A 144,179-nucleotide genomic window follows, 5' to 3' on the forward strand; every position below is an offset into this window, starting at 1 on the left:
AGTCTTTGAGTGTCAGTGATTTCAACATGGACCTTTTTTTTTGTCACATTACATTAAAAAATGCAAACTGTATCTCAAAAGATTGGCTTAACATCACAGCCGAGCCTAAGATTGCAGATTTTCTAGATTTTAATCTCTAAAAGGAAATAAGGTTTTACATAAAAGTGTGCTAGCATGAGAGGAAAAGATATCAAGGCAGAGTTAGTGGATCAGAAAGAATGACTCAAGGGAGAAAGAATGTCCCTTGTCTGCCAATGAAACCAACAAGACTACTAAAACAGTCGCCGTGTTTCTAATGCTCTTAATCCATCCTCTTGCTCATGCCGTCACCTCCTCCTCTTTTTCTGATCATCCCTTTTAATGTTGTTACCCAAAATGTGCAAAAAACATTTCTGACTGAACTCAGATTTCAAGACAAATGAGCCCACAAACCAAAATTGCCAGAAAGAAACTGCACAACAGAGCTAAAGCCAGTGCATTAGTGTTTAGGTAACCTGCTTTAAAAATGTTAGACAAATACTATTAACCCTCCAACGCTCTTACAAGATAGGTTCATTGGACCCCACAAGCTTTTTAGTCTATGCAAGGTCCGGTGGAGTCACATGGACCCTGTGTGCGCTTTCAAACATTTTGTTTGTGTGTGTGGTTTCAGCAACTGATGGTCTGACGGGACATCCCAGGCCTCGCTTCCCAACTCGGACATTAAGACCATGGAGGGTTAAAACTTTCAGATGCCATTTCTTAAAAGGTAAACGCTAGCTACAGAATTTCTACATATAGCATTATGTCGCAGCAAACCGTTAGCAATGTTAAGAACTTTGTCAACTTAAAACTATTTCAAGTTTGTTCATCAAAAATGAATGGTCAAATAAATTTGCAGATTGTCAACGCATGTTCCGTTACATATGAAAACTTAATATATCCTGCAAACAGTGCTTATTGTGATTATTGTCACACTGATAATGTAACAACTGTATGATATAATCTGTAGCTGCATAACTATTTAATAAATTCCACGTAAAGATTTTATGAAAAGGCTGGAACGTCATCACATGCTTGCTCTGTGATTCAGTTGAGTCTAAATGCAAAAAGCGACTCGAGTCAAAAACCTAAACGACCACAAGGACTGGAGCTGTGATTCAAGGTTTCTGTGACCCAACATCCTGAGCATTCACAGAACAGGAATGTGCTTCGTTCAATTCAGGCTCCGGCCTTCAGCGTGAGGGTTAATTGTTCCAACAGAAGGAAGAGCAGGAAGCAGCAAGCCCTCAAGACATCTAGTATAGAGGAGGATGTCTCAATGTTTCACATGGGAGGTGGGCAACATCATCAACTTTAACATCAAGACATGATTATAAAAGTCCAGCCTGTGGAGAAAAAGCACCAGTGCAACAAACCTTGTAATGAATCCGTCAAGTGGATGGTGAAACGCAGTTTATTTTAGTGCTCTAAGTATAGTAAGATTAGGCTGTGACAAGAACTATAAAAATGGGCCTGTGAAACCATTGCCTTCAAGTTGACTCATGCAAAGAACTGAAGTGTTTAAAACAAACTTTAATTTATGTGCCAAATAATAAGAGCAAATCTGCCAAACGCAACAAGACCAAAGCTGCATCAACAAACCCTGTGGAAATATTTTGAAACCTCATATAAAAAGGGGTTTGAGTTGTACACAAGATCACAGGAACCACAAAGTTACATCTAGAATGGACACCGAGTCCATTAGTGATTTATCATGTTTGAGCTTTCTGTCCATTTTGGACAGGAATCTGATTAAGACAAATCTACAACATGTAGGTCTGTCACGATAACACATTTCTGGATGATAAATTGTTCCAGAAGTTATTGCGATGAACGATAATATTGTTGTTTTGAGACCATTTTAAAGTAACATAATGGTAAAACAATAATACAAGAGCGCATTATAGAAGATCATTAAACTTTAAATTCTAATGTACATTTAACAATGGAACTGGAAGACATTTTAAAAATCCAAAGTAAATAAACAAAGGAACAAATAAAATGAATTTTGAAGACAGTTCTGAAGGACAAAACTGTCCTTCAAAACAGGGCTAGTTGAGACCAAAGCACCAAATTGAAGACTTTTATCATCCAGATTTTGTTAGAAAGAGAGGGGGAAAGGTAAATGATAAATCATGCTAAAGGAAGTAACCGAGTTTGTTTTAATTTGTCATGCAATTAATTGATTTATTGATTATTTTGACAACACACACAAAGCAGCTCTGAAAACATCAGTGTGCAGACATCAGATCAGCTGCTTAAATATTGCTCTTATCAAGTCACAAATGCATAAAAATGCAGCTCAAGCAGTTAACACTGGCTTTCTAATATTTATTTGTCACATTATTGAAGAAACAAGAAACATTGAGCTGCAGATGAAGTTCTGCAGTTTACCGCATTTTAGTACTTGTAATTACTGCATATGAAAATAATGCAATATTTTAGCATTTTATGGGAAAATTATAGGCTACGTGGGTTTTTTCACTGGTTGGTGCTGTATCTTATCTGGCAAACAGCACAGACTGTGCAGAGAAACAGAGGCCTTCTCTGTGCAAGTTACAAATTATATTTAATTAATGCAATCAAACATTGAACAGTAGGACTGCATATAGGTTTGTGTACTTATTTCACACAATAAAATGGAAATTAATTATTTAAAAATCATACATTGGATTTTTCTGGATTTTTGTTTTAGATTCCATCACTCACAGTTGAAGAGTACCTATGATAAAAATTACAGTCTTCTACATGCTTTGCAAGTGGGAAAACCTGAAAAATCAACAGTGTATCAAATACTTGTTCTCCCCACTGTATAAAACCACTGGATGCAAACATCAGGTGGGATACAGTGAAAGGACGTTTTATGCAGCAAGTCGGTGGGTTTAAGTTTGCAAAGCACTGTGCTATTTTCCGCACAATAAAAAGAAATATTGTAGATTAGCCATGATTTCTTCAAGGTGAGAATGAATGATGTTGGGCTAACAGACTAATAAATCCCCAAACTGGTATGAATAAGGTGCTGTAATAGAAAATATGCCAGAAAGCAATCACTCTAAGAGTATTGATACCACAATTCCCTTACTACGTTTAAGCCTGGACATTCATCATACACCTGGCACGTTTAGTTTTAAATTCTTCCTTTATTGTTTCTTCTGACTGAAGGTGATATTGATGTTTTCAAATGATCCAGCCAGAGACCCAACTTCAGTCTCTTAGAAAATGTTTTGAGGGAGGATTAGGGTGATGGCAAAGGCAACTTCCAACCCCAGAACAGACGTGGAGACAAAGACGAAAATAACAGTAGAAACAAACACAAAGCTGCTCAGTAACTAAAAGCATTTGATTGCTATAATGCCAAAAAGGTTTCTTCTAGTCATTGTCAAGAAGGCTGTCATTTTTGACATGCCATTTTTTTTAAATACTTAAATTAAAACATACATGTTTGCCTAAATTCATTCTCCTTTACTACGAATGTGGAAAACCATGAAGATGTTTTCCTGAAAAGAGGGGGAAGCAAGGCTTCAGTAGATAACAGGAAGGCTAAATGTACTGGAACAATATTGCTGCTCTGCTTTATCGTTTTGATCCTTCAACCCCTGTCTGTTGTGAAAGATCGCATAACAATGACACAAAAATGCATTCAGACACTATTTAGGAAGTAGTTTCTCTTTGCTTTAAGTTAGTAAAGCCATCATTTGTAGAAGCAGCTTGAAAAGACATTGTGACTTGCCAAGCATGAGATTGAACGTATTTATCCTGCTGTCATGGGTTCCATTTTTAGCATCATTTGACAAATCAGATATTTCATTCATGTGTAAAAGAGCAGTACTTAGTTTGATGAAATATAAAGCCCATCACCTCTACAGAATAATTTAACAAGTCCACAGTTAAACACACAATAAAACTTGAGGTAATGACAGTTAGCTGCCTGCAAGTGTCGCATTTTGTTGGTGGATAATTCACACGTATGTGCCTTTAGCTCGAGCTCGAGCCTTGGCTTCAAGTGGGCTTGAAGCTCGCCAGGAAGGGTTTTTTCTTGATTGCAGGAATCTGGCTGCCTTGCGCCTCTGCAGACATCTGTGGCCACACAAAAGCTGTTATCATGCTGACTGCACACCAGCACTGCACATGTTGGAAAATGAGATTCTGGTCTCGTAGAGTGGCAGTATATTCAGAGATCTGCAGACATTTTCTGGGAATAATTCAATCCAAATGGCCTTTGTGAATAAGATTGAGGGGAAGCAGACTCTGACAGCAGTCTATTTTGTAGCATTTGGCACTGGAGATAAGCCTTGCTACCAGGCTATGCTACAGTTAGCTTAAGCAAAAACAGTACAGTCACTGAAATACATTCTCCATCTACGAGGAAAAAGTCACAACAACCATTTCAGTCTGAGGCCAAGTAGGACCGAACTAAAACACACATAAAATGTGACATAAAAAGCAGAAATGGCTTGCTTACTGCAGGGAACAGCTCTTTGCTTTTTTTTTATTGCACCAACGTGTCATTTGAAGCAAAACATCTTTTTCTGTGAGATCCCGTTTGGGTGCTCTTTCTCACAGCTTTTAAAGCCAGCCGTCAGGAGAATCCTGAGTAATTTTGTTGCATTGTTGTGAATGCCACTGGAATATACTCTCCATCTAGGAAAGAAATTATTGTTGAGGATAATTGTTTCTACAGAGTGCTTTCTACTATATATATTTGAAGTTCGTTTCTCCTCACTGTCTTGATATCAAGTCAGACTAAAGTCAGTGTTTTAGGTCACTGGGATTACTAAAATGCTTTCTATTTTAAAAGAGAAGTTATTTCTGTTTTTTAAAGTCACAGGTTTACTAAGCAAACCCACATGATGATGTCATAGCTTTGAAAGCTTCTGATAGGTTAACTGATCATTGAAGTCAATTAGAAGTACAACTATGGATGTATTTTTAGACGACACCGCTTCCTTATGTGAGATCATTAAAAAAAATCTAAATAAATCATGCAAGTTATCAGACAGACAGTGGACCTCCAGGAGTTCATTCTTGGACTTCCTGATGTCTGGATGTGCAATAATTAAATAGAAGCTTGGGGATGTCCATTTCATAATCATAATGTCGTAATCTTCAGCAAGAGGGACACAATGATTAATGTGTTTTGGTGTGAAGCGTTTGTCTTAATGAACTGAAACGTACCCACCCATAGTTTGTGTGATTGCCTTTCAGATGGTCTTGCATTGCAGCAGTTCAAACATGAACAAACAACTCTGCCTTGCACAGTTAGCATTCAACTAGATGTCGCGAAACAGAGACAATACTGTCCCCAAAAATTGTCTTTAGTGGTTAAGAAAAGTTCCAGCAGTTAAATTTAACAGTAGCATATTTTTCTTCTGTAGTTGATTACACTGATAAATCCTTGCAGGCCTACAGTCTTTCTTTGAGATCTTAAGTTCAAAATAGTCACTCAACTTTTAAAAGGTTGGCATAAGAGTTCATCTGAGTCCTTTGTTGTTTTGCTTTCTGTTATAGTGTATTGCAGTTGCAGCTAAGGGGGAGTATTACTTTCCCCACATGTAAAAGATTATAAAAGCATTCAGAATTGCATGCAGATGACTTACATTTTGACCCAGTGAGCTAAGAGCCTTGATTTCTGAACCCTTACAACATCTCTAAAATTAGCTGACAATCTTCTCTTAACAAGATGCAATCCAAATTAAATCTTCAAATAAATAAAAACACATTTGAAAGAGGAAAACAAAGGAACATTTGAACACTCATCTGAATTTTGTGGCTTATTTCAAGTCTCAGTTTTTTTTTTGTTTTTTTTTGTGAAGCAATTAAAAAAGTTTATTCAATCACATAATTGACGATAGTATGACCAGCAGCAAGACAAAACAAATATCTCCGACTCTGTCTTGAAGCATGCAAAGCCCTCCTTTAGTTCAGACATTTCCAGTTAAAATTTCACAATCTAAGATCTGTGAAACAGAGCCTGAAAGCTCGTGAGAGGTGAAGCCGAGCAATGCTGCAGCCTTTCCGTTATCTGCTTCAGGTCTTGCTCTCTCATACATCCTAAAAGAACCAAAAACATATCAGAATCAATCATAGAAGGAAGATAGCTTCGTTTCCACTCTCTGAAGGATTGCTGTACAGTTAACAACTAGATGCCACCATATGCTTACTGTTGCTACATTCTGGTTCAATACACATTGCTGCAAAGTCAGTGACTCAATGCAGTGTGATGCGTTTTCTGTGGTAGAAAGCTTCATCAGTTACCATAATAAACTGATTTTGATTGCAGAGTTTCATTTCCCAGGATTAAATTGGAACGTCTGTAACTGTGTACGGCTCGACTGGACTGACTACATATTTTCTGGATATAAACTGGATCTGTCCATCTTGTAAAATTCCTTTTTGAGGCCGTGCTGGTTGTATATCTGATATCTGATATACATAAACTAAACTGAATTGAATTAAATACCTTCCTACCTCAACAGTGCTTAAGTGCTATGGATTCATTTATTGGCAAAAGATTAGATTTCATTACTTTGGAGAACGCTCAAGTATTTCATTGAGACACCACAGCAATCGTCAAACTCCCTGCAGCTGGCCAGCTTACAGAGGCACCAAGTGGCTTTGGCCTTTACTGCCTCTTTCATCACGTTTGAGCCTCCACTTCTCATGACAATATGTTTGTGTTCATGAAGTCAGAGTTAAGAGCGAGAGAGGAAGGTTAAAAAAAATAAAGTAAAAAATCCTTACGCTGCTGAACCGCCGACAATGGGGGGTACGCATGTGAAAGTGCAGCGATGCGGAAAAGACAACATCAGAAACATGTAAACAGAGAGTGGATGAGAAAGTGTGAGCATGTGTGCACTGGGTGGGAACGTAAATCTGCCTCTGCTGGGAGTCGAAGAGGCGGGGGCCGCCTTCGTGTGCAAGAAGTTCATCCTGGTCTGCCTGCGCAGGTAATTTGCAGGCAGAGCAACATGCATACTCATGAGTCATTTTCAATGCAGATTTGACAGCAAGAAGACAGTTGCTCGGTGAGGGTTTCCAGGGGCTGTCATAACACACACACACACACACACACACACACACACACGCACACACACACACACACACACACACACACACACGAAGACAGAAAACAAATATGCAATGTAGAACAGAAAATGAAGTGGGTGAAAATCTGTAAAAGCAGACAGACAGAGGGACAGACTGGGTGGGGGGGCATATGGGGGCCCTATCATTCATTTTCACAGCCTGCAGGATGAACAGGGCCTCTGTGCTCCTTCTCTGTTCAAACACACCTCACGGTTGTCTGCTCCCTGCAACAACAATGCACATGCACACACACATACACCAGCCTGCCTGACAGTGAGCACAATAACCCCATTGAGAAACATCGATAAGGGGTAGAAAGACAAAGCGAAGAGAAGGATTGACAACGCGCGTTACAGTCTCCCAGACCACAGCAGCTTATGAATCTGCAGAAACTGCAGTGCAGCAATCTCGTCAACTTGACAGGCCTGGGACACATTTGCTCTCTGTTGTTCTTAATCTGATATGAAAAAAAAATTTAAATATCCACGCAAACATCGGCGTTTATACGTAGTCTGGCCGTGGTAAATCGGTAGTATTGTTTCTCAGGGGAAAAAGGGCGGCGATTGTTGATCTCTGCCCTCTTTATCTGATTACTCTCACACACACCCACAGGGAAGCAAGCGTGCACCCACATGCAAACCTCCGAGCGTTCTCACTAGGTGTTGTCCATGACCTCGGCCACACACAGACTCGCGGGCTGGGGCCGCGAGGCTAGGAAATCTCTACTCCAAACACAAACGCATTCCAAGCCCTTCAACCTTCAAATTTCGTCACGAACTTCAAATGTGTTTTATTGGGATTTTATTTGCCCGACTGACACAAAGTGGCCAACAACTGGGAATTTAAATAAAAACTATACATGGTTTCCTCATTTTCTTTACTTACAATCCAAAACCTAAAACATTTATGCATTCCCCCCACTGTCAATAATTTCTAGAATCACGTGTAAAAGTTGACACCATACGTTTTTAGAGGTATGTCTGTGTCAGCTTTGCACATCTCGAAACTTAAAAGATTTCCCATTCTTCTTTGCAAAATAGTTTTATAATCAATCAGATGGGATGGTCAGAGTCTAAACATTCATTTTCAAGTCTTACCACTGACTCTAAAATACATTCAGGTCAGAACTTTGAATGATCTTCTAATGAAAGAACAAGTTACTCCTGAAACGTGATTCTTCACCTCAGCCTCAAATGCTCAGCGGTTTTCTTCCAATATCGTCCGTATTGAGCTCCATCATCTTCCCATTTATGGATTTCCTAAAATACCAGGAGCCTCTTAGCTGCTTCTGTCATTAACTCTCTTCTCACCAAGCCTTTCAACAACCATGATTCAATAAACGTTTTTTATGCGCTGTTTGAGGTACCGTAGGTTGACAGAAAAAAATCAAAGTCCAAGCCTCCAGCATTGAGGTGAGGACTTTCTCCATTTTTCTGAGATGTGTGTTCAATGCTAGTTTGCAGATATAATTTATTACAACCAAAGAAAAATGTTCACGGTTTGGCCTATTTTTTTAAAGAACATAATTGCCGTGCTCCTTACACTTCACGATGCCGATTTTCTCTGTCAAACATCTGGGGCCTTCACAGAACAACGTTATGTAAACTGAGATTAAATTACACACAGGAGGACCCAGTTTACTTCTGAGGGGAATTGGTTGCACTGAATTTCTTTTGGGGCTCTCAAAGTAAAGGGGGGGCAACTGTAATATTTTTCATATGGGGGGAAAAAAATTAAAACCCCATTTCTATCCATATCATGTGCTTCATTGAGCTGGTCTAGCTCATAAAACCTTGATACAATACAAATTAATATTTGGTTGTAAAGTGAGAGAAAGTAGAGAAAGTTATAACAGTATAGCTTTGTTTGTTTTGAACAAATACATTCAATCTGCAAAGAGAAGTAGAGGACGGCTTTACATTTTACAAGCTAACAAATTTAATCGACACAGATGTGTTTTGTGCTCGCTGTGCCTGTGTGCTTTTTTTCCGTTTTCCACATAAGAGAGGTGACAGAAACTATTTATGCACAGGAGGGGCCGCTTTACAAACTGAGGCACTTTCATAAGTGCAGTGCGAAACAAACAGGCACACAAGGAACAGAATGCAGTGCTTGGCCCAAAACTCGGCCCATAAATGTCCAAGTCACTTTTTCCACACTCAGCAACTCCTGGTGTCGTACAGAAAAATGCCGGAGGGGGGGAAGGGGGTTCGTGACGAGGAAAAGAGGGATGAAGTCGGGGAGAGAGAAAGGGAGGAAGAGGGGGGCAGGAAATAGAACGAGGGGCCGAGTATAAACCAACTTAACAACCCAGGAGTCTTGAGCAATCAGCAATGACATCATGCAGACTAAAGCCAGGTCTGAATGAAGAGCAGAAGACTGGAGAGGAGGCTGATAGGACAGAAAGGGAGGCGAGACAGACGGTGCAGGAAGAGGATGACAGTGCTGCATTTCCACTATGGTGGTTGCAGCAGCCACTGACACGTTCAATTTTGTGGTTTGCACAACTTCACCAAGCCAACCAAAAGCCACAGCATAAACAAATCAAGAATGCACAAAGATCACCACCACAGCCTGACATGCAGATTATCATCACTGCATAAAATAGAGGGGGAAAATGTTTTAAAAACTCAGAGTATCACATTCTGCTTCTTTCACAATGCTTTCAGACCGTCGTGTTTTATGAGCTCCCGAATGTACACGCGCAAGTGCAAATGCGATGCAAAAACAAATGCATCAGCGCCACGGTAACCAAGAGAGAGAGGCACGACGGAAGAGAAATCCCAGCGGCGTGGTCCATAAAAAAAAAAGGAATAAAAAAGCCAATTCCTTTGGTAGATATTGTTTTTGACAACTTTAGTCAAAAACACACAACAGACTCAGCATGAACTACAGAGCCGACCCGTGCGAAAGCCAATCAGGGCTCCTGCAAGTTTTTAGAGAGGGGTAAGGAACAAAAACATACGATCCCCATTCAGCCCCTCCCTACCAGCAACAAAACAAAAACAGGAAGGTTTTCCACAACATTCAAATGAAAATACATAAACAACCAGATAAGCGACTCTGCTTTTGCATAAAACAAACAAGTGTATTATCTGAAAGACCTGGCAAAAAAAGAAGCAGAGGAAGTGTGGAAGCGATTAAGCAAGCCGGGGTCCAGTCAGCACCAAGCACCAATGCAAAGCTTTGGCCTCGCTCTCAGGGGCTGCGCAGCCCATACAGCAACAAACTGCTCCAGTATTATGTGCAAGTCAAGAGAAACACTGTTATGTATTTCCTGTTCGTTTCACAATAAGCCATTTATTGTGCTAAAATTGCAGGCCTACAGAGAAAGCTGCAGTGGAGAAAACATGAGGCTCAGTCATTTGTGGTGAGCTGGTGAAATTTAAACGCATTACAAATGAGTAACAACCTGTTTAAACTGTAAAAGAGCTTTGGTAAATTAATTTAAGAAACACCAAGACACCTTTTTGCTTTCAAACTAAATATTTACTTGAGCAATACTAGAGCAGTTGCTTTACTTCTTGATACCCGGCAAGGCAGCAGCAATGGCCATTTTAGGAGTTGTCCCTGGTGCACTTTTTTCTACCACTCAACTTTCTATGGATATATTTTTAATAGAAAAATCTGTGAACAGCCATTTTCTTTGGGAAATTACCTTTTGTGGCTTCTGTGATTTCAAAAGTCATCTTGTGGACATCTGTGAATAAGACTACTTCCCCATAAACCTAACCCGGACTAAGAGACTATTTAACGGCTCAGGAAACATTTGAAGGTGTTTTCAGTTAACTATCCGATTAGAGTGTAACAACACGAGTTTCCAGAAGTTAACGTTTTCGCAGTGTTCTAATTTTCCATCACAGAACTTTGGGGTTTTCATTACCTGTAAGCCATAATCAATAAAATTACAAGAAATAAAGGCTTGGAATATTTCACTCCAAGTGTGATGAATCTGTATAAATTTTGGTCTTCACTTTCTGAAATGAATGAGGAAAAATGCTGAACCCAGTGCAGTACTGCGCATTCAGAAAGTATTCGCAGCGCTTCACGTTTTCCACTTTTGTCAACGTGATTTCCTGGTTTTCTATTTTTAATGCATTTACAAAAAAAAATTACATTTAAATTTAATACAATTTAAAATGAGGCTTCAACATGGCATAATGTGGAAAGAGTGAAACACTGCAAATACTTTCCGGATGCATTGTTACCTGTATGTTATTCTGCGACTCAAAAATTTGACTGCTACACTTTTACAGCCCATAAGACTTTGCTTACAAATGTAATGAATCACTAGCATGTTCAGTCATTTCGGATGTTATTTGTTTATTAATGCCGCAAACCTTTATATACTAGCATTGTGTGCCTGCAGCAGTTTTGCACCCGTGGCATGCGGGGTGAGGTACGTTATGTTTTCAAAATTTTAAGACGGCATCAAAATGAAAGAGAATTGATGGACAGACACCTTATTGGACACTGCAGCTTCCAGTCTGTCTGGAGTACAACAGTACAACAACAGTAGAAAGCATGTTATAAGCTGAATTATAGAAGAGTCCTATCAAAACAAAGAGGATGCAAGCTATTGTTAGACCTCCACTTAAGAAAACTCCTTATTAAACCAATACTAATCAAGGGTAGGATGCAGGTTTGTAGCCATATGTGTCCATCTATGCTGCAAGCATCTTAGGTAAATGCTAAGAGGTCTGAGCAGCACTTGAGCGTCGCTGGTGAGTGATTCCAAGAAACAATCATTATTGTGTATTTTAAAAAGAAATATTCTTTAAAAACTAGGAGGCATGTGTTTAAACTAAGCTTTGGAGGACAGATAATTTTAGACATAGTGAAAGATTTTTGTTGGATTTTCATTAAAAGTGTTTTTTCTGGGATTGTTAGCTATTAAATCCTTGGCGATTACTCTACTGGCTGCCTAATCACTTGTTTCAAACTGAAGTTTTCTCTGTCACTACTTTAAATAGTGAAAACATCCCAGATGTACAGTAACAGAAACAAATTTTAGGGGGAATATAAAAATTGCTACAAGCCATTAATGTAGCCAGCCATTTATTCTAGCTGCTCAAAAGAAAGATCATCCACCAGAGACATTTATTGAAAACTTTTGAACAAAACTTTGGGGTGATTCTGGGTCAGAGATTTTCACACATTTCAATATTAATTGAGGAAAGTAAAAGGTTACCACAAATTTCCCATTTTAAAATACTGTCTGAATTTTTGATGTACATACATGATTTGGGTAGCAATCGCAAGTTAAATGAATTCTAGATTTTAGTACATTTTTTTAACTAAGTGCATAGTTATAGTAAGTAAATGATCGTCAAAACAAATATTTGCCTTGGTGTACAACTCTTCTGAAAAACCTAATCTACCAGCCCCAGTAGTTCATCATAAACACTACTTAACAAGTTAAAACAAGCATTTAATTCACGATTATATTTTTATGAAAAGAAATAGAACAACTAAAGTTAACCTAAACAATATGGATGTACACATAGATTATAGACAAGCTGGAATTAGTTTTGCTGCATTAAAAATGGATTGAATGACAGAAAACTGTGTAGCTGTAGCCTGGTGGTGTTTTGTTTAGAATTAGACCGGAGCAGCTCAAGGAGCTTGGAGCTCTCGGGAAACGGGATATTTTCCACGCACGCACGCCGCTGTGTGCGTGTCCTGCGTGGAACAGAGACGCGGACGGCCAGTGTTAAAAGCTCAGCGGTGAACGCGTTCATTTAACCCGGCTGTGTTCAGACTGACTCGTTCTCCGGTTCAGAAACAACTCAATAATTTTTTTTTTTTTTTAAAAAGCTACAGGAGCAGACGCAGTGAGTGGAGCTGCAGCGGGGTCATGTAAAAAAAAAAACACCCCGTCATCTGCCGCTGCAGCCTCCGAGTCCTTCCCTCTCCCCTCCACCTTGTTTGCAACACAGCGGGCCCCCTCAGGTTCCTCCGCTTTTCGGTGTCGTATATAAGAAATAAAGTTGTCCGCTTTCTCTTGTCTTCCTTTTTTGCGTTCAGAGCGAAACAACTTTCCGGTATTCGTGCGAAAATGACCCTCATAGCACATCACTCACCTCCTCTGCTCCTCCGGTGGGTTCACGTACTCCTCGGTGGGCTCTGCTGCTGCTGGTGCTGCTGCTGCTGCCGCCGCTGCCTTTTCCTTTCTCCTCCCCTCCGCTTTTTTCCTCCTCTTGGCTTCTTTCCGTTTCTCCTCCCTCCCAGATGCAGCTGATCTCCGGTAGGAGGAACCGAGGGACGCTGCTCCGGAAGTAAACAATCCTACTTTTTCTTTTTAATTATTGACCCTTCACTGACGGAGACGAGGAAATTAATACCTCTACTGGAGATTATTACAGTGCAGGGTTGCTTTGATTTCAGCAGCGACCTTTTGAAGAAGCTTTAATAAGGAAAACAGAAAACAGAGCACATACAGAGCTTTACATAAAGACTGTCTTCACAGTATTTGCACATGTAAAAACTTTTGTGCTGTTAATAGTGGCAAAAATTTTATTGGTTCAGATATAAAGTTAATTAAAAAAAGGATCCTATTGTCAGTACAGTCAAAAAGAACAATTTTCCACGTAAAAGCTTTATTAAATATGAGCAGAAATTAAAGACTGACTTGATTGCCTTTGTCACAGATATTGATATAATTTTCAAGTGCATGTAAAATAACTTCTTTTTTTTTTACCATACTGGCTGATAAAAGCAATCCTTTGTTTCTTTGTCTCAAGAAAGTCAGACCAATATGACGAGATGGAGGTGAGCATGTGATCTCAGGAAGACAATGGTCCTGTGTTGTCTGGTGTCGTCTTTTTGGCAGAGGACAGAAGCCAGATTTTTGCTTTCATTGGAGTTTTAAAATGAAGAAAACTGAGGTCTCTTCATGCACCTTTGAGAAGTAAAATGGCCAAGATGGCTATTTTGAAATAATGGGAATGTAATAGTGATGGGGGGCTGCACAGTGGCGCAGTTGGTAGAGCTGTTGCCTTGCAGCAAGAAGGCTCTGGGTTCAATTTCCGGCCCCAGTCCCCAAGCATGGAGTCTACATGCTCTCCCTGTGCATGCGTGGGCTCTCTCCGGGCACCCCAGCCTCCTCCCACAGTCCAAAAACATGACTGTCAGGTTGATTGGCCTCTCCAAATTGCCCCTAGGTGTGTGTGTGTGCATGTGCATGGTTGTTTGTCTTGTGTATCTCTTTGTTGCCCTGTGACAGACTGGCAATCTGGAATAATCGGGGCTCAATTTTGCACAGGATTGATTTGTATTCCATACAAAGCACACCACAAACTTGGTGCCATTTAAAGGGAAATAAACAGATTTCATAAACTGTATTATCAAGAAATATAATCAACCAAGCACACATTTCTTTACTTTCTTTGCTAAGTATTGTCAACATAGGACAGAGTCTGGGAATATTGAATGAAGCTCCAAAGGTTGCAAAGGCCTCTCTTTTTCTAATAGCACACAAATAGGATGTGGTAAAAGAAGGGAAATGAACATATCCTTCCAAAACGACAAGGCAAAGAGAACAAAACTGTTAATGTGACAATAAATTTAGTGAAAAACAGGAAATGTAAATGCTGTGGAAAAGGATACAGATGTGTTTCCTTTTTAACATGTTACAGCCACGTGTGATTTATTACATATCTAAGTATAACTTAGTTAAAACAATATCATGACACAGATGCTTGTTATTTTAAGCTTAAGTAATTTTTTTTAAAGAAGTAAACACCTTATCTGAGCTGTGGGTTTCACTGAAAAACTATATTCATTGTGATATTACAAGCAATGAAAGTACATTGAAGTCCTTCTTGGTTCCCTTTACAATTACAGACTAAAAAAAACACTTTAAAATATTAAGAAATGTTTTCATCCTTGCTTTCTTTTTTGTTCGATTTTTAAATGTAAATCCATTCATGATGGTAAAAAAAAACATTCTTTGTGATTCTTCCTCACATCAATGAAAGATTTCTGCTAACGATTTGGGTTTGAAAATACAGACAGGAATAGTGTGGTAGTGTAAGGACCCCTGGTGGTGAAATCAAATTATTACACACATTGTCAGGTTGAATTCATTCTACAGCCCAAATGTAATCACTGATCAAGAGCGTTCTTTTTTAAACAAGTTATTTAGCAAATACAGGGTTCATTGTTCTGAGTAAAACAAAGGGTGTGTTTTTCCTCTATAAAGTAAGAAAAATCGTTTATTTCTTTCTTCTTCTATTTATATTTTTTAATGTCAGCTGTAATAAAACCATGACTCAAAAACTAATGGGTTATTTATTTAATGCAGTACTTAGGGTTATGTTGTCATATACCTATGGATGGATGGATGGATGGATGGATGGATGGATGGACGGACAGAAAGATGTCATCATCAAATTGTTTTTATATTTATATTACAATTTTATATAAGGTAATTAATGAGATAAAAATATAATTCACTTTTTATTCTAATATTTCTATGTAATACTTACATTTGTCTACATTTGCTATATTTTGGTCCACATGTTATAATTACTCCGATCCATTTGGTGGCGCTGTAGTGACACTTACACGAGTTTTTGACCAATCACCGTTGTTACGGGAATTTGAACAAGAAGCGGTTGTTGAATGTCTCTATGGACAGAAGACTCGCCGCACACGTAAGAGGTGCTTTTCCTCTTACTTGAATAAGTCATTCTGCTAGAATTTGTTTAAAAACTGCGTAGGTGTGTTAATATTTTAATCAGCTCTCAAGTGGAACTTTCTTGTTCTGTAGCAACGTTAGGTGGTTTCACGTCGTTTCTGTTCTATTTTGACAACTTTAGATCCTAAACACGGCTTTAGCTCAATTTATGTGAAACATGAAGCCATTTCAGCCAGTGTTTCTTAAAACCTACGGTAAGCTGAGGCGGAAGGTTTCTGCTTGGATTTCTCCTGAAGACCGAAAGAAGGCTTTCGACAGCACCCCGTCAACGGATGACTTATCCGTGTTTGAGGCCGCAAAACCGCGCAAGGCACGGTGCGTTCAAGGCCTCATCCTGGCTCCAACATTCCCACTGTTCATATTTGTAAATTGCAACAGACATTTAATTTTGCATATGAAAAATTAAATGTCTAGACTCAACTCGTGTAATTATGAAGTGTTTGCTCAGCAGAAACTCTGCCTCTCACGGTGGTAATTATTTTAGTCAATACGTATATCTTTGAGTGCATATTATGACTTAAATCTGCAGACATGCATAATTCATGCACTTAGAAAAGGTCTGGAAAATTATGGACTTTCATTTAAGTTAATTTGCATTCAGGTTCCATAAAGTGTCACTTTAGTTTGTCTTTTTTAAAAGCTAACTCCTTAGCTTGAAACTTGCAAGGTTCACTTAAAAAATCATAAAGTCAATGGCTCTCAAATGTATTTTTTGTATGAGTTTAATCATACAAAAAATTATCATCACTGATCATCCAGTGAGATTGGACCATAACAGTTTAACAGGAACTTGCAATGTTTGTTTGTTTTTTTTTGTTTCAACAACTCTGCATTTTACACCCTCTCTTCTTGTGTTTGTAATGTTACAGGGGAAAGTACAAAAGGGATGAGGGTCAAAGAGCAGACCGTCCTGCCAAGAAAAAAGCCATGCTGTGCTTGAATGAGAAGAGCTTCAATGAGGAAAACATGAGTGATGGGGAGAACACTACCCCATCTCCTACTAATCCGGCACCAAGCAAGAAAACGCGGTGTGTGAGAAAAATGATCTGTTTCATTCTCTTTTCATTGGATATTATTCCCAGTGCCTCCGAAAAGTATCAACACCTGTTAAATTAAACCACATTCTGTCACTTTACAACTGCAAATGTCAATGTATTTTATTAGGATTTTATTTGATAGAATACAAAGTTGGGCTTGTCTGAGTCAAAACTTTTGCTGCAACCACAGCCATATGTTGTGATATGTCTGCCAGCTTTACCCATGCTGTTCTGCAAATTTGCTCTTGCTTGGTCAGATGTTGATCCAGAGCGTCTGCGAACATCAATTTTCAAGTGTTACAACTTGAAAATCGGACATTAGCTGGAACGCTTTAACACAAATATTCACTGATCTGAAATATTTCATTGTAGATCTGACTGTGTGTTTAGGTTTGTTGTCTCACTTCCCCCTCAGTCTTAAGTCTTTTACTGCATCCATCATGGTTTTATTTTTATTTTTTGGACTTGGCTCTGTCCATCTTCCTGTCAGCTCTGGCCAGCTCGGTCATAAAGCTTTCCAGGTCTTAATTTGTCTAAAAATATTACAAGCCATTTCTTTTTCCTTATTCTTCAAAATGTTTTAGAACTTTGTGTTTCTGTGAACTGTTTTTGTGAATTTTCCCTCTGGGGATTAATAAAGTGGATTCACACATTCTCTGTCACATAAGATCCCACTAGACCACATTCATGTTTTTCAACTGTTTTGGTCTAATAATCACAGTATTTGGTGATATAATGTGTCTTTACCTCCTGCTACATAGAGGGAAGAACAGACGTGTTTTCAGTAGTAAGCAGGAGGCCGTTATGTGTCCGTCGGAGACCAGCAGCTATGGGGAGAGCATCATGAAGCCGCCTTTACCCACAAAGCGTAGAAAAACAACCAGGTCTGTGTTTGAGTCATATAAATATGTTCTGCTAGCATGCTTTTAAGTTAGAACAATTTCAGCTCCTTGCCTTAAAAAAATTCCCCTAGCCTCGTGAGGTGTTCTGAATTCTGCTTGCCCTGCTGTCTTTCTGACATGATCTGTACTTTTTCAGGTCAAAACAACTAGGATCTGTACCTGTGTTCACAAGACGGAGAGGTCGGGGAGTTTCTACCACCAGTGAGAGTGAGAGCGAAACATCTGTACCGAAACTGCAAAAAATCCAAGCAAAAGCAAAGATGGACTCCAGGTATGTGGTCAGCTGGTGTCCAGTATTATGAAATGTAAGTTCAACTTTATTTTTTAAAATGGGACAATGCCTATTAATGAATACTTGCATGTAAATACACGAGATTACAACCAGTTTGGCTAATTTCCACCTCTTGTCTAATAGGCATATTGATGATAAAGCACATATGAAGCTAAAACCCACAAAATAACACTACAGAATAAGAATAGCATAAAAAGCATAGAGCAAACTCTGTTTCTCCTTTTCCTTATTCTAGTGTTCGCCTTCCGTCTGTCGGCCGCTTCATAACCCGTCGCAGACGTGCCGCTTCCACCAAACCTCCTGAAGCTGCAGTCAGTTTGCTCAACTCGTCAGATGACTTCGCTTCCAGACCGTTTGGTTCCAGCGTGAATCAACAAACCTCCAGGAGACGAAGGGCCCCTCCAGTGTTCGGCCTGTCGAGCGCAGAGAACTCAGTGAATGCTCCAAGGACCACGGTGCCTTTCAGAGAGATCTCCCTTAACGAGTTGGCAGAGAACAGCCTCGGATGTGTTCCGAGCAAACCCATCTTCTGCTCCACGCCCTCGATGCCCAACTTCAACAAGCGAAGACACTCAAAGTTCCCCAGTCAGGTTGCTTCTCCTCCGTCTGCTCTGGGCAGCTCTATAGGCGTGTCGAACATTTTCCAAGAAGATCCGGATTCACTGCGACTTCCAGCGTCGCTTTCCTTGCAGAAAGCAGCAAACCTGCATCGCAATGAGGAACAGTCTCTTGATTCATTTTCTGAGTCAGGCAGAAGGGTTTGCAGCAACGATGCCGAATGCCACAGCGGCGACTTGGACAGTGGAAAGTCAGACATTGAAAGCAGCAGCGTGTTTGTGTCTGCAGCAGGAAGGTTGGAGTGGCTGATCGAGGCTCTGAAGGAGAGATGTCTGAGCCAGCCCTGTGCGGTTCAGCTGCAGAGATTAAACTTCATCCCCATGACTCAGCTCTCCAGTCAGACCTCCTACTCATCCTGCTTGGAGCTATCGAGCCCAGAATCAAAACTAGTACCTCCGTCCACAGAGTGGAGTCAAACGTTTGGTTTTTGTTCAGAAGAATCGGCTCGTCGCAGCGTCTCCATAACGACCAATAAAACCAGAGATTATGGGCCACCAGTTCCTATTCTGGACATTGCAGATTCAGCCAGTGATGACCACGTTGCAAATGTTTTGAAATTGCCTGAACTCTTTAGCGGAGAAGTAAACGGGGAGAACTTGGAGTCTGTGATTTGTGTTGATGACGCTCAAAACAGCTACGAGGGACTAATGGAGACACAATCACCAGCTGCCAGAGCAGCACCAACACGGTTAACCGATGAAGAGGCCAAACCGGCAAAGAGCACAATATGTACAAAGGAATGCGGGGTTCAGATAAAGAAACTTTCACTGTCTCAGCTGCATCTCCAAGGATCGGAGCATGAACACAATCCAGAAGCTAAGGCAGAGTCATCGGACATTTCAAAGCTGAAGGAGGCTTCACTGACCTCCAAAGCTGTTGTTAAAGTCAAGAAACTGTCTCTTTCAGAGATGACAGACATTCTGCAGCCTAAAGACTGTGCGCTTAAATCTCTGACCAACTTCTCGGACTCATCCGGCGATGACCAGACCGGCCAGTTCTCCGACAGCAAGTGCAACGAAGACGCCACCTCCCTGAAAGCCGCTTCAAAAAGCGTCAGCTCTAACAAAGAAGTCAAAAAATCCATCAAAGGCTTCCCCAACAGAGAGAAGGGGTCTCGGGCCCCCAAACAGAGGAGCCCGTCAGCAGACAGAAACGGGACGGCGAGGAAGGCGTGCGTGAGTGGAATGAGCGTGAGCCGCTGGAAGAGCAAGGGCGCTGCTGGAGCCCAGGCGTTCATAAAGAAGCAGGGCACCAGCACAGCTGTGGACTGCAGCATCAGCGAGCTGATTTCAAAGCACACCAACGTGAGAGTCGCGCACACACACATACACATCCGAGTCGGAACTGGTGACGGCTACAGTGCAAATAATCACACATGCCTTTTCGCATTTTGTCACATTCTAGTAACTGAGGTTAATTTCACTGAGATTTTATGCAACAGACCAAACTGAGGTTGAGCTACAAGGGAAAAATAATGCATTCAGTTTTCTACTTCGTAGAGAAATACTTTGAATTTCCAAGTCAGAAATTCTCCTTTTAATTTGGGACTGGGCTGTTCTGTCACTTCAACGTGCTTTGAGCTAATCGGTTGTCTTTTCTCTCTTGCTGTGTGTTTTGGGTTCTCCTGCTGGAGAAGATTTATCCATCTTCCAATCATTTTTGAGCGATTTGTCTGTCTCTGCTGATACATCTTCACAACTATTCCTTTTTGTTGTTGTTCTCTAGTTGTATTTGTCCCAAGGGCTTGTCATAATCACAAGCCAAGCAGGAATTGTACCTTTACAAAGTGAACACACTTTATTTGTAGGAGTTGCTGGCAGCGACTGTGAATTTCTCCACTCCGCTGAGGACGAATCCGCTCCACCTGCCATCTCTGCTGACTGATTTCACACCCAGCAAACACACCTGGAGCCGCCTCAAAGCTGCACTCTCTGTTCATCGCAAAAACATGGGTAATAATATCCCACAGCGTTCCTAAGTGGTGCGGGGCAAAATATTCAGATGTGAATGCGATTGACCAACTCACCCACCCCAAATTCCCCGCTTCTCTTCTTCTCATCAGTGCAACTCACGCCGAGGAGTGCGCCCAAGTCGGTGACCTGCACTCCCCCAGAGATGAGGCTACCAGACGTGAGCCAGGATCTCTTTGCCACTCCGTTACGCACTCCACTGCCCAAACGCCTCCAGGCGCAGCTGCTTCACCAGCACTCCCTGGTAAAACATTCACCACACACACCTACTGACATGTTATGGAATAATGTTATAGTTCTTATTTATGCATAAAGTTTTTTGTTAAGGTTGTGTGTGAAGACGCAGATCTGACGGATGCTGAAAAAGTGTATGCCGAGTGCGGCCAGCAGTGTCCTCTGCCCTGGGAAGAGTGTATTCTCCCTCACCGTATGAAGCGGTGTGTGAAGATCGGGGAAGGAACGTTTGGGGAGGTCTTCTCTACCACCAACGCCGCGGGAGAGATGGTGGCTCTCAAAGTACGTGCATTATCATCTACCCTTGACATGCTTCAGTTAGAGAAAAGATGCTTACAACACTTACAACAAATGTGATCTGCAGGATTTCATTGAAATATTTTAGCAGATTTGCATAATTATTGAGAATATAATATATAATGAAGAACATCAGCTGCTTAAAGCATTACAGTATTTCCCTATTAGCATACACTCACTGAATATCAATGCCTGAGTGAGAAATCAATGCTAAAATTATTTTTTTATTTTACAAAATTCCGGTTAGTCACAAATGAAACATTTGTGTACTTGATCAGTAAACTCACTCTTTTGTTTTCAGGTTATTCCACTAGAGGGCAGTGAGAAGGTGAATGGAGAGGACCAGAAGACATTTGGAGAAATCCTTCCTGAGATTATCATCTCCAAGTGAGTGGTGTTCTGGGTACATTCCCAGAACAGCCAGACTGTGATGTCTACATGTAGCCATTGAGAATGAGGACAATTTGAAACCACTTCAGAATCGTCCAGCTGAGCTGCAGCAGTGATGGGATTTTTTATTTTTCCACCAGGGAGCTGAGCCACCTGAAAGAGAAGCAGCAGAATCAGACTCGTGGCTTTATTGGACTCAATGAGTGAGTTTATTACTTTGTTTCAGTTGAGAAGGTTTCATCTGTGTCGATTTAACTCGATGCGTGTCGTCGTCTCCTCCCAGCCTTCACTGCGTTCAAGGCTGCTACCCACCAGAGTTCATGAAAGCATGGGACACGTTTGACCAACGCAAAGGATCTGAGAATGACCGGCCAGGTTTGTTTAAAGTGATAAAAAGATTTCAGATTTTGTTGCTATTGGGCTGATGAGCAGTAAAGTTTAACTTCAAAGTACATTTCTCCATTTAAAAGTGCTGAAAAACCATTTGAGGACCAGCATTTGTTTTATGGAGTCTCATTTTTTGCACAGACTTCTTTAAGAAAGATCAGTTGTTCATAATCCTTGAGTTTGAGTTTGGAGGCGTTGACTTGGAGAACAGCAATGGAACGGTAAGTCCAACAACCCTTAGCTCTGGGGTGTCCGTGTGATGTGAAAACAAAACATTGTGAGGCAGTTTTCATCTTGTTCGGTTTGTGTTAATCCAAGCCATTATTGTGTCAAGCTGGCGTCGTTTGTGGTGGCGAAGAGCGTCCTTCATCAGGTCACCGCTGCGTTGGCTGTTGCTGAGCAGGAGCTGCATTTCGAACACAGGTGGAGTAAAAGTGGCTGATTTCAAATTCTTCTAGAACCCGAATCGGTGCCCACAGCAGAGATGCAACGAGGTTTTTCTTGGCTGTTGCCGGTTTCTATCTTGACTTGCTGATTAAATATTTGTTTTCATTAAAGAATAAAACATAAAAGAAATATTACACATCATTGTATAGGGCAACAGTTTTGAATTCAAGAGAAAAATTGGTAATTGCACGATCATTCCGGTTTATGAATCAAAGGTCAGGACTTTAAGGTGTTTTAATTACTTAGTTACATTGATTTTAGCATATAGTGTTTTAAATGCGATCCTTTTTATTCTTTTAATGTATGCAAAGGTTTCGGTCAGAACCGTTCTGATACTCCCATAAATCTGACACAACAGCCACTTGTCTTGGCCCACTGGGAGTCAATTTTTGCTTCACAAAACGATCAGATGGGCTGCTGGAAAGCTCAGTCTGTCTATTCAATAATTTAGCAGCAAAAAGGGTTTTTGAACTCAATGTGGCTTTATTTGTGATAAACTGATTAGAGACCCTGCAAATAATTTCACTAAAAATATTTAGTTCACCATTACTTTGTCTAAAAACAAAGGAAGTTCCTACATATGTTGCATTTAATGAAGGGGGATTCTGACCCTATGGGGGCTATTTGGATCTCTAAATGACTAATTGGTGCACCTCTAGCCTTTAGCTGCGCTATATTGTTAAAATGCTGATATCCCGTAACCCTAACATACCGAACACTTTCACTGTGTAATACAGGGACCTCCACTGGGGGAATGTGCTGGTGAAAGCCACCAGAGAGAAGACGGGGACCTTCCTCCTCAACGGAGAAGCTCACAGCATGGAAACCAAAGGCGTGCTGGTCCGCGTCATCGACTATTCCCTCTCCAGGCTAGAAATCGGTCAGTTGCTGTTCTATCATGTGATGCTGCGTGGTTTGGCTTGAAACCTTCCAACAGTAGAACACGTTGTTCCCTCCAGATGATCTGACCGTTTCCTGTGACATCTCGAACGACGAGGAGCTCTTCATGGGCCAGGGAGACTACCAGTTTGAAATCTACAGACTGATGAGACAGGAAAACGGGTCAGTGGTACTCTAGTAGCTCATGTTGTGTAACTGTTTTGCTCAGCAGAGATGTTTGAATGGGTGTTGCTGCCGTCTGTCAGTCTTTTTCATGAATCATGTTGGAGGTTAGTGCATGATAAATCAGTCTTCAGGGCTTCAGTCATAGGAGTAGCGGAATAACGATGCATATTGAGGTTATCATAATACATTTATCTCTTAAAAGCTTTTTACTGTCCCACAGGTTGTAGATTTGAACTCTGAAGACATTATAAAGTAATTCTTAGGGCTGTAGTGGTACAATAATCTCATGATAATATACGATATTCTGCTCACGAAACAATATATATTGCGATATTCAGCAAACGATACAATTCAATACACTTTTGCGATCTTCTGAAAGATTTTAGAGGGACAGAGTGATTTTGGTGACATTTTGTGACTTATAGAGTTGGACTGAATTAATTTAACTGAAAACTGATTAAAAGCACCAACTACACAATACCTGGCTCTGGTTGGACATGGAGACAGACATAAAGTCGACAGCTGGACAAAATGAATCAAAGAAGTGGTGAGAAAACATGTTTCTTTTAATTGAAACAGTACAAACTGTAGCTTACATGCAAATAAAGCTTACAAGACAATAAAGTGCACCAAGTACCCTGCTCTGAATAGTTTGATACCTTTTTAACCTTGACATTTAACATCTGAAGGAATCACTCTAAGCCTGATGACCTAATCACTCTCCTGGCGAAGCAAGCAGTGAGTGAGCAAGGTGACAGTTGGATGTTATGATACTTGCGGATGAATATCGATTTTTTTTTTCTAGGAAAGAAAATATTGATATATATCGCAAAATCGATATTATTACACAGCCCTAGAAATTCCCCTACTTGACCACAATGACTATTTGGATAAATCAAAATGATTCATCCAAACATATTTACATCAGTCAGAAGGATACTAGATGCTTTTCTGCAACTCACCTGGAGACATTTATCCAATTATTGGGAAGTGTGTGTTTGTTTGAGCCTGTCTAGTTTTGAGCCTGTGAATTGGAGAAAATCCACAGTTAATTAACTGTTAATTAACAAAGTTATCCACTTAATTGTTGCTTTAAATTTAAAATAAGTCTTTTTCTAACGATGGAACCTTGAGATGGTTCCTGGGTGCACAACAGGCCCAGAAAACTCCACTTACTTTTTTTTTCCCCCCAGTGTTTATAGCCACGGTACTGATTTCTTGTTTCCGTTTCATCTCTAAAGAAACAAGTGGAGCAGCTACCACCCTCGCACCAACGTGTTGTGGCTCCACTACCTGTGCTCCAAGCTGCTTTCAATGAAGTACAAGAGTCCACGGGGGAGGGCCGCCAAGAACGCGCAAGAGGAACTCGCTCGTTTCTATGACGACGTCCTCCAGTACAGCTCCGCCACAGACGCTCTGCAGAACTGCCCGATGTTTTAGTAGCGCTGCAGGCACAGACAACATAACTATAAAGATTCACACAAAGAAAACCGTGTGAATCTGTAATAAGCACGTGTAGCACATTAAAATAATTTGTAAGTGAGCAGGACTGCACGTCTCTTTATTTTCTGTTTAATGTTGCTGGTCATTAGTGTTGAACTTTTAGGACTTTTTATAGTCGTTCCTCTCCGTTGTTGTTGTTGACCTTTACATTAATTGCGTGCAGCACGCTGATTCTGCACGATTCACTTTTGTGGTTATTTTGTAATCTTGAAATGTTACTGCTTTGAATTTTACTGCAAGTAAAACTGCAACCTGAGTCTGTTTTGGTATTTGAATGGGATGGGTTACTTAGCTTTTTATTAGAAATTAATTGTATTTTCTTTATTTTATCCCATGATGTTGAGTTAGATTTACTCATAAATAAAGGCTTATATGTACACTGCCTAGCCAACAAAAGAAAAATCACTTTTATTTCTTTGGATAGCCTTTAACGTTTACTAAACATCGCCCTTGTGGTATTATTTCAATAAGCTCTTCCAATTTAACAAGATTTATTTCCTCTGTGTTGCATTAAATGTTCACCACTTGTACTGATAGTTCAGCCATTGTGCAAAGGCTTCTCCAGAACGTCAGATTATTGTGTCTCTCTTCTTACTATGATGCACCCATCACTGGTCAGATCAAGCTCTCCAGAGTCCTGCTAATGACCTGATTATTTGACTCGGGTATAGTGAAACAGCCACATCAAAAACCCGCAGGACACCAGCCCTCGAGTCCTGGATTTGTGGATCTCTGCTCTAGAGGATGCATTTTACGCCACCTCGCAAAATGTAGCCTTTTTCTCCGTTCAGCCTCACTAATAAATGCTTTTTATTTAAGTGCTGGAAATAACTCATTATTCGGTCTCTTTTTTTTTTTTGCCAGCACAGCGAGTAAACAACTCGATAATGTCATCTTTAAAATGTATTAATTTGTATATAATTTCCCTTTGGGGGTCAATAAAGTATATTTGAATTTGTATTTCCAGCTATAAAACATGCATCTCTCTCCTCCCTCCATTGTTTACGTGGCGTTGCTCTGTGCTTTTACGCGAGACGTTACTCTCCGAAACGTCTTGCGGGGAGTAAAATGATACATGACTACATGACAAAAATAGTAGCACCCACTGATTTGGATAAAAAAGTTTAATCTGATTTGAGGATTAGAAATAGTAACATGTTAATTCATATTTACTGAACAGAAGTCAGATGAGTTACTAAGTAGCGCATTACTGACTTCATCACCGTTTATGTATATATCTACAACGGCACATACATAGCTAATTTATACAATATGTTAAACCAGGTCAGTTGTGGCTTTGTGCTTTAAGGCTTGATTAATTTCCTGTTGCTTGGCAACACCCGCTCTTTTTGAGCGTTTCGTTTGGTCCATCTTTATTTGGACATTTTTATGGGCTTCAGCAAAAACTCTCCTCCACATCTCCTCAGGCTCTGAACTGGTGATTATTTTCACACATTTAATGGAGTAGCTCAGATGATTCATATATGAATCATTGGATAATTACTTGGTGACGGAAAGTAATCAAGAACCAAGTCACTAACACTCGAGACTATTTTTGGAGGGAAGGCAGGGGGACGGCTGGTGTAATGGAGACGTTCTATACCAGGTCTCAAGTCAACACAGGGAAACCATTCGAAATGGCATTTAATTATAAAAATACGGGTCTTTTAAGTTGACGATTGGCAAAATTTGACTCCACAGAAAAAGAAATGCTTATTGCTTTTTTTTTTTTTTTATTGTGGGGGACTAAACTGTAAGGGGGAAATTTGATACTCCACCAAATTTTCAAGTTTTCTCCACTTACAAAGAATAGAGAGATTTGTAAATTTTATCTGAACAGTGAAAGAGAATATCTAAAAAAAAAAATAAAAAAAATCCACAAAATCACATTGTAGGATGTTTAAAAACTTAATTTAATGCATAAAATAATTGACGACCTACCAACTAGCAGGAATTGTTGGTTTCTCTTTAAGAAGCTCTCCTAGCCTCCACTCATTCATTGCCTGCATCAACTGCACTTGTTTGAGCTTATTGGCATGGGTATCTTTTCAAAAAATATCAATAGACTTTACCACCTTGAAATGGACAATAAAATGGTCTGGCCCATGGACTAAGAGGAGGTCAAGACTAAGGACGCCAGGGACCAAAGAGTGGACCTACACAGGGCTAGAATGGGCTACAGAACAACAGGGAAACAGCTTACAATGCTGCAATCATTAGAAACGGCCTGTACTAGTGTAGAGTTTCATCTAACAATACACTTTACACGAGATTCACATGCTAAATTGTAGCCAAAACTGCAATCTGGCAGCCTGACAGAATCATCTGTAATGTTAAAGATGAAAATAGTTTTCAATCATTTTATATTAATCTCAATATGTTTTGAATGCAAATCTATAATCTTGACAAGGATGTGTTCACTTTTTCAAATCCACTGCAAATAGACGAAAGCTTAAATTAGCTAGTAATAATTCATTCAGCTTAGTAAAAGTCGCATGTTTTTTTCCCCCACTTATTTCTCTGTTTTTCTAGTAAACTATGGACAGATGTGATCTATGGTGTTGATTCTAAAAATGGTGATACAATATTTCAAAAATATTCCACGTAAATCATAAAGTGTGTTAAGATGTGGTGTTTCCTATAGGATCCACCATGATTACCTCCAACAGTTTGATAAAGTTTTTCTGCGAACTGATAAAAACAGTGGCAAATATAGAAGAAAGAGGCACTTACAAAAACAAAATATGTTTATTCAGTTTTCATTAAGGAGTATCATACATTTTTGCATCGAAACAAACATGATATCGTGGGTCTCGTGCGCTGTCTTTACATTGGCTCTGGACTGAATATGTTAACCGCTTCCACACTTGATGAAACACTTGGTTAGGGAAAAAAAAATAAAACAAAAGCTCACTTGCCTGAAGTAACTCTGTGATGGGTCAAGAAAAACAGCTGCGTTAAAAAAAGGAAGACTGCCTTTAAAAAAAAACTGATTATAGAAAGTTTTATCTGGCAGGCTTATGTTCTGAGAAGAGGTCAGGCATGTGTTGAGAAGCACTTTTTGGTTGAGCTTTGAGGCAATGTCTGAGATGGCCTTGCTGGTGATGAGCCCATAAATATGTCTGTCGGTGACTGTGTGAACTGCTGTGCTTTAAAGGTTTTGTCTGTTTGCGTGTGTGTGTGTGTTTGTTGTTATCAGTCTTTCTCTGTAAAAGAAGCAATGAACCTTGTATGAGATGTTTTTGCAGCTTCTCTATGTGTGTGTGTGTATTTGTGTATTTGTGCTTAGAAGGAGAAGTATTTGGTGAACCACTCCTGCTTCAGCCCTTCTGTCCCCCTCTGCTCCAGGTAAGGGCCCCTAAAAACAAACACACACACGAGAAAAAAACACATATATTATTTTTTTAAGAAAAAACAAATGTACTTATGAAGTACCTTGCATAAGAAATCTTACCCTTTCAACATTTTCTACGCTACAACCACAAACCGCAATGTTTTAAAATTGATTTTATGTGATTATCCCACATAATATGCATAATTGTAAAGTAGAAGAAAAAGCGTTGGTGGTTTTCAAAGTATTTCCTCATAAAATGGGAAAAGTTTGGTGCTCATCTGTTGTGAGCAGTGTTTACGCTTTTATTCCCAAATGATTCATTTCTTAAAGGAGTCATTGAATTAGTGAACAAAATCTGCCTGTATCAAACTTAATCCAACTGATCTGAGAAGACCACAAAGACTTAGACACGGCTAGTAAACAAACAGCTTCCTATAGGCTAAGAAAATGTTGAAAAAATCTTTGGATACTCCGGATGAGCCGCAGATGAAAAAATGTAAAAACTGAAAAAATCTTTTTAGCATCACTGCTTTTATGTATACTGATACAGTTTTACGTAGCTAATGTCAAAGTTACGCTACACTCTTTACTCTCACCTGACTGGTTGTGTGACATTAAGAGACTCAGTGAGAGGCTCTAGTTGCTGAGTGACAGAGCAGGTAGTTATGCTGCAACGTATAGAAAACCTAAGCCTATTAATAGTAGAAGTATTTTTATTGATGCGTTTAGATGAATCGATTTCTATTGTTCACTTAGTGGTGCTGTCAATTTAACACAGCTCAGTCAGAAAGGAGACGTTTCTACATCTGAAACCCTGAGGTTAAGCGAGGAAACGGGAGCACCACCTCAGGGAACCAACCGGGATGAACAAGGACAGAACCTCTCAGAAGCTCTCTTCTTATCATCTCGTCCTACTGCGTTGATTAATACGGAGTTGAGAGGACAAATAGGGGGGAAACAAACCATATTTCTCAAAGGTGTCAAACAAAGTTTCAAATACGAAGTTCAGCAGCATATTCTCTGGCTTTTATTGGCCACTTTGAGTTCATGAGTACTGAGTACTGAGCTGAAGCGTCATGGAAAAGCTTCTGTGATCCTGTTTTTCAAATCTGACATTTCCCAAGAGTCTGATCTGCCAGTAAGATGGGAAATCACAAACGCCTGCAGCTCAGAGTGAAGACTGCAGCGGATGACGAACGCAGTCGCTTGAGGTGACTAAAAGGTAGTTAATCAGAATTCCAAAGAGTTCCTGTTTAGACATCTTTTTTTTTTTCTTTTTTTTTTTTTGGGCTGTCTTTGATTACGGAGACACATTGAGGTTACGTTTCGTCTCAAAAGTGAAAGCTCAAATATCAGGAAAATTCATACCTGATTGACTGGGCCTGCATGTACGAGTGTGGCTCCTGGCAGGAGGGGGACACGTATCGGATGCCCGTCTGAGGTGAGGGGCAGACGGGCAGAGGAGCGGTTGGCGCCGGGGTGGGAGGGATGCAGGACGTCCGGGACCTGGGGGAGCGAGGGAGGGACGGGGAGGAATGTTGGCTCAGGGAGAGGGAGGTGTGCTTGTGTGGGAGAGAGGAGGTGGAGTAGTGGGGAGAGACGTGGGGATGGGAGCTGGACTGGTGTGGAAGCGTCGAGGAGTGTGGGTGCACGGAGGAGGAAGACGATGAAGAAGAATGGGAAAGGAAGACGCTCCTGTCGCAGGCAGCGGTGCTGGGGGTGCTGGTGACGCGTGGAGGAGACTCCCCGTCCTTTCTCTGCCAGAGAAAGAAAATCACAATCAGATTTATTGCTTCCTGTTGTCGATTGTCAGAGCTTTGACTGGTTGGTGCCTAGAAAAACCACCAATGCCACGAAACAAAGAGCTGGCTTTGATCTGTGTCTTTCAGCATTTACTCACTTCATACTCTTTCAATTATTTGACATTTTGTCACATTCAACCACAGGTCTCAGTGTTCCTGGGAGGCTTTATGTGATACAGCTTCCCAACTTCAGCTGTGAAGTTGAAGGAAAATTGTAGACATTTTTTATATTTTTTTGCAAAACAGTTCAAGTTCTGTCAGACTGTGAACACAGTGAGTGATTATCACTTTTAAAGTCTCAACTTGATTTAGATTTGGATTTTGACTAGGCCATTAGAAAGTACACTTTGAATGAACCCTTTCATGCATCAATTATGATCCTTTGTGTGAGGATTTTTTTTCCAATTTTTAAAAAAATTTTCTTAAGGCATAAAACATTTTAGGAAAAAAAAATGTTGCAGAAAATGGTTTATTTTATTTTTTTTAGTTGATCATGTTGGCATGCATTTTTGTCTGTCAGCCATATTGGATTTAACAAAAATAATTTATTTCATTTGCAACTGATGGCCAGTAGTTGCTAGTGTAATTTATGATGCATTAATGTCCACTTCAGTGGTTTGTGTGCATTTATAACAGAAAAATCCACAAGAAGTGCAAGAAAATGGTTTTTAGATAGCTGTCCACTCTAGTGACCACTATGCATGAAAGATTTTAAGGTTTAGGACTAGTTTTCTGCCACTCAGCATGTTGGCGAAAACGTTCAGTTTTGGTCTCATCTGACCAGAGCTGTGTCTCATACTCTGCTTAGACAAAATGCTAACAGATCTTTTTATAGATTCATTTCAACAGTGACCTTCTGTTTGCCATTCTTCCATAAATGTCAGATTTTTAAAGTCCACAACAGATAATTGTGCATGTCTACCTATCAAATTAGCCCTCTCCTCTCCCTGCCTTTCAGATTAGATCCCTGGCCATAGCTTGGTAGGTTTGCAGCCGAGCCACACTCTTTAAATTTTCAGCTGATGGGCTGAACAGAGCTCTGTGAGAAGATGTTTGAATCTTGGGATATTGATTTATAAGCTCACTCCGCTTTCAACTTCTGCACAACTTTCTCTCCGACCTGCCTGCTGTGTTTGTTGGTCTTCATGATGCCGTTTGTTCTCTAGAAAACCTATGTGGCCTTCACAGAACGGTTGGGTTTATACTGAGATTAAATTACACACAGCAACACTCTTTTTATTAATCAGGGGACTTCTGAAGACATCTTTTTTGTATTTCAGTTTATTTAGGAGTATCAGAGTGAATACAAATAAATGTCAAGCTTTTTTACACAAATAAAACATAAAATGTGGAAATTTCAAAATGATTACTTTATGTTGGCATATCACATAAATCCCACTGGAATACATTACGCTTTGTGGTTATATCAAAAACAACTCAAGCAGTCTCTACTTTTTCAAAGCTGTTTAGTATCTCTAAATAAGATTTCTCACTGACAAACAGCAACACCATAGAGAAAAGCTCATGCATAACTCCAACTTTTTATTGTTTTTAAGCGATAAAAACAATAAAATGAGCCTAATGGAGTCCTCAGACTGCAGCACCAAGCCTGCGCGACAGAGAAGTGAGCTGTCAAGTCGACGATCTCCAGCATCAAAAACACAATCTGGCCTCAGCTCAGAAAACCCTTCAGTGTGGAGGGGAGGCTGTTTTTGATGACTTTGTGGACATGCGTCAAACTGCCAAACTCACCCTCATGGTTGGCGTGACGCTGCCGGGGCGGGACTTGCTGTCACGGAGCCTGAGGGGGCTGTTGTCCCCGGCGACGGGAGGGTGGAGCTGCAGCTGATGCCTCTCTTCCTGTGGGGAAGGAGGACGAGGAAGGACTTTGACTGGCCTGGTTGTTCTTGTACTCGGCTAATCTGCCTTATGCCGCACAGATGGCCGACACAGCACCGTGTCAGAGGACACGTTATTAAAACGCCGTCTCTTCCTTTACAAATGACCACACACACGATTAATGAGAATTACTCTGAGGAGGTTTTAAAGAGGGGGCATTTTTGTAAAATCGACTATGTTATTCCCTCATCAAAAACAATCATCCATGGCAACCATTCAGGTTGCCTAAATGCTTGGTCTCACAAAGCGCCGCTTATTTACCCAAAGCTGCTCCTTGGAGCTGGAGCTGATGGAGAAATCATCCAAACATCGGAAGTGATTATTCGTACAATACGTTTTTGTAAAAAATTCAACTCAAAACATTAAAAAAAAATTTTTCCATGGAATGTAACTCAATTATTCTGAGATAAAAATGACTATTTGCAGATTTTTTTTTTTCGTTGAGCTATTTGAAAGAAAATGCAGCTTGGAAAGATAAAACACATACAGTAGATGAAATAAATGCTACCTTACACGCTATTGGCTGGCGTTTCCAAAGCAGCTGATCCACCTCTGGCGATGTGGCAACCACAATTACCCGACAACTGTCTTTATTTAAAGAAAACTTTATTGCAATTGGCTTTGGGTTTAACTAAATCACAAAATGTAACAAAATGAAATAAAAACGGAAGGAACTGAACCAGATGGTCACTAGTGAGCGATTTAAGTGCAACCCAGTAATGTGTGCCATGCAATGCTGATAAAACGCATCGTGTTATTTTACTGCACATCATTGATTTTATTAGAAAGTTGGGATCTGCCATTCATAAACGACTCATCGGGCCATCTCTAATCCATTATGGTTTGTTTAACTTCAGGATAGGACATATTTAACAATCACAACAGTTCTCAGAAATAGACTACATAGTGAATCAGAGGTTTGTGGATATCATTTTTCAGGCTGGGTCAAACCAAACACTCCAAAAAGCAAGTGATGCTTGTCTACAGCTTTAAAGAACACCTGACCTAATTTAACAAATGAAAACAGGCTTGCAGTCTGCAGGACTCCATTCGTGGCTCATTTATAGCACCGTTCATAGTGTCAAGGTCACATTTCAAGCATGCAAGAAACTCATTAGATTATTGTTTTTTCTTTTTTTTACTGTTATTGCTCCCGAAGTCAAGCTCATCCTCTTCCTTCCTGACACTCCATAAAGAGTCTGGTGTCTCATGTTCAGTGATTTCAATCTGTCATTGCCAACTTCAACAGATAATGTTACTTTTATTGTTTTTAGCATCTTGTCAGTTCTGTAAGTTTGGATAATAACTAGATTTTAGACTAAAACTCAGATCCATTTAATAATTTTCTACATCAAGATTTTGTTTTATTTGCTTGTTTTATGGAGTTTTATTGCATAAAAAAAATCTAGGTTAAACTATGACCTACCTTGTCTTGTAAGGGAGCAACGACGGTTGTGTTCATGTGTGTATTCTCACCACTAAGCGTTTAATGAGCTGATCTCTCTCCATGAGCCGCTCCTGGAGTCTCCCCAGAGACATGTCGTCATATCGAGGCTCCCTCCTCCTGCAGCGTTCCTCTCGCTCCCGCAGTCTGCAGGTAAATCAGACAAAACACACAACGTTTCTCGTGTTCCTAATCTGGAGCGTTCTCGTTTTAAAGCCTCCTCTTCTTCTCCACTCACTCGTTCTCCAAAGCCACAATGCGAGCTTGCAAGTGGTTCTGCGCGCTGCTGTACTCCGAAACCAAACTCTGCATCTCCCTCTTGTGCTCCCTTCTGATCTCCTCCACCTCCTCTTTCCTCTTCTCCTCCTCTCGCTCCTTCTTCTTCTCCTCGTCCACCTCCTCCTCTTTCAGGTCGTCCTCCTTCTTCTCCTCCCAGTGTTTCTGGGACTCCTCCAGTTTCTCCATTTCCACCCTCAGTTTCTCCACCTCCTCCTTCAGACGCTGCGCTTCCTCCTCCAGCTGAGCGTCTCTGTTCTTCCTCGTGTCTGCGCTCTCCTCCTCTTTCTCCTCAACCTCCAAAATCTTCTTCACGGACCTACGAAGAGGAGAAACGTCCAGAAGAATAAGCACTATGAGGATCTTGTCTTCAGCAGAAAACGCTTAAATGTGCACAACCAAATAGACAGACTTTGACAGATCAAAGAAAGTTGTCAAGTCAGTCTACATCTATATTCAGATCCTGGTTCAGCACAGGGAGAGTTTTCAATCTTCTGTTCATTTTCAATTCATATAGTAAATCCTTCTACAATTTTGTCATACACATCCACAAACTTCACTGAGTCTTACCAGGATTTTATGTGATAGAATCACATAAAATGTACTATTATTTACAAAGTAGTAGATGGCTGTCAAGTGGAGGAAAAAGAGAACAGTCTGGCATTTCTTGAACACATCATGGAGACCAAGGAACACAGCAGACAGATAAGAGAAAGTTGTGGATAATTTTGAAGCAGGTAACTCTGGAGAAGGTGCAAAGATCCAAAGCTCAGGTGGGAGATTCTGCTGACAGGAGCATTACTAGTGGTTCACTTTGAAAAGCTGACCTTTATGGAAGATTACCATAAAGGAAACATCTGTTGAAAGAAAGCATAGAAATTCAATTTCCAGTTTGCCATAATCCAGGTGCCTCATTTAAATGAGTAATGTTGTGGTTTCTGCAGACAGCAGGTAGGAGGTGCAGCAGAAACGGGGGGAAAAGGAGCTCAAGTCAGATAAGTCGACTTTTTATCTTGCATGCAAAATGCTACAAGAGGTGAAAAACTCACTGCGCGTTATCCCCAACACACCATCTCCACGTTGATGCATGGTGTTAAACAGTTTAGATCAAAGCATATTTATGTCTTAGATTTAGGAGGGCTGAACACAAATGCGTGAGCAACTTCTCATTTTCCAGATATTTAGTTGGAAATAAAAGTAAGACGTACAATTTTCCTTCCACTTTACAATTAAGCACTATTTTGTGTTGCTCTGTACCACTTAACCCCACCCCCTCTCCTTATAAGCCTCAAATTTTGTTGATTTAATGTGGCAAAATGAGAAGTAGTTTAAGGAGGGATTAACACCCTACGTAGCACTGTGACTGCAGAAGGTTGAAAGGTGGCTAATGGTGAAATAAATCTTTTTCTCTGTACCGTTCCTGCAGTTGCTTTTTCAGTGCCGTGTTTTCTCTCTGGAGCTCCACCATGGCGCAGCGGCTCTCGTCCAGCTGTCGCTCAAACACTTGGTACTGGTTCTGCTGCTTCAGGTCCTTCACCCGTACAAAAATGCACAACAGATAAAGAGCAGTTTAGAGGAAACTTCCAGAGCTCGCCTCTCCGTTCAGAGTCAGATTTCTGTTTTTCATGCAGTTAGTTCTGCTGCGCGGAGCGCCACGCTGCGCTGGCTCACTCCCCACAGCCCCGGAGGATTTTATTGATATCAAAGATAATGATATCAGGTGTGAGCTGCTGTGATTTGCTTCCGTTCGCACGCAGAGGGAGATTAAATCAGGCAGGGCGCCGGCCGCGAACTGCGAGCAAAGAGAGCGTGCGTGTCTGCGCACGCGGTGGGATTTGTCACCTGTTGCAGGGCCATCATCTGCGTGTGTGCTTGTAGTTGGGCCTGCAGGTCTTCTATCTGCTGCATGTGTCTCTGGGTCATCTGTCGGCTCCACTCGGTGTGCTGCTGGGTCAGCTCGGCACGCTGCTTGTCTGATTTCATGCGCGCACAAAAACAAACAGAAAGCTAAATCAGTTCGGCCCACTCCCACCCGCCTGCTGCTGCTCTGCTGAATTTATCATCTGGGTGTGTACACTGGACTGGCGTGCTTGTTTGTTCCTCTCCTTTGTGAATGTACTTGTGAGAATGTTTTTTTTTTCTTTTCTTGTTGTGGCACTTGTGTGTGTGTGTTTTTTTGTTGTTGTTGTTTTCATGTATTTCCTCTTTAAGAGGGAAAAAATAAATAAATTGCGCAAACGTTACCCAGCTCCAGGTGGTGCATTGTCTGAAGTCGGTTGATCTCAGACAGAAGATCTTCCTTGGCCTGCCTCTCCAAAGCCTGCAGCGCCATGGCGTGACTGTGTCTCTCCTCTGCCAAGGACTGACTCTGAGGCTCCTTTGACACAATGACACACACACACACACACACACACACACACACACACACACACACACACACACACACACACACACACACACACACACACACACACACACACACACACGCACACACACACACACACACGTTTATCTATTTATTTTACAACGGCTGCATTCTTCCAGTCTACAAGATCGGCTTGCTCCATTCGCAGAACAAAATAAGTCGCACTCTCTACTGCAACACTTGCATCAAAGCTACTAAATTATTCATCACAGAGAAAATCTATGAAGCAATCCATGTTCAGTAGGACTTTTCAGCGTGCATGTGCATCCTGCTTGGGTGTGTGTGTGTGTGTATGTGTGTGTGTGTGGGTGTGTGTGTGGTGTGTGCGTACCTGCAGCAGTTCCCTCAGTTTCTTGTTTATCTCCTTGGTGTCCTGGACTTCCTTTCTCAGCTTGTCAATTTCAGGGTTGGCGTGGCTGTCATCTTCCTGTCCCGCCGTCTTTTTCTCGGCCTGCATCTGTGACCGATCACAAGGCGGAGGAGTATTTTAAGGCTCCATGCGCCATCAGAGATGAGCTTGCAGAAATAATTTGACCTGTTGTTCCGCAATATGCAGACTCGTACAGATTAACCAAAGGAAACGGAGAGTTCAGTGTAAAAAACAACAACAAAAAGACGAGACTTATGGGAATAATTAAGATAACTCAGCTTTTTAAAAAATATTTATTTATGTGCTTCTTAAATTCCCTGACTTTTTAAATGTTGTGCCTTGAAGATTTGAATAATTATGGGGCGAAACAGGCTGGAGAAATAAGGCTGGCATGCCTGATGGATGAGTTTACAGAGTGCAGTTGGCGACGTAGGCTCACCTGTGCTTGCAGCTCAGTCAGCTGAGCCTGCAGCTCTGACACCTGGCCCTGCAGCTCCTGCTCTTTGCCCTGCCACCTCTGTTCACTCTCAGCGACTGCAGCGTTCATCTCTATCCTGAACTCTGCTCTGAGACGATCCTCGCACTCTGCCCTGCAGGGACGAGTCAGAACAAGGCAAATGTACAGCATTGAGCAAAATGTCAAGCTACAGCCACAGACTCCAATGGATTTTCTTTGGTTTTCATCGAAACCTTTTAAGCTTCCAATCCAGAGCTGTGGATTAGAAGAAGTGTTTTTTCTTACTGATTTCTTCTGTTTGGGTTATTTTGTGACCTCAGTGAAAGAAATTTGGGTAACAATTTATTTGAAGGGGTGTGCATAAGTTTGTCATTACACTTGTCATGAACATGAAGGAGTCTTCATGAATGTTTACGACTGTTGTCATGAAGTGTCATTCCGTAAATAATAACACTTTTAATGCAAAGTTGACCCTTTTACTTGATTTTTAATAAAAGTTTTAAAGCAACTTTGCATAAAAATGTGATTATCTACCAAATAATGCTAAATAATGACACTTTTAATACAAATCTTCATTAAAAGTGTCTTTAATTACCAAAAGACGCTTCATGACAACAGTCATAGACATTCATGGAGGATCCTTCATGTTCATGACGGGTGTTATGTCATAGTTATGACAGTGCAATGTCAGTCTTATGCACACCCCTTCAAATAAAGTGTTACCAAAATGTGTGGCCCCAAGTTTTAACTCAACATGTACTAATTAATTTAAATGAGGCTGTGATGAAAACAAAAACAGCATCAGCAGCTAATATATGACTTCTACCTATTACCATGGTTGTTTCTATCGCCTGTAACACCAAATATGCTTCAGCATAATCAGTTTTGTTGTTTTGTTTCTGAACTGGATCTTAAGACCCAGCACCTTGAAAGCTACCGAGATAGACGGAGGTACTGTGTGCTACTTCCGAAATGACTCCACATTTCTTCATTCATCCTGCTTTCCTGTCATTTACCTTCTTTAGACAGTGCTATCACTTTTTTCAACATGCACAATTGTCGACAGACTCATTTGTATTAATGAATTGCCTTTGTAGATGACATTATCGCACGCCTTTCGTACTCAGGTGAGAGATTTATGCGTCATATCCACTCTTACCTTCCCAGAATATCTGACATGGGGTGAAGCAGATGTTATAGTGCAGTTTGGCAAATTAAAATTAAAGCTAATTGCTGCTTTTTTCACACTTAACCACTAAGCAGGGATAAATAATATGCTAAAGATGCAAAATCCATCTGTGTCTCACAGCTCAGGCAATATTCATTTGAACTATTATATAGATTTATTCTTCACTTATGTAACAACATCACTTATTGACTGACTGATATTTATTACTGCAGAATTTCTGCTGTCTGCAGAAACCACAACATTACTCATTTAAATGAGGCAGTAAATTGAGATTAAAAGCAGGGTGAGGGCTCTGAGATGGAACCGGGTCTGGCAGGTCTGCTTTGGGTTGCTACCTAATGCGGTCCTCCATATGCCTCTGGCTCTGATCCAGAAGGCTCCTCTCTGTGCTCATTCGGCTCTGTTCCAGGACTTTCTCCTCCAGCCGATGCTTGTCCGCCCTCAGGGAGGCTATCTCTCTCTGCTGCCTGTCACGTTGCCTCTCGGCCTCCTCTTGAGCTCGAGCCAGCCGACTCCGGGCCTGACCAAGCTCCTCCTCCAGGCGAGAGCACCGAGGGCCGCACGATGGTGCAGCTTCGCCGGCCACCTTCTCCTTCTTCTCGCCGTTCTGCTGGATCACGGCCTCCAGCCTGGAGATCTGAGGCACAAACAGAAACCCATGGCAGACAGTAAAATTTGATATATTTCACTTCCTATCTGCGGTTAGTCCTCACCTCAGCGTTGGTGTCCTTCAGTTTTGCCCTCAGCTCATCCTTTTCTCTTTCCAGACTTTTGCGCAGCTCTTCAGCAGATCGTCTCTCCTCTTCCAAACGCCCACACACCTTAAAGAATAATTGCCCACCATTATGACTATCGTTCCAACAATTACAGGTATATATAGCTATATAGCTATTTACAGGTGTCTGTAGTCCCTAACCCCTGTGAATACCACTGTACCACAAAAGCTTCGTAGCTTTAATTACAGAGAAAGGTGGGTCAACACACTGTTACTGCAAATGATCAGTAACATATTTCAGCATTTTCTTTATAATAAACATCTGAAAACCTTTCATTCACATTGGACACTTTCCTGAGTTGGTCTATAAGATAAAAGGAAGTTAACATACATTAATGTTTTTGATCATAAAGTTAGAAAGATGTAATAAATTAAGGTAATTTATTTATTTTTACCTTAATAATAAATTAAGGTAAAATTTATTATTAAATTTTCGAAAAACTACTTGCTCGAAAAACTACTTGCAAGGCGCAGTAGTTTTTATCATTCCATACCAAGCTGACTTAATTAAAATTCTAGATTACAGGAAAATATTAAGTATAGTATTAAAAAGGTAGTGTTTTTTCCAATACAATCTCCTAATATACTTATTATCAGAGTAAGAAATATCTCTAAATCAGGCTTTCAGCCACCTCTTCCCCGTCTGTGAGCCAGCTGTTCATCAGAGAGCAGACAGCTGTGCCATGGGATGAAAGGAGACATTATTGCTTGTGGCATTTTGCTCCTTCATCCAAAATAATAACGCACAAAATCTGACTCGGGCTGCAACTGAAATAATCATCCTTGATTATTCAGCTGAGCAGCAAACTATTTTTAAAGTTTGCATCAAGCGGCTTGCTACAGAGAAGACATGTTCCCGTTTGCAGCATAGTCTGACGGCTGTCAAAAACATTAACTTTCAGGATTACTAGAGGGTTCTGATGCCATTTTAAGATTGTTGAAATGATTTATCCTGCAGTTCCAGCTGTGAGAGGTTCAGCGCCTTGCAGGAATATTCATTTGTGTTGCTCTGTCTCACAAAAATCAAGTGGAATGCATCAAAGTTTGAAGTTCGCTGAAGAAAAGATGTGAGAAAATTGAGGGGACATGAGTTTGTGGCTCTGTGTTGGTACTAATAAGCTCTATGATGTGTGTGCAGACAGGTGCTGACCTCTTGGTTGGTCTTCCTCTCTGAGCTCAGCGCTTCTTGGACATTGTTCAGCTCTGCTGCGTGCCTCCTCATCACCTCCTCTATTGCCTTCCGCACCTGCTCCTTCAGCCGCTTTCTGTCCTCCTCAGCCTTCTCCGCCAATCTCTTCTTCTCCTCCTCCAGCTTCTGCTGCACATTGGCCCTCTCCGCGTCAACCTGCTCCATGCTCTTGTCCAGCTGGGACCGAATGCGAACCCGCTCGACTTCCAGTTCTTTGCGCAGTCGGTCCACCTCTTCCTCTTTCTCACCCCTGAGACGTTCGGTGATCTCCTCCACTTGTTTCTGGAGAGCTTCCTTTTCCTCATCTCTTTCTCTGCGGATTTTGCTTCTTTCCTTCTCAAACTGGTCTTTTTCTTGCTGCCGCTCCTTCTGCAAGCTTTCCCTCTCCTTTTCCATCTCCTTCAGCAGTTTGTCCCTCTCGTCGTCGGCATGCTTCTGGATGCGACGCAGCTCCTCGGTCTGGGCTCTCACCATCTCTGAGCGCAAACTGGACAGGGCTTCAGCATGCTGAAGCAATTTCATTTATTCAGCACATGATGTGTTACAGCTCAAGGCTAGCTAGTGCTACCTAAAACAGTCAGTAGTTTTCAGGATTTTCTTTCTGGAACAAACCAGAACATACCAGGTTTTTATCTAGACTCTAGCAGGTGTTCTCCCAGAACTCACCAAGTACTTTCTCAGAACTTACTAGGTACTTACTGCCACATTTTAGGGATAGTAAAGGATTTTAGGGACAGATGGTAAGTTCGGGAAAGGACCAGATACATACCCAGAACTTACCAGGTACTTCGATGAAAAGCATTAGTTACTTTCTGAACTTACTGAGCACTTCTAGGAACCACGTTGAATTACATGACACTTTTTCATTGGTAAGTTCCAGAAAGTCTTTGCTAGGATCTGGGAACATCATTCTTTTTCTCCATACAACTAATGGTTTGTTCTCCAAAACTGTGTCTCAAAGTAACAAGTAAGTTCGAGAAAAGAAGGCAAATATAAGCCTTGGCTTAAGCTTATTCGTATCTTTGTAAATTAATGGTTTGTAAAACAGTGTTTAATATTGTTTTTTGTTGTTGTTTGTGTAATGTTGTAAATTTACCAAAATGAAGCTAATCTGAATATAAAAGTCATTTGTACATTTCTGGAAAAGTAGTGGTTATGTTTTAGGAAAGGACCTGGTAAATTACTTGACAAGTAATAGTTAAGTTCTGTGAAATTTCTTGCTGAGTAAGCAGAAAGTTCAGGGACAGTAACTAGTAAGTAATAGGAAAGTCCTGGTTCCAGGCGAATACCTTGTAAATTCTGGAAAGTACTGGAAATTTCCAAGAAACCTTTAAAAAAAAATGTAATTCCAGATAGAAAACTTCAAGTTCCATGTAAGCAAAGACCTACTAAACCTGTCGATTTGTGTGTGTTTGTGTGTGCGCGTGCATGTGTGCGTGTGTCACCTGGCGTATTTGTCGGGCGTGGTCGCTGTTTCTGCCGCTGCTCTGTAGCTCCAGCTCTCTGTTCCTGCTCTGCAGGCGGTTCACCTGGCTCTTCAGCTCCTCCAGCTCAGCACACACACACACCTCACAGCGCCCACGGTTCAGCAGCTCCTCTACCACACACACACACACACACACACCCCCACACACACACACACCCACACACACACACACACACACACACACACACACACACACACACACACACACACACACACGAAAGTGAGGGCAATCATGGCAGGAAAAACAAACTTCCTTTAAAGCAGGAAGTTCAGTTCAGCTTCCAGGCAGATTGTAAGAGTTTGAACCTCTATATTACAATCCACTGACTGTAATGAGAAGGGCAAATTACACCTCATGAATGAATTATGATGTTATAGCAAAGTAGATTTCAGATATGAGAGGCTTCAGACTTTCGAGAACCCATGGTAATTCATCACTTGATGAGTAATGGATTGCCATATACCTTGTTGGAAATGTTATTAATGGAATCATGCAAAACTGCTCTGAAGTGTTAATTTGTCTTACTTTAGGTTAGAAAATATTATGTAAAAATGTAAAAAAAAAAAAAAAAAAAAAAAAGAAAAAAGAAAAGAAAGTAGGAATCAAAAATGTTCCAGAGATTTCTTTAAGAACCTGGCAGAAAAAAAACTAATGTAGACCTGAAAAGGTACTTGATGTGATAATTGTTATTTTTTCAGCACTGGTCACTTTTTTATGCTTTGTGGCATGAAACCTTCATGAAACTGTTTTTTTTATATTTTTGCATGATGTGTGAGAGCTGTGAGGATTTTAATAATCTGTTTATATTATTGTAGCCTGAGGTAAAAACCTTAATATTGCAGTGAACAATGGAAACTTATTGAGCTCAGAATAAGTTGCATTTTCTTCCAAACAAACCTGAAACATCTACATTAAGATCCCAAAAAGCTTTCCATTTGTAAATAAATTTAATTTCCTTAAGAAGAAATCATTATTAGTCTGAGTTATCTATATAATCATATCGTACAAGAGATTTATGACTGGTTCAATAAAAAAAAATTGACATTTCTGTATTTTTATACTGTGAATGAACCAGAATTTGACTATAAAGATTTTTTCAATATCTGTAAGTTGTTTAAAAAAAATAATATAAATGTAAAATAGAAAATACAATATGATCTACTGAACTATGCCTGCTGCTCAGCTTGATGCAAACGGTCTGAAGTTTTCCTTTACTGAGCCTTTCATTTGCAGCCATGTACAAATAAACAAAAAATTCAAAATGTCATTGTTATAATCATGATGTGTTATACGAGTCCAGATTTTGTGAAGCGAAGTTTTTCAAAGTGACAGCTCTTGTAAGTGAATAAAATCCTCAGAGAGAGAAAATGTAAAACAAAGGCTGATTTTAGCGATTTACAGCAGCTCAAACTGGAAATGTTCCTACACCAGGAATGAAACGCTACATTAGCAAATTTGAACTAGTCTGCACTTTCAGCAGAGGCAGCTGTAAAGTTGTCCCTGTCTAACAGCTTCGGCGTTAGTATGCTAAATTTACGTTAGTGGGGGTTGCAGCTGTATCGGCCTGCCTGATCAGCAGAATCAGCCGATCATGCGTCCATCTGGATGCCGTTGCAACACAGGCAGCTATGCAAAAGTGCAAAGATTTTCTCCACTAAGGGCAAACCGAGTGCAGAGCTGATGAAGGCAGTGTAACATCTCAATGGTTGGCTAAGAAAACAAACTAAAAGTGTAGACATTTTATATCAACTAGCCTTAGTGTTGTACCATGCTGAGATGAAAATTTTCATTTTAATTTAAATTGTTAATATGTAACAATATTAAATAAATCAGGGTGCTGTGTGTGTAGCTATTAGTCTTCCACCATTCTGAGATTTTATTTGTTTCTCTACACACTAGAAAATCTCAATTTTGTGTCTGAATATTACGTTAAAAAAATTCAAACTATCCCTTTTGGTATCTAAACTTTGACTCATAGAGTTACATGTTTTTCATATGTTTTCAATTTATTGTGTGTTTCTGTTGCTGTCCAAAACAATAGTCTAGATTATGATATGTTATTTATATTTTCAATGATAGAGACACAGAGTGCTTTCGTTTGCTTTAGAGAATACTTTTTAAGAAAATATGAAATGTATTATGATGTTACAACAGTTACAATTTTAATTGGGAAGCAAAATTTGTTTAATTTTTAATGTGTTAAAGTTGTGTGGTCCAAAATTGGTAATGTTGTTGAAATCTGAATCACTCAAGAAAACTGTACTTGGTGAGTCTCCATTTGATGCCACTTATTAAATTCAGAATTTGGTTAACTTTTATCGAGGTTACAAATTACAAATGTGCTGAAGTAAGTTATAAGACGCTGCTTATGTTTGCTCCCTCAGTGAAGTTCTGGACCCACTCAGGGTCTTAAGTCAGCAGAGGTTCTGAGATTCTCATCCAAAATCAAAGTAAACCATCAAACTTAATAACATTTCCTGTTGGTTAAAAGTAAGATATTTTGGGTTTTTGGCACCGTTTGTGTCGGAATGCTTTGACCAACTGGAAGAGATAGTTAGTAACTCAAAGATCAGAAGCAGCCAGTGTTTCTTTGATTCTTCTCTAATAGAGGATTGGCAGAGAAAACACTGAAAATAAATCTTGTTTTCCACCATGTTTCAGATTAATGAAAGGTTAGGAATGCTCTTTTAAATTAATTTCCTGTTGGGTTAAAATCTACTGCATCTGTAAAATAACCTACAATGCATTTTTCCTCTTTTATGTTTTGTAGTCTATGAAAAAAAAGCCATCTTCTAAGCCAGACTTTAAAGAAAGCTGCAAATTAGTATCAGTCATAAAAAAGCCTGATCGGTGCATGTCTATTTGTCTGCAGTACTGGGGTTAAGCCGTCACAAACATCCTACATTGTAGTTTTGTGAAAAAGGGGCAGACAGAACAACTACCTGCTCTGCTTTGCAGCTCGTCCTCCTGCAGTAGCAGCCTCTCCTTGGCGACGGCCAGCTCCTCCTCCGCCCGTTTAACCACGGCCTCCGCCTCCGACACCCGCTTCCGATCCAGCTCCAGCTCCTCCTCCAGGTCCTGGAGGGAGTGAAGGTGAAGGCCAGAAGGACACGTGGAGATGAGGTGGGGGTCGGTGGGGGGCACAGGACCAGGTTGGCAGATAAAAAAAATAATAAATAAAAACAGGAGGAAAGAAGAGAAAGTAAAGATGACTGAGGGGAAAAAGGGAGTTCAACAGCAAATATGACACAGATGCAGAGCGCGTATTGGAAGAGGATGGATGAAACGTGGTGAGTCAGGGAACTCTCCTGCCCGGCACTAAGGCTTTAATGGTCTGCTGCGAGGGCTTATGTCAGCGCCGTGCCAGCTCTCTCAGGGCTTCTTAATGCTCGTGCGGGAGGTGGTAATGGTGGTGCTGCAGTGCATCTATCCTGCTCGAGCTCCTCATTAGGAGACAGTTGGCACAGGGAGCAGCACTGAGGCAGCCCCACCCCCCACCACCTAACGTTTTACTTTGATATCACTTTTTTCCCTCAGACGTTCTGGTTCGTGATGACAGGCAGCATGTCTGTGTTTCTTTGCGCATCTGCAAGGCCTGAAATGATTCATCGATTCATCGTGATGAATCAATTTTTGAAATAATCGTCGTCTAATTTAGCAATCAATAACTGGAGTATGAAGACTAAAAACAAATGGCCATTTGTTGAAAAAAACTTATTCAGAGCAGTAAATAAGCCAAAGTACAAAATGTATATATACATTAGAGATAAAAACATCTTTTTCTGTCAATGCGTTTTACCCCAAACTCCTCAAGCTCCATCCGGTTCACATTCACTATAGGAATGCTATATCGTTGCATTTTCTGTAATAAAAGGTTTATCTTGTTTTTTGAAAAAAGGAATTGAATTATTTGTTTATCTGTTTACATATTTCTAATATGAAAAACATCTTAAGCGTTAAAATAAAAATTTGTAGAATGAACGCAGCATTTCTTAAAGTCCAATTAATCAATTAATCGCCAAATTGATGAGTAAAATAATTGCTGGGTGCAGGACAGTACCTGTATTCTCTCCTGAAGCTTCACTGTGTTCCTTTTGTTCTCAGAAAGCCTCTCCAGGTGACCTTCGACCTCCGCCTCGGCCCGCTTCACTCTTTCCCGCAGCGCGCTGTGCATCCCCTTCTTCTCCTCCTCCTCCCTCTCTTCCCGCCTCTGCCGCTCCTCCCTCCACTCCGCCTCAGTCTTCTTCCTCATCAGCTCGTTCTCCTCATGGAGGTCGTTCACTTTTTGCTCCCACTGCTCCCGCTCCTCTCTGACCGCTCGCCTCTTCTCCTCCTCCGCTCGCTCCCTCTCCTCCTTCAGGACCCGCAGCTCCTCCAGGAGGGCTTTCACTCTTTCCAAGTCCTCCTGCTTCTCCTTCTCCTCGTCCTCTCTTTCCCTCTCCTCCTGCCTCCTCGTTTTGTCCTCGTCAGCCAGTTTCTGGAGCTCCTCGCATTTGCCGTACAGTTCCTGGATCTGCTCGCCGGCGGTCATCAGGTCTTTGCTCAGTCTCAGGCTCTCGTCCTGCGCGGCGCTTAGGTCGGCCTTGGCCTCCAGGAGTCCTTCCTCGGCAGCCCGGAGTTTCTCCTGAAACTCTTTCCTCAGCTCCGCCTCGGTTTCGCGCTCTCTCTCCTCCACCTGGATGCGGAAGAACTCAAAGTCTGCCTGAACCTGGAGGGGCAAAGGATGAAAGAGTCAGCTGCACTTTGCACAACACACCTTTTACTGCGTCAGTATAATCTCACCCCGAAACGTTTTCAAAAAGCCAACCTTTAATTTGAGTGAATTTAGTCGGTGGGAAGAAAAATAACCACATTAAGGTAAAAAAAAAAAAAGAGAAAATCTCCAACACCCACTGTTAGAAAACTGCAGCAAATAGAGGAGTTACCAAGTCTCCATGACAACCATTACATGTTATCTACATGGCAAATATTGCTTGGGAACAAAAGCATCTTCTGTGTCGCCACCACAAATGCAAATAATCTACGAAACTGTTACTGTTTGATTTGGTCAGATGAGACTAAGATGGAGATTTTTAGCAACAAACACACCAAACGGATTTGATGTGAAACAAACTAATTTGGGGAGAAGAACCTCAATCCCACTGCTAAGTAAGGTGGAGGCCCTTGGCACCTTGTCAGGGTCAGCCCCTTAGGAAAACCAGATTATATCCAGTTTATATCCTCTGCCAGTAAAATCAATAGAAGTTTGATTTTACTGAGCACCATTACATTATCTGACATGGAGACATTAAGGAGCTTTTCTCTACATGAGAATGTTGTGATAGTAACAAGATACAAAGGTGGTCAAGCTTAATCATAGATGTTCACGATGTAAGAACTATGGAGACTGTGGAGCAAACAGCATGGGGACACTTTGAAAAAAGCCAGGCTGTTGCTATAAAGGCTAGCTGGGACCAACGTGGCGACATTCACACAGTACTGATTATGTGGCAAAAGATCATTATCAGGAAGCACCACTGAGACCAGGCAGGTTGGAGCCTCATTTATTTCCCTTCCTTGGAAATCTACCTGTTCTGAAAATAGCTTTTTCCAGATAGTTGCTGTGGAACTATAACGGTATGCACGACGAGACCGATTTGAATCCAAAAAGATTAACTATTTATATGGTAAGCTCTTAACATCAATTAAAATGTGCAATGTGCAAAAAAAGTTTCTTGCTAGATGCTGAAAAAAAATACCAGTGAGCCTGACAATAACTGTGATGGAGCTTCTTGTTGTCGTCTGTCTGTTTTACCTCATGTGTTAATGAAGGAGTTGGGCTGTAAACCAAAAGCCTTTCTCTTGACTAAAATCTTCCACTCTTGAGGCAGAATTTGGTCAGATGGATCCAAAGTTCTAAGAGATAAATTTGGCACAATAACAACAGAATGAAAATCACCCTAGAAATACTATTACCCAGTGAAGCATGGCGATGATAGCATCATGCTTTGGGGAGGAACTGTGCTGAGGTTTAGGCTACTGAAAGTCAGAAGGTGGTTAAACAAATGTTAGTTCAAGGTTGGAAAACACTGATGCGACCAGGTTATTGTATCTTTTATATTTTTTTCCATTGCTGATTTGAAAAAAAAAAAAAACCTGCGAGTTTACATAACTACTTCTCTCCACCGATAATTTATTGAAGTATACAATTTGCTTGCACAAGTTGAGCTTGTTCAACTCACTGCAAACACTAAGGTGCATGCAATATCCTAAAGAAGGAATTCATCATGCCATAACGTATGCATGTTTTGCACAGTGATTGAGACAGTTGGTTTATTATTAGGGGGATCTGCAATGGTCTTTAGACGCCTCCTCGTTGAGACTTAACCTCTCCCTGTCTCTGCGTTGTGTTAACCTCGATCCCTTCTGCCGCTCTGTGTGTGTAATCATACAGATTGTTGATGCTCTCAAAGCCTGTGGCCCTCAGGTTGACCGTTGAAGCAAGCACCTCCGCCCAGCAGTCTGTGTCAAAGTATTGTCCAGCTTAGCCGCTGTTTCGACCTCTGAAGTATTCAAACTCTCCCCTAAAAAGACTTTTTTTTTTCAACATGACACTCCAGCAGATTTTTTTCAGTAGAACATTTTTGTTGCATTAAAGTTTGGCCAATTAATGACTGAGCTCCAACCATCTTGAACTGATTAATTAAAGTAACATTTAAGAAATTTAGCTGTTGGTTGTCAGTCAGGCAAATTCAGTTGCTAGTGAAAAAATTGAGATTCCATACCTTTGTAAGAATGATTAGCATTTTCCCAATTAGTACCCACAAAAATCCTTGTGCCTCTTTGCTACCTTTAAAATTTAAAAAGAGTAATGTGAAATGTTTAATTTGCTTGGTTTTTGTGATTTCACAGCACCAGAGCAGGTTTGATCTGATCTTAATTTAGCCTTCTTCTGATTTAACAGAAGAAGAGAAAATCTAAATATAAAAACAAAGATGCCACACAAAATACTGCAATATTGCATTTTCACTTGAACAGGGTAACAAGAGGTTTTGTGTTAATTTTTAACTTCAATATTTCATGATTTTTATGGTTTACAGGAGATTTCACTGCACAATCTGCTGCACATCTCTAACAATGAGGTTTGAAATATATTTTCTGAAGAAATGTGACAATATTAATCAGATGAACATCTCTAGTTATGTAGACATTGCTGACCGATGGCATAACGTAAGCGTGGCGGGACCTCTAATGCCAAAGTTGCCCCATAAGCTGTTTCATTTAGTTCAACAAAAAGGAGAACAGGAGGACACACCTGAGCCCCAACTCGCTGCTGCTCATCCAGAGACTCCTGTAGCTCCAGGAGGCGTGTCCTTAAGACTGACCCCTCTCCTTCGTGGCACGTCTCCATCAGGATGCGGTGCAGCTCGTCATGGTGAGCGTGGCTTAAGGCCTGCAGGGCTGCTTCCTGCTCCTCATTCCTCATGTTCAGTGAGTAAATCACCTGGAAAGTGTTCAGAGAAAACAAAAGAACAACAACTTTAATTCACAGTATACTTTGTGTCTTGGCTTCATTTACAAAAGAAGAAATCAGGACTCATGGCAATTCCAGTTAAATATGCAGGAAAACAAAACCAGACAACCTAAAATGCGTCATGATGTTCTGTACAGATATATTCACTGTCCTGCTTATTTAATAAAAAGAAAATAATAGCAAAGAGTTTGTTAAAACGCATGCAACACCTTCTTTTTTAAGGGGTAGTAATATTGGGTTTGGTGGGGGTTTTTTTTTCAACCAACATGTATTTTCCAAATGCAGCTCAGCAAATTCAACGTTTTCATTAGAAACGTTTGTGTTAATGTGTTTCCCAGCATACAAAAGGTAAATAAAAAGGTCATTTTTATATAGCAGAGTTCTGTTGCATGTTTAGTAGCACACAGATTTGCCAAAAAAAAAAAGTTAAACAGTAAAGCTCCAGTATGCTGCTAAACCTGGAGTAAACAAATGTTGACAGTAAAACATTTGGTTAAATATTTGTCAGTTTTTAAGTTTTATGTTTGGTCAGTTACTTTTTAATATATATACATATATGTAATTTTTTTAGAGCCAATTTTTCTCTGTCAAATGCTCTGAAACTGGGTTTGTAGACAGTTGGTGAGGATAAGGACTGGTCTGACTTGGATGAATCCCTCACAACCGGAGCCAAGCAGCAATGGGGAGGAGTATAATGGGAAAAAGGTCATTTCAACATTTACTAAAAACCTGATTCACTGTGTTGTGCTGTTGCTGCAAAGGTCCAATTTGCGAACACTATTTACAGGTTATTGTTCAGACTCGGCTTTGATATTTTTGCACATTCTCATGATGTCGAACTCATCAGGTTGAGGCTCAAAAGATGACTCTAAAGAAAATACGCCTTCAAGAACAACCCGAGAAAGTTACCGTCTGATACGTAGAACGGGCCAGTACTTCCAGAAAGCACTGGAAGTTCAGTCAACAAACTGAACTTCAGTGAACATGTCACCGTCACACTAAGACGTACACAACAGAGGCTGTAGGTTATATGTAAATTGAGCCTCATGACCAGCATCAGCCCATTCTGCTCCCCATGTTTCTTCACTAAACTATCACCAGCAAGAACAAACTGATTAAAATCTCACACATAGCATCCAGGATAGCACACCTTCCCACTCCCAGCCTGACTGACACAGCCTGAATCACACAGCCATCAAACACCACAGCAAACAGTCCTGACCATCCTCTGAACTGGTCCTTCATTTTTCTCCCATCTGGCTGCAGAACTCCAGACAGGAAAAAGGCTCATCCAGTTTAAGAAAGGTTTTTCCCCTCTGCTGTCATTACACTAAACAAACCCCTGTGACAATCATCCGTTCCCCTGCACTCTACTGCATCATGTTGTCTCTTGTGATGTGGGTAAGAGGATGGATAATAGCAGGAAAGAAAAACTACTGTATGCAGTACCTCTGAGAATACGATAATTCTAAGGTATGAGCACAGCAAGTATTTAATTGCTGCTCATTTCAGCCCAAACCTTAGCCGGTGTAGGCCTGGTTGTGTAACACTCCTCACCTACAGCACTAGCTAACTGAATAAGGCAACACTTTAGGTGATGAGATGCAGAAATTGTTTGGCATCAAGCAAAAATAACCCAGAGCTAAAATCCAATATTTTTGGATAAGCTGCATGTTTTTTTTGTTTTTTTTTTTTGCTTCCCCAAAAAGCAAATATTGTTGCTTTTTGGGGAAGCAAAATATTCCCCAAAAAGCAAAATATTGCTTTTTGGGGAATATAACTGCAACTGAAACTGTCGTTGCAGTTACACAAGCAACAACGACAAATGTTGAAGACAACGTTCAACATGAGTTGCACTAAATTACCCAGTGATGTTTTGATTGTGTCCTGAGAAAACTCAGACTGAATGTCCACAAATGTGGGCATATTTTTTTTTTTATCTCTTTATTTATTTATCAGAGCTCCATTTCCTCAGCGGCCACTACCAGTACTCTTCTTAAACTAACTCTAAAGAAGGAACTCAATAATGAAATAAATCAGCTCTCAACGGTTTAAGCAGATTCCTTGACAAACTGTATGTAGTATAACTCTGACCTTGTCGGTCAGTACAGTCCAGGTTTACAGACATCTGAGTCTGCGTGCATGTCTGTCATTTCTCTTCCCTAAATAGAGGATTATCATCCACCGTGCATAAAATACGGCCTATTTCTCGCCACGATTCATTTTAACCTCTAAGCAATGTCGTCAGTGTCATCATGATCTCCTGGTGACCCTTACGTCTCACTTACCCACTCATATATTTGTGTGCGCGTGGACACATGAGTGTACGCAGGAGACACATGGGCTCATATTTTATCCAGACGCCTCTCTGTCTGCAGCACGCCGCTTGCGCAGCACTGCCGGACATTCTCCCCACTCTCTGTGGAAGGGTGGCATGTTGCCACGCTCCATCGCAAACACATTCCCGCTGCCTTCACACAAACATGAGCAATACAAATAGTGATGTGCAAATGTTCTTTTCCTGACATCTGACGGTTTTGTCAAACAGACACTGGTGGGGTATGTGAGCTGGTCTTTCTCTTTCCTCTCTGTGCCAAAAAGTTTAGCTTTTTTAAACTGTGACTTGTGCCATTCGGAAATGAGATCGTCTTCTGAAGGGGTTGTGCACGGCTGTCCTCACACAGACGACTGTTACGGTAAAGAAATGGAAAAGAAAAGAGGAAAGTTTGACAGAGATTTTTCTCGAACCTATTCATTGAATCTGTCTTCATTAATATGCCGGTTAAATAGCCTGGAGTCTTCTGGGAAGGTTCAGTTTTCAAAATATTTGGAGGACTGCTGCAGGGATTCATTCTCATTCAGCTGCAGAGGCATCGGCGAGGTCAGTCACTGACGTCAGCTGATGCAGCCTGACCCATGGTGTGCACTGGAATCTGCCCAGGGGTGGTGAGAGGGTGAATAACGTTGAGGTCATGGATTTGAAGACCACTCAAGTTGTTCAGTGCCAGACGTGAAGGATCATTTGTTTTATGTCATCTTATTTAAAAGAATTTCTTTTTCACAGTTACTTTACTAGAAGCAGATTTTTTGCACAAGCATAAATATATTTATCCATCCTGAGCACACATAACGTCGACAGACATGCTGTGGTTAAAGCCAAGCTGTAGCATAGCTCTAAGTCGTCACTTCATAATCAAGTTGAAGTTGAAGTTGTAAACAGCAGATCTCAGCCGCTTACACACTCCTGTTGAAATATCAAGTTTTGAGAAATAAACAAATCTGTTACAGGATGGAATGCAAAAATGCTGCAATAACAAGGTTGCATTAGTGTGCACAGCCTCCAGCTGTTGCCTTTTTAAAGCATCTTGTGATTTATTTTCAGCTATCAGTCTTATTGGGAAACTCTTGCCATCAATTATATTGAACCTGATAATTAAAAAAAGACACCCATCCCAGTGGAGTCTTCCTGACATTTGGCCATAACTCTAGCAAGTTAGGCTGACACAAAAGTAACTGTACATCATCAAACGAACACCCTCGTTTGATGATGTACAGAGAAGCATGGTGGTGGAAGCATCATGATGTGGGGTTACCTTTCTTCAGGCAGAAGTTAGGTTTTTGTTTGTGAAGAGGAAGATACAAACATTTCCAATAATAATCAGTATTTAATCCGATTCCAGCCGCTCATGCTTCTGCGAAACAATTGGCAATGGAGATGAGTTTCATTTTTCAGCATCACAGTCCAAGACTAAGCACAAATCCTAATCGACAAAAGAACGATATGAGGAGAGAAACATTTTTGAAAAAAAAGAAAAAAATGTTGCAATGGTCTAGAAAACCTGTGAGGTCATCTGAAGACATACACAGAAGGTACTGATTTAAATCATATGATATCAAAATGTGTATAATGTCCTGAAACATTTAAGTGTGACAAAAAAGCAAAAACAGAAAAGAAAACATGCAATGTATTCTTGGCTAGTGTTGTGTAATGTAACTACATTACACAACACTAGCCAAGAATAAGATCAGTTTTATGGGATCATCTGCAAATTACAATTATTAAGAATTTAAACCACTGTTACCATCTTGTGCTAGAAAAAAAAAAGTAACACATTTATGCAGTATTGATTACCCCCAAAACATGCATCCAGCATTCTGTTCTACTAGCACAGATGAAATTGCCTGTGGATATTTTATCCTTTACTCTCATATCTAAATCTTACGTATTGGATGTTGTTGTTTTTTCTTATTGCAATGCTGATGCTCGTACCAGTTGTTCCAAATGAAAATGCTAAATCTGGTACTTTTGAAACAGCATTTTCAGTTTAAATCCGCAAATACTGGGCATGGCAGCCTGGCGAGAGAACGGCCTCCTCCTACTGTAAATCCACTCTCCGGATCCCCGTATTGATCCTGCCAGTCGATAGTGTTATTCATGTAGCCTCACAAGCCAGTGCCCTTGCTTATTCACAATAACTTCACAGTCAGCAAGGCGTGGAAAACAAATCTGTCTCCAGCGTGCAGGAGAGCTGAGACATTGCAGCTGAAGAAGAGATGATCTGACTGGTTGGTGCACAGAGGAGAAGTTAGTAAAAGAGACAGGAGAGCATCCACACACACACACGCACACCCCCCCCCCCCCCCACACACACACACACACACACACCTCCACACATATCGCACAGGGTACTGAGTGTGCTGGATTACAAATCAGTGAGCACTGTGACAGTAAGCTCATGAAATCCAAAGACAGATTTAAAGCTGCCAATCAAAGAAGGGTCCCGTATATGTGCACAAAAGCCGATGCTTTAAAAAGCTGCTGTTGATCTCTGTGAGTTCTGCCAAATGCTGAACCTTTCCATGTTTTCCTCATGTCACAATCACAAACTTCAGTGAACTCACTGAAGGGGTTTTTATAGCTGAAAATCTAAACAGTCAGGCATGCATTTTTATTCTAAAACCCCTAAATAAAATGAAGTCCAACCAAAAGTCACCTAATCAATAAATATGACAAGCCAGATGAGGAAATTATTATTAAGCGGTCAAGACACTCCTGGTAACTCTGAAGCACCTGCAGAATTGTAAAGAAAACAATAGAAAGCCACGAGGAGTTATATTTGCACTTCTCCATAAATAACGTATGGGACACAGTAAACATATCCAAGATTTGACTAAAATCAAGTTTTCTGGTGGAAAATGATCATTGCATATCACTCCGAACCAGGAAACAGTGATGCTGGGTGGTGGCACTATTATGCTGTGGGGAGAAATTTCTTGAGTTGATGGGGTTGAATAGAGCAGGATCTCCCATCTACAGTTCTCAAGGCACAGTGCCCTGGATGTTTTAGGCATTTCTCTACTTCAACAAACATTTAATCGATGGCTGATTAAGAGGCATTTGCTAAACTGCAACCATTTGAATCAGGTGTGTTAAAGCAGGGAAACATCTATAACATATTAAAACACTGGAATAGAGGGCAATCCAGGGAAAACTTAGTAGAGGCTGCGAAAGGCTTGAGGCCGGTGCTGAGGTTCACATTCCAATAGGGCTACGATCCTGAACACACATTGAAAGCTACAACCGAAGAGTTTAAATTACAGCATGTCCATGTGTTAGAACGGTCCACTCAAAATTTTTTCTTCATATATAATCTTTGGACAAAGTTTAAAAATGGGCCACATTTTCCCTTGCATCTGTGTTGATCTATCAGATAAAGTCTTAAAGAAACATATCGAAGTTTGAAGTTGTCGCCTGACAACACATAAGAAATTTATGAGGTGCTTGTTGGGGGGTGTGTGTGTGTATGTGTCTGCTTAAAGTTGTGTGAACATTCACAACAGCTGACTTCAAATGGTCAGCTGGCACTGTCTTCCCACTGGCTTGCTCCGCCATGTAAACACACTCCAACTGGTTTATCTTTAGCAGCACCCATTCAGGCGGGACGGAGAGAGAGAGGGAGGGGAGGTCAGGGATGGACGTATGGAGAGAGGGAGCAGGTGTGGGGGGGGGGATATTGTGAAAGTAAAGCATAAAGGCATAGAGGAGGAGGAGACAGAAAACACAAGCAGACAGTGTGTGTACCTTCATGCTCCTACACATGTAGGTTATTAAATATATAAAGTTACCAAGGCTGCCCCATTTCCTGCTTCCTCTCCACTCGACACCCTGCCCCAAAACACACAAATAAACCATGTGTCACGCTGCAGGCATCCCAACACTCTCTTGCATCAAATATCGGATTTGATGATTCTTATATTTCAGCAGCCACAGGTTTCAAGTTTATTCACTGGGGGTCATCTGAACTAAATCGACTCAGGCGTGGCGTGCACAAAGTTTCAAAAGAGAGAAATAAGTCAGCCCCGGAGAGGAGAGGAGAAGAGAGCTGAAGGACGGAGCTGGAAAATGCCTCTAACAAGCGTAGACACAAGTGCTGACCTTTCATCTGTGCCATCTTTGCTTGCGTGCGTGTTTGCGTGAGTGTGTGAGAGGAAGCCTTGTAAAATAACATACACGTTACCCGTGGACACACACTCGCATGCACTTTAAAGACAGAGGTGCGCCCATGAGGGAAGTGCACAGTCATGAGTAACTGTCGTCGTTCAACAAGCAGCGGTTCGTGCCCTGCTTCTGTAAGCATTTCTGTGGAGAACAGAGCGGGAGAATCCCCCCCCCCTCACGTAGCAAGGATTAGTGTTTGAGGAGCTGAGCAGATACAGATGCTGCTCCACTTGTACCAGCTCACTGACACATGGAGAAAGACACACAGCGCTAAAGCTACTAGCCGTTTTTTGTTGTTTTTTTGTAATTGAGAATTTATTCGCGATAAAACCGACGCTCTCAGTCAAAAACAAGTCCACATGCCTTTGGTGGCTTCACACGAAGCACACAACAACTGACCAGCGGGGTTTTCAGATTGTTTCTTGTGTTTTCCTTCCATCTTTCTTCACATTTTTAAATCTATTTCTGCCCTCAAAGACATGTATTTCTACTTTGTACGGCTCAAATATCTGAGTCGAATGCAAGAAGACAGGATATTTGACATTTATAATCATTACGAGCACGGCCACTGCTGGGGGTGGGGGGTGTTCAGTTGACCCGGGCCCAAGGTGGGGATGGCCTAGAACAAAAAGTACTTTGTAAAAAGCTGTTATGTTCTGTAGGCGTATGTGCATGAGAGTACTTCTGGCAATTTTTAGAATATCGTGCTTTTAATATTTGTCATGACTGGCATTGTTGCAATTGCACTAAACATATATTTGCATGAAAGAAATATACTTATTCACTACAATGCTTATAAGAATGGCATAAACCTAAAAAACTATTCTGCAAAGGTACAATAAGAACTTTTGAAAAATCTGTGATTAAATTTAAATTAATCATGAGTTAGTTACGGACACCATGCGATTATTTGAGATTAAATATTTCAATCGATTGACAGGCTTAATGTGTATATATACATATACATGTATATGTAAACATATATGATAACATACAACAATGTATTTAGAAACTTAGTAATTTTTAGGATGTGCGTCAACGTTAGTTTTCTGCAGCAGGACAGCTGTATCCATCTCCAGTCCTCCAGAGCTGCTATCCTGCAACATTTTGATGCATCCCTTCTCCTGCACACCTGACTCAGATGAATGTCTCATTGACAGGCCTCTGCAGAGGTGGAGGACTGAATGCTGATAAGGGAATTCACAGATGAGATTCAGGTGCCGGAGAAAGGATGCATCTAAAAGTTACAGGACGGATGACTGGAGTTGGGCAATTCTGATGCAGAAACGGTGGAAAATAAAATTAAAAAAATGCCAACGTATGGAGCAAATAGGAATATGAATCATGTCTTTAAATGGTAAATATCAAAACTGTCAGCTGCCCTGATTACTAGAAAACCTGTTACCCATCTTGTCAGACTGATGCGCTCCATTTAAATAGCTTTGAATCTTTAACAGTGGCTTCCTACAGAACTATTGAATTATCTTCAGAAACAATAATTGTCATGCTAACATTGAGTCCAATCCCAACAGTTAGCCCCACTGTAATTGAGCTTACAATACAGCCTATACCATTGCCAGCATCACAATGAACTTCAGAGGGAAGAATAAAAAGAAGCCCTATCACTCACAGTCAGACAGAGAGCAGTTCTTCAATATCTTAAGTAGCAGTTATAGTAAAAAGTAGCGCCAAGGTGGTAGTTTAGACACTGTGCAATGCCACTGTGCTGCCAAACCCCTCACTGTTTCAGGTGATTTAAGCTTAATGTGGCATTTACTCATTTTATGAGCACTAAAACCAATCCGACGGAAAATTTTAAACAGATATTAGATCTGTACCTGATAAATTTGTGAAAACAATTATCGTTGTTATTTATTGCTTCGGCTTCACCGTACAAGCTGATTTGAAACATCTAAATATGAACATCTGAAGCATCTTTAACTTGTCAATGAAACTGCTCATCTACTGGGATGTTGACGTCACCCAGGTTTACAGGTAAACATCTCAGAAAGAGAAAATATATGGTGAGTTGTTTAGATGTAAATGGAAAACCGGTTCCAGGTGATGGAAAAGTAGCAGTAACAGAGATAACCACTTTTTAAGCTACGCAGAATAAGATCTCTGAAAGCACAACATGTTCTAAGTTGAAGACGGCGGGCTGCAACAGCATAAGACCAAGGTAGGTATACTTTTGTAAGCTACAAACAGGAAAACTAGGCTAAAATTCCCAAACATTCACCAAAATAGGACACCAAAGGATTGGGAGTAAGTTGTCTCATCCGATTTTGGTCTGCAACATTCACATGGTGAACTCAGAATTTGGCATTTATAAACATTATGAAAGCATGAGTCCATCCTGTTTCTTTAACACGGTAAAAGGCTCACTTTACTCCAGTGTCCTGGATGGTCCTGATGTCTGAATCTAAAGAGCACCTTTTGGGAAGGAGAGATTTGCATAATAGACACATCTGCAGCAATTTTATGATATTATCCCAACATGGACTAAAATCAATTTCTATTAGATTCCTGACATTCCATTTGAAGTTTTGTAATGCCACAGAAAACAATAAGGCAGTTCTGTTGAAAAAATCGGGAGTAGGATGGTGTATCTGATAAAGTATCTATAGTGTAATCTATCAGAAATTATTCTTCCAGCATAAGGACAACTGATCATCTTTGGTCTTGTTCTCTTGTGATGCAAATGACCCATAAAACACAAAGCAGAACTAACAGTTGCCCCCTTTCTTTTTTTTTTACAAACATTGTAATTTGTGAAACCTTGAGGAGGAAATCCATATTCATTACCTGCTGTTTTTATTATTATTCTTATTATTCTTGAATACAGTATTTTTTTTGTTTTTAGTGGGGGAAAAAATACTACTTGATAGTATCTTACCAGATAAAAAAAAATGTATGGGCAGTTTGTTTGTTGGAGTCTATTGCAGGGGACTGCCTAGTTCCTTTTTTTTTTTTTTTTTTTGGTAATTGATTTCTTGAGATGTGTGCTTCTTTTGTCTGTTCTGGATTTTTGTATCAGTGACATGAAGCCTTTAGGGCAAGGCAAGTTTATTTATACAGCACACAACAAGACAATTCAGTGTGCTTTGGTTGATGAAAGTCTAAATCACACGGAAAGGGGTACGGAGATAATCCACAGAATCACATTTTTACCGCGGCTCCCAGCTCGATGGAGATCTGCAGCCTACACCTAAAGCTCTTGGTGATCTATGTCAGATTACCGTCAGTCACGAAGCCGCTCCAACCTGATCCAAGTTTCTCCGAGATGATGTGGCTGAACATCTCCATCACCTTTCGCATTGTAAGCCTACTGGCAAAGCATTTTAGAATGTTTTTTTCTGACTGCGTGCCTGTTTTGCAGTACAACATCCGAAGGTGTGATACTGAGTCAGGCGTCGGATCACGCTGTCAGCCCGACAGATGGGCATCAGGCGGCGCGCCTCTCTCTCTCTCTCTCTCGCACGCTGTCAGCAGAGGATCTTACCTTGGTGAGCTGAGCGATCTTCTTGCACATCTTGTTGTGCATCTGGTAGTCATAGAGCTCCTGCTCGATGGTCGCCAACTCTGCCGCAGTCCCGTTGACGGTGGAGCCCGGCCCGGGGGACTGTGCAGCCTTACCGGCGCCTGAAGCCATAATGGAACCCCCCACCACCTCTCTCTCTCCGTCTCTCTCTCTCTCTCCCAGGGGAACTTCCCAAGACCGGAGGATTGTCAGAAATGATCCTTCCGCCTCGCGGATGAAAAATCCCACGGAAATCGCGTCAGCTTCCTACTCGCGCATCTCATCCCTCCGCGCGCAGATCCTCTCTCGGCATCTCCAGGAATCCGGCGGTAGATCGTCGGGGCTCTCCTGGTGCGTTCCGGTTGCTGCCCCGCTCTCCTCCTGCTGGCCGCCCGGTGATCGCGGAGGTCACACGCTGGAAGTCCATCGGGGACGCGCTTGCGCCAGCCGAGCCTGTCCTATTGCCAGCAGATGTATATATTTTGTCCTTATTCTAATAGGGAGGATGTGAGCGTACAGTGCGACCACCTGTCTGGGGGCCGGGGCGGAGAGGGGCGTGTGTATCTGTGGAACATTACCGGAGACAGCTGCTGGAGAGGCTCACTGCTGCAGTGCTGCCCCGCCCCTGATCGCTCTACGGAGGGGAGGAGGAGGAGGAGGAGGAGGGTCTCCCGGGTCGGTGTGATCAGTTGGATGAACATACACAGAGACTATAGGAACACCGAGACAAATATGCATTGTAATAGCATTTAACAGAAAACACCCTCAGAGGAGCTTTATGGTGGCCCAGATGGGAAAGAGCAATGAAACTGTTGGACAAAACACAGCAAATCCAGAAAAAAAATCCAGCGTTCTGAATCCCATTTTTACTCCAGGGATAGCTTTCAGTGAAATGTAGGACATGCACAGGGGCGGCTGCAGTTAACAAAAGGGGTGATCGTTTGCTTTGCCACCCTTATTCTTGGGTGGCAAACCAAAGCCAGAAGCCAGAATCTCCATTGCTTTTTTACTGTTGGGGTCATAAATGAATCAAAAATACATTCATGTTGACAGAGGAGAAAGCAGCACAACTCAGCTCTCCAGTTAAGGAAATACCAGTTTTAACAGCTGGAGGGTTATCTGCCAGTGACCACTCTTGTTGTGTCACTGGCATGTGACTCATCAACTCCTGTGCTCTGCTGCTCCTCCACGTTTGTTCAGCATTGCCAACCCTTGTAAGTTGCAGGTGCCAAAATGAGTTTTGACCCACACCCATGCATTTATCTATGCCTCACGATTTTACCAAGGCTGGGCTTCTCTTCCCTGTACAGCACATTCTTGGGTCCACTTAATCCAACCGATACTGGAAAACCAGTTGGCTCCAAATGTTGGATCACACACTGATATGAAGAAAATTAAACAATCTGAACACACTTGGGCAGAGTTGTCTAGCATAAAATGTATGTCCAGTTAATCTCTGATGATTAGCCCACTGACAATCCTATATGGAGCCCATAGTTTAAGACTGCCAGCAAACTTACTGTGGCACCCATGCCGCTTGGTGCCACCAATGCTCAAAACGCACATGTGCTATAGGTTGTTCACCCCCCCACACCCCCCCTAACAACAAATCCATCACAAATGGGATAATGATGTGTTATCTTTGCTGCAACATGAATACATACTGTAGTATATTATACAATTAACAATTAACTAAACCAAGGTACTAGTACAACAAATACTATCGAAACAGGGTTTTATATATAAAATGTGCATTTCTGGGTGCAACTCAAGCAGCAACGAGACAGAGGGAGCTGAAGGGTCAGAGGTGTCTCCACCATCTGTTCAGGAGCTGAGTGAGACATGCTGCAGGAGCAGAGCTTATAGGACGCTGTCAGGCACTCCTCATTCTCTCTCTAGGAACATTTTGAACTACTATCATCAGACACGCATCCAGCAGCAGTGAAAATAGAACCACCAGACTATAATTGTTAAAATGCTGAGCTCCTGTTTAGACAGTTTACACGACTTACTTCAACATTTCATTACATAGTGCAGTTGTTTATAAGTTTTCGGTGAACATGTTTTTGGCTACTTGTGTTTTCTGTGAGCTACGTGATGATATTTTACTGTTATGTGGAATTGATCCATGGAAAAACATTTGCTTGTTTTATTGTGGACATACAATACAATTAAAATGAACTGATTTCAATTTGTCATTATCTGAATAATGGATGGAATTACATTCAGTACATTCCCCAGAGTGACAGTTTTAGCAAATTCATGATGATTTGTAAAAACATTGGATATCAGTGATGCAGAGGCATAGCTTTGCAGTATAACTATTGCAACATAAAAAGGGAGAAAGCGCAGGAACAACCAGTAAGTGCAAACTCACAGTTAGAGCCTTCCCTCCCATCCAGCAGGTGGCGGTAGAGGCCTAAAGGCTTCATAGAAAAGGAAACTCGCCTCCTACGGTTGAATTTGAAAACAGGCGGCAGTTTTGCGACTAGAAAGCTCACAGCAAGGTAAACGTATAACCCTTTTAAGATTGATAGCCGAACCATTTTCATGTAACATTAAACTTATGTTGTATTAAACAAAGCTCGGTTTGTCGGGAGGGACTTGCTTTTTGGCTCTTGTTTACGTGTAAAGTGTGTCGGACATCTAAACAATCAGACTGCTGCTGTGTCGGTGCTGGAAAAGAAACGTTACTCTCTACTTTGCAAAACGTCTGCTGTTGTATACATGTGTTTTCATATTTATGTGATACTTTTTGGTGTTAGATGACTGCGGACAGTGAGATAGAGCTAAAGGAGGCGTTTCAACGGGCTCAAAAAGGACACAACAACAAGGCGAAGCTGGTGGCGAGCCTGAAGAGTCGCTACAACAAGGTACAGCTGCTGATCGTGCTACCTGCCAAACACACCTTTCTCTAATAAACCCGTTTCAAATAAACACTGCCTTACTTGAACCTTTATAACCACACACTTCAATAGATTTTATTGACAATCTTATGTCATAGACCAAAATGCATGGTTTTCAAAAAATTTTACAAATAAAAGTGCAACTACGGGGCTTTAGAAGTTGCATAATTTGGTTGCAATTTAATTTCGGATGGTCTAAGAGAACATTAGAGAAGAAACGATGCCATGAAGACAAAAACAAAAAGAACACAGGTCAGGGATAACGTTGTGCAGATGTTTGAATACGTTACACCAGTGATCCCCAACCCTAGCCTGCATGTTTTAGATGTTTCCCAACTTCAACACAATGATTCAAGTGTTTGAATTGCCTCTTTAGCACGCCTTCAGTTGCTGCTAACCTCTGTTAATCACCCATTCATTTAAGCCAGGTGTCAAATAGCAAGGAGGAACATAAAGCATGCACGACATTGGGCCAGGATTGGAGAACTCTGTATTGAACAAAATCCCAGATTTTGGAGATCACACGGAGTGCTGTTCAATCCATCCTCTGAACAGCATGAAATGAAGTTTGTGGTTGATACTTCAGCAAGACAGTGTTTTTTTTAAAATTATTATTTCAATCCAAAATACTGTTTTGCTTCTATTTGTTTTAGAGTTGAATGTTTGTCACATGTTTCACTTCCTCCTCCAGCTCGAGGACAAGACTCTGTTCCATGAAGAGTTTGTCCACTACCTGAAGTATGCAATGATTGTGTACAAACGAGAGCCTGCTGTTGAAAATGTGATCGAGTTTGTGGCCAAGTTTGCCACAAGTTTCCAGCCTCCGCCCAATGCAGAGGATGAGCAGCAGGAAGAAGAGGAGGAGGAGGAAGAAGATGAAGATGATCATCCGTTTCTGAGTTTCATCTTCAACTTTCTGTTAGAGGTATTAAGCGTATATGATATTCTTTTTGACCTTTATTAGCACTCAGCAGTATAAGATTTATCTAAAAGAAGACTTTCAGATTCCAAATTTAAAAGTGTAAAAAAAATTATTAAACATATTTTACAGAGTAGAAATTTTTTGAGGACATGCACCGCTACCTGGATGTCTAAATGACCCTTCACAGTTAAAATACCTGCACCACCAACCTGATGTGACGACGTGAAACTTGTTGGCTTTTCCCCCTCCATTTCTCCCTTCAGTCTCACAAAGCCAGCAATCACGCAGTGCGCTTCAGAGCGTGCCAGTTGATCAACAAGTTGCTGGGCGGCATGGCGGAGAACGCCCAGATCGACGATGACCTCTTCGACCGGATCCACCAAGCCATGCTGGTCCGCGTCACGGACAAGTTCCCCAACGTGAGGATCCAGGCTGCTTTAGCGATGACCCGCCTCCAACAGCCAAAGGAACCCGACTGTCCCACCATCAATGGTTTGATTTTTTATTTTATTGTTTTACTTGTTAATTTTAAATCTTGTAAGTATTGCACTTCAGAAAGTTGCTAAGCACCCAGTTTTATGGCTAATTTATTATTTATCTGTTTTGTTCTGCTAATGTACATGTCTTGATAACTGTCGATCGTTGTTTAATCCAAGTTTGTGATTCCTCTATTTGCATTGGCCCGTCAGCTGTCTCATTCTTAGTCTCGTCTGTATTTTCAGCTTACATGTTAATTCTAGAAAATGACAGTAACGCGGAGGTGCGACGTGCCGTTCTTTCCTGCATCGCAATGTCGCCACGGACTCTGCCTAAAGTTCTCAAACGCACTCGAGACATTAAAGAGAACGTCCGCAAGCTGGCCTACCAGGTACACATGCAATCAGTCAGCTAAAAGATGTGTGTTGGTAAAATGCTGGGAACTCTGGCTTCTTCTGTAATTTCACCTTTATTTTCCTGTCTTCGGCTAAAGGTTCTCTCTGAAAAGGTTCACATTAAAGCTCTTACCATCGCACAGAGAGTCGGTCTGCTGCAGCAAGGTCTCCATGACACCTCAGGTAATGTTTTGTTTTTTCATGGTTAAAAATAAAAATCTCCATTGCATCAGAATGGCTGTGGCGAACAGATAAAGTCTCGCTTAACACTTTGACACAATGGCATCAGTACGTATTAAAAATATCATCAGGCTTAGATGTATAAAAAAATATTTTTAGCCTTCTCAAATCTATTAAAAATCTATCAGGTTGATGATTAATTTAGCTTAAATAGCACCTTTTAATATTTAAACTATTAGTGTGTCGAAACCAGTTTGACCTTTTAGTGTAGTTTCTGTTTCCAAGAAGTTTAAGATACAAGACGACAATAAATACAAACATGGAAGACATCTTTTATTGATTTTAAAAAGATGTCTTTATATATTTCAGTTTTTTTGTGCACATTGTGGCTCTTAAATAAACTTAAAGGCCAGTAGTTTCAGATGAGTGTGTTTGTGTTAAATCAGTCTTTTCGACCGGCTTTGTGTGTCTCAGAGTCGGTGAGAGACATCGTTTGCAGTCGCCTGCTGCCGGCTTGGCTGCTTCGGCTGGATGGAAACGTCATCGAGTTGCTCCATCGGCTGGACGTGGAGAACTGTGCAGAAACCGCTATGGAAACCCTGAAGGCCATCTTTAAAACGATGCCAGCCGAAGAGCTGCTGCAGAACAGAGCGCAGCTCGACGACAGGTAGGCTCTCGGATTTCCTTCTTTCATGTGCGCCAATTTAAACATCTCTCTGACATAAACTAATAAAGTTTTGATTTAACAACAGGAAGGTGATCCCGGAGGACTCTTTGACCTGTGAAAATGTTCTTTACTGGAGATCTCTGTGTGAGTTCCTGAAGGGTAAAGGAGATGATGGGGAGGAAATGCTTGAACAAGTGCTGCCAGATGCTGCAACCTATGGCGACTACCTCTTTGGGTAAGTTACTAGATAAGAGAGTCACAAAATAAGTATTGTGCAGTCCGTATTTTGCATTTTCAAAGTTTATTCTAAATGAGTTTGACAAAGTCAGTGGATTTCAAAAACATAAGCTTTCTGGTTTGGTTGGACCTTGTAAGATATGAAGAGATGCACACAGAGAAGTGCAGGCAGTTGGTAACTTGAAAAACCCAGTATTTTTCCATCAAGTGAATGCACCATGGATCAACAGCAGCTGAAGTCACGCTATTGGTGGAGGTGCAAACAGTAGAATACATAGCATAGGAATTGTGGGAAAGAAAGTTGTACAAAATGGTGACAGAGGACTGGATGAGCAGTTGCATGTGATTTTTTTAAATTATTTTTTTTATAAGATTTTTTCTTTTAAATGTGCACAAAACTTTCATAGATTCAGTACAAATCTTGTTCTTCCTTCTGTTATATTTGCTTTGTGGAAACTTGGCAGGCTATAAAATTAAAACATATTTTCCAGATATTACAAAGAGATATTACCCAGCAATGACTGCAGAAAATAAATGAACACTTTAGAGCTTTATTTCTAAGGGCTGTAATCGATTTTTAAATAGTTGCTTTTGATTTCCATTTGGCTGGAGTCTGTCTCCCCCTCTAGAGTAAGATCTTGTGCCTCTTTGTATCAGCTGCAAAGAAAAATATGTTCCTTTGTGTTTTTCTTGTATGTAGTTAATGTTATTGTAGCTACTTTGTGACACAATAAATCTGAAAATCTAAATTTCTATGACAATGTTGTAACCGCAGGTATCTGAAGGCCCTGTTTCCTGAAGAGTACTTTATGTATGTAACTGTGTGGATAACTGAAGCCTTACCATTTAATTTATTTAAAGTGTGACTAACCATTTGTGTGTGTTTTACTCACTTTTTTTATATTTAAGTGTGACTTTTATTTTAAATAAAAATGTGTTTTTTAGCTGCCAGGCTTGCCTAAGATGCTTCATACTTGAACTTGCAGAAAGCGACTTACTGCGTACTGCCTTGCTGGTGTGTGTGTGTGTTTGTAAAGAGTTAAGGGTGGAGGGTGATGCTACTGCTGGAGTTTAACTGACTCTTTGCTTTGTCTGCTGTAGCTATCTGAAGGCGGTGCCTGTGCTGACAGAGGAGCAGAGGGCTGACTTCAACCAGCTGGAGCTCGTCATGACCAAGGAGTTCATCTCCCAGCAGCTCATTCATCTCATCGGTTGCCTCGAAACCAACGAGGAAGGCGGCAGGTAAACCCAGAGCAAAAATATCTGGATGTAATGCCAAACTGAATCTTTGTCTATGGATAAGTTGATGAATGGGTACAAGGGTGGATGAAGCACACAGACTTAGATGTAGATGTACAAACTAAAGCTCAGTTTCAGTTTACTATCTATCATTGTATCCATTGGCTCATCAATCTGTCCTTTTTTTTAATTTTTTTTATGCAAAGCTGGTAATGAATTTCCCAACAAAAAATGTAAAAGAAACCAGAGCGATCAATAAATTCCAATTAAAGATGCAAAGATATAAAAATTTGAGCTGATATGATTGCTGTTGACCAATAACCGATATTTACTGATGTATATGTTATCCTGGACTTTCAACATTATCAAAAACGACCATACCACTTATGTTGCTTCTCTGCCTCATTTAAACACTCCTGCACTGCATCCCTGTCACATGACCAAGTAAACCCCATATGTCCAGCCTCCTCCACTGGAAAATAAACATACGCTGTTAATATTGACCCGGTTTTACTTGTCGGTTTATTGATCTTTGAGAGGGTGTACTTGCATTATTATGCCATTACCTGAAAATGGTCTGAAATAGACATTATCGCAATAACTTCTGTCTCGTCCATCTATCTGTCAGTTTGTTCTTCCATTGTTTCCAAAAGGAATTATAAATTCAAAAGGAATAAAAAAAAAAATCTATAGAAACTCTGAATCTGTTGCTGAAGTTATGGAACATAACTTCAACAACAGTTATGTGACATACCGTGCCATAACTTTCTGTATGATGATATGTCGGACTAACTGAGTTGTGTTCGTAGGAAGCGTGTTCTGGCGGTTCTGCAGGAGATGCTGGCTCTCACGCAGACCCCATCTTCTCTGGTGTCTCTCCTCACCGAGAAGCTCCTCGCCCTCATCCCAGACGACCAAAGACGCATCCAGACCGTAAGCCGGACTTTGACTTTAGACGAACATTTTCATCAAGTCAGACGTCTTGTCAACTGAAGTAGATTCTCAACAAGAGCCAGTTAGTCGGAAACGGAAAAACAATGCAGTACTGACTCCGGTGTCTCGGTCTTGCTGTTGAATCGTTACCTCTCTGAATCATGTTTAAAGGAGCTGGCTTTCTTTAACAGGTGGCAGAGGTCATTTCAGACGTGAGAGAACCCATCATGGAGGCCAGTCAGCCGGTGGATGAGAACAGGAGCCGCCGGCAACAGGTCCAGGTGGGCTAGACTTGGAGAAACATTTTCCCAGATTGCATAATTGCAGAAAATTATACAGCTGTTTTGTTGAACAGGTGAAACCATCACCTGATGGTAACATCGTAACAGATTCGGTCAAAAACACAAGTGTTTATTTAACTTGTGTACTTCATGCGCTAGTGTGATTGTATATTTACTGCTTATTAGGACTGCAACTAACACCCATTTCTATTGATTATTTTGACGCTCTGCAGTGTTAGATATACATTCAAAGATAAACAAACGAGTTCCCTTTTTAAATGAGAAAGAAAAACATGTTCCCGGAAATGCAATATCATAGCATCACTTTCATGTAGTCAAGAGAAGCTAAAACAGTCCCACTTGCAGTTCTGAGTAGAACATGTTTACAAACTGAGAAGATATATTTTATCTTAAATGCCAAATATGAATAAAGTTTTGGCTTAATTTCTGCTCGGAAGGAGGTAATCTTTCAGCAAATGGCCCTTACTTAAGTCTGTATTCTCTAGTTATAATTTAAATTGATTATTAAATTAGTTGACTATTATCTCAAGAACAATCGATTAATCACGATTAATTGTTTCATCTCTACCGTGTATTGGTTTCAGTTTACCTTACCCGGTTGTAACCTTCTGGATGAGTGGAGGGGGGGGGGGGATTTTGTCCACTCTCCTAGTTAACTCCAGCTAAGGAGTGACTCGACTCATCCTCCTCTTCCTCTCTTGCGGTTCCCTCCAGCTTGCAGAGGTGAAGGTTCGCCTCATGGAGGCCAAACAGGACCTGGAGGACTGCATCGCCGCGCAGGACTTCAGTCGAGCAGCAGAGCTGAAGGACTCCATCGCGGGTCTGGAGGATCAGAGGAACCAGGTCCTGCAGGAGATCTCACAGAGCAGCCAGCCAGTCGACAGGGAGGCTCGCGCTGAGAAGGTGTGCGAGGACACGAGAAGATTCACAGCAGTCGTGAAAGATGGATAAAAATGTAACACAATATTCTGCGACAGAACGACCCAGAGACTCTCCTGAGGTGTCTGACGATGTGCGCCGAACTGCTGAAGCAGATGAACATCAAGACTCGGACTGGTCCCACTATAAGCGCCTTGATGTCATCACTGGTAATTAGTCTGCATTCGATTCATTCTGGTATTTATTTGACCTACCTTCCTTCCAGTATTTATTTATTTATTTTTTATTTCTTGCTTGTTCTTCCTTCTGAACTTGCTACCTCGATTTCGTGCTTCCTTACAACGTCTTTCCCTTCTTTCTTGTCCTTCCTTCCAAGTCCTGCTGACTGTAACATTAGTAATTGATTAGAAATCTGGGATCATTTCACAGTAAACTTTTGTATTTCCAAAATGACCGAGATGTGTTCAAACTGGAGTCTGGAAAAGTTTTAACTCATGGAATGTCAATCAGGCGATTAATGATCACAGAAACCAAGTCACAGAAAATTTGTGTTTATTGTAGTCGATTCAAATTCTATTAAAGTTTTTGCTCAGCGTTGTTGAAGCTACAGAGCTGCTTGTAGCTTCAGTCCATCAAGAGCTGGACTGAAGCTAATCAAAAGCTTCAGTCCAGCTCTTGATGACTGGACTGAAGCTTTCCTGACTTAGCCTCTCATGCGGCACTGCTAAGTTGTTACTGGAGTAAAAAAACGGTTCAGGAATCGTTTTTGGCAGCTGCTAAATATTCCTCAAACGTTGTGCCCATCATTTAACAAACATGCTCTTCAAAGTGGTTCCTCCAAGCTGCACGGAGTCTGACTCCGATTCCTTCAAAGCAGCAGAGGGGCTAAAAAAAGAAATCAAAGCAATTCAAGTTTCCCTGCTAGAAGTGGCTTTTTGGGGGGAACTGTAGAAGTCGAGGCATCAGAAAAATGTCAACTTTCTGAACTTACTGCAGGTATACAGAGTAGATGACAAAAAACACGAGAAAGCAGAAGGAAGGCGCCGTTAAGAGATAACTACAGTTGCAAACAGATCTTAAAAATAGCATCTGTCTAAGACTGTTTTAAAAATACTTCCTCTTCAAAAAGGAGAGAACCCAAAATATCTCTATCAAGAATAGAGATAAAAGAAAAATATTCCTCCTTTGAATCAATCTGTCAGAACGGGTGTTCACTTAGCTGAATGTTTACTCAGCCTCATTTTATCAATACTGTATTAATCCGTTGTTGAAACTGCAGAATTGGAAACAGCAGAGCGGTGGATCACGTCTCATTTCCTTTGCTTTTCCTCTCAGGTCCTTCCCTCCATAGCGAACGCTCACCCTGCCGTTCGCAACATGGCCGTGGTGTGTTTGGGAACCTGCACCCTGCACAGCAAGGAGCTGGCCAAGACCCACATGGTCCTCCTGCTGCAGGTGAACTCATTTCTGAACAGATTCTTACCAGAGTGTGCAGATTTAGTTTTTTTTTTTTTATTTGCAGCTTCTGATGCTTGTGTGGGTTCACAACAACTGCTGCTTCGTTTTCTAGCAACAAATCCTTCAGCCTGGCTCAAACATATTAAGTTAACGTAAACCGAAATGAAGACACATTCATACCTCTTTGCTTTTCCACACTACAACCACCAGCGTTAGGTCAACACAAAGAAGCACATAATCATAGTGTCTGCCCATCCTTAAAAAGTCTGAAATTTATGTGTCTAAAATTAAAACTTTAAAAGGTCTTAAATTCATTTTTAAAAAATGCAAGTGAACCTTAAATTCAATTTTAGATTTTTATGAAATATACTGTCATCTCGTAGTTTTTTTTCCCCCCTCCCTTGCAGGACTTTTCTATCAAGCAAAAATATGAGTTGTACTCAGATGTTCTGAGGTGGTTGAGGCCACCAGTAGTTAGCTGCTAATATACCCTTGTTGGCTAGCTGGTTAGCATTTCTGCGTCAATCATGGGCGATGGGCTCGACACACGGGAGAGCGATGAACAGAGGCAGATGAAAACCATCGCCACTCTGGATGAAACCAAAGAGACGGGACGCAATAATGACGACAGCAACAACAGTTGACATCCACAAACAACCCCAGAAATCTCAGGTTTTGCAATGCTTAATTGTAATGCAGCAAGTTCTCAAAAAACACCTCCGAATGTTTTTTTGTTTTCAGTTTTAGACATCAATCAAGGTTGTGTTAGAAATGCCTTAAATTTGACTAACTGAAACCTACAGATCACATCAAATTTTATTTGTAAAGCACATTTTGGCAGCAAAGCATTTCAAAGGGCTTTACATCATAACAAGCACAAAAACACAAAGTCATGCAACATAGAATCAACAATCAAAACATTACATTAAGTCAAATGCCATCGTTAAATTCGTAATTTATTATGTTTCAAATGCAACTCTAAACAGGTGGGTTTTTAGTTGAGATTTAAAGGAAGTTGGTGTTTCAGCTGTTTTTCAGTTTTCTGGAAGTTTGTTCCAGATTTGTGGTGCATAGAAGCTGAACGCTGCTTCTCCTCGTTTGGTTCTGGTTCTAGGGATGCAGATACCCAGATAATTATTATGTGAGGAAATAAAGCAATGTTTTTCTCTTACCTTACATCAAATATAGTCCGGTTTATGGTCATAAAGTGACAAATCCAAGAAAATTTGAATAATTTTGCGAGCCACTGCAGGTAATGTAGTTCTTAAAGTTAAGAGCCACCATAGATCTGAAGGCATTAATGAGAACAAAATTAGAATCTGGGTTTTCATTTTTGTTTTTTTCTCCAGATCGCCCAGCTGGATGAGGTGAAGATCCGCATCAGTGCTCTGCGGGCGATCATTGACCTGCTGCTGCTGTTCGGCTTCCAGCTGCTCTCTGAAACGGCGTCCGTTCAGACCGTCCAGCCCCCACTGTCACCCGACAGGCAGGAAGGCGACGCGACACCAGCCGAGGACAAGGGGAGCATTCCAGAAGACACCGCACAGAGCATACTGGTGATGCTGTCAGAGTTCCTGGACAGTGAGGTGAGCTTGATTAATTTGTACACCGCTCTGACAAATAAGTGTTTTGTGTCTAGCGTTGAAATTGGATTTAATTGTGATGAATCGATTACTGAAATAACTAAATTAGTAGTTGGTTAATTGTTGCACTCGGCAGTAATTAAGCCAAAACTGTACAAAACGTATGTACATTTAGTCAAACAGCAGATGTTGTGTTTTATTTAAGATAAAACAAAAAAAACTGTCTGTAAATGTTTTACCCCCCCATAAATCTATTAAGGAACCTTTTTTATTTATTTATTTTTTAGAAAAATGGTAAATAGATCAGTCTTGCACTGTATTTTTAAGTCAAGAAGAAGGATGAGATTTTCACATGTTGATAGACAAATTTTTTTTGTGCAGATGAATCCTTTGGTACAAATGATGAAGCATATTCGGATGGAATGATGGTATTACAGTTGAGGCAATACAAATATTTTTATTTAAATAAGGAATTCAATAATTTTTGTAGTTTTATATACATTTCCAAAATTTTAAGAAAGAAGCTTAAGAGGTTAGATTAAAAAAAAAAATTGCGCAATAAGCCAATCCATTAATCCAATTTTCTATTAATCATCAGAATAATCCATAAAATCGCTGCAGCCATATTTGTGTCTGACTTTCGGAGGGATTTTGAATGTTTTTCTGTTAAACAAACCCAGATGTCTGACCTGCGGACGGAGACGGCAGAGGGTCTGGCCAAGCTGATGTACACGGGCCGCATCTCCAGTGCAAAGATGCTCTCACGCCTGGTGCTGCTGTGGTACAACCCTGTCACTGAGGACGATGTCCGCTTGCGCCACTGTCTGGGAGTTTTCTTCCAGCTCTACGCCCGCGAGAGCAGGTCCTCCAGTGATAACAGCCTCAGGTTTAGTCAGAGGATTTCCTCTCTCTGCGTTGTGATTACACAGCAGTTGGTGTTTGTGTGACAGGGCCCACCAGGAGGTCGTGGAGGAGACGTTCCTGCCAACGGTTCGGACTCTGCTGAACGCACCGGCCACTTCTCCACTGGCTGAGGTGGACATTAACAACGTGGTTGAACTACTTGTTGAGCTGACCCGTCCCAGTGGACTCATCAAACCTTCAGCTAACACAGAGGTGAGACGGAACAACGTCCAAGAACTTCAGCAACTTCCGACATGCAAAGATCTTCTGGCAGAAGATCGTTACAGAATGTTGTTTCTTCACTAACGATCTTTAATCACAGTCAGGCTTTCACAATACAGATGGTTTTTTATCAAATTACTTACAACTGGAATCTATAATTAGGGGGCGACTGAAGGAAGTATGTTGTGCTGGATTTTATTTAGAGGCGTCATTCCTTTGGACACAAATGCATGTAGTAAAAATATCTTGAAAACCAATCTTCACAATCATGAGCTGTTTAGTGTTGGCTTATTACATTTGATAACATCTGAAAAAGCTCGAAACATGTGAATACTTCTGCAAGGCACTTCACACATGACAGCCATGTTCACTGAATTTCAGTAGTCTGTATATGCCTGACCATTTGTCCTGGTGTGTTTTTTTTTTTTTTTTTTTCAGGAGGTGTGTGTCCATGACTACCTGGCAGTGCGTATGTGTGGAGAGATGCTCACAGATCCCACTGCGCCTGAAGTCCGCCTTTACGCCAAGACTCTGAGCAACCTGGAGCTCAGCAAAGAGGAGACGGTGAGGGACGACCTGACTACACTGCTGCAGCAGCTCGTACAGGTACGGATGAGAACAAGACCAAGCACTTTGGTGCCGTTCGGAAGCATTTTGAAACGAACCGGGCTTGAATCTACGCTGCAGTTCCTCCTGTCTCACGGCTCCTCTTTGGGTCCTGGCAGGTGGTAAAGGATCGCGTTTGCCTCCGTGCTCTGGAGAAGATGCTGCGTCAGCTGGTGGACTCTAAAGAACAGGCAGAGGTCGTCAACGCCAGTGCTCTTCAACCACTGGACGTCAACGCAGACGGTACACACCTTTAAATATTCTCTCGTCAAGCGAATTGATGTGCGTAAATCCAATTATACCTGGTGTGAAGGAGTGGCCTTATCACCTGAGAGACGCTGAGTGTATTTCAAAAAGCTTTCATTTCTGTAAATATGCATTGTGTCTCTGTAGAAGCAGCAACAGAAGATCCATCAAAATCCACCAAGAGACCTAAGAGAGGTAACTCAGACCCTATGCCTGTACATTGAGTTATTCACAGCACAGTTTTATTTATAGAGCTCCTGACAGGAGGAGGAGGTGACTCAGCTCCAGGAGGTAACCTGAGTGTCTGTCTGCCTGCACAGGTCAAAGGAAAGCCAGCACTGCCAAAGGGGGCAGGAGGCCGAGCAGAAAGGCTGAGTCATCAGAGGAGAGGTGAGTTCAGATCTATTTTAACAGGACAGAAATATGCCAGTTTTCTTTCACAGTCACGCCTTTACATCCTGTGTGCATCTGTGTTTGGCTGCAGTGATGGAGAAAACGTCCCAGAGTCCGTTCCTGTGGTGCGTTCGTCACGGAGGGCAAAGATTGCTGCTCTGGAGAAAACCAAACTGGATCTGAACCCTCTCATCAATCAAGAGGCCAATGTGTCGTGAATGTTCACTCTTCAACAGTTTAAGTGTTTTACTCAGCAGGAACAGAAATTTATTTGTCTCCTATTGCTGTTGGTACATGCAATGTCTATATAGTGATAATTATTCATTACCTACTGGGTCTTAGTAAATGCAACTAAGCTCTAAACATTCACGGCTAATAACTATTGCTGTCATCTCTTAAGCTTTCACTGAATTTATTTGTGTGGCATTATTTTTTCTGCCTTAACTTTTATAATAAAAACAAATAGAAAAATAAGTGGTCTCCTTTACTATATGTATTAGTCATGAGTACCGTATTTTCCGCACTATAAGGCGCACCTTCAATGAATGACCTATTTTAAAACTTTTTTCATTTATAAGGCACATAGAATAGACACTACAGTAGAAGTGTGGAATTCTTCCTTACTTTTCTCTCTGTCCTCTCTTGTGTCCCATCTTCCCTCTTTTGTCCAGGAATGTTTGCAGGTGTAACTAGGGCATTATTCTAAAATTTTCAATTTTTTTTGAATGATTAAAAAAAAAAAAGCTTAATTATTTTTACTCTACATACATTTCTATAATACCCTCTGAGTTTTGCTTTTTGAAATGAGACAAAAATTATGTCACAATATTCTATATATTTACCTGCATGTTAAACTCAAATTGATAAAAAACAAAAGAAATTCTGTGCTAGCAGCTTGTTTTAAACATGGCTTAAACTTATGTTTCAAAACAGCCTACAAGTGTCAAACCTTTGGGTTCACTCTAAACTGAAGGCTCGTTAAAGATATGTACCACATTGGGCCATTCATACAGCATATTTTAACAATAATCACTCAGGATCTACTGGAAAAGACTTTATTGATCCAGTTACAGACACCTCTGATGAATCTGTAACGCACTGTATAAAAACACTTAAAAAACACATACAACAGAGCACCAGGGTTATTCACCACAAGACCGAGCCTTACAAACCTCCCTTATGATAAAAATGCAACCAGTGACAAATCTATGCAAATGTGTAGTCAGTCATAATACACACTGTATGGTTAAGTTTTGACCTATGTGCTCTTAGATGGCAGGAAAAGCAAATTGATCCCAGATTAGTGTTGGTCAATCAATTCTCTGGCCTCATCTATGACTACTAAGCTAAACAGCAGTAGGCTTAGCACAGCCCCAGTGGAGGTAGGCATCTTAAGAAAAAAACAAAAAACACCAGAGAAGCAGTAACATCTCCCATCTGTTCATATACTGCTATAATGAATAATGCTAGAAGTAGAATATGATTTAATGCTATGGTGGGAAAAATAGTTTTTGTTACTTTCCTGCTTCTATGAAGAGAGAAAAGCAGAGCGATCTGCTTTAACCCATTAAATGCTGAAGTGTGAGGACATCGGTGACTGCAAGCGCATACTGACATGTTTTAATGGGTTAAAATCTCATTACATGTCAATGGACAAAGGTGAATAACATCCCAGGGCAATGGTAACTGGGTACATCCATTTGTCTGTCAGCAATAAAATAATTTCTAAATAATGATAAATCATCTGGCTTTGTATTGCACCAAAGAGAGTTTCTAAGTTTACAGTAGGACCTGGGGGTGGGATATGGGCTGTGCAAAACACGGGAGGAGGAGGAGCCTGTGTAGTGGGATTAATAATCTCACGTGGAATAGTGCAAGAAGTACATCTGGCAGCAACTAAGTGAATGCTGGAGGTAAAAAAGAGACAGATTACTAGGTTACGACTAACCACGAAAGGACAGAGAAAGCAACGCTTATGTCCTACAACTGCTTGGTGGGACACAACAAGGAGCATGTAGTCCCTGCAAGCTTGCAGATGTAAAAACAAACAAAAAAATAATTAAATGCTTTTAGTTGGGGTGACAAATTACCAGCTTACCTGAAAGGGACATAAAGTGTCAATTGAGTTACAATTCATCAAAGACCATTCCTTCATTAAAAGTATTTTTGTGGTCTGCTAAGTCAAAATAAACCAAGGGCTTGGATTAGACAAACATTGTTAAAAGTATTTCAATGCTTTATCTTTGATGCGATAAAAAAAAAAAAACTAATTAAAGTTTGTATTTTAAGAGTGCTAAAATAAGAGCTGTTATAAATATGAAAAGTATATATTTAACAGATTTTAGAACAGGAGTGATTTTTAAATAGCAAAATTACAAACTGAAAGAAGAGAAGTGGTGTTGACCTTCATGTGGGGTGGAGTTGACGGCGCTGTGTTGATGCAGTCGAGCTCCGTCTTTGCTTACAACAAGGCTTCACTTTATAAATATTCAACCTATTAAAACTCTTGAAAGTAATGAGTAATGCTCTAATATACACGATCAGAGAAAAGAAGCACATACATGTCCATGGATAACAATAGTGCAACATCAAGCTTTTTTTTTTTAAGTTAGACTGCTACATAGCTGCTGAGTGTAAGACTGAACCATAGTGAGGCGGTCAGTCCACGTGGTCAGCTCAACGTCCAAAGGCACCAGGTTAAACTGCAGCCTCATCCCAGAAAGAGGAGGAGCCCTTGCTTCATTTAGGTTCCTGGCAGAAAAACAGATCATTTTAATTTGACAGGCTACATTGTAATTATTAAATTTTAATGTCTTCAAATTGAAGAACTAGGAAAAGGGTAGTTACCAATAACATAGTCGCACCATCTTGGCCCGGTCAGGCCCCTCATTCGCGATTGTCTCAACACTTTTGCTGGTGGTGGTTGGGGTGTTTCAGGGGATGCTGCCTCAGATTGATTGTGTTTATCCCTCTGTTTCCCATTTGAGACCGATTTGGGTGCACAATCGGGCTGCTTTCTTGAGCAAATCCTCTTGTTCAAGCTCCTTTTTCTTCCATTTCTCACAGCTTTTGCAACTCCTTCCAGGTCCTTCTCGTTTCCTTCGAAGAAGTCTGTAGAAGGCGAGCCGTTATCCAGTGTCACAGTGCAAGAGTCTCCCTCTTCCTCGGTTGACTCGTTGTCTGGAGAGTTGATCTTCCTCAGAAACACACGACATTCTTTCAGCTTCTCGGGACTCCAGGCTTTTGAAGAGAGCTTCTGCTCTTTGTGGATAGCATGCTTCAGAGTTTGATCGACAGAGCAGGCGGGAGAACTTTCCTGAAGAGAGTCAGGTAGTTGTTTTGCTGATCTGTGTAATGCTTTATGATGATTTAGTTGAAGAACATTTGCTATTGGCCTGTTTGAGGAGGCCATTTTTCTTTTGCTTTTCTTTTTACTTTTCCACGATTGCCACCTCTCCCTTTCTCTCAAAGTTAAAAACCTTCTCCTCACCCTAAACAAAGTGGCCTGAAACTGAGCAGACAAGCTAAATCTCCGCCGCATAACACCTCGATTGTGTTTGCCCACTGCAAGTCTGGAAGCAAACAGTCGTCGACGTATCTGATGAAGCTTTTTCTTCTTCCTCAGTCGTAGCAGAGCCAGCTGATGCTGTAGAGGACTTTTTGGCACAATCTTTGGAAACTTCTTGATATGCTTGCGGAGTCTCTCTGCCTGCGGACTGTGGCGAACATTTTTATTATTGGTAGAACGAGGGAAGTGCATGATTTCAAATGGATTACGGGAGCTTGCCTTCTTGACAATAGCCAAAGACTGTGTCTCGGTGGTCTGCATAAACCAGGAGCAGATCTGCTGCATGCTACAGGACCTTGGTTTGTTGGGTGAACAATCAAACAGTGCTCTGACCGCAGAGGACTTTTTCAACTTTCTGGTTACTGGACTGTTTCCAATCGTGTCTAGATTAGAATTATGGACCACTTCTTTGTCTTGGTCATCAGGAGAATGAGTGATCCACGTGTCAGAGATGACTCTTATCCGTCTGGCAAGCTCCTGGCTCATTGTCTTCTCCTTAGCTGATGCCGCCCACCACCGTACCGTCTCTCTGGGGCTAAAGATTGAATCTAGTGAAACTTTTGCCACTTTGCTCAGATCTTGAGTGATGCTTTCTCGCTCTTTTCTAGAAGGCTGTCGTTTTAGTGTCTGAGTTTCTGCACTTGCTTGTTGATCCTCCTGTCTCCTTTCACTACTAGCCTTGTTTATAAGAAGCTTCCTGGAGCGCCTCAACAAAGCATGACTGCACTTGTATGACCCAAAGGTAGAGGTAGCAACAGCATGCACAAGGTGTATTGAGGGTTTCCTATCCCTTTTTGAGTGCCTTAATGGTATAGTCTGATTTGGCAGTTCACATTTATTTCTATTCTTTGTTTCCACCACCTCCGATGAATTACTTTTAATTGGTAATGGACTGCTGCCTATGCAAGGCTCTTTTTCAGACTCTAGTAGGAGTGTTTTCTTTGGAGGTTTTGCTTTAGGTGATATCCGGGTCTCTTTATTTATCTGAATTTGACGACGCCGAGGTGACGCAGAAGTAACAGTGACTGAAATTCCAGAGATCTTAATTTTTGCAGGTCTGCCTGGTTTTCTCAAGGGCGCAGATTCAACAGGCACCTGACTTTTAATGCTACTGACAGACTGAGTTGGGGGCTCTTTTGCAGTTCTAATAAAACTAAATTCTTCTGGGGATGATTTAATGATACATGGGCTCCTTGTTGAGCAGTGTAATGAAAAGCCCAAGTTACTTTTAAGATCCACTGCATGGCAAGTATTGTTGAAATCTGTTTGGAGCTGGTCAAAACTCTCAGACACCACTCGTTTGTTTCTTCGCGAACGGCCATACACAACTGTTATTTTAAGGTTCTTGGTGACATCGTCTTCAGCATCAGTTTTAGAACCTTTTCCATTTAGTGACTTAGACTCCGATACAGCATTTGAATCTTTCTGTTTTCGTGGACGGCCAATGGGCCTTTTCACTTTTTGCTCGAGCTGGGGTCCTAGCTTTCTTGGTCGGCCTGGACGTCGTTTTGGAGGAGTGATTTCTGCGAGGGACACCAACTCGCGTGGTGATCGCTGGTTCTCAGTTTCAGACAAACGTTTGGATGGAGTACCATCACTTGTTCTTGCACTACCTTTAGGTGAAGAGGCAGCTGACCTAGGTGAAGACTGACATGTTGCTGACTTGGCCAGTGACGATGTAGGTGATTCATGTGAGTTAACTGCTTTTGCTGGTGAAGGACTCTTCTTTGCGGGCAATACTGCATTCTCCTTGCTTTGGCTTTTGTGCTTCTGAGGTGTCCCTGCCCATGAAGACTCTACACATGGGTCAAATGCCACCTCTGTTTGTAGACTAGAACCGGAACCTGCCGACTTAAGACTATACTTAACTCCTTCATTATCCTTCACTTGGGATACATACATGAGCTTTATTGGGCTGATGTACTGAATTTTGGGGCTAGGTGGGCTGCTAACATTTATTGTACTTTTGAGCATCTTCAAAGCTTTTAGTCTTCTTGTAGATGGCCGGAGCCTTCCATATGCAGAATTATCACTGCTATCAGTTTCTTTTTCAGGGCTGTCTTTTTGAGAACTCCCCTTTTCAATGGCCTCAGTTTTCTGTAAGATCTGACATTTACCCTCTAACTGTTTACACATTGGTTCAGATGATTCCTTAGGTGTTGGCTCAAAGGTAATGTTCCCTTTGTGTTCCTGTGGGTACGGAGGGGTTTTACTGTCTAATTTTGCCAGGGTGATGTCAGTTTCTACAGATGAGGCATGAGAAATAGGAGTATGCCATGTGATGTAGGAAGAAAGTCGCTGTGGAGGGACTATATTCCTCACAGACTTTCTTATTCCCCTGGACTGGTGTGACTTACATTTCTGCCCCTCATTCATTGGACTATGAGTACCTTTATCTGGTGTGCTGTCTGTATCATAGTTTTGATCCAACATGGCTTCTTCTTTATTACAGTCAGTAGAAAGGGGAGTCATTGATACTGTCTGTGCTTGCACTGCATGGTCACCTTTTAGGACTTGTTTTCCACATGTGTTCAACAGCTCAGGGGCATGTCTAACATTAGAAATGGTAAGCTCACCTTTGCCAAAACATGTTATCCCTTCTCTCTTTTCCTGTTCAGTCCCAAGTTCATCTGTTACCATCACTGCCTTCACATCTTCCTTAGCTTTGTCCCTGTCACTTTCAACAGAAACTATGTATGGTGTTCCCTCATTAACCCCTAGATCTAGATTCTTTCCAAGTTCTACCCTGGCTTCTGTCTCTCTTCTACAAACTTCTTTAATTAGATCTGAGTCTGGGGGAGTGACAGAAGTAGGTACAGACATGTTTTTTGCTTTCACTCTTACTTTTTTAGCTTGTGGTCCCATTCTCTGACTGTATGACAGATCAAGCATGGCCAACTCCCTTTTTATTGCTAAGGCATTCCTTCTGGCACACGCATCATCAGCAGGTGTTGCAGTAGCGACCTGAATTTCCTGCCGCCGACGGGAACGGGTGTTAGGTGACTTTGGCTCTTTGTTATGATGCTGGTTAAACAGCTCATTGAGATTGTAGTCACTAGCACTGCCTGTGTGGAGCACTGTGGTAATGATTTCAGTCAGCTGGGCATCAGCATGGAATGGCTGGCTGGTTGAGGCATCTGAGGACTGGTCTTCAGAAACATAAAGAGCTGTTGTAGAGACCAGAGTAGGGTCTGCTGTGATGGTGTCCAGATTACGAGTGACGCGTCTTACAATATCCTGCAGCGAACTTCCCCCCAGATTCTGTTCTGCCTGATTATGTCCTATAGTCTTATATTGCAGCTCAGCGTCTGCATCTACACCTGCCATGTGGCAAACACTCCTCTGACTGTTTTTACCTGTAAGATCAGCTTCCTTCCCCTGAGTGTGATAGGAAAGCGATGGTGGCTTTTCTTCCATTTTCTTACTGATATCTTGGGGAATAGGAGAAAGACGAGGAGGAGAAGGACTCCGCTCTCTGTTCAGAACAGTACAAGCGCTATCCCCATATCCAAAACCCGTTTCTTCTCTGGTTCTGACAGATGTCGGACAGACATGGGGTTGGCAACAAGAACAGGAGCAAGACAGGTGTTTCTTATGAAATACAGACCTGCATAATCTAGAGGAGGAAGTACACAGTGGGGACTGTGATAACAGTGTAGACGAGACATTTGACGTCAGCATGTTTACACAGCCTGCTGCGTGGCTCTGGCTGGAATTACAGTGTAACGTCTCAGAGCATGGAGCTGGACACTTTTCTGTCCTGCACCTCTGCACACAGTCGGAGCTTGAGCCCTGCTGACTTTCACTGTTACAGTCTTTGAAAGGGTGGTGATGAAGGCTGTCATAAGATTCAGAGTCCCCCAGATGGTATGGGAAACTGCAACGACTTTGATGATTACAATCACCTGAAGGGCAGTAGAACCTGTAGTGATGGGTGTTACATTCATTTAAAAAGACTGATTGGGGTTTTATATCAACTTGCGGGTTTATACCACAGTGACAGCAGTGAAACTCAGCCTGACCAACTGATCTGTGAAATGAAAGCAATTTTTCCTGATGAGCTAATTTAAGGATTTGGTAGAGTAAGGACTGGTGTGGTGGGCAGAGAGAACGTAGAACGGTGTCCAAAGCAGAACGATGGCGTAACGTAGTCCCTCGTTGTCCCACAACTCCCCCTTCTTCTGTAACAGATGGCAGCCAGGAACTAAAGATAAAAATGCAAAACCTTCATTTAGAGGGATAAACCGAAACAAACACAAGTCAGCAAATAATTGTTCACAAAGAATTTCAGCACAGCTGTCACCAACTATAAATTGAGATAGAAACAGTAAGACCTACCATGATAAACTGACTTTGAGTTAGGATTGAATTCAAATCTGTCTTTATGATTGGATTGATCTGACTGTGAATTTCTGTACAGAGCTGTTTATCCGGACTTGAGATAACATTTATTGTGAACTGACACTATTGCTGTGCATGTATGGTATACATGACGTGCGAATGTTTACGTGGAGAGATGTTTCAACATGATCATATAGTATGTGGCAAGTTGATGGTTAACTGCTATTAAGATTATGTATACTGCAGTGCTAAATGTGTAGGAAGGCAACATGGGAGCGACTTGTGGCATAATGCTTCATTTTAAAACAAAAGTAGACAATACAGTCTGAATGGGGATACGAGCAACTTCTAGGGTGAAATAAAAGTATAAAACAAAGAGTGATATGATATTGCTTAGCTTTTGCTGATTTTCAACTTTGTATCTTAAAAGATTGCTCTAACTGGACAAAAATAAATAAACCATGTCAATTCAGCCTGCCTGCACTAAAGAGAAGCCATAATTCCAGACAACCCGGCAAGATCATAAAGTTATCAGAAATTATATAACTACAGTATTGGTGGTAAGAGTACTGGTAATATCTTTTTTTATTAAATTGTGAATGTTAGTATTTATTTATATTACACATTTAATTTATGGAGAGCTTCTTCTATACCAGTAAAAATTACTTGTACCATGTAATTATTTCCCCCCAGATTCTCTCATTTTTGGAGTTATATGTATTATAATTTTATGAAAACTATTTATTTAAGAATAATTATTTACAAAATTAGATGAGCTGGAAATTTAATGAAGTTGTTTTACATGTCTAAATATGAAACTGTGGTCCTCGTGGGGGTCTCAGTGAAGCTAGGCTGAAGTGACAAACTGGTATTTTTAATTATTCCATATTTTGCCAATTGGTGGCCAGTAGCTGTCATTAAATCATTTCCCTTGACAGGAAGTATGTTCAATTTTATTATAAAATTCAGAATTTAGTTTTTCAAGCACAATCTTGCTCTAAAGAAATATTTTTTTTTTGCCAGTAAGGTTTTTTTGATGAACAAAAAATGAAATTGCTAAGACTAAAACATTATAGGTAAGCACCATATAAAGCTGCCAGTTTATTGCATCGCATAGGCAGTTCCTCAAAAACAGCAAGAACAGCTGTCCACGTCAAAATACAATGTGCTATATACATTTTTGGAATTAAAGGCAGTACAAGTTACTGATTGATGTGGAGAACTGTTTTATTTATCAGCTGCTGAAGGCGACCGAGATGTTCTGCTGAAAGCAGGAGGAACGATTGTAGAAACGCTCAAAGGCATTTTCACATTGTATGGCAACAGTATGTTTGTATCAACATTTCTGCCAACAAAGTAACAGTTTCAAAACGTTGCCTATTGTTCAAAACAGCCAACAGTTACAGATGTTTTCCCAGTAAAAATCAAATATTCAGCAACATTAATTTTAATAGCGTGTTAGAGAATAAATTTTTTCTACCTGATAGTTAAGTACTTTCTGGGTCTAGACCTTGTCAAGGACAAACTGTACAAAATATAAAATTACATTCTGTAGTGTTCTTGTTGAGTTATAATAATCAAGGTAATTTCTAAATTATTTTATAGAAACATAAACACAAACACAACAATGAGGAAATTCTGTCAGTTCTGAACTGAAATAATATAAGTTCAAAAGCGTCCATGCACTTGTAGCATTACACATCACACTGGATGAAAGTGCCCCGTCGTAAATTAAAATTAAATCTACAGTCAAGCCTAAAAAATCAGTTACGTCTACAGTCAAGCCTAAAAATCACAGTTACGCGCCACAATTCATAAATAACAATGCATACCACAGCAAAACAGGATTCTACAAAAAATAAATAAATTATAGTGCAATAGTTTATTAATGCATAAATATAAGATTAATGTGAAGTTGCTTTACTGATTTGCAAACAGTTCAAACAAAAATAACTCTTCACCTAACAACCCTAATGTCTACAATGTCTATACACAACGTATTGCAATTAGTCTTTTGCATTAAAACATTAATGTGTTCTCATTTGTTTGTGGGAAAATGGGCTCGGTTATAATTTAGGTCAGCCCTTTTCACACATGCAGTTTTATTTAATCTGAATCTCCAAATTGCCTAAAATGTACCTTTGTAAAACCTTCATCCCACTCGTACAGACCTGATAAAATACAGGTCTGCACCTGCATTTTACAAGGTCTGTAAAATATCGAAAAGTGGGAAGAATTATGGAGGATGGCTGCTGCCAAAAAATATAAAAATAAATAGATAAAATAAATAAAATATTGATGTACCAAATATACAAAAAAAACAAGAATTTCTAGTTTTCCAGTCAGTGTGACATGAATTATTATTTGTCATTTTTAATAGCATTAACATTAGTACTGTTATTTAACGGTGCAATTCATTTCCAAACTTATTTTTTATTAGTTACCTCTTTTACTTATTCATTATTTGTATTTATTTTGCCAACTAATTATTTTTAAATGTAACTTATTCATTATTTTTTATTTAATAAAATTTTTTTTTCATACTAATAATTAGTAAGTTAATTTTTTAACATTAACATGGGCCTTGTGAGGTCAGATTCAGAGTCAGTTACTCTGTCCTTCAGGATTTACTATCTAATTGGTTATTTAAAGAACTATAGACATATCTCTTGAATAAATAAAATAAATGCCTTTTCCTACAGCACCTGTGCGTCTGTGTGCCAACAGAGCAGAAAAACTTATACAAGTCACTGGACTGAGAAGAATTTGAATAAAAATCCTTTACAATAGTTAAGTTCATTCTAAACTGAATATAGGTAAAATGGTCAGCAGCATTCACTTAAAAACCTCATCACCACATTCACCAGCAGGCTAAAGAGGAATAAGGACAAGCAACATTTCCATGGGCTTTAAACACCTAGGAAACCACGACCCTGTGTCTGAAACCGTGTTTGAGTTCTTGAGCTCATCTGTTAGCTGAAACAGTCAATTTTTACATGTGGATATTTAAGTACCTGTACATATATTTTCTAGATTTTATTTTCATTTTACCATATATATACAGGTCCGTCTTAAAAATTTGCATATTGTGATAAAGTTAATTATTTTCCATAATGTAATGATAAAAATTAAACTGTCATGTATTTTAGATTCATTGCACACCAACTGAAATATTTCAGGTCTTTTATTGTTTTAACACTGATGATTTTGGCACACAGCTCATGAAAACCCAAAATCCCTGTCTCAAAAAATTAGCGTATCATGAAAAGGTTCTCTGAACGAGCAATGAACCTCATCATCTGAATCAACAAAATAACTCTAAACACCTGCAAAAGATTCCAGAGGCTTTTAAAAACTCGCAGCCTGGTTCAAAACTCAAAACTGCAATCATGGGTAAGACTGCCAACCTGACTGCTGTCCAGAAGACCATCATTGACACCCTCAAGCAAGAAGGTAAGACACAGAAAAATAAATTTCTGAACGAATAGGCTGTTCCCAAAGCGCTGCATCAAGGCACCTCAGTGGGAAGCAAAAAGTGGCAGAAAATGCTGCACAACGAGAAGAGGTGACCGGACCCTGAGGAAGATTGTGGAGAAGGGCCGATTCCAGACCTTGGGGGACCTGCGGAAGCAGTGGACTGAGTCTGAAGTAGAAACATCCAGAGCCAACGTACACAGGCGTGTGCAGGAAATGGGCTACAGGTGCCGCATTCCCCAGGTCAAGCCACTTTTGAACCAGAAACAACGGCAGAAGCGCCTGACTACAGAGAAGCAGCACTGGACTGTTGCTCAGTGGTCCAAAGTACTTTTTCGGATGAAAGCAAATTTTGCATGTCATTTGGAAATCAAGGTGCCAGAGTCTGGAGGAAGACTGGGGAGAAGGAAATGCCAAAAGGCCAGAAGTCCAGTGTCAAGTACCCACAGTCAGTGATGGTCTGGGGAGCCATGTCAGCTGCTGGTGTTGGTCCACTGTGCTTTATCAAGGGCAGGGTCAATGCAGCAGCTATCAGGAGATTTTGGAGCACTTTATGCTTCCATCTGCTGAAAAACTTTATGGAGATGAAGATTTAATTTTTCAGCACAACCTGGCACCTGCTCAGTGCCAAAACCAGTGGTATTACTGACCATGGTATTACTGTGCTCAATTGGCCTGCCAACTCTCCTGACCTGAACCCCATAGAGAATCTGTGGGATATTGTGAAGAGAAAGTTGAGAGACGCAAGACCCAAAACTCTGGATGAGCTTAAGGCTGCTATCGAAGCATCCTGGGCCTCCATAACACCTCAGCAGTGCAATAGGCTGATTGCCTCCATGCCACGCCGCATTGAAGGCTGCAAAAGGATTCCTGACCAAGTATTGAGTGCATAACTGAACATAATTATTTGAAGGTTGACTTTTTTGGTATTAAAACACATTTCTTTTATTTGTCGGATGAAATATGCTAATTTTTTGAGACAGGGATTTTGGGTTTTTATGAGCTGTGTGCCAAAATCATCAGTATTAAAACAATAAAAGACCTGAAATATTTCAGTTGGTGTGCAATGAATATAAAATATATGACAGTTTAATTTTTATCATTACATTATGGAAAATAATGAACTTTATCACAATATGCTAATTTTTTGAGAAGGACCTGTGTGTGTGTGTGTATATATATATATAAAACATGTGCGAAAAGGGCCTTTGATACAATAAGCAGTCGCTGGTTACATGGATATTCTCTTGGCATAAACTCATTGTCTTTTTACTCCAGGTTATCAAACTGTGAGTACCTAAAGTAATACTGGGTAGCCTGAGACACAGTGAACAAAAAAGTTGTAGAGACAATCACACAAAAAATACTCGTATACAACGAAAGAAAATTGGGGGACGGGGAGCTTTTCAAGGAACATGGCAAATATCCTAATAGATTTGAATTTCTCCATTAAATGGCTTTCTATACATACAGGAATTAAAGTATTGGTAATGACTATAGACTCAGGCTCTCTTCCATAAGAAACAAACGGCTCATAAATGTTTCTAAACATATAAGACCTCCATCACAAGCAATGCCAAACTGGACACTGGATGTATGAGATTCAGAGGTACTGTATAATAGGATGAGGTCAGATGGTGTAAGAGCACAGGAAACAGACAGGCTAGCATAGCAGCAAAATAAATCACAGCAGCTTTGTGTGGGTAACCCTGAAATGCTGCTTTGGTAATAGCACTATTCATGAAAATAGGCCCATTTGAGAGGCAAACATTAAAAGTACCAACATCTAGAATTTTCACGAACAGAAGAAGCAGCAGCTTTTAAGCCTTGCATTATATAGATACGATCAGAAAGACATTTCAGACAAAAAAAAACAAACTATTGTAGTCTCCAGTAAAGAACAAATAGTTATCAACGACAATGCGCCCTGTACATGCAACAAACGCTAATTTGTCTTTCAGCTTCATGCTCTTCTCTGCATCTTTGAGTCTTTGTTTTATATAAGTGTTCAACAAAGCTACACGCCTATGTGCGGGGAAAACAGTCGAGTAAAGTTAAGCAGCAGTCATGTATGAGGTTAGCAGTAATACAGCTACTGTAGCAGAGTTAAGTAAATATCTGATAAGAAAAGAACATTGTTTACAAGCAGTACATGTACAAAGAACAGACGTGTCCACACGCTTCTCAGTGCACTGTAAAACATGCAGCACAGTAGCATTCCAACAAATGTTCCAGACAAGCCCGCACAAAACAAAAGCACACAAAAGTTGGTTTTAAACTAATCTCTTGAACATAAAACTCTTTATGTCATGTACAATCTCCTTGTTGTCAGAGGTGTTTAACAATGTTAGCAAATACCTCAAAAGTTGTAATGGCTCTAAGTCACTTGAGAAGCCCAGGTAAAACCCAGAGAGATAGAAAGCTGAAAAACACAATCATCAATACTCCACTGTCAAGGAGTTCCAAGAACTCATATAAACCTGAATAGCCTAATAGTGTAACAGCTAAGAAACAAATATGAGAGTCACACTTTATTTCAGAGCTCCAGAGGTTCAAAGCTGTGTTTTTCATAACTGATCCTCAGCAGAGTTAACGGTAACAATTAGGGCCAGTTTTCCCACTGAAAAACACAATAATTTGCCATATCACAACGTCCTACGTACAATACACATCAATAAACAAACTGTAAAATTATTATATTTTTGTAGTTTCATAACTCTTATGTATAACTTAGTTAATATGTGTATTATTCTCAGAGGACAGTGCTGTATTTCTTATTTTCAGATCCCCACTTGGACCACCAAATGGGGTCACATAAGATTTATTTATAGTAGACCGAGTAGATTAAAAATAATTTTTTAAAATCATTAGTTCTCCAAATGGGTACAAACGATGCAAAGGGTGACATTTTGTACATTTGAGAAACGTCTTGTTACAGACTGCTTCATTTCATAGTAATTTGAAATGGCATTGCAGGAAAAAGGGCTGCACAGTGGCGCAGTTGGTAGAGCTGTTGCCTTGCAGCAAGAAGGTTCTGGGTTCGATTCCCGGCCCCAGTCTTTCTGCATGGAGTTTGCATGTTCTCCCTGTGCATGCGTGGGTTCTCTCCAGGTACTCTGGCTTCTTCCCACAGTCCAAAAACATGACTGTCAGGTTAATTGGCCTCTCCAAATTGCCCCTAGGTGTGAGTGTGTGTGTGTGCATGGTTTTTGTCCTGTGTGTCTCTGTGTTGCCCTGTGACAGACTGGCGACCTGTCCAGGGTGTACCCCGGCACGCCAGCTGGAGATGGGCACCAGCAACCCTCCCGACCCCACCAAGGGACAAGGGTGCAGGAAAATGGATGGATGGATGGATTGCGGGAAAAAATTATCGGCACCCAATTTAAAAGAGAGTGCATAAGATTGGTATTGCACCTTCACTAAATTAGAATTTGTGGAAATTTTTTTTGAATGCAATTAAAATTCACAAAGCGCATTTAACTTCAGTGGTTTTGGGAATTTGGTTTAGTAGTCCATGTACACTAAAGATGCAGTGAGCACCACAGTTACCTGAAAACTGTGCAATTAAAAAAAAATCTGGTTAAAAACAGCCAAGGACCATGTCAGAAAAATACAACCTCAAGTATGACTATCACATCACAGACACACAAAAGACCTGAATATTAATATCAATGTGTTTCTTAAAGGCAAGAGTTGAATTTCTGAAAGTCTCCAGAGAACTTCTGTCTTGTAAGAGTTGGTTTGTTCAAGTTTTGAGGACTTTGAGGCGTTCTGTGGTCTAAAAACTCTTCGTGTCAGCAGCTAATGCAAGACTTCCTGAGTTACTGGAACTGGTATTGGTACCGGATCCAGACAAGTTGGAACTAGATGAAGAAAAGGTAGCAGATTTCTTCTTGGGAGGGTTCTTCAGAGTTCCAGTGCGTTCTTTGACTTTGTATTCCAGTGTGCTGTGTGGCACTCCATAAACTCCTTGAGCCTTAGAGACACTCATGCGGCCAGCCATCACCATGGTGATGGCTTCCTCCATCAGCTCATGGTTGTACTGGCGATACCTTCCCCGTTTCTTCCTGGGTTGTTTGTCTTTATCCCGGCAACCGTCTTCTGGCTCATCCAATGAGGATCTGCGTGGTCCCAGACGATGAGGTATCTGGCTGGCGCTGTCTGAACAGCTTTGTGCCAACAAAGGCGATCTGAGTTTGAAGAAAGATAAAGGTCTGGCAGATGCCGAAGACAGACTGGCAGTACTCTCTGTTAGCGAGGTACTTTGATGGAGATCTTCAGTCGTGCTGCAGTTCTCTGCTGACACCGACATGGAACGAACCTGAGGAATCCGCAGGGATGTGGGAGATCCCAAACTGGGAGGTGGACTTGTTGGTCGCTGAAGAGCATTCCTGAGCTGGGACAAACAGTAGGGGAGGGTCTTTTGTTGGCCAGTTAGCTGATAGAGAGCGAGAGTAGACGATGGGAAAGTAAACTCTGAATTCTCCTCTGCCCCTCCCCCAATTTCCGCCTGTTCCGCGCAAGCTGCCACCTTCTGCAGGACAAGGCGGGCTTCTCCTCCCAATGTTGAGGACATCGCATTTTTTGAGGTTGCCTCATCCCTACAGTCCCTGCCACCTTGCTTAAGCTGATGCAGCACATCCAGCTTCCCGTCAGTCCAGCTTTCCAAACCTTGCCGCAAGGTTTGCAGGGGTATCCCATAGAGCAAGGCAGCTCGCTGCTCCTGCAGCCTCCCTGAGCGGATATCCTTCAAAGCCTTGGACAGCAACCCCTCAGACAGCTCCCAGCTCCTCTCAATGTACTCGTTCGGCTTGTGCTGCCTCCTAGGGATGGGAGGACCAAACAGCAGGGTCAGGATGGAGGTGATGAGGGGGGTTGGCTTAGGGGACAGGGTGGGGTGAAGACTCAGGGGTCCACTCCTTTATGCCTTGTGTTGGTAACATCACTGCAACTGTTTCATGTCTGTATGTTCTCAGTCTGTTTCACACACTGCTGCCTGTCTGTCACACACACTCTGTGTGTGCAGCAAAGCCTCTTCACGTCCAGGTGGGACAGTCTGTGAATGGCATGCAACCCCTGCAGCTTTGAGATATCCAGGGACTTTTACATGTTGGTCATAAATAGTTCAATAAAAGAGGAAGTAAATACGTTGTGGAGTACTGCAATGATGTCCTTATTGTCTCATTGTACAATCCTGGGGTGTTGGTAATGGTGAAGCCTTTATTGTGACGTTACCGCTCAAGAGATAAAAGAGTCAACCCCATGGAATCAAAGTATCAATATCGAATACAAGCTAGCTTTTACAATGTCGTGCAGTAGTCATAACCTTTGAACGCTTGTACATTTTCCAGGAATTACATCCCCAAACTTCACTGTAGTTTGTTTCCATTTAATGTGATACACCAACACACAATGGCACATAATTGTAGAACAAAAGGAAGACAAGGCAAGATTTTTAAATTTCTTTGCTAATAAAAATCTATGCAGCACCCCTGAACAGATAGTTTGTGGCACCATCTCTCTTTGAAACTAACGGCAAGTTTGTTGTTGTGTGTCTTACCTGCTTGCTTCATCTAGAGACTGAAATAGCTCAAGATAAGTCAGAAGCGATCGTGACTGTATGTTGACATAAATTGTCGAGTCTTGACTAAAATGTTCAGTTCAGTTGTGGATTTCTACTAGACCAGATTGGAATATTGTGTTATAACCCAGCATTAAACTTCTCACCTTTATTCCCGAACTGTTTTGTGTGTTCCTCGGTCTTCATGATGCAGTTTGTTCACTAATGTTCTGTGAAGACTTCACAGAACAGATGTATACAAAATGGCTAAAAAAATGTATCACGATATACAAATTTCATATCAGTCAATGTTAATTATTTATTATCTTTTTATTTTAAATATCGGATATTTAAAATAAAATATTGATATAGCTAAAAAAATGTATCACGATACAAGTGTTTCACATCAGTCGATATCAAAAATGATTGATTAGTTTTTGTTTTAAGTATTGGAAATACGGCTGTTTCACTCATTTTCTTCCTTCACTTCACATTGTTTCTTATTTTTAAGCAATTATGAGGCACAGATGAGAAACATGCAACTCCTGCTCCACAAGTTACTCAACAGGTTGTTGCTAGGTACCCAAAAAGTGAGTGAGTAAGTCAATGCCAATCATCTTGCTTAGCTGCATGAGAAAGGTTAAGGGGCTAAAGGCTTTCCTCTGCCTACATCCCCCAGAATGCTTTATGGTTCTGAATCAAAGCTCTGTGAAATTACTGAACATTCTATCGTATTTACTATTGATATTAAAATATATATCATTTATTGCCCAGCCCTAACACACAGGTGGACTATTTGCTAATTAGGTGTCTTCTGACGGTAACTTTAGAATCCCATTTAAGTGTGAGACAGAAACTAAACGCAAATGGATGCCACACCATTTTTAATCACAATTTTACCATTTTTATTTATTAGCTCACATTTTTTTTAAATCTGTGTACGCCTTTTCTTCCACTTTATGACTTTACACGACTCCAAGTTGGTTTATCACATAAAGACACTAAAATACAATAAAGCTTGTGGTTGTACCGTAGCAAAAATGTGAAAAGATTCAAGGGATGTGAATACTTTTTTAAGAGAATGTATGATTACAAACCCGAACAACAACAGAACTGAATTATTTGGGCTCAAGAGTGGCCTGTTGAATAATTTACAAGAAAGAGCTATTGCAAAACTACAAGTCAGTCAACAGTGTTTAGGCTGAAGCACCCATCTTAGTATTGACTTGCGAGAAGATGAAAAGATCAGCAGCACCAATTTGGTAATATTTTATTGCCAGGGCATTCTTTGATAAAAATGCCAACATGCCATGTTACTCTTATTCCCTCATAACTTTTTCTCTCTTTAAACTAAATAAATCCATGCAAAATAAAACTCTTACTCTGAGGCGTTGGAATTGGATGATGTTGTTGCAGAGCTTGTGGCGTTCCGGTTTGAGAGATCCAACACACCATCTATTAAAAAGCAAAAATATTTCATAAATATAAAACTGTATGGAGTCAAGTTTATTTTGATTCAAAGTATTTCAACCTCCAAAAGCTTTTCACACCTGTTCGGTTCACTGTGAGATCCAGAGGAGCATCTGATGTTTCTGGCACCAGAGATGAGGGTCTTGTAACTCCATTTGTTGTGGTACGGAGCAGGCACTTGGATGTATACTCCTCAGCAAACTTATGTATCATCTTCTTCATCAGTTCATGAGCAACTAAAGGTATTTTGGGATCACAATCCAGGGTCACATCTGAAATGCAAAGAGAGGAGATCGAGATGAAAGTTAAAATGAACTCAAATTTGAGTTGTTTGCTCAAAGATGAGCTCGTAAACGCAACTTGAAGCTCGTACAAACACAGGAATTTGCCTGTAAGCATATCTCAGTACATTAATATTCAAACAATAAAGCTTAGGAAAAAAGAAGAACACTACTTTTAAAAAGGTGGTGTAGTGTAGAGTATTAAAAATGTTCTCTCATTTTCTTATGAACAAAAAAGGCAAAAGGTAGTATAACTAAAGTACTGCCCTTTTATGTTCTCTACTAGACACATAAAATCCAAATATAAACACACAACCTGTTCCTTGCTAGATCCAAAGTACAAGATGTTTTATCTGTTTATTTTTTTTACAACTTTTGTGTTGCTGACATCAGCAAGTAAACAAAAATTTTTCCTCAACTTATTCCTCAAATTTTGACAAAGACTAGGTGAAGCATCAGCATGTGTTGTTGGTTTTAATTAGGCAAAGATTAACTAATTTCACGACAAAATGCATACACTGGAACATGGTTGACACAAAGTAACATGTTGCACTTTTTGTTGGAGCCAGAGATTTGCAGAAGAGATAGATATGCTGACTTCATTTCAAATATCAAACATAAAACAGTCCAAACTATTGATGAAATTTGTGCCCAATCAGGTAGTTTCAGGCCTTACATCCTGATCAGACTGGTATCTACTCTAAAGACAATAATAACAGCTAGTACCTACTGCTGTGGTGTGTCCAGAGTCAGACTGTCATGCAAAACCGTACAGCGACGAAGAACACTTCAGTTTGAAGTGGGAGCATTATTTCCAACTTAGCAACGTTGACAATGTATTTATCAATTTTTAAGACACCTCCAGCGACATCGTGTTTTGTGTGCGGAGGAGCGATAAGAAACGGCAGAGAACAGACTCGAGGTGCCTCACCGCTGGGGGCGCTCATGATCCTAGATATTGTGACTGCACAACTGCAGAGTAAGAGACAGCAAGCTAGCCATGGAGCTAGCCACAGTAAATAAGTAAAGTACAGCAACATATTTTTCTTCTCTCTTCCGACGTCAACATGAAAGACTACATTTCTACACTTAAACAGTTTTCTAAAGTGGATTTTCAATTGAAGCAGGAGATGATAACTAAAGGAAGACCAACACCGGAGCTGAAAGTTTTGCTTCGAGACAGTTTGATGATTCTCAGAGTATAAAAGACATGCCGAGGATAGACTTGGCTTTGGATGAACGGATATTTTTGTGCAGAATTAGCGGTGTATGGATTTCATTGAAACGTAAAGGTAAGACGGCAATAAGATGTTTTTGTTTAGTTTTTTAATTAAATGTGCGTTTTGTGGGCTACAGTTAATGTTTAAATAATTTTGTAAAGTAGAAGCGGTAGCTAATCTACCACAGCAATTATTTATTAATAAAACATTAAGCCTAAAATGTACCACAACAACAAACTAAATGTTGTGTTCTGTGTGCAAAATTCTTGAATGTTTTTTGGTGTTAAATCCTAAAACATGAAGTGGCATTGTTGTCAGTTGTTATGGCAATGAGTCTGCGTAACTTGGCGAATACAGATCACTTTGCTGTTGATCATAGCACGAAATTAATACCTACATGTTTAAGTTTCACTGAGTTAACACGGCCATGAATGACGCGTAAAAGATTAGTCTTTTTGCCCCCCAGTGATGTATGCATGCGCGAAATTTCCGTAGGTCCAATAACATGGATGGTGTCTAAGTCAAAAGTCAGTGCCTCACCAACAATGAACCTCAACGCACGTCACTGATGCCAATATATCCTATATATCAAAATACAAGATATATATTTCAAAATACATTTTACTGACCTGTGATGTAGAAAAGATGAGACACAGTTGAGCATCTAACGCATAGACATAATATAAGAATAGACGCCTCATGGACCGCTCTCGCCTATTGTCGCTGACGAGATTTAGGGCGACCATCTTGGAGCGGTCCACCACTCCACTCAGCTTATGTGTTTAGCAGGCAAAATGATGTATCAGCGCATTTAATCGATCATAACACGTCTTTTTGTTACTGGAAACCATATTCAAACATCTATCAAAGCTACATTTATAAAAAATTTAATTATTTAAGTATGTTATTATTTAAGTAGTACATAGTTCAGCATATGTAAATATGCTTAGTGGCTATAACAGTAGAATAGGAATGGAATATTCTGATTCGATGTATGAAGAGCATATTACAAATCACACAGCCGTTCATAATTTATTTAATAAATTATTTAGTAATATCAATACATATTTATATAACTATACAAACACAAATAAATAACGGTTGACGGTGTTGTCAGTTTTTCTTTGCAAAAAGCTGAAGCTCAGTCAAATTGGATGGGAAGTCTTTGTGAGCTCTCCTGACATAACTGTTCATTTGATTTAGGTATGGGATTTGACTGGGCCATTTTTAAATCATGGCTGTATGCTTAGGCATACGATGGTGTTTAAAAGTTACAACATAAATCTGGGTCTTCTTCTTCTTCACCATAGTCTTTTCTTCCCAAACAGCAAGTTGGTACACTACCGCCACCAGCTGGTCAGTCTGTGTAACCTTTAAATCAGTTGATCTTGGCTTATCAAGATCAACATTTTCTAGATGTTAAATATTCCACAAAATGAGCAGATAAAAGATGTACAACATGCCAGTTTAAACTTTGAACTATTTGCAAAACGACTGAGCTCTGCAGCATTAAAACATGGATGAAACTGTAACTACAGTAATCATAGCACTTCTTCTCTTCAGTGTTTCTGTCGGTTTCTGGTGGTGCAGCTCTGTGCTGCCTTCAGGAGAATGGGACATCAGAGTATTATCCATAAAACTTCACCCACATGGCATTTATTGTTCAAACCAGGGCTTTCAGTGGAAAAACAAAAGTTCCATATCCTTTTAATGCCATACAAATATGAGACAGAAACATGGATAATATCTTTATATAGACCTGTCTATTGTTTTATAGATTAATAGTTTTACTGAACAGAAATTACAAAGAACAAATCTGGTTCTTAATCAAATCCTAATGAGTCAAATTGAAAGTGTCATGGAGTCATCAGCCTCATGACATTAACACTGACATAAAAATAATATTGAATAAATAAATATATCAAATCTAATTAAAAACAAAAATAAGTGATCAGTTCTTTACTGTTATGTCTGTAAGATATATTTATTCTCAGTATTAGATATGGTCTTAAACCCATGGCACTTCAACAATATTATTTTACCTTTTATCTGGAAATAGTCTGTTTATTCTTGCCATACAGTCCTCTGTATTAATTCTTGCTCGAAAGGTCTTGCCATACCAGTTTATTCTTCTGTATTTACTTTGGTTTCTTAGTTTATTCTTGCATTTTGTTCTTCATTTCCATTTAGTTTCCTTTGATTAGTATTATCCTCTCTTGGTTTATTGCTATGTCCACTTTAGTTTCTTTCCTGTTGCTAGATTTATTTTATCGTTTATTGACCGTCTGTAATCTTCATTCATCACCTGCTAATTGTCATGTGTCTCACATCATGTGTTGATTTTTTCACTGTTCAGCGTCGGATTCTCTGTTTTTATGCAATAATTCACGTCTAGTTCGTTGCTCCGTTTTATGTCCCGCTTCTCCTATTTCAGAGTTTTGCACAATGTGCACCTTGGTTTTTATTTTTACCCCGTATGGTGCAGGGCGGTCGGGAAGCGTATCGATGGGGAGAAGGCAGACTAACATAAACCTTTCAAAACAACGGAAACAATTTCTGCATTCTGATTGTTGAAATTTAAAAGTGTTGTGGTACCGTAGTCCTATCACCCCCGTTTCATACCGGACCACTTACAGCTCCGGTGTTAACGCTATAAAATGAACCCTACGAAATACAGTTTTAGGAAGTTGCTCAAAGTCCAAACTGGTATTGTTGTGATTGTAAGGTGTAAAGTTTACCTTCGACCAAACGCCCCCCAAAGGAATCCCAGCGCCCCCCTTTTGTAAAAATGTCTGCCAACTTCCTGTCTTGTCCTTTTTCTTCTAGCCATACCCAGCGCCACTTGTTTTTAATTCCTTTCGCAAGTAAACGTGTTCCTTTCCCGGGTGAGACAAACTCCCATCTTCTTTCATATCGCATTTGATTTAACCACCGAACCGAACGCATGCGCTTCTTTTCTACAAACCGTTGGTCAGCCATTGGTCAAGAACACGGGAGCTAGAACTCTGATTGGCAGACATCTTTGTAGACGGAGCTCTTTAAGCCCGGAGACTACAGTTGAGAAGGTCCTCGCTGCAGCAAACAGAAAGGGGCGGGGATGGACCACTGTCAGCCCCTTACCTTATTTGAAAATGGGATCATTGCACTCCGGAAGTGAAGGGGGCGCTATTTCCTATATTATCCGTGGTCTCTTGTTTTAATTTTCTTTCTAAATCTGTGATATAGCTTCATCTTTAGGAAGGAGTTTCTCTCTCAGCATGTATTTGAACTTCTCTCTTTTATTTACTTCTGTGCAGCTCACAGTTTTTAACAATTTCCGTTGCTTTCTGTGTACTTCTAAATCTGCTCCTTTTTCGCATCTTCTCGGGCCTGCTACTGCCTCTAGTGGCGTGGGGGTGGTAGCACAACTAATATAAATACATTACTAAGTCAGAATACCAGTCTTTATTATTTATTATTAATTCTGGCATTACTGGAACCGCAAAAGATAAAGTCCCTCACAAAACACCATACTTTTTAATTTTCTTAAGGAAGTAGAGCTCATTAAATGACATAAACAAGATCTGAAAGAGGTTCTTTGGCAAATTTTAAATACCTTGGATAATTCCTGGACAGTCAGCTCAATTTTGCTGAAAACACTGGCTACATTTTTAAGAAACATCACTTTATCTTTTAAGAAGACCCAGTGATCTTGGGGTTACCTAACAAGTGCAACTCTGTCAAAACCTCTAGTTAGTTAGAAGTAACATTAGCTAACATTACCTCTAGTTAAGCAAAGTTAACATTTTAACAATGAGTTAAAATGTTACAACTTAAAAGTGCTTTAGCTTTTCATCTCCTCGGCTGGTTTGGTCACATGAGCTGCAGACTAACAGACAATCTTTTAAGAATACTTGGAATAGCAGGAAAAATTGTAGGTAAATAGTGGTGAAACCAAAATCAACTCTGTCTAAACTGTTTAGAGCATCCATCCTCTTTTCTTCCTCAGTTTGAGCTCATGAAGGCGTTACTGTGTTCCTCTGGTAAATATAGAACATCTATTAGACGTCATTCACTGACAGTGCAATAATTATTCTTAGCCAAATTAAATGATAACATTTACCTGCAAAATGCTATGTGTTTACTTGATGCACTAAATGTTTATATTATGATTCTATTAATTAGTTTTATTTTATTGTTTTAGAGTCAAAGAAAATTTTCCACCTTGGAAGACTAAATAGTTTAACCATATTTTTTCCTATATATAGGACTCTACCAACAAAACAAAAATGTGGGTTATTGCTTGTTTAACAGTCCTGGTTATTCATCTGTGAACCTAATTAATTTGTTTGTTATTGACTTTTGCTCAATTAAATTTTTTATGCATACATTGTATATGGTATTTCTATTGTTGTTGATAATGTTGTTTTTCATCTCTTATTTCTTTTCTTCCTCCTATAAGTGATGGAGATACATAGATATTATTTATAATGTATAAAGGTGTTGTTTATGTCACCTAATTAGCTCTACATCCTGAAGAAAAATATGGTATTTTAGAAGATAATTTGTCTTTCACGTTGCCAGTAATGGCGAAATTAATAGTAAATAATAAAGATTTTGTGGTATTCTCGTTTAGTGACATAATTATATTAGTTGTGTTACCACCCCCACGCCACTAGAGGCAGTGGCAGGCCCAAAAAGATGCAACTAAAGCATATTTAGAAGTACACAGAAAGCTACGGAATTTGTTAAAAGCTGTGAGCTGCGCTGAAGTAAATAAAAAAGAAAAGTTGAAGTACATGCTGAGAGTGAAACTCCTTCCTAAAGATGAAGCTATATCAGATTTCAAAAGAAAATTTAAACGGGAGAACGCGGATAATATAGGAAATAGCGCCCCCTTCACTTCCGGATTGCAATGGTCCCATTTCCAAATAAGGCAAGAGGCTGACAGTGGTCCGTCCCCGCCCCTTTCTGTTTGCTGCAGCGAGGTGTACTTGCTACAGTTTGGTTGAGGCGGACCGTTTGGTCAAAAGCCGGAAATCCGGCCCCCGGCCGGAGCTCTTTAAGCCCTGGACATGTTTTTAAAAGAGCGACTTGCAACTTTCTCTAGTTTATTGGAGACTTTGGTGACAAAACTAGAAAGCACTGATAGTACTGCAGTTACAGTGAGCAGCGAGAGCAGCTACAACCTCCGAAATTTGAGGTGGACCTTGGGCGGAGAGGCTGCTATTGCATTACTTACATAAATACAAACCAATGATTTATTCCTTTCCATTTTGTGCAACCAAACAAGAGAACAAGTACACAAATAGAGGTTTTACATTATTGTACATCTTGTTGATTTAATGAGACACAAAAGCTCAGAATTGCTAAAAGGTAGGTTACATCTGTAACTTTCACCATGTGTGGCAGCAATGATTGAACTTGGGGCCATCTGGAAAACTCTGACTTTCCAAGTTAGATTTTCAACTTCAGGGGACATTCTTGTTACACTTCAGACCACAAATTCAGAAAAGATGACTTTTACATAAAAAATAACAGCGTATGCCAGTTTCTGAATTATTCTTGTCATTTATAAGGCTTTGTCCTACACTAATTTATTAGCCAGACAAAGTTAGATTTCTGTGACATTAAAATAAATTCCCTTTGCTCAAAACCAGGACATTATATTCCATTGACATAGGGTTACAAAATAGCCCCATATTGTGATTACTGATGCTAATATTTATCTATATATGTATTTTCAATAATAATTTTTGTAATTGGTCTTTATCTAGGGAACACATTTAAAGAATTTATTTATCTGATATTTTCAGCTTCAGATCATTTCTATTGGTCACACTCAGCATACATCAAAAAAGATCCATACATGTTCGTTTTTTTTTTTGTTTTTTTTTTAAGGCCAAACCAGACAAACACATTCAATAATAGACTGACCTTTCTTGTGAAACACAGCTTGAAGGAACTTGTGTGCTGATTGGCTGCTCTCAGAGATGGTTGAGGTCTGACAAGGAGAGTAATCAGAAGGGGAGGAGAGAGGCGACGCAGCTGCGGGAACTTGGTCCTACATGGAGGAAAAATAATCAGTTACCTTATTGGTTCTTCATTCAAATCTTAGATTACTGTATTTTCTGCACTATAAGGCACATCGGATTATAAGGCGCACCTTCAATGAATGGCCTATTTTAAAACTTTTTTCATATATAAGGTGCATAGAATAGACGCTTCAGTTTGGGTTGCCAATTTGTTCCGTACTCTATTATTACACATCCACATTTGTAAAGAAGTGGTCCCCGAGTGCTTTATATAGTAGTCTGCCCCAGTCGTTGTTTCACTCATGGTGTTGGTGTTGCGATATTGTGCCCAACTGCTTTCTGGGTAACACAAACCAACCGACACGCTGCCGCCGCAGTCTCCGTCTCTCTTCCCTCGCCCCTCTGGCTTTAAATGTATTATCAAACTTTATTAACAAACCAGCGTTCTGACAACTATCCCAGCATGCACCGCGCACTTCTTCTATGGGGAAAAAAAAAGTCGGCGGCTGCTTACCTTAGTTGCTAGACCTGTTGTGGCTCAATATTGGTTCATATATAAGGCGCACCGGGTTATAAGGCGCACTGTCGGCTTTTGAGGAAATTGAAGGTATTTAGGTGCGCCTTATAGTGCGGAAAATACGGTATACTGTGTGAGAAATTGTGCATTTGACAATGTCATCAAAAATCCTTACATTGAGTTTGTCCAGTGGCAGATTACAGAACGAACATGTTGAGAGGCTTGCCTCTGCTGACCAGTCATCCAACTCATCAGGTTCACAGTCTGTAAAACATATCAAAAACTCTACAGTTCCTCAAATACAGCTTGACCCATTCTGGGTAACACATGATAGATCTATTTCTTTGGCATCTTGTTTACAACCTTTTCACCTTTCACAGCAGAAATCAACATGCATTTTTTTAGCTATTGAGAAATTAAACTGTGGATTTAAAGTGAGACCCAACAAAAGTGGTAGGTACAAAAATCAAATGACACTGGGAACAGCAGAATGTGCAACAAGCAAACTTCATATTCACTGAGAGATTCAACATAACTTGCAGATCTTAATTTTGCAACAGCTGTGTAACTTCCAGTCAAATTTCCCCTGAACTGCTGGCAGGCAACACTGCTATCCTAATTCAAAAGTACATGGCGTTTCAGTTGCTATGACATAATGCTATAAATAATTACTGTTACGGAGAAAGATTAAATAAAACCTACTCAGTAACATACAACAACAACTTGGTATGGGATGACAGAAACCACCACTAGATTATTTCAAAATGTAGATCTCTAGTTCGATACCTTAAAACCTTGTCCACCAAAGTCACTTAGATTGATTAAAAATGGCTAATCAATAAATTCATTTTTCTGGACTGTGGGGAAGTTTTTCTGATTAAATTGATTACTTTTTGCGCACGCCCTGACCTCAAAGTCAATCCCATATTTACTAACATATTTCCAGTGTCTCAAAATTATTTCCTGTCCAACAGTAACTCTGACAATGGTGGATGTTGTACATTTCATTATATTTTCTGACTTGCAACACACAATGACTGTTACTAATCTGTTTTCAATCTGAAGCATCAGTGTTTTTGTAGCAGTAGCCTTTTAGTATAAACTCAAAAAAGGTTCATATGTCCCAGTACAGCAAAAAAGAAAAAAACAGCTTGACCTGCCAACAATTACAGATTTTTCTTATAAACGGCTGTCAAGTTTTATAAGATCACAATGCATCTTAATTGTTCCAATCCCAGTGACTAATAGCCGTGAAACAAAACAAACTTGTTTTAACTGCACAAGGTTGTGCTATAAAATAAAAATGTTTAGACCACTGATGTCCAAACTACTAAATTAACTAAACAAAACAATCGATCCCTTTTCATTTAAAATTCCATTTAACTGTTTTTCAGTTCTCTCTCATGATAGAACAAAAAGAGACAGTGGCTGATTTTCAAACCTTGTGGAGGTAGGTAAGACTGATGGATAAAATCGGTTTCATATTCAAAATTTTGGCTGAAAGACTAGCGCACTCCTAGTTCTATGGCATTAACCTAGTGAAAAAAAGTTCCAAAAATATGTTACATTTTGACATTAATAAATTTACAGTCAGACTCATGACTTCAAGCATGCTCTAAAAATCTATATATTTATTAAGGTCGGCTGTTTTGGAATAATTATATAGCATGTAGTGTATTGTGTTAGGTTATGGATGAAATTTAAATACATTAGGTATATTTTTTTTGTCCATAGAGGACATTTTACATTCCCTAATAAGCATCTAAAACTAATATTTCTTAATGCATTGATAACTATTTTCATAAAGCATACAGGTTTTAAGTTGCATGTATTTTTTCAGCAAATATCAGCACAAACTGAATATCAGTTTTTGAAGGGCTGTCCTATTTCCCTGTACAATAAATTAATTACCTGAATAAAAATGGTTAAGTGACAGAGGAATGTGGACATGTTAGAGGTAGGAATAAACCCAGGAAATAGGATTTAGCATAAATGTTGAGTTAAAATGTTGAAACAAAACAATACCGCAGTGACTATGATCTACTGGACATATGTTATCTGCATACAAGTGTGATTGAGTGAAAATATGTCAATGCAGGAAATGCATAGGTGGAATGCACAGGTGTTGGTGTTAGGGCAAGGTCCTGCTGTTTTGAGGGCCATATTGTGAAATAAACAACTAGTAATATTACATTTGTGCTTTAAATGCTGCAACACTTAAAACAGGTCAACTAGTTCATGACTGAGTCAAAGATCGTTTGTATCGTTTGTTTAAAACCTGAGTGAACCTCCTTCCAGAAAAAATTTAAAAATCAACAGCTGGCACCTCAAAATAGTCATAAAAAGTTTTTAAGTTTTTAAGTCAAGTTTCAAATGTCAGAAGGTACCTTTGTACTCCACAAGGTCTCAGTGCGTTTAAAAACAGGCACACTCATCAGGTTGACAGTCTGCTTGCTATAATGCAATGACCAAAACACTTCGAGTATAAAGTATTAATAACCTACCCACAAATAAATTAAGGTCTCTCAGCAGCATTGGGCCATAAATTCCCACCAGAATACTTTCAAACCCTGCAAGACAAAAAGTAACAAACTGTCACTTATATAAAAATTATATTCTGGAGTTCAATTACGGTCCTAATCGCGTTATTTGTTAACGTAAATCCATACAAGGCCTAAGAAAAAAACTTATAACCATGCCGATGCGGTTTGTTCAAAACTCAACTGCAACAATAAATATATTCAAATGTTAGTAAGACCTTTATATCATCGTATAGATTGAGTGGCAGATATTGGGTTAGGTCCTTATTTTCATGTCAGACAATAAACCTTATCTACCGTTGGCTTGGACTAAGTTAGCATAATCTTGACACAACCGGATTTCTGAGGCAGTAACATGAAAAGAGGTACAACATGGCGCTAAATTGATAAAAGTCGTTAACTTGAGCCATCTACAGGGCTTTATTCCCCTGATGTGACATTAGCTTTCTCTGCGTATCAACAAAACCCCTCCCATAAAGGTTAGCTGAAACCTAAACCTAGCCTAGCTTCGCGTTAGCATAGCCGATATATATGAACGTGTCAGTAAACAAACACGGAAAACGTCATTACTACATTATAAATGTGTTATTATAACACGCCGTGATATATGTGTGAAGTTGTCCAACTGACACGGAAATGCCTAAAAAAACAAACACCGGCTAACAGCTAGCTGGCAAAGCTTGGACAAAGGAGCTAACACGCAAGCTAGTTGCTACAGTTATAAACTACCTACAGTACCGACAGCAACCAGCAAGCTACTAGTTAGCAAGGCAGCTTAGGTCGGAGCAGCGCTCTTTATTGGCGGCTAAAGCTAGCCAAAACAACTGAGTTGTTTTTGAAAAACTAAAACATGATAGGATTTCATACCAACGAAGTGTATCAGTCTATGTCGCCAGGAATCAAGTTCCCGCCGAAACCCTTTCCTTTCTACCATGCATCTGGTGCATTGCACGGCCGCCATTCTCTCAATCCCTACCCCCTCTCTCCCTCTCTCTCTCTGCTGAGAAGAGACGGGATGAGACTGCCACACAAATGTTCCACCGGCAGCTTACCACTAGAGGGAGCTGAGATAATGATAAACAGCCACACAACTTCACAGAGCTTTGCAAAATATGTTTACATTACATTTATCCATCGACTTTACCTGCTTATGCCTGCAGGGTCACGGGGTGATGGCGCCTATCCAGAGCGGTCAAAGTGTTTACACATATTGAATTTTTCTATATTTTGCCATATTGAAACTAAATTCTTCAGTGTGTTTTGTTGGGAAACATAACATAGCGCGTAAATACGCAGGGGAGGGAAAAAGAAAAAAGTAATCTTGTTTTTTACACATAGAAATCTGAAAGCTTTTGTCAGCCCTCATATTCAACCCATTTGATCTAAAGCCTTTAAATAATCCAGAGCAAGCACATTTTAGCCACAAAGTAAATATTAGTTTTAAAAAAAGAGTCCAGCTGTGTTCTTCTCCATATAAGTACAGCTTCTGTGAATACCCTGGATGCATAGTTGACATAGTGGCACAAAATGGTGACAGCATCATGACATGGGGAGGCTTCTCTTCGGCATGGACAGAGAACCTGCTCATAACCTGCAAAAATCATGAGACCTGTTGCTGAGGTTGCAGTTGCAGCTTGTTGGTATTCTCCAACAAGCTGCTCACAATAGTTTTCTGGAATCTTGTCCCATTTCTCCCAAGAAAACTGAGTCAACTGTATTTTAGTTTTGCACAAATATTGAAAACATTTACTTTCTTCTTAATCATTAAATGTACTTTATCATTAAATGTTTATATTAGCGGTTCTCAACGCGGGCGGTACCGCCCCCTGGGGGGCGTTCAGAGGATGGCAGGGGCGCTGGCGGAAATTTTTACAAAAGGGGGGCGCTGGGAGTCCTTTGGGGGGTGTTCGGTCGAAGGTAAACTTTACACCTTATATGCAACAATGCCAGTTTAGACTTTGAGCCACTTGGTCAAACTGTATTGTGTAACATTAAATCATGCTTGGTTGCAACTGTATCGATGGCAGCTCTTCTTCTATTCCAGTGTTCCTCAACCTGTTTTGGGCCAGCGCCCCCCTAGCCTTTATCCAGGTCCCTCACTGACCCCCACCAAAGAATTTGCAGGCTACCTTGCACTGACCATTATTTTATCATTAAGTTTACTATCACTATTGTAGATGTTTTGATTTTTATGCTTGTTTCTGTATTTATCAACAAAAATAATTTCCCAGAGAACAAAAAGTCATGGGAATAGAAATTATTTTTACATAAATAAAAAACAATATCTCATATTGCGATACTATCTCAATATAATATTAAGATTTTTTTTTTCTCTCATCAGAGTGGCATAAATGGTCTTCCCTAGACACCCCTGTACTTCCTGATGGTGTTCTCAGGCTTTCAAACTTCCCCATGTCCTTCAATGGTCATTACAGCCAAACACATTTTTTACTTTGATCAGATCACAGGACTTCAGAATACGAGACCTTTTTAGTAATCATTTTATGATGCCTTGTAGAGTAATGATTTTTTTTCTCTCTGAGTGACCAGATAAGGACACACTCTTACTTGATTTAGCCAGCGTCGTCACATTTTAGGGGATTGTGCTGTGCATATTTAGAACAAAACTTGTTCCTCTGTGGGACAGAGACTCCATCTCATTCCTGAATAATATGATATCTTAGGAAATGTTTGAATACGTGAACATTGGACCTTCAAGCTTCCGGAAGTTGTACCCGAGAGTATACCAAACATGTTAAAGTCCACAGCTCTGATCCTGTGGACCTTAACACGTATGATATTTGGATAACATACGTGTCTTTTTAAAGAAAAACATAAAGCAGTCCATTAGAAGAACAGTATGTGATTAATTTTTGACTGTATAATTTGATAAAGAAATGGTAAGCCATGTATAGGTGGAGCCACATGAGGGCAGTAGGGTACTTTCTGAGCATGTTGACCAAATGTGGGATCTTGTATTAAAATATGGGGGATTACCATTGGGCTGTGGACATTCGCTCAAATAATACATATCCCACCATGATTAATGTTACTGTAATCCAGCACTTTATTAAGATGATATTTATTTTCATGCATTCATGGTTGGCTTGCCAACAGGAAAGTACAGCCCAACACCCAAATGGGTCTAAAAGGCCTGGCTTGAGTTGTGTGTCTGTTTGCCTAAATAATTTGTAATTGCTTGGGAATCTCATAGGATTAAACAGCACCAAAACACTTTATGCACTTAAATCATGGGTTTAAATGTATGCTTAATGGTCCGAAGGGAAATGGAAAGCATGCAAAATTACAATTGTTGATGGATTTCTGTTATTTGCGCCATTCAATGAAAAACTTAGAGAAATAATTTTTAAATGAAAACACTTTTCCAGTGTAGATCTCCAGGCTCCTGATGCAAATTACCCGAGCTTTGCATTTATTCAAAGACAATCCATAAAAAGTGTGTGAATTTACAACTGTGACTTTCATGGTGGGTGTGGAAGTGATTAACTGGGGGACAGAGGCCAGGAGGCTGATTAGAGAGCACACAGATATAAGGTGCTTTGGAGGGCAGTAAGACACATGTGATTGAATGTAGAGCATGGCGAAGGCAGCAAGTGTCACAGGCCCAGGTGGTATTCATTGTCACGGTGACTTAAGGCGCTGTCGCTGTGGAGATGATGATGAAAGACTGCAGTCTGGTGGACGGAGCGTGACCAACAGCATTCAGCCCACTATGCCCTAAGGAGAACAATGATTGTGTCCAGACTGGGTCACAATAATAACGCAAAGACTTTAAGATGGCAGCCAAGATTGCTGAGCAGTTCCAGAGCGCCGCCTACCACTCCCATCTGTCATTATTATAAACTCTCAATCTCTCAGGAGTAAAAATGACGAGATCCAAGCACAAGTAAAGTTCTCATCAGACTGTAAGAATATTTGTGTGATTGCCCTAATGGAGACTTGGTTGACAGCTGATGATCAGAGCCAGGATTGTGAGACTGATAGATACGGCCAACCAATTTGGCTTAATTGAGATGGACAGCTTACTGTTAAATCACAAGGACAGGGTGTGGGGTTGTCTGGCAACTCACAATAATATACCAATGTCAGCTCAAGGAAGTCTTTCAGCTCCCCTGACGATGAACTCCGTTGTGTTTCTGTTGGTCTCTTTTTTCCCCTAAAAGAAATTCCAGATATTCAAAATATCCCAGGATAAATATGGTCAACACAACAGCTGCTCTTACAGACCTTGTACAGAACTTGTAAAGCATTCTTCCGCATTTTTAATAGGACATTTTATTTCTTGTTGCCCGAAGAAGTCCCCAGCTCTTTTATCAGTATGCTAAACAAAACATGGACAAATTCTATGGCACTATTAGAGAATCACATATAATGGATCCATGGGGCTCTTTGGAGCATAAATGTGTTCTTCTTGCTCCGGACTACCAGAGAAAAAAAAACAGTGTGCAATGAAATTGCCGTGTGGATAGAAGAGCTATCAAAGTATTCATTAGTAGTTTCTACAGCACAATCTGGAAAGCATTTCAAGACTCTTAATAATTTGGATAAGCTGACTTTCACTGCGTCAAGTTACATTATTTTCTGTGAAAAATACCATTTCCCCCTACAAAATGATTAGAGTATACCCAACTAAGTCATTAAAGCTGCTTTGAATCAAAAACAAAAACATTGGCTTTCAAATAGGGAGATATGAATCAATACTGGATTGCTCAAAAGAAAGTAAAGATGGTCAAAATTAGATACAAAATTAATGTTCAAGATTATCTTAGAAGGGTTTACTCTCACAAAGTCTGAAGGATTGTTTGGCGTTCAGATTACTAAAAAGGGTTCTTTGACCTCAATAAGTCTGATCAAGTTCTTGCAGTAGAGAGAAATTAATTTTGCACAAATCCATTGAACAGACAGATAGAGAAGAGGGAACTATTGGAAATGTTGCAGAGCTAAACTGACCCTATTTAGTTTGCTTGTTAGGGAAAGAAAGGGGTTAAAGATGCCACTGCAAAATTGTTGAATCTTGTTCTATGGCATCTAGAAGGCATGAAAACACATGCTTGTGTGTGTTTTATTGACTTTTATTTACTTCTCTCCAGCCACATCTAACCCAGCATCCTGACTGATCTCTCTGTATGTCTTTGGCACCATTTTTTAAGCCACTCAACTGACTCCCCTCAGAGATCTGTGTTGTCACCCATTCTGCTTATGATTTACACTAACACGATTCTGAGACATAGCTAGTTGAGATTTATCGCTATATCTGTAATTGTTGGCCTTTTGCAGAACAAGGAGGTGGGTTGTAGTTTCGTTTTTGAACAGTTCATTCAGTGGTGCAACAACTTACACTTGCAGATAGAGGTTTCTGTAACAGAAGAGTTATTGATAGATTTTTGAAGAAATCAGCCCACAATTGTACCAACTCTGGTACAGTGGAAGAGAATATCAGCTAGTACAAGTTCTGGATGATAAACTAATCTTGATGTTAGAAGGCGCATCATCGTCAGGGCGAAGTCAAGTCAATATGCGTTTTCGTGACATTCGTTTTTTGCACACACCCTTCAAAGGTCCACAAAACACATCAAGCCGATGTCGGTAGACGTCATGGTTTACAGGAGTATAGTAAACACAGCTGAAGTCATGGCAGAAAGTTTGAAGCAGGAGGAAATAATGATTGATGATCTGTCATGTCAACCAGTATTGGCGATGCTTACACGTTGTCTGGAGACACAGAAAAAGAAATGCTATTCTAGTGCACACTGACAGACGAAACAGCCACATGTCAAACCGTTTCTAATGCCTAATGCTGATGCTGAATACTTCAAAATTTTCATAAGAAATGTTGATGAAACAAGACAGATCCTTAAAGATTTGATGTTCTCTGCACACTGAGTTCAGGATTCTACTATCAGAAATGAGATTTACTGATGTGCAAGGAACAAGCGCAAACCAGTAGTTGACCTCTTTTATTTCTTCAGCTGTTGGGTTTTAAATTATTTTAGAGAAGTTGCATCTTACCTGGAGTTAGTAATTTTGTAAATGTTTTTTTGTGGGGAGTAGAGCAGTTCTTGTGAGTGTTGGTTCTTGTGTGTAGATTTTGTGGTCTCTGTTGTATATGAATTACTATTACCACTAAAGGACAATAAATGTAATTAAATTTAACATGAGCTTTTTGCACTTAAGGCATACGTGTCTAGAAATGATGCATGCAAGCATGTGAATGGCATAACAATGATGTCTACCTTCAATTCTGACTGGGTATGTACCGAGCAATCAGGAAACCAGCAGCAGCAGCTTAGCACTGAGGTGGTGGTCCCACCGCTCCTTCTGCAGCAGCCCAGAGGAACTTTTAACACTTCGGTCGCACTCAGTCCAAACAGCCTTTTTAAAGGCTACTCAGAGGTGTCTGTGTGTGCCTAAATGTGTAAGAGCACATCTGGATCCTGTTATGTATTTCAGGAGAGCACCACAGTAGCTACACTTTCTTAATTTCCCTTTGTTTTACAGTGTTGGCAAGTCCAAACACACCATCCAGTTTGTCGAAGTTTGTCAGCACAAGCTTGCTGAATAAATAACAGAAACATTTGCTTAAAATTGCTGAGATGAGAAATAGATCAACCATGCTATTATTTCTGACCTCTATTCCTTCTGCGGTACCTTGCAAAAGCATTCATGACCCTTGAACATTTTCCCATTTTCTCACATTACAAATATATTTTATGTGGATTTTATGTGATAGACCACTACAAAGTTGTGTAAAACTGTAAGTAGAAGTGAAATTATACTTTTAGAAAAGGTTTGTCAAATGAAAATCTGTCGAGTGGTGTGCATTTGCATTCTGACTCTTTACTCTGATAAAGGGATATCTGTCTCCAGAATTAATCTGATTCCTAAATAGTTACTTTTGTGGAATTTAATCTTGTGTGAAGAACTCAGACGTTTGTTAGAGAACATTAGTGAACAAACAGCATCATAAAGACCAAGGAAAACAGGACTAAAGGCGTAGAGCCATTTCAAACCATTGTTATAAAATAATATCCCAAATTTAGAACATCTCATAATAGTGATCAGTCCACCATCTGAAAATAGAAAGCATATGGAATAACTGCAAACCTAGGAGGCCAGAGGGAGCCACAAAGGTCCGTAGCTTAGATGGGAGAATAGGGCAATAGGACAATTATGTGCCCATCTCTGACCTTTATTAAAAATGACCAAAATAAAGCCATTGTTGAAAGAAAAACATATGGAGTACAATTTTCTTGCAGTATCATGCTGAGGGGATACTTTCTGCAACAGCACCAGAGAGGCTACTCAGAGAAAATGAATAGAGCTAAATATAATTACAGAAGAAAAGATGTTAGAGGCCATAAATGACTTGAGATGGAGGTTCAGCTTCCAGAGAGAGCAATAATGGTTGTAGATGAAAGCATATTCATGTGTTTCAATGACCCAATCAAAGTTCTGTCTTAATATGGGGCAGGTTTTTATAAGTGGATGTCTATAAGTGGTTATTACCAATCTGACAGACCTTAAGTAAAGAAGAATGGGTGGGGGGGCAATTTCTTCCATTTTATACCTATGCACTACTTTGTGTTGGCCTGCCATATAAAATCCTAAAAATACATTTTAAATTTGTGGTTAATGTGTCAAAACATAAAAAAAAAAACCTGCGGGTATGAATACTTTAGTTTCATTGCTTCTACTTTTCCAAGTTTGATGGAAATGGCAACATGAATGAAGCTTCTTTAAAATCAATCATCAGATGAGGTTCCCTCCGTGACTCCATGCTTGTGTGTGTACGTGTCTGTGTGTGTTTTTGAGGATTAGACCCAGTTCTCCATATGCAATTAAAAAAACACCTCACATATTTAATATAAACTGGATTAGCTGGTATTAGTTGGGTTTTATTGTTCACACTGGCAATTAAATTGGCTCAGTGTGCTAACTTGGCATGCCTACCCAATGTTCACTCAACTGACTGTGACATATGTTTCCTATTGCATTTTCCCATTTTGAATCTAATTTTAAACACAAGGCATCATACTGCATGGATTGTTTCATGTCACATTTCTCCTTGGATTTAGAAATAGTTGTGATTTAATTCCTCTGTAATGTGTACAAATCAGTAGGCGTCCTGTTTAACAGAGCACGACAGAAGGAATGCAGGAATGTATGTCTGAAAAATAAAACTTTGAGTCAGTTAACGAATAGAGAATGTTCTTTTAAAGTTAATACATCAGACAGGTGAAATTATTTCGGCAGTTAATGGCTCAAAATCTGGCAATAACTAAAAATATTCATACCTCCTCAGCTTTTTCATATTTTGCTATATTACAACGACAGACTTTGATATAATTAATCTGGATTTTATGAGACAGACTGACACAGCGTCATGCTTACTTGTGAAGAGGGAGGAAAATGCATGGTTTTCACAAATTTTACAAAGACATTGGAAAGGGGCGGCTTACATTAATATTCAGCCTATCGCATTTTCCGCACTATAAGGCGCACAGGATTATAAGGCGCACCTTCAATAAATTGCCTATTTTAAAACTTTTTTCATATATAAGGCGCACCGCATTATAAAGCGCATAGAAAAGCGCTACAGTAGAGGCTGGAGTTACGTTATCCATCCACTAGATGGAGCTGCACTACAGGGAATGTCAACAAAACAGTCCGACTCCGGTCAGCAAGGAGAGCCTTCCGCGACTGGGCCGGACGATGGTCATCCTTCTCCGTTCGCGCACAGCATGTTCATGGAGAACGTGGTGCTAAATGACCTGCAGACAACTTGATTCTAGACGGTTGGTAGGTAGGTAGGTCAGTCAAACTTTATTAACAAACCAGCATTCTGACAACTATCCTAGCATGCATCGCGCACTTCTTCTTCTACGGGGAAAAATGAAGTCAGCGGCTGCTTACCGTAGTTGCTAGACCTGTTGTGGCTTAATATTGGTCCATATACAAGGCACACCGGATTATAAGGCGCACTGTCGGCTTTTGAGGAAATTGAAGGTTTTTAGGTGTGCCGTATAGTGCGGAAAATACGGTACAACTCAATACTTTGTGAAATACACTGCTAGTGCAAGTCTTACGAAGTGTCTCTAAGAATAATTTAGCTTATTCTTTGCAAAATAGCTCAGATCGAATGGATGGCATGAGCAAACAAACAGTCATTTCTCCAATTGGTTCAAGGTCAGGGTGCTTTGGACTACTAATGACGTTCTTTTAGCAAAGTTTCCTTCAACCCACTCTTCCAGTGAGCCCAGACCAGTCAGTTCAGGTGGATGGCCATCTTGCGTAGGAGTCAGAATCTACCAGATTTTTACACTGCTGTTTATACAGTCACTTTCCTCTTTAAATTATGAAACAGACTTCCTTTAACTCCACTCTAGTGTGCACAAACCAGTGGGAGTCTATTTAATTGGATGAGGTAGGACAAATTAGAAAAACATTTAGAGCTGACGTCTAAAACTCAAAGTTTGTGCCAGCTAGCTGAGTCGGAGGCTTCTCGTGCCCGTAGATGTTATTTGTTAAATCATTTGGGCATTTAATGAGTCAAAACATGCCACGAGTGCCATTTATGAATGGAGAACACACACAGTTCACTTCACAACACAGCAGCTTTCCACATGTTTCAATTTGTGACATGGCACAGATGCTGGTTGCACTTAGCGGGGGCCCTTTCAAACAGGATTTCAGAATATTATTTTCATAACCCATTCCAAAGGCTTCGCCATTATTTTTCATAAAAACATTCCAAGCTGAGATGCATGCAAATGCAAAGTAAACATAAAAATGTAGAAAATTATTACAGGAATGTTGTGTTTTTCTGTGTGTAAATGTTGCAGGTGGAGCATGCTCACTGCTGAGCATCTAAACGCATGAACACGTAATTTTAGACTAATTGGTTTATGTAGGAACTGGGAACAATCATGGGTGTTTATTTGGGATTCACTTTTCTATTCACACAAAGAAACAATCCCTCTGGATCATTTTAAGTGGTGATTAGAAACAATAAACTTTCAGCATGTTGAGGTATTGAAAAGGAAAAGGAGGAAGGAAGGTCAAAAAGCGAGAAAAGAGGTGTTTAACTCGAGCTGGATGTTTGCAAAGACGCACGCAGAGAGTGCGAGAGTTGCACTGCTGTGCTGGGAGACGCTGACCCGCTGCCTATTTAAAGAAGCCTTTCCATAATTTCTGCTCTGTCCAACTGGTTTTAACGTCTCTCCATTATTCTCTCTCTCTCTGTGTGTCTGAGCTGTCTGTCTTCCTCGCGTTTCCACAGGCCCTTTAGGTAAGGTGAGGCTCTGGGGGATGCATGTTGCTCTGAAGGTAAAAGGTAAAAAGCAGCTGGAGGGGCTTATGCAGCACAGGAGCACTAGGAAGGATTATCATTAATTCCACACATAATAAGACACTTGACTTTGAAGACTAATACTCATGCACACACATATACAGGAGGGTGAAGGTGCACCGTGAAGGGGGCCAGAGGCTCATTTTAAATGGAGTTGTCGAGGGCCAGACCTCGCCCCGGGGATGATGGTTGGAGGAAGGGGCACAAGGAAATGGTCCAAGTAAAAACATATGCAAGATTCACAGTCCTGTTTTATTTTGTAAATAATTGAAGGATTAAGGGGGGAAAAAACACTGTCAAGTTTATTTGTCTGGATTTTTCTGTCTGCCTTTTCGCCTGCTTGAAATGCATGATCACAAGTTTATCTGTCAACCTGCCCGTCTGATTTGAATTTATATTTAGCTCTGACCTAAAGGTGAAGAAACGCATGTTTGTCACTTATGATATTTTTAGGACTTAATGCTAGACAAACTAAAGGAATAGAGATGTTTATTTGACTGATTTATTATTTTAACTGAAGAGGAGTTCAGTTTATGGATGCACAAACAAATCTTCTGGTGATCAGAATCCATAGATTGTCACTTTAATTGGACCTGACCGGTGACCAGCTAGCTGGAAATCCAATCCATTCCAAACAGTCAATTCCAGATTGAATTTCCTCATTTACCAGATTACAGTACAGTCTCTCAGAAGTCATCAAGCGAATGTTGTGTAGGAGTCAGATGATGGAATTAGCAACCTTGTTTTTCAGAGCATAGGCACATAATATAATATAAATGGTTAGTCAGGCCATCCCAAAGTCTTGTGTACATCCTTTTGACAATTTGGATGTATTCTTGGACTTTCTGTGGTAAAAAATTTAACTTCTCATGATATTTATCTATTTATTTATTTATTCATTCATTCATTTAATTGTTTTAAACAGGAGATTAAGAGTCTCTTTCTCAAGGGAGATCTGACAGGATCCTGAAAATCGCTGATGATGTTTTAAAGCATTAAACCTGACCCCCCTCTTAAATCTGACGTACAAAGCTAGATACCAGAGATTCCACCGTGTCATTTTTTGTGTAATAGAAAGCATCAGCTGGTCACGGTTTTTATAAGTGTATCATAAAAGATATAGGGGTCAGAACAAAACACTAAGCTCTCCAGTGTCACTGGCTTTGTGCCGATTGTGTTATTGTGGAACGATGTTAAGACTAAAACACCACCTCCGCTCTGTAATTCCAATATTTTCTGACAGCTGTAATATTTACATCCACGGGAAAATTAAATTTTCATCTGATATTGCCAGTGCTCACAGACTTCTCATAAATCCAGACAGCTGTCTTTTGATTTAACAGCATGTGTCTGGGGTTTATAATGCATTTACAGGCCTTCGGTGGGGCTTACAGTAAACAAGCGAATAGCAGTGAAATTCTGTCTCTCTTTATCTACCAGCTTGTAAGCGTACCGTGGTGCTTTTTATTGGTTAGAGCAGGTCAAGACCGTTGGGATCCGTCACAAATCATCCCTCTTGTTGTGTCAACATAAAGGAGACCTGACCTTTCAGGTATGTACTTAGAAAATAGATCAAATTATTACCCAAAACAGCATACATTATGCTATATGTCACTGAAATGCTGAAAAATACAGAGCATTCATGATGCAGTCAGTAGCTTCAGTTCCTTACGTCACATCACTTCATGGGCTAACTTAATGTTGGTCCAAATGAAGCTTAGGTAAAAACATTTTTGTTTAGCTCAATTTAAGCCACAGTATATGAGACCAATGACTATGAGACATGTTGGGGATAAAACGTTAGAAGTCAGATCAGAGATAACGTTTAAAACAAGGTTAGTTTATGAAACAATATCACAACATCCCACTTTTTTTTTAAATCTTATGTAACACTATTCAGTCAGTCTTTTGAAAATGGAAAGAGTGGGATAGATGCAAACCCACCTAGACATGAGGTCACCTATGACAGACTGAGCAAGGAGGGCATTAATTAGAAGCAGCTGAGAAGTTACCCATGGTAACTTTGCAGGAGTTGTACAGAACCACAGCTCAGGTGGGAAAATCTGCTGATACAACAACTATTAGAAGAAAGATGTGAAAGAAAGTGCTCTAGTCAGATGAGAGCCAAGTTGTGCCAGAAAACTGGACCTGCACCCGAACACACCATCCCCTTATGGCTCAATACTATCCATTTGGAGAGGGGGGAGCTGAATACAAAATGCACACTGCTCTTTTTGCGATTTGTTTTGTTGTTACGTCAAAATTAGATTCCAGTTGTTGTTAATCCATCACACAATGTCTTTGTGTATGCCTAAAAAATACTGAAGTCCAGTGAGTGCAAATAATTTTCTGGAACTGCATAAATGTGAGAAAAATGATCATATTAAAATATCTTTATTTCTAGAGTGCAAATTGACCTGAATTACAAAGTGTTCTTTTATATCTCCAGAAGTTTTTTATTTTTTTTAAGGCATTATTGTTTGGAAAAGGGTCTTCACATTTACACACCATTTATTTTTCTGCACTGTAATTCAATCTCTCTACCCAATCATTCTACTTTCTACCACATACATTAGTATGGACCTTGAGCCTACTTACTTTCTCTTTCTCTCTGTCTCTGGAAGAGAACAAAGTTTATAAGGCTAGGCAGGCCTAATCTAACCCACATGTCAATAGTGCAGTGCCGTTCTTTCCTCTGCACTAATGACTCTTAAACTCTTAGGAGTGTGCATGTGTGTGTGTGTGTGTGTGTGTGTTTCTGTGGGAACACCAGGCCTGGCAGAAGAAACTCCATCTCAGTCTGGGCCAACAATGAGACACAGCAGGGAGGAAACGGAGGAAAGTACAGTTTCTTGCTTAAAATCAGTGATGATTTACACACACCCACTTCTATACAGACGTACAAACCGAAGCCCATCCATGCACAGATGTTTCAGCTAATTGATTGCAATCGGTTGCACTGCAGACTCTTTGCTCGAGATTGGCTCTAAGTGTGTGGTGTGTTTTCTGGCTGCCTTTAACAGACCACACAGCGGTGCCTCCCCCAGTTCCCCAACAATGCAAATAACATTTCATCAAGAATTCAGCCGCATGGAACCGCAGTGAGCTGTTTCAAGAGGTCACAGATTTGTTTTTTAGTGCGATGCTTTTTGTCATCTGCCAAGCAATGCAGAGAACGCGCGCGTGTCTCTGAGAAAAAACATTGCACACTACGAATGGGAAATGTCTGTCAATGAGAGTGAGTGACAGTTTCGACTGATGGGCTACATGTGTAGGGGAGGAGCTAAGACTGGCCATGTCTTTTCACACATTCACGTTTTTTCTGTTTACCAGCAAAAGATCAAGGAAAGAGCACAGGAGGCTAAGACGGGGTATCTTTTTGTACTCGTGTGATTTATTGAGGTTTTTCTTTTAGCTTGACCAGAGGAAGTGAGAAAAAGGAGGGAGATTAGTCTTGCCCTTTATGGGCCACATATATGCATGTATGGATTGCATGTGTGTGTGTGTAGCAAGTGCTTTATGTGTTCATACAGCTGTTGAGGAGATATCCTTTGTAGGGCTTTGGCAACTCAGTAAGGGTCCACATTCCCTTTTGATTCCAAGACGTATTTGCAGTGAATATAAATGTTTAAAAGCGTGTGCATGAGTTTCTGCTGACAAGTTTTAATATTCGTCAGCCCATCCTGTCACCACCTCGTAACTCTTGGGCGGGCTATCGTGAAAAGGAGAACAGTTGGAAGTTCAGGATTTACATACAGCATTTAAAAAGACCCTACCCTTTTTCATACACTGTCTGAGATTAGATCAGATCAAACCTTTCCAGTTTTAGGCCAGTAAGATCTCCAAAAATTATCTACATTTCCTAAATGCCATTACTGTTTTATAAAACAGAAGTTTACATACACTAAGGTGAACATGCTTTTAAACAGCTTAAGGCAGCGTCTGAAACACACTGCTTCCTTAAGTGATATAATGACACAAATCAAAGAAATCAGCTAAGCTCTTAGGAAAAAATATGTCTCCATGTCTGGTTCATTCATCTTTTCAAACAATTTCACTAACTGTTACAATTACTATATAACAATCTCAGTTTTTTTTCTACAATTTCTTGCTGAAAAATGTTCTTTTCTTGGCATCAATACAACAACGACATCAATGAACGATCAATTCAGGAAATAGTTGTTTTAGGTTGATAAATGTTATCATTCATGTGAGTCAGTGGAGGAAATGGTTTCCAGAGACAAGTCAGGCTCCTGTACAAGTTGGGTCAGGTTGTTTGTATGGATAAACAGAGGGAGCCAGAAAGTACATGTTTTTAAAATATAAAATGTTAAATTCACATGTATGAAAAAGGTTAAGGTTTCAGCTAATCAACATTTTTTTTCACTTCTCACCACCTACAGTGTAACCTACAAATATCAGCTGCATAAAGCAGAGGAGGGACATTTGTTTGTGTGTTTGTTTGTTTGCGTGTGTGCGCGTGTGCATAAATTCGTGAGCATGCAGACCTTGCTGATTGCAATGACTTTCCCGTGTCCTTTACTGTCTTTTCGTGTAGTGATGAATGAGTGAGAGGAGAATCAGGGGTGTGTGGCGTCTGCTGGTGACACACAGACTGAATCAGACGTGACCAAAGCTGTGATTGGTTGATTCTTCTTGCTTGGGATTTAAAATTCTGGAAGCAGTTTGGCTTAAACTATATTTGATTCTCTCAAATTAATTTAAACAATTGAAAACACATAAATGTAAGTTTATGTTATTTGAGCTACAGGAAATCACATAAAACGTGAAACTACAGTTTAAATAGAAGGAAATAGGTGACACCTCTTAACTTTTTAAATATTTTGTAATGTTTCAAACACACACTTCAACATTTTCTCGTGTAATTTTATGTGATAGACCAACACAAAACAGTGCATTTAAAATCCCATTCATTGACTCCATATGCTTATCCGCTTAGGGATGCAGGGTGGGGCTGTGACGATCTTCAGCAGTCATTGGATGAGTGCTGGACAGATCGACAGTCATAGGACATTTGAAATTGCGGATGTGCATTATACTTTTATTTTTCTCCGTCAAATAAAAGTCAGTAAATGTGGTGTGTATTTGTATCCAGCCCTCCTGTGTCAAAGCATAAAATACCTTTGGCTGTATGTGTGGCTGCAATCCTTTAGGGGAATTTCTTACCAGTTTCAAACATTTAGAGACTGAATATTTTTGTCCATTCCTTCTTTGCAATATAGGACAAAGTCAGTCAGCTTGGATGGACAGTTTAGGTGAATATCAAATTTCAAGTATTGCCTCAGATTCCCACTTGGATTCAGGGCTGGAATTTGATTAGGCCATTCTAACACATTATTATCCTTTGATGTGAACTATTGCATTGAAGTTCTGGCTTTATCTTTAGGATCACTATCCTGCTGGAAGGTGAACCTACCTACTGCTGAATTAACGTCTGTCAGTTTGAAGGGGCGTCAATGACTGCAAAGAGTACAAAGTGCATTTAAGTAGGAAGGATAAATGCAGTCACAGTTTTTAATTTTCAACCAAATCTTAAACTTTTTGAAAATCCTACACCATTAGAATAATATTGATTGCTAATAGTAACAAGTGGGTAAAAGGACACCATTTGTTCCCATGGTCCATGAAGAGTTGTCCAGATTAACAGTTCAGCAGTTCAGTGTTATCAGACGCAGATTTTTTTTGTACTGTTGGTAGTAAAATAAATAATTTCTCTGTTTACACTTATTTCTTTTGATAGACTTGAGAATCGCTTGTGTACAAGTGAGAACACACTTGTACACAGTGTGAACACATTGTATATTTGAGTTCTTTGAATGGAACTCAAATATATGTTTGAGTTCCATTCAAAGATATATTTCCATTCAAATATAACTTTTGTCTTGCACAGACCAATCTCTGTTTTGAAAATTGTGTAAATATGGCTTACAGTGATTTAAGTCATGGAAATATGACAGTTTGAAAAGTGGGTCACAAGCAAAAAAAAAATTCAAGATGTGCTGCTTCAGTTGGCTTTCATTTGACACCTGAGGATTACTGTAACGTGGATGAGTGAGAATTTTCACCAAAATACAAATCTCTGCCAGCACATACCACTTCGTACTGCTATCAGGATCAGTTAATCCCACTCAGGCTGATAGGTTCCTATGTAGCATGAAAAGGGAGTAGAGAACAGTAGTCTGCAAAATACAAAAATAGCCAGTAGCGCCAATTTCATTATTATGAAAGCACTAAATTGGCAAATGTAATTTTCCCCAGATATCTCAACTTCATTGTCTAACCTTCTCTCTTAAATTCTCCTGATTTCCTCTCAGCCCAACTCTGAGCCAAAGTTAAAAGAAGTCGAGATGAAGCGTCTCGGTTAAACAAGAAGCAATCACAGAGGAAGCTCAAAATGTTCTGATTGTGGGATTGATAGTGTTTGGATGGCTGATTCAAACACATGTTTCCACTAATGTCCATCTGGAACTCCTCCTGAAATTATCTGCATACTTTGGACACAAGATAGGAAATAGGAGAGGTTTGGTTACCAAAAGAATGAAAGGTAAGATAGAGTAACTCCAAGTTCTTCTTTGAACTATGTAATGATATTTGGTCTACAACCTGGAGTATTTACATGGAATATTCCCTGATGAAATCCTGCTCAGTGCATGCGTGTGTATATATGTTTATGCGGTTGACAGTAACGTGCATGCTTTTGCGTAGTTCAGCGTTTAAGGGCGGTGAGGTTATTGATTTGGAAGCGGGAATGCGTGTTGAAATTCAAGGTGGGCTTCCCGTCTTGTCCGTTACCCTTGGCTGACTGAGCTCCCCGTAGACCTGCATGCACTCTGCACACCCTGCGTTCTCTAATTCATTAGTTTCACTCTCACACAGCTATCAAACACCATCATCTGGCATGGATGTAACTCTTGAAGCAAGTTTACCGTTTCAACTTTGGTAGGGGAAACGCACAAAGCAGCATACCAAATGCTGTACAGATGCCAAAAGTGTAACTTTCCTGCACTTATTCTCTTGCTTGAGCTGCAAACTCTTCCTCTGGCTACTTCACTTTGAAACATGCCTGGAATACTATATTCTTTAACGCAAAGATTCATGGCCTAACCTGCATCAACAACATGGCAGTGACTCTGTCCGCATTTTCTTCCTACTGCTTTTTTCCCCCCTTGAAATATACTGTATGTGCGACTGATACAAACGTAGTTTTGTGTGAGGAAAAAATTCAGTATTTTGGGTGTACGAAAAATAAAATACTTATTTATAATCTAAAATTCCTGCAGGAGTTCAGATATTGTCTATCCAAAGCCCGTGGATACAGTGAAATTCACAGAAGCTACCTCAACAATTTTATATATAAAACTCTTTATCTCTCCCGCCAATTTAGTATTTATTTTGTCTGTGATTTATTGTTCAAAGTTACTGAATGAAGTCAATTATGCAACATAGGGAATGTTCCATTTTCTCTCCTCTTGTAGAGCAAATCTGCCCCCACAGAGTAAAGGCAACCAGGTCCTCCACATTGACTACCTGAGCTGCAAGGACAGGACACGTGTAACAAAAAGTACTAGTGGTGTTTAACAAACTCCACATGTTTGTGATGGCATGGTTTTATTTTCTGGCAAGCCTCCAAAATGATTGGTTGGCATGGAGATATTATCTAATGGTTGCCTTGGAGACTCAGTATCCCAAAAACCTTTTTTTTAATTTTTTTTTGCAACAGTTTTTTTTTATTTATCAGGAAGCACTGGAAATTCCTCAAAGGCCTTATCTCACCCTTAATCACAATGTTCAAGATTTTCTGTATTTTAAAAATAATAATATATTTTGACAGTAGTTAAAAAGTTAGCGAATTAGATTAAAGAAGAAAAAAATATATTGCATAGAGTTGGAAGTATCTAAATTTATGCTGAAGGTCCCCAACTCAAGTCAGAGGAGCAAAAAGGAGGAATACTGAGCTGCTCCCACAGCGTCATAAGGGATTTCCACAAAAAAGTAAGCAATAAAGAAAACTGCAACCAGGACACAGGAAGGATTTTCTTTTTTTTGTGAGACCATAAATGGCAACTATTTGAGATTAAATGTGTTTTTTGACAATGCTAATTTTATTGTGATGCTTCTGTGGTGTATCTATTTACACTAATCGTCAGTGTTCCCACACCACAATAGTTTTTCATATTATCAACAAAACAAACAAGCACACAAATTAAAAATCACATGTTTTATGTAAAAATCCCAATGCCTCCATACATCTAAGCCACCTGGGGTTTTGTTCTCCTACAATGTCATTATGTGATAAAGACGAGCATTTTCAACATTCTGCTTGTAATAATTAATAATAATAATTCTTTTGACATACTTATCTTCGATCAAACTCATCACTTAGTGTTTCATTTCATTTATTACTGATCATTTATCTTTGGTTTGTGTTGAAAATAACAGTTAGGAGAAGACAGCTCTCTGACCATCCAGCTCACTGATCGTAGCAGCAGGATGAACTCGGGGTTTTGTCCACTCTTGTTTGTCCCAGTTTGTCTTTGTCGTCGTCTGTTTTGCTTTTTAGCTATTACTCCAATAAAACTTTAAATGAATAGTTATTTTCTTGAATCTATTTCAAGACTAAAAAAATAAACACATATGTGCCAATTATTATGTTTTTTATTGATCTTTGTTTTAGAGAGTGGTCAGACGACATGAGTTACAAACGAAAGAACACTTTAGATCATATGCATTTATTTTATTTTTCAAAGGTGCCAGTAAGTATTGCACCGTGATTTGTTTATCAGCAATTAGTGCAAACAAAAGATTGAAAATTTGAATTTTTCTCTTTGTGAAAGTATGTTGCTGCAATAAAAATAAAAAAAATAATCATTTTGCTGTTTTTTTTTATACATGTTTTACCGGGTACCAAAACCTGTGGAGGTGCAGAATGACTTAAAGTAATCAAATATTAGCTTTAACAGTCTAGACGGCAGTGTTTGTCTCCTCGAGCTCCAGAAAACAGTTTAAAATTCAAGTTCAGTTTTTAGCACAATTTGTATGCACTGAAACACTGGAACTGCAACTCTTTCAGACGGGCAAAGGTTCGAGACTGCTCATAAAAGTCACTTTTCCTGATTACAACACCAATGAACATTTGTCAATAAAAAATGATTTCCAGTATTTATGCTCAAATCAAAAATGAGATTCAGCTGATGTCTCAGCACCACAACTCGTAGAAGTAATAATTCAGATAATTTCAGCTCTCTGCCGGAGCTATGTTTTGACAGGTGTGCTGATAACAAAGTCAGACAGTAAGACACTGATTCCTTGTTCATCTCAGGGCTGTCAGAGAGTAGAATATTCACTCTGTGGCGTTTTCTGTAAACACTGTTTCGCTTGCAACACTTGAAATTGAAAGTGTTTTCCAACATCTCTTCATGCTTTAATAACTTAAATTATAGATATAAAGATACAAATTTGGAGAAAGTTATTTTTATTTTTTTGTAAAATAAGAAGAAATCCAAATGTTTTATTGTTCCTGGAAGTAATCAGTTGCTCCCTTCACATGAGGAGGAAGTGAACATTTAGTGCAGTGTTGAATTATTTCTGTGCCTTGAATCAACAGAGAGTAGCTCACAACTGTGAAGTAGAATAAACATTAAAAAAGGGCTATTTTGTTTAAAATATGTTTTATGCATAAAAATCTGAAAAGTGTGGCCTACATTTGTATTCCATTCCTCTGAAACCAGAGCATATTTACTGAAATTAAAGTTGTAAGTCCTTCAGGGTCTGTCTCTACCAGCAAATATAGGTTTGGACCAAAATATTCTAACACATTAACATGCTTTGATTTAAATTCCTCAGCAGTGACTCTGGCTGTTGTTCTCCTGGATGGTCTTGGTATTGGTTTTCTGACAGAATTGCCATATATTTTGCTCAGTCCATCTTCCCATCAACTCCGAACAGCTTCCAACTCCCTGCCACAGAAAAGACTCCCTACAGCATTTTTTATTTTTTATTACTTCTTTTTGACGCAGTGTTGGCACATTCATAATTATGTCGAGTTTTTTTTTTCAGGCACATTGGCTTAATAGTTCTTATCTTGGTTTTTATTTTGGTCAAAGCAAATAACCTTATTCCACATGGTTGTGTGCTTTATATGACTTGTGCTTAGATGCAATTTCTTTTCTTTTTTGCTTCTCTTCCATAATAAAGGTGATGTCAGCAGATTTACGCACCTGAGCTACAGGTCTCTGCAACATTTCTAGAGTTACTTCTTGGCTTCTTCTTCTGTGCTTATCAGAGAGGCATTTATCATGCTTCTCTGATAAATGCCTCTTTGCCCATTCTTTCAGTTCAGACTAGTGAGCTGAATACAGATGCAGTACTTTTTTTCTAAAGTTAAAACCCTGAATATTTTGTCTTCAACATTTCATGTGTGTGTTACTTCATTTTGATGTGTTTGATAAAACCCAAGTAAATGCGTCTGTAACATGACAAACTGAAATAAAGCTCCACAGCATATAAATACTTTGGTTGACCAATGTAAACATCCTTTAAACCTTTTGCTCTTTGGAATAAACTAACCCTGCTATATGAGTTATGTGATTTGCAAAGACATGTCCTCAAAACGTCAAAACAGAGATTTGACTTTTGCTCCCTTTAAACTCGTCTTTTGTTTAGAAACCAACTGAGAGTCCCCACCCATTAAGCCGTTTAAAGTGACCTTATGAATGTGGACCTCCTCTTTAACAGTAGCCTTAAAACAGGTTCAACAATCACCACAGCAAAGTACTTCAGCAGACCAGTCATCCCACTGGTCCACCATGGTAAACCTCTACCCTACAAACGTGTGTGTGCGTGTGTGTATGTGCGTGTGCGCGCGTGTATTTGTCTGGAGCAAAAAAGACAAACAGTCTGAGAGCAAGCCTGTTTACAATGTATGACATTTTATGAAACAGGCAACCATTCTATGTGTGACCCACATAAAGAGGTCTGAATGGGCTTCAAGACTCCACTGCCCCCCTTTCTTTTACACACACATACACACACCCACGCACAGGCACACGCACACACGCACACACACGCACTATAGTGCTCAGCTCCCATGGTGACTGTGTTCCAGTGTATGGGATTTTCCAGGCGGAGTTCGGAACAGAGGACACTTCACAGTTTGTCCTAAAAGTTTGCTTTGATCTAAGTGGGTAGATCATCCCAGAGGGAGAAGAATTCCTGCCACACACGCACACCCCCACACGCGCACACACACACACACAAACACACACACACACACACACACACACACACACACACACACACACACACACACACACACACACACACACACACACACACACACACACACAATGTTTAGATAATACATCTTGAAATTCATATATAATTATCACAGGCATCTTACAATAAACCTACTTGTGGTAATGGGCTTTTTGGACACATTCTTAACTACAACATTGACAGATTTTGACCTTGTTGTCTGGTCAAGCATTCAGCAGACACAAATCAGATGATCAGAAATCTCCCAGGGGACACTGTTGCTATGCACAGCGTGGGATATGATATTCCCATAAGACAATGTCTAAACAGTAGTGTATTTTTGTTCACTTGTGTGCACATTTAGAATGTTGCCTTTCCACACAATTCGGCTCAATTCTCATCTACCTTCAGAGCTCCATCTTGGATTTCTTCCACTGAGCTGGATTTCTCAGGATAAATTTCAACCAGGCCAATCAGTGAACAGGAGGAGGGTTTGTGAATGATGGTGTTGATTTTCTACGCTGTTTTAGAATTGCAGCCTGACTGTAGTTTAGCAATGGCAGCGGAGGAAGTGAACGAAGCAGTTCAGTCTGCGCTGGTCACTTTTACAAATATTGATTCAACATTAACAGCCATCTCGTTCAGTTCTTTGCAGCAGAGGATGGCAATTTCATGATAAATATAATATTTATTAAAGTGGGACAATAGCTTTAGGTTAATTAAACAAGATCATTTAGACCTAATTCATGCCACTACTGTAAAATATCAAACTTGTATTTAAAGAGTCTACCATAAAACCTAAGAGCAGATGAATTATTTAAACATCTTCATTATTTTTACATGCTTAGAAGGATTACGTATTCCAACCACACTTGACTAGATAAATCAACAACATGATATATGAATTCAATAAGACTTTTTAAAAATTATGTTGTTATTCCAACCTTTGGACATTCATGTTGAAATACATGACTGAACCGTGAAGTGTGCTTTTAGGAGCCAACAACAGGTGGGATTTCTCATTATAATTACACAATTGCAGGAAGATACACACTGATACACTCATTCATGCCCTCAGGTTAAATACCTGACAGGCAAGACCTCTGTTTTCTTATTTTAAGCCCAAAGGCACACATGCACACAAACAGACAAAAAATCTCACATACCTGTGAGTAAAGCAAGCAGAACCAAACACTTGGAGGCCCCCACAATCTGACCAAATCTAATCTGCCGCAAAGCTGCCATTTCATTATGCTGCAGATGCATAAATATGCTTCAAACACACACACACACACACGCAGATGCACACACACGCACGCACGCACTCGCCCACACACACGCACACACACACACACACACACCACACACACACACACACACACACCCTTACATCCCCCTACCCCCTCCCCCCCCACACACACACGTTCGAGTGGGGGAAGCTGAGGTGTAGAATTTCTCTGCTACAGTCTTGTGTAAACACGTGCCAGCAGTCTACCTGCTGAGATGAATCCAGATGAATCAAGGCTTGTTCTTACAGCTCTTCTTACAGTCTGTTTTTCTCTGCTTCACATCACAGTGTGAACTCTGCCATGCCACCCGTGAGCCAGGCGTGCGCTGATAGAAGCCTGGCAGCTCGGGTGCGCTCCTGCATAGGAATGTAAGCCTCCATCATCCGATGGGATTGTTACATGTGCTGACCCTCAGAAGAATCTGCGTTGTGGATCCAGCAGCAGTAACTCATCAGTTGTGTGGTAAGGATTCTTGGCAGTGAGTGCTATAAGAGACAGGAGGCTTTGATTGGGATGAAACCTCTTTTTCATGCTGTCCACAGACTGATTTAGGGTTTCTGGCATAAAATTGTCTTAAGGATCAAAGGGGGCAACGTGAGGTCAACAAACACAGGTGGGCAAATCATAAATTGAAGATGAACATCTACTGGAAAGCACACCTGAATGTAGTTACTTGTATTTGAAGTTAGCTCCTCGATAAGTAAAGAAGCTATTGGTTGAGCTAAAAATCGGTAGATGTCATCTATGATGTCATCTATGATGTCATCGCCTAATTTACAGGGTTGACAATATGTTGGTACTTCTTATGGACATTGTTGGAGAAAGGAGGAACGTTGTGGGAGGAGCAGGAAGTCACTGAAAAACAGTCTAAATATGTTTAAAACAATAAAAGATATTTCTTCTGTAGAGGACTGGGCCGTCTGTGAGTGCTTTAGAATCGGGGAGTGGCTCACATCAGTGTGATGACGCTGGTCAACAGCCAAAAAGTTATGTGTGGGGTTTTTCAACTGTTTTAGGGTTACATTGATGTGCTGAATCCAAAAATCACATTTGATTTTGCTCAATCAGGTCGACTTTCTGAACTATGGATGCAACATGAGCGTCAAATGCATCACTTGTTCTCACATACGGATCGGTTTCCTGAGAATCTGGGATCAATGAGTGATGAGCAGGAGGAGAGACTCCATCAGGAAGGAAAGGAGATGGAGAATTTTGCACAATGAAGATGTAATGTTCAATTTACATGCACCTACCCTTATAAATGTTTATTATTCAATTTACAGAAATCCAAGTTTGTAACATTTAATTAAGACATTCTTTTAGAAAACTCTTTTTTTCTCCTAAAATCTTTTTTGGACGATAAATATTAATGGAGATGAACTGATAATGTCACAAAAATGTAATCAATTTAGTCAGAAGATCGGATTTCTCTAAATCAAATAAAAACCTGACCTGATTGAGAAAAATGGATGTATTCAGTGGCATAAAACAGTCCTAAATCATTTGGAAAAAACATAGACAACTTCCAAAAAATATTTATTTTGTAACCCAGTGTAATGATCATTGGGAATAGCGTGAACAATTTGAACTTTCAGTGTCTCCAAAAATCAGTTCGAGAGAAGTCACCATTTCTTTTGCTGTACACTTGCTAAATATATCAACAATATGGTGGTAAACTTGCTAAATTGACAAATCCCACTTATATGCAAGAAAACAAACATCACTTGCAGTGGTTGAGAGTTTAATTTCACATACTGCCACTATAAAATAGAATAGAATAGAATAGAATAGAAATATCTTTCACTGTCTCATCATGGGAAAATTGATTTTACAACATAGGAGAAATAATAGTGTGCAAGTTTTTTAAAAAGTACATTCATTGCAACTGAGTGGGACCATTTAATTTTCTTTCTTTTTACAATATATGTATATATGTGGATAAAAAGTACAGTTTAGAAAAGACTGTTTAGAAGAAATAAAAAAAAACAGATCAGCTAGGATGAATAAAATAACAGCAGGAACTTTGTTTGAAATGAGAAAAACCGTGCAAGTACCAGCATGGATGTAAACATTTAATGAGTTCAGGTTTGTTGGGAGCAGTGATGGTTATAGAGTCTAGCAGCTGCTGGTAGCAGCAGTCTGTCACTGAAAGAGGTCTGCATTTCTGGGGTGGAATACATTGTCCAATTTTAGCCAGAGTCCTTCTGTCTCCCACCACCTGCAGTGTGAAGAGGGGGCATCCCAGGACACGGCGGGCCTTCCCGAGGACTTTATCTTACCGCTTCCTCTCAGCTGTAGATAAGCTGCTGCTCCAACATAATGATGTCACTACAGAGTGAAAAAAAGGGTCTTGAGGAGGTGTAAATTTGCTTTACACGATCGCAAACTGACAACTGACAACCCCAGTGTCATTAAACATCTCTGTGCTTGAAAGATGTTTAAAACCAGTAAAGGATAAACATTTAGAACCACTTTATGGGTTAAAGTGGTGCTACTGAAATTAGGACATTGAAATGTCTTAAATTTTAATGTTTTAAATTCACTGAGTGAATTTGAGACATTAAAATGCCTTTAATTTATTAGGGTTAAAATTGATGTTTCTTCAGCATAACAAAAACACTGAGACAAGTTGAACTGGGCCGCATACTTGGGTATATTAGACGTCTGGGCATCCTGCTGGGGTTATTGCATCTGCCATTGCCCGATGAAACATTTCCTGCAAATCAGGAAAAGGGTATTCTGATTTTCCACTGATTGCGCAGTCTTTGGACACAATTTCTTTGCAGGATAGCCATGAACACGGCGTGGGCACGAAGCACTCGGACCATTTGTGAAAGTGGTGTCTTTAAGCTTCACATCCTGAAACAAAGTCTACATTTTCCTATATCCGCTGAATGAAAGCTTGTAGAGTCTTTCCACAGGAAGGAGGACAGAAAGGGAAGCGGCGACGAGGAGAAGCCTAGTGTAATGACAGTATCAGGGCATAATAATGATAGATGCGGGTTTCAAGCCGATGCCACATGGATGCCTTACAAAGACTGATGAGACGTTTGATTGACAGCCTGGAGTGAACTTCCTGAGAGAGGTCAGGTTGCTCGGGATGACATTCATTTACCTTCACTTACACATTGCTCTATTGAGTTCCAGACAAAACTCATGTAATGGATTTGTCATGTAATTGCTAGTCACCTTCCCCAAGTATTGCTATTACACACCTTCCACATGAAGAATGTTAATTTCAGCAGTCAATGAGAGTCTGAGTGTGTGTATGAGAAGGAGACAGGATAGGACATCTTCCTCCTAACTGATATGATGTTTGACATTTCATTTGCAGCTCTTGTGCAGCGAGGTTAATAATGCTTCCGAAAGCAATCAGGGCTAACCAGACAAATCCATTCGCCAGCTTGCATGAATACGCAAATGCATATGCCCACTCTAAATATGCAAACTGGACTTTTTGTGGCTTCCACTAAACGTTGCCGTTTTTCTTGCCACTTTTCCTTACATAGCAGCTTGGAGGAACACACGGACCTCGTAAAAAAACCTGAACTAACCTGACCTGTGAATCTCTGCAGCTCCTATAGAGCCACCACTGACCTTTGTGGTGGTCGTCTGATTCGTTTTCTTTTTGCCCAGTCTGTCTAAGTGGTTGGTAATATTCAGCTTATCCCATCTGTCAAATGCTTTTTTTTGTTTCCTTGGTGATGTTTTTTGTCACTAATGTTCTCTAACAAATTTCTGCTGTAATTAGAGAACAGCACTACTAATGCTGAAAATAAATTACACACATATGGACAGTAGTAAATAATTAAGTCTGGTTTAAGGGTAATTGGTTGCATTGGGATTAATTTACATTTATTAGAGGAAATGAACTGAATACAATTAGATTTTACATAAAGTTTTTATTACTTATTTTTATTTAACTGCTCTGTGGTGGACTATTGCACAAAATCAAGATTAACACACTGAAGTTATGGTTGCAGTGTAACAAAATATGACAACTGGGCCTTTCAAACAAAACGTAAAAAGTATGTCCACATATTCACGTAAAGAAAAAAAAATTGTTTTTTTACTTATAGTTTTTAATTTAAAAAAACTATAAGTAAATGAGAATGTGTTCACTGAATGTGAAAAATTTTGAAAAAAAGCTAAGAGAGACAACATAGAGAACTTATTAATAGTGTTGATTACAGGTTACACTTTGAATATAAGTGTACAAAATTAAAATTTGTAATATATGCCTATTTTTAAACTGTCAGTATTAAGGTCTGACAGTAAAACAATCAACCTTTTGTTGATCTTTTGCTTTTAATCGCAAATCGTATTGGAATGCAAGAGCATTCTCATTCACAAATAGCTCTTTTCAATAAAATATACGCATAATTATAACTAATTACTTTTGACATAAAATAGCTGCAGCCCTTCAGTTTTACTTGACATGTTTTTTAAATTTATTTTGCTTCAAAGAGTACATTTACAATGAGTCCTATGTTTTATCTGTAAGGTGTGTCTTGAAGCACATGACCGCATGGTGTGAGATCAAAAATTTCTGACTGCATCAGCTCCCGGTAGTCCATCATAACTTGAATGGTAGTGTATCCCCAGTAACACCGTAGAGCTCAAACTTTTGAAGAGAGCAAAGGTAACACCTTTTTGTTGGACTGATTAAGGCGCTGTCCTGGGAAACATCCCTGCTGACAATTGTTGGGTCTTGAGCTGTAAGTAAAACCAGCTGTAAGTGAAAGATCTCTCTGTCTCCATGACCAGATTAGATTTTTCAAGTCTTAACAGGGTACCAGTCATTTTATTCAGATGTGACAGGCTTCCTCTTAGTGGAGTTTTATCCAACTGTCAATGCACTTTAGGATGTTTCACATCAAACATCCTAAAGTGTGTGTTAGGACCCTGAACCCAAGGCGAAGCTCAGATAAGATGAGTTCTGTTATAAAAACAAATTTGCTCTTTTGGTTGTACCAAGACCACTGCTACACCACAGCCACCAGAACATTGTTTTTTTTGTTTTGTTCTTTTTGTGGGTATGGATACACATAATCACAATCTCTCATCAATGTTTCACATTAATAAAAAGCAGAACTGCAAGACAAACTTCTCTGTATTGTGGGAGAGCCCTCTCAGCTCTCCCAATCTCTATTTCATTTCCTGACAGTTTAACAATAGAGTTCATTTTAGCAAATTTAATGTGCACAATAAGTTTGGGGGGTTTTGTGCTCATCTTTACAAGAGACACAACATTTTTGTTTTAGTATATTTGAATGTAGATGTAAGAAAATAAAAGTACAGTAAATATGCATGAGCAAAAGTACGATATTTTAGGATGAAAGTATTCAAGGTACTAACATTAACTAATCAATTTAATTTAAATAAGCATTTCATAGAAAAAAAATCAGCTTTAGAAAGAGATTTTATATTGAAAATCAACAAAGCAAGAAAAAAATTTACTCATGATGCATAACGGAAGTTTTTGGATTAAAACTCATAAAAAAAATAATAAATTAAGTTCTTTAATTTGAAGGTTCCTTTGGTAGAATGAGATGTTTCTCTGAGGTGCTGTGAGGCATATTGACTTCTTTTGTTGATGTATTTTTGTTTTATTCACCAAGGCTGAGCAACAGATATCCATGTAATCAAATTGGCTATGCTGGGGGCTGTATGTGAGAACCAAACACACTACAAGCCAAATCTAAACAAATGGGCCTCTTTCTTTCAGAGGATACAATACAGCTGCTCAATTTGCGGCTGTTTGACGAACGAACACAGAAGAGCAAATGCACCAGGGTTTAAGTAATCAACCGCACACAACAACAACAAACACAGTGTGCCAATGTGCTTTTTTTTTTGATTTCCAATATCTCCTTTGTTTTTTTTTATTACTCATACACAGATACACTCAGGGCAAATTTGATTTAACTTGCGCTGATCAAACCTGAGGGTGTAAGTGGAGATAGTGAGGATGGAGGAGCTAAATCAATGACTGAGCAGAGAGCCTGTTTTTCCTATTAAAGAAAAGGCTGACGGATGCGTTGAGCTTCGCCTGGAAACTGACAGCTGTAAAGATGAACAATGAGTCTATCCAGCTTCATAACCTGGAAGGAGTGACCTTTTCTTAAACCTACTACATGGTCTATGTCCCAATCTGTTAAACTGGATAAATGTCTTCACAAGTGTCTAAAAGCTTAATAGCGGCCAATACATTTTATTAGGACGGTAAAAAGATGACACATCTGTCCCTTCAGTTGAGACCGAAGGGACAGATGTGTCCCCAGCACCAGAGAAAAGGATTACGGGACCATGTGCAAATAAACACAGACCAAACTCAGACGATGCATATAAATCTGGGGCAAAGGTTTACTGCCTCTGCTGATATCAGTGAGAAAGTAGACTAACACTCAATTTTGCACCAAGGAGCTAATTCAAGGCGCATAAAGTTCCTGTTTTCTACACAAATAGATTTATCGAGACTCTTGCTAAAAGCACTTTTTGAAGCCATGAAGTAAGCCCCACAGCCGCTATCTGCAAGTGGACTAGCCTTTCCTTCCTTCGCCTCTCCCTCTCCTTGTCACTAGTTATCATGTCAAAGTACAGCTGCACTGCCTTTGCTGGGAGCTGTCGCAGAAATGTGTCACCGCAATGTGACGCTTCACACGCTTGGTGACAAAACCGCTAGCTATTATTCACACATGTGGCACAAAAAGGTCTTTTTTTTTTTTTGCACAAACACCAATTTGAACTGGACCATATGGGCTTGTCATCCACTACCTGTGGAGATGGTATTTTTCTCCTCCAGGTTGGGTTTTTTTAACCTAAGAGTTCTGAATTTGCCTCGCGTACTTCTTCTTCTTCTTCCTCTTCTTCTTCTTTTTTTCTTCCTGTCTTTCTGGAGACAGTCATCCAAGGTTAAAACTGACAAGCTGTTTTTTCACCATGTTGCTTCTGTCTGCTTAGAGTTTGTGAACTTTCCAGTTTGCTAATGACTCTTTGGCAGTCTCACTTGTGCTCTTAGGTTTGTCATAAACTGTCCCCTTTGGACATTTTCATAATCTCATGCGCTAATTCTAGCGGCAGTGGAGAGCCTGAATTTAATCAGAAAAGACAGATTAGACAGCATTTATGACATCTGGCTTTAAGGCCAGTGTTACAGTCCATATGTTTTTATTATGAGGTTTGGTTTATTGCTAGTCGAGAACAGATATGACACACTGTCACATCCCCTCCCCCCTTATCATAATATCTTTATTTTCTTTAGGAGCACACACAGAACCAGTCTTTTCAATTTATTTGTATGAAAAGATTTAGAAAGTTATCTCTGTGGCTTCAGGGCTCCAGCAAACCACAGTGAGAGCCATTAGCCACACAGGGAGAAAACATGGAACAGAGGTGAACATTCCCTGGAGCACTTAAAGAGCACTTCCATAACTCCTGAGGGAGGTAATAAAAAAAACAAAAAACAAATCAACATCGAAACCACTGTAGGCCTCACTTCCCTCAGTTTGGTCTGTGTTATGAGAACGATACTGAGCAAGAATGCTGTCCGTCGGAGAGTTACAAAGTTAAAACCATTCCTGGTGAAAAAAAAGAATACAAAAACCATCCGACATCTGCCAAGAAACAGCAATATTTTGGAAGGTGGGTGTCTCGTACATGTGGTGTAAAACTAACAGCATTTCAGAAAAAGAGCATCAGAGTTACAGTCAAACATCGAGGTGGTTGGTGGTTGTGTGGTGGTCTTTGGCTTCTTTGCTGTAAAACAACCATGGAAGCATGAATTCTGCTTTCTACTAGACAATCCAAAAGGAGAATGCTTGGCCAGAACTTGGTGATCTTAAGCTCAAACCCACTTGGGTTACGAAGCAGAACAATCGAGTTCAGGTCAATTTAGAAGAGTCAGTTCGCTCCAGTCAAACATTGCATTCAAGTTCAGTTTATTATTCAAATTGGTGAGAAAGGTTTTCAGTCTAAAGGATTACATTGAGTCTTTGACTTGCAGCATTTACCCCTGGGTGACCATACAGCAGCAGTGGACAGCTGCTTGTGTTGTGTCTTTGACTTTGCAGCAATATCTCATGATGAGCATGTATGCAGTGACAGTGGAGAGGAAAAACTCCCATTTAAACTGAAAGAAGCCTCTAGCAGAACCTGGCTAAAAAAATTATCTGATCTGATCCAAACCAGCAGGTCCACATTTGAATAGTTCTTCAGTTGCATTAATAAATCTTGGACATGAACTGCTGTCAGCGCACAAAGTCGAGAAAATATCACACAGACAGATGCTGCAGCAGTCAATAGTCTCTTCTTTGCTGTGAAAATAGTTTAAAGCAGAGTATTTTGTGAACCTTGCACTTCAAAGCAAAGAACAAACATTTGAAAAACTAAGTGTGAACGACATGACCTCATGACTCGAGGCTAACCGCATGTGGAGCACCAAGAGCAGGGAATGAAAATTGAGCTGAAGCTCAAGTGTTGACTGCAAAGTGATATTTTGGATATTGGATACATCATTCCTAAGGCAGAGTTCTGATAAAAAGTAATGTTTTAGACCGCATTCGCTTACACTTCAAAATCTGGTCAGTCTCCTCTGTTGTCTGCGGTAAGTTCAAGGATGAAGATGTTTTTGAGCTGAGAAACCCTGCAATATTTCACTGCATATCTTGTTAATTATACATGTAGTAATATTTGTTTTTCTGAAAGCATGAACAACTATTACCTGAGTGAAGTTGGCACCCCCACCTTCTTCAAATCAGACAAAATTGGTGTCAAACGTTTGTGCTGGTTTGTGCAGCAACATTTTTCGTTTGTGCCGCCATCATTTTAAAGATATAAAGAAATGTTTCTAGAGGTCATCCAGGGTCAACCATCCCCCCCACTTTCTTCAACCAGACAAAATGGGTTTCAATCAACTCGGTTTTGTTTGTGCTGGTTTGTGCAGCAAAACCTTTCGTTTGTGCTGATTTGGCTTTGAAGATATTAATGAAAGTGTAAAGATCAAAAGGTCAACCAACCCCCCCACTTTTATAAAATCCAGCTTTCTTTATATCTTTAAAATGATAGCGGTACAAATGAAAACTTTTGCTGCACAAACAAGCACAAACGTAGCACAAACGTTTGACACCAATTTTATTTGATTGCCAAACAAAATTTGACAATCAATTATATAAGACTGAATATATTTATGAAGGTTAGTTGGATGCCTAAACCCAACTTTTTGTCCAACCTTGGGATGTATGTGGCACCTAAAAATATGCAGAAATTAATATATATTTTGATCAAATGTTATTTATTTAAAATATTATGAATAATAAATGTGTGAAATAAGTGCACGGATTAAAATAAATATAAACCATAAGAGAGACATTTTTTCACTAAACTATTTTTGCGCTCCACTACTAACATTTTGTTGATTCTGGTCCACTCTGTATCCCCAGAACCAGAACCAAGTGTTTTGAAGCAGAATTTAGCTTCAGTGCACCACAAATCTTGAATAAACTTCCAGAAAACTGCAACAGCTGAATTCCTTTAAATCAAGGCTAAAAACACACTAATTTACAGTTGTTTCTGAATCTTAATCAATGGTGCATGTATCAATATGTTTTATGTATATGATTTTAATTTTGATTTTACTTAGAATTTAATTCCTTTGTTTTTCTTTTTTAAGGTGAATATATGTTATTTTTATGACTTTTTACTTCTTTGATGTAAAGCACTTTGAACTGCCTTGCAGCTGAAATGTGCTATACAAATAAAATGGACTTGAAGGCAGTTTTCAGATCTTGCCAAAGATTCTCCGCTGAGTTTATGTCTAGACTTTGACTTTGCCATTCTAACACATAAATATGTTTTGATTTAAACCATTCCATTGTAGATCTAGCTTTATGTTTAGGGTCGTTATCCTGCTGGAAGGTGAACCTCTGCCCCAGCCTCAAGTCTTTTGCAGACTCCAGGTTCAGGAGTGTTCAGGTTTTTTTCCAAGATGACCCTGTATTTGGCTCAATCCATCTTGCAATCAACTCTAACCATCTTCCCTGTCCCTGAAGAAAAGAAGCACCCTCAGAGCATGATGGTGCCACCACCATGTTTGTCAGTGGGGAAGGTGTGTTCAGAATGATGCGCAGTGTTTGTTCACCACCACAAATTGTGCTTTGCACTTCTGCCAAAAAGTTCATTTTGGGTCTTATTGTTTTTGCTGTATCTCAATATGGTTTCTGGCAAACTGCAAATGGGACTTCTTATAGTTTTCTTACAATGGCTTTTCTATTGCCACTCTTCCATAAAACCACATTTTTGCAGTGCATGACTAATAGTTATACTGTGAACAGATATCCCTGCATTTCATCCAGAGCCACCATGAATCTCTTGGCTGTATCTCTGATCAGTGCTCTTCTTGTTCAGCCTGTAAGTTTAGGTGGATGGCCTTTTCTTGGTAGGTTCACAGCTGTGCCATGCTCTTTCCATTTCCAGATGATTAATGGAACAGTACTCTGTGAGATGGCCTAAGCCTGCTTTAAGCTTCTCCATAACTTTATCCCTGACCTGTCTGGTGTGTTCCTTGGATTTCATAATGCTGTTTGTTCCCCAATATTCTCTTAGCCAACTTTTGAGGCAGTCATAGAGGAGTTGAATTTGTTTACCATGAGCAGTCATCAGGCAACTTCTGAAGGCAATTGGCTGCATTCAGGGAAAGGGGGCTGAACACTTTTGCACGCCACACTTTTTAGCTTTTATTTGTAAAAAATGTTTTGAATCATGCATAGTTTTGTTTCTACTTTACAAATGTATACCACTTTGTCTTTCCCATAAAATTCTGTGAAAATATATTTGCAGTTGTGACAAAATATGGAAAAGTTCAAGGGCTATGGATACTTTTGCAAGGTCCAGACAATCAACAGGTATGCATTGATTTTGGGTTGTCTAGTCCACAATACTAAATTTTGCTCTAGATGGGGTCTGGTGTCCACACGTTTGGCCATTAATTTATGACTTAGAGGTGGTGGAAGATTATAACATATTACAGGTTAGACTCAAGATGTCCAATGTTTACAAAAGTTAGTAACTGTATAGATTTACCATGGTGCTAAACATGGTTTTCTGAGAAAAAAGATGTCCACATATCATGTAAAAAGATAATTCTTTGTTTTTTGGAATCATTAGGTCCCAATCAGCCCAAATGTCAAAGACGAATTAATGATGCATGCCATGCAAGAGTTTGGGTCTTGGGTGGTTACAAATAATGTGGAAGGTGAAGGCAATAGTAGTGCTTGTAGTCACTGAAACCCTGACCCCTAAACTAGTACAGTGGCTCAAACAAATACCTGGAGATACATCAGACTTCCTGATACAGAGAAGCACACCTTTGGGAACTGCTAATATACTGTGAAGACCACTCACGCACCAACGCCTGTGGTAGAGGACCCAAGCTTTTTTTTATTTAATTTCCCTTTAGGGTCAATAAAGTATTTTTTGAATTTGAAAGAAGGGATAACTAGTCATGGAGTAATACAGAATTACAAATATAAAAATAAAAAGCATTTATTTAAAAAAGATTTAAAGTGCCAAAAATATCATGATTACTTATGTTACTGTTTGCACAAAACTTTAAAGATTGATATTTTGTCGTTATCTCAATGTCACTACTCTGCATACATGCACTTTGTCTAGGTAGTCTAAATTGTCCATTGGCAGGTCCATCAGCCAACATTTTTCTGCAGGTGTTGTGTCTGCCATTAGACAACAGTTTTTGTTTTTATGATATAAAGTGTTTTGAACTCCCCTGCTGCTGTAATGTGCTATACAATTAAACATGATTAATTGATTGAACAGAGGAAGTGACAACCATCTAACTGTTGCCTCTTAAAAAAATGTATGATAAACTATTTAATTTTGATATATTGAATGAAATGTAAGTTACAAAATATTACTCAAATAAATTTTTCTTGTTCCTGAAAAAAGTCAAACCTTGTGAAATCTCCTTTTGTTGCATCCCGCCTCCTCTATCAATGTGGTACAATCCATCAAGTCCAGTTGCAAGCCATTAGTATTAATTAGGCCCGAGCAGCTAAGCGCTGCGAAGGCCTATTGAAATCATGCTGTTTATTATGATTCTTGTGCCAAATGAATTGGCTTTTTGGGGGCTTTATCATATTCAAAAACTCACCAAACTTTGCGGACTCATACAGCCCGTGTCAAATTTACGTATTTTAAGGTATTTGCAAAAATCGCAAAAGAAACGGCTCAACAGCGCCCCCTAGCAACATACAAAAGACCCTTTCCAATTCACTTACTTTATTGTAGAGACTTAAAATTTGGTACACTTGTAGAGCTACCGAAGACGCTCAGAATTTACAATTAATGTGATAGTGGAAGTATGAAAGGAAGTCAGACATTTTGGATCAAAGTTCGGATTTTGATCCCATTGTGGCCTTTTACAGGGGTCGCATCTGATCGAACTCCTCCTAGGGATTTCGATCGATCGGCTTCAAACTCGCTCAGATCGTTCATAAGACAGTGGCTCTCACACTCACTAGCTGACTGTATAGCTCAATGTGTAAGTCACCAGTCATTCACCTCGGAGACCAGGGTTTGAATCCAGGCTGAGGCAAAAATGAAAGATACAACAGTGACATATGTCTGGGTGTATATATAAATATTGTTTTTTAGTTTATAAAGATGTTGGGAGAGTCAAGTGACAGTGGCTCAAACACACATTTGCTGACTGTGTAGCTCAATGGGCATGTTGCCAGTTGTTCACCTGGGAAACCAGGGTTTGAAGCCAGGCAGAGAGAGAGATCCCAGCAGTGAGGGTGGGACTCTCTCTCTTTGGAGAGAGACTCTCTTCCCTATTGCCACCCTCTGGATCCCAGCAGGGCGGTGACGGCGGGACTCTCTCTCTTTGGAGAGAGACTATCTTCCCTATTGCCGCCCTCTGGATCCCAGCAGGGCGGCCAGGGCGGGACTCTCTCTCCCCTTGGAGAGAGACTCTCTTCACTATTGCCTCACTCTGGATACCAGCAGGGCAGCCAGGGAGGGTTTCTCTCCCCTTGGAGAGAGACTCTCTTCCCTATTGCCACCCTCTGGATCCCAGCAGGGCGGCCAGGGCGGGACTCTCTCTCCTTTAGCTCTCCATAGAGATTTTCTAAAATAGTATTGAGAATAGTATTAAGTACTGGTCAAACACATGGTTATTACGATTCAAAAACAAAGAATCATAACGATTCTTTGGTTTTATACTCTACACTACACACGTGTCAGGATCAAATTCTTATCTTAAGTTTACACGTTTTTTGGTTAACAGTGGTTAACTGTGTGTGTGTGATCATGATCTCATCCATGATGAAATGTCAAGTTTAGAAAAATGTGTTTTATATGGACTTTTTTCGCCTCTGAAATGGAGTGGTGTGTGATGTAAAGATATTTTTTTTGAGAATGGGAATTGGGTTCATCTTTTGAATATGATGTCACAGGAACACTTCTAAAAATGTGTTCCCTGTGTAGCTGTGCTGTATGTCGAAATTGAGTAATAGTGTCGCACTGACTTTTTAAATATTTATCATGCTACCTCCCTTTGGCAATTCTTATTTTTCTCTGTCTAGTTTGCAACCAGTCCTGGCACAAAAAGTGTTACTGTAAATAAAAGAAGGATATCACTGAACTTCAAGTGGTAAGCTTTTAGTAGAAATATTCTTGCTGAAATGCTTTCAATGTATACAAAATCTGTTTTTAATCAATAGGTCTGTTCAGAATAAAGTTCAAGTGAGGTGACATCATCAAAAGAGGAGTATGTTCCTGATTCCGTAGATGATTCAGACATCTCATGGGATGACAGACGCACTCCACAGAAATATGGACTACTTATAGTCCATATTTTCATGTTTGGACTTCTTAATGCACATAAATTGTATGTTTTTTGTATGTGTATGCCGTGGTCCTGATAAATAAAACTGGCCCTGACAATTACTGTTGGTGCCATGTGCGGAGCCAAGCACGTCATTATCGTTTGTCCTTTTAATACAACATTGTGTCAGGTTCTTGTATTTTGAGTTCTGATGTGTGTATCTAAATTTTTAAGTGAGATCTATGTTGTGTAGCGCAACAAGATTTTTGACAACTTACTATGTCTTTCTAGCATAAGTGGAAAGGGGTGTCCGTTTAGTGTTGCAAAAAACTGGTTTGAAAAAATTGTCCCGTTAATACACCAAAACCCATATAGGTGTGTGTGTGTGTGTGTGCTCACTTGGTTATTTTGCCACTACTTTTAGTTGCAGACTGATGTTTCTGAACTTGATGGGTGTTCTCTCTGCATGTTTGCAAAAATGTTCATCTGTTTTTGGTTTTGCATACCCTTATTCATATCACTGCAAGGTTAAAGTGCGTGCATGTGTGGTTATATACATTACAAGTATATGGCTCTGTGCCCACAGCTGCTCAACATGGGAAAAACACTGTTATTTCCCAGCTTGAAGATCTGCAACTAAACTTGAGTTCAGAGAAATAAACCGACCGTCAGCTAAATGAAGAGAACATATCCTGCAGACGCGCTTGTCATCTCCAATGCATGTTTGCAAAACTGTTAATACTGCACAAACCCTCTCACATGTTGAATCCCCAAACTTCAGTTATTGGAAATTTAATGTGACAGATGAACACAAAGTTGTTAAGCAAAAGAAACGGATAAATCATTTTCAAAATGTAATGCTTTTACCAGATCTGTGAAATACGTTCCGCAGTGGAAATGTGGGCTCTGCTGGGGAGCTAATATGTTTCTTCAACAATATACTTTGTTAAAAATGTTGGTGCTATGCATCAGAAATCATACCCAGTGCCACAAAATGTTCAGAAAATTATTTTCGAGTGATTTTTAAACCTTTATTGATACGAAACGAGGAGTTTGACAACACTTATGAGAGAGAATCATCTTCTTATTTGGGATATTGTTTGGACTTCAGATGTCACGTTGCCCTTTTTTGTTTTTTTTTAGATTAAATTACTTATAAAAAGTAGTTTTAATTATGCTTTTTCACACATTTAAGGATGGCAGCGCATCAACAGACACTTTGGTTCAAATGTGTTAGAACATTTTTGCCTGTCCAACAGAAATGAGACCTTCCTTTAACAATATTATATAGTCATCTTGGTTCCCATTGGTAAACTGGCTGTGGATTGTATCATTGACATGTCTTATTTAATAGGGCAATTATTGGTTTGTTTCCATCATATCTACACGCCAAAATCACACAAACACACTGTAAAGGTATCATCTTTTAAAGTCTTGTACTGAGAAAACAGTGTTGGTGTAATCTGCCTCTTCTACTTAAAATGGATGGAAAACTCTCAAATTCTTTGCAGGCCTGTTATCTTAAACATCTATCCATTGTCTATTCTTGCTAAACTGTGTAGGATTATTCACAAAAGGTTGTCATCCCATCAATTTTTTTTTCTTTTTTCCAAGTATACTGCCTATCATTGTGTTTTATGCTGTCTGTCTATACCAGGACAATCTCACAAAGGGGATGTTGGACCTCAGTGAGTTCTTTCCAGGTTAAGGAATATAACAGCATTTACTTTAATGCCTCAAAGTGGGGAACTTTGGTTGTACCAGCAGTAAGTAAATGGAAGTATGCATATCCAAACTAAACTATAAGAATATATAAAACCAGAAAAAAGAAAACCAGACTATAATAAGGACATTTTTACAACAATAAATATAACTCTGTATAGTTATTAAAAACAGGATACTCAGATTAAAACATGTCAGATTCAAAATCAATTCAATGCGCTACTTAATTAAAAACAAAATGTATAAGATGTGTATATTTGTGCATAGAAAGCAGCAACAGACTGTAAAAATATTTAATTTAAAAGAACAATGGAAAAGTTAGTTACGTATTAAATAGACCTAAAGTCTGTTTTAGTTTTCATCTTGAGTTTCTAATCAATAGCACATTTGTAACACAAAGAGTCGGTGAAAAAAAAAGAAAGCTTGTACGGCTTCCAATAGCACTGGTTCAGCACTATTTATTGATGATGTGACAGAAGATAGATACAGCTCCATGAATCTTCGGAGGTTCAGACATGTTTCTTTGGACCGAGCTGCCAAGCTCACTACTGGGCCTCGCGGCCGAAAAAGAAAGCTAAACTTTTCAATGTGGAAGAAAAATTTTCTGTGAAGATCACTAGCAACTTGCCGATTCAATTACTGAGACTAAACACATTGTCTCATTTGAAATGTGGCTCAAACTCTGAACTTAAATCCTTTTGTCATGTTTTCGTTTCAAGCTACAGTGTGTAAAATTTGAAACGAACGTAACTGGAAGATGCTTTAATAAATGATATATTTGGAAACAAACTGGCTTTAAGCAAAAGACCAGATTGTCGAGGGGATGTAAAAAAGACTAACATAAAAGTAACTTATTCAGTAAAGTGACTCGATTCTGCTGTGGAAGTGAAATGAGTATCTGTGGAGATTTGGGCATCTTGGAGGTGAGCTGCTGCTCATCTATACTGAAGGGAGTAGATTGTCAGAAACCCTCCATTGGTGCCTCTCTAGAGTATCTTTATTTAAGATAAGATATTCCTTTGTTTAACCATTATTTTACCAGGAGGTTCCTTGAAATAAAACCTCTTTTTTGAGGTAGTCGCCCAGATTCCTGAGGTCAGGATCTTGGAAAACATTCTGCTACAAACCGAGCAGCTCCACAATTCTCTTTGTTATCTCGGCTGAATATTTTTGACTTTCTAATCGTATCAAATTAGAGAGCAACGTCTTCCAGGTGTTCCTCCAATCAACTCAAATATATAATTTGAACTATGAGAAGTTTCCAAAGCCTTGACGTCCTTTTACCCGAAAGATAATAATCATTCTCTATGGAAACTTCTGGATTCAAAGAAAATTAGAGTAAAATCTCTAAAAAAAACTAAAGTTCTCACTCAGATTTCTGGCAGTTAGCAAGTGGAAATATTATCTTTGAATTAGTTTTAATATTTTCAAGTTTGACTTTGTGTTGGATGAAGATATGAGGACTTTAAAAGATTCTGAAATCTATTTTAAGTTCTGATTTTGCTTTTCTTGTCGGGGGGGAACGCCTGAAAGAGTAGACTCTGGACCTGACCCAGAACCTCCTGTAGGGATTGTATATCCACCGAGCATCAGCGGGAGAGAGAAATGTCAGGGTTCCTGTCCTGGACCTGTTACCCTGCAAATAAACAGCAGACAACGAATGGAGGGAAATGTACAGAAAGAAAATAATACCAATATAATATAAGTTTTGTCTCTGAGTATGTTTTCTTTAAATCTGGATAGAGTTGCAGACACGGCTACACTAAAAGTGCAAAATCACAGTTCCTGAGACACAGGGTTGGCTTTTTCATACTTCGACTCGGACATGTGGTTCCAATGGTGTTTATGGTGGAGGAAGCAAGGGTGTAGTCGGGTGAAATCTTTTCAAACACAAAATACCCCTCTAAAGGACGGTCCTGTGACCAATCAAACAGATATCTGATATCACTTCCTTACCTAATTAAAATTTGATTCATTGCAATTGTCTCTACATGGTGCATTTATAGCCCTGGAATACCCCTGCTCCGCTCCGGCTTCCCAGACGAGCTGTTGGAAAGCAGTTTGTCAAAAACCGGCCCATCGGTGAGTCATGAGCAGGGCAGGCTCCCATCGCTCGAGCCAGCTTAGAGTCACTGAAATCCCCGAAAGCATAAGAGGAGAATTGAGTCTTATGTTCTTTAGTCTGTTAATTATGGACGCTTTGTTCTGGCATCTGCTGCAGATAGTTTAATTATGAATGAAGCAATGCAATCATCTTCAACACAAACACGCCCTCTCCTGGCAGACGGTTTACAGGATTTCCTTTTAATCTTCCCCGTTGTGTGCCGTCAGCAGTTTGACTTTTGACCCGGGGGATGGTCTGCGCACGGGTGCCAGGTGGCCGGTTTTCATTTAACGACCAGTGTCTGCAGGTCAGTTTTGAGTGCAAGTGTGAAAAGTGATCCATAGTCACTCCTCCCATAATGGGTTTTCAGTTCCTCCATCACTACCTCAACCTCATGTTCCTCCCAACATCCTCAACTCGCCTCTTTTTGTCTTCAATGACTCACTGAGTGGGATGGGGGTGATGTGGGTGTTTCCTCTCTTATTTTTATGGCTACAAGTGTTTGTTTAACATTCACTGGAAGGTTTTTGCCAGTGTGCATCCACCAAGCTCTTCCAGCCGTACGTAAAGGTATAATCTGATGCGGTTATACGTGTCGGAGGACTGCAGTAGATCTTATTTACCGTTAACTATAGCCAAATAACTCACAGCTGTCATCTTACAACGTTTAAGCCACTTTCAATAATTTGGCGTGGCTAAAAATGCATTTACCGAGGAATGCCACAAATGAAAAACAGCACAGGAAGAGATATCGGTAGAAAACAATTAGTTGCAGGAACGTATAACTGTTAAGCTCTAATTGTAAAATTTAGAAGGAGCGGTATGATTAACCTTAAATGTCAGCCTCAATTTTGCCTGGAGCATTGCAGGACGTTTTATGGGCTATAACACCCCGGCTAACATTTTTCTTGGCCAG

At 39.9% G+C, this 144,179-nt stretch overlaps 5 protein-coding genes across 12 annotated transcripts in view; 2 read left to right on the forward strand and 3 right to left on the reverse strand.

Annotated features, from left to right (window-relative positions):
• apbb2b (amyloid beta (A4) precursor protein-binding, family B, member 2b) overlaps positions 1-13,345 on the reverse strand; it is a 55,921-nt gene extending 42,576 nt beyond the window's left edge. For both annotated transcript variants that reach the window (XM_081608479.1, XM_008413134.3), the window contains exon 1: positions 13,191-13,345. The gene's annotated coding sequence lies outside the window, so the exon portion shown is untranslated. The remainder of the gene's footprint in view (positions 1-13,190) is intronic.
• A 2,303-nt stretch (positions 13,346-15,648) lies between these two features.
• Positions 15,649-24,990, forward strand: haspin (histone H3 associated protein kinase). Of its 5 annotated transcripts, none has more exons than XM_008413097.3 (17): positions 15,649-15,771; positions 15,930-16,123; positions 16,678-16,836; positions 17,607-17,729; positions 17,884-18,018; positions 18,275-19,961; positions 20,465-20,609; positions 20,720-20,871; positions 20,943-21,143; positions 21,460-21,545; positions 21,689-21,751; positions 21,832-21,923; positions 22,077-22,156; positions 22,270-22,358; positions 23,120-23,262; positions 23,342-23,444; positions 24,689-24,990. In XM_008413097.3, exons 2-17 carry the CDS (start codon positions 15,966-15,968, stop codon positions 24,885-24,887), a joined length of 3,615 nt encoding a protein of 1,204 aa, XP_008411319.2. In that variant the 5' UTR covers positions 15,649-15,771; positions 15,930-15,965; the 3' UTR covers positions 24,888-24,990. The 5 variants fall into 5 exon arrangements, with proteins under 5 accessions (XP_008411319.2, XP_008411331.2, XP_008411325.2 ...); XM_008413109.3 differs by having other exon boundaries at positions 15,662-15,764; XM_008413103.3 differs by having other exon boundaries at positions 15,688-15,830.
• Positions 24,991-27,679: 2,689 nt separating this feature from the next.
• On the reverse strand, positions 27,680-59,695 carry fam184b (family with sequence similarity 184 member B). 2 transcript variants are annotated; one of them, XM_008413083.3, is made up of 18 exons: positions 59,112-59,695; positions 48,892-49,080; positions 45,658-46,305; positions 44,540-44,675; positions 41,556-41,707; positions 40,072-40,617; positions 38,860-38,967; positions 38,482-38,783; positions 36,940-37,090; positions 36,462-36,587; positions 35,950-36,082; positions 35,548-35,678; positions 35,121-35,236; positions 33,668-34,024; positions 33,462-33,576; positions 31,839-31,946; positions 29,653-30,041; positions 27,680-28,308 (listed from the first exon to the last, which is right to left on the reverse strand). In XM_008413083.3, the coding sequence occupies exons 1-18, from the start codon at positions 59,259-59,261 to the stop codon at positions 28,236-28,238; spliced, it is 3,930 nt and encodes a 1,309-aa protein (XP_008411305.3). In that variant the 5' UTR covers positions 59,262-59,695; the 3' UTR covers positions 27,680-28,235. The 2 variants fall into 2 exon arrangements, with proteins under 2 accessions (XP_008411305.3, XP_017161578.2); XM_017306089.2 differs by lacking the exon at positions 31,839-31,946 and having other exon boundaries at positions 59,112-59,693.
• A 60-nt stretch (positions 59,696-59,755) lies between these two features.
• On the forward strand, positions 59,756-74,151 carry ncapg (non-SMC condensin I complex, subunit G). The gene is made up of 22 exons (XM_008413072.3): positions 59,756-61,636; positions 61,895-62,002; positions 62,727-62,960; positions 63,221-63,449; positions 63,680-63,825; positions 63,928-64,012; positions 64,484-64,676; positions 64,762-64,911; positions 66,015-66,155; positions 66,962-67,085; positions 67,277-67,366; positions 68,102-68,290; positions 68,365-68,475; positions 69,602-69,721; positions 71,074-71,310; positions 71,988-72,169; positions 72,258-72,423; positions 72,871-73,038; positions 73,158-73,281; positions 73,432-73,479; positions 73,605-73,674; positions 73,769-74,151. Exons 2-22 carry the CDS (start codon positions 61,895-61,897, stop codon positions 73,893-73,895), a joined length of 3,042 nt encoding a protein of 1,013 aa, XP_008411294.1. The 5' UTR covers positions 59,756-61,636; the 3' UTR covers positions 73,896-74,151.
• A 567-nt stretch (positions 74,152-74,718) lies between these two features.
• On the reverse strand, positions 74,719-103,684 carry lcorl (ligand dependent nuclear receptor corepressor-like). 2 transcript variants are annotated; one of them, XM_008413050.3, is made up of 8 exons: positions 103,530-103,672; positions 102,627-102,692; positions 100,298-100,386; positions 99,508-99,634; positions 92,171-92,362; positions 92,003-92,075; positions 76,525-81,449; positions 74,719-76,428 (listed from the first exon to the last, which is right to left on the reverse strand). In XM_008413050.3, the coding sequence occupies exons 1-8, from the start codon at positions 103,621-103,623 to the stop codon at positions 76,421-76,423; spliced, it is 5,574 nt and encodes a 1,857-aa protein (XP_008411272.1). In that variant the 5' UTR covers positions 103,624-103,672; the 3' UTR covers positions 74,719-76,420. The 2 variants fall into 2 exon arrangements, with proteins under 2 accessions (XP_008411272.1, XP_008411282.1); XM_008413060.3 differs by lacking the exons at positions 74,719-76,428; positions 76,525-81,449 and adding an exon at positions 82,793-89,883 and having other exon boundaries at positions 103,530-103,684.
• Between the last annotated feature and the right edge of the window lie 40,495 nt (positions 103,685-144,179).

This window comes from Poecilia reticulata, chromosome 1 (genome assembly GCF_904066995.2).
Source record: "Poecilia reticulata chromosome 1, P_reticulata-male-v2, whole genome shotgun sequence".
NCBI classification, from domain to species: Eukaryota; Metazoa; Chordata; class Actinopteri; order Cyprinodontiformes; family Poeciliidae; genus Poecilia; species Poecilia reticulata.

Excerpts from the sequence above, each read along its gene's own strand:
- haspin (XM_008413097.3), top strand. The coding sequence starts at position 15,966 with ATGAAGCCATTTCAGCCAGTGTTTCTTAAAACCTACGGTAAGCTGAGG. Across the intron at positions 20,610-20,719 it reads TGTTCATCGCAAAAACATGG|TGCAACTCACGCCGAGGAGT; the intron begins GTAATAATATCC and ends TCTTCTCATCAG. Across the intron at positions 21,144-21,459 it reads GAGAGATGGTGGCTCTCAAA|GTTATTCCACTAGAGGGCAG; the intron begins GTACGTGCATTA and ends TTTTGTTTTCAG.
- fam184b (XM_008413083.3), bottom strand. The coding sequence starts at position 59,261 with ATGGCTTCAGGCGCCGGTAAGGCTGCACAGTCCCCCGGGCCGGGCTCC. Across the intron at positions 46,306-48,891 it reads AGCAGCGAGTTGGGGCTCAG|GTTCAGGCAGACTTTGAGTT; the intron begins GTGTGTCCTCCT and ends TTGCCCCTCCAG. Across the intron at positions 34,025-35,120 it reads AAAAAGCAACTGCAGGAACG|GTCCGTGAAGAAGATTTTGG; the intron begins GTACAGAGAAAA and ends TCCTCTTCGTAG.
- ncapg (XM_008413072.3), top strand. The coding sequence starts at position 61,895 with ATGACTGCGGACAGTGAGATAGAGCTAAAGGAGGCGTTTCAACGGGCT. Across the intron at positions 64,013-64,483 it reads AGGTCTCCATGACACCTCAG|AGTCGGTGAGAGACATCGTT; the intron begins GTAATGTTTTGT and ends TGTGTGTCTCAG. Across the intron at positions 69,722-71,073 it reads ACATGGTCCTCCTGCTGCAG|ATCGCCCAGCTGGATGAGGT; the intron begins GTGAACTCATTT and ends TTTTTTCTCCAG.
- lcorl (XM_008413050.3), bottom strand. The coding sequence starts at position 103,623 with ATGGCGGCCGTGCAATGCACCAGATGCATGGTAGAAAGGAAAGGGTTT. Across the intron at positions 92,363-99,507 it reads AGCTGTGTTTCACAAGAAAG|ATGTGACCCTGGATTGTGAT; the intron begins GTCAGTCTATTA and ends TTTGCATTTCAG. Across the intron at positions 92,076-92,170 it reads TCTCACAGTGAACCGAACAG|ATGGTGTGTTGGATCTCTCA; the intron begins GTGTGAAAAGCT and ends GCTTTTTAATAG.